General features: G+C 44.2%; 4 protein-coding genes across 9 annotated transcripts in view; 3 read left to right on the plus strand and 1 right to left on the minus strand.

Annotated features, from left to right (window-relative positions):
- Window positions 1-8,879: 8,879 nt before the first annotated feature.
- On the plus strand, window positions 8,880-61,773 carry tnca (tenascin Ca). Of its 6 annotated transcripts, XM_063210843.1 has the most exons (29): window positions 8,882-9,432; window positions 27,305-27,872; window positions 28,289-29,602; window positions 30,554-30,817; window positions 31,481-31,596; window positions 33,198-33,351; window positions 37,232-37,501; window positions 37,966-38,151; window positions 38,850-38,939; window positions 39,644-39,910; window positions 40,313-40,717; window positions 42,624-43,511; window positions 44,473-44,748; window positions 47,399-47,671; window positions 47,891-48,163; window positions 48,347-48,619; window positions 50,020-50,313; window positions 52,062-52,334; window positions 53,338-53,460; window positions 53,659-53,802; window positions 54,071-54,190; window positions 54,638-54,781; window positions 56,041-56,171; window positions 56,867-56,999; window positions 57,766-57,917; window positions 58,499-58,595; window positions 58,908-59,069; window positions 60,004-60,167; window positions 60,592-61,773. In XM_063210843.1, the coding sequence occupies exons 2-29, from the start codon at window positions 27,398-27,400 to the stop codon at window positions 60,700-60,702; spliced, it is 7,572 nt and encodes a 2,523-aa protein (XP_063066913.1). In that variant the 5' UTR covers window positions 8,882-9,432; window positions 27,305-27,397; the 3' UTR covers window positions 60,703-61,773. The 6 variants fall into 6 exon arrangements, with proteins under 6 accessions (XP_063066917.1, XP_063066913.1, XP_063066915.1 ...); XM_063210845.1 differs by lacking the exons at window positions 40,313-40,717; window positions 42,624-43,511 and having other exon boundaries at window positions 8,883-9,432; XM_063210844.1 differs by lacking the exons at window positions 47,399-47,671; window positions 47,891-48,163; window positions 48,347-48,619; window positions 50,020-50,313 and having other exon boundaries at window positions 8,883-9,432.
- A 775-nt stretch (window positions 61,774-62,548) lies between these two features.
- LOC134459081 (TNF receptor-associated factor 2) lies at window positions 62,549-73,061 on the minus strand. The gene is made up of 12 exons (XM_063211416.1): window positions 72,818-73,061; window positions 71,786-71,996; window positions 71,542-71,620; window positions 71,293-71,391; window positions 70,858-71,019; window positions 70,369-70,443; window positions 70,104-70,178; window positions 68,199-68,630; window positions 67,212-67,379; window positions 66,441-66,618; window positions 65,635-65,783; window positions 62,549-64,506 (listed from the first exon to the last, which is right to left on the minus strand). The coding sequence occupies exons 2-12, from the start codon at window positions 71,971-71,973 to the stop codon at window positions 64,288-64,290; spliced, it is 1,824 nt and encodes a 607-aa protein (XP_063067486.1). The 5' UTR covers window positions 71,974-71,996; window positions 72,818-73,061; the 3' UTR covers window positions 62,549-64,287.
- A 986-nt stretch (window positions 73,062-74,047) lies between these two features.
- On the plus strand, window positions 74,048-101,977 carry rabl6a (RAB, member RAS oncogene family-like 6a). Its single transcript, XM_063210850.1, has 16 exons — window positions 74,048-74,148; window positions 74,862-75,306; window positions 76,688-76,822; window positions 78,689-78,736; window positions 80,215-80,267; window positions 80,538-80,629; window positions 82,445-82,585; window positions 83,332-83,437; window positions 86,635-86,738; window positions 87,482-87,948; window positions 92,925-93,087; window positions 96,130-96,324; window positions 97,145-97,400; window positions 97,821-98,004; window positions 98,178-98,236; window positions 100,026-101,977. The coding sequence occupies exons 2-16, from the start codon at window positions 75,180-75,182 to the stop codon at window positions 100,254-100,256; spliced, it is 2,361 nt and encodes a 786-aa protein (XP_063066920.1). The 5' UTR covers window positions 74,048-74,148; window positions 74,862-75,179; the 3' UTR covers window positions 100,257-101,977.
- A 27,819-nt stretch (window positions 101,978-129,796) lies between these two features.
- ajm1 (apical junction component 1 homolog) overlaps window positions 129,797-144,179 on the plus strand; it is an 18,104-nt gene continuing 3,721 nt past the window's right edge. Inside the window, exons 1-2 of the mRNA XM_063211417.1 lie at window positions 129,797-130,007; window positions 143,977-144,179. The exon at window positions 143,977-144,179 is cut by the window's right edge and continues 3,721 nt beyond it. Of these exons, the coding sequence (XP_063067487.1) occupies window positions 144,032-144,179 (148 nt within the window). The 5' untranslated portion in view covers window positions 129,797-130,007; window positions 143,977-144,031. The remainder of the gene's footprint in view (window positions 130,008-143,976) is intronic.

Genomic DNA, 144,179 nt, shown 5'->3' on the forward strand with positions numbered 1-144,179 from the left:
AATCAAGGGACCATTATGGGAGCGTGCTTTGGCTGGGATCCCTCTTAGCATTACTCTGCCCTCCGTCTCTCCTTATCACTCGCAGCCCTTGGTTGTAATTGCTTAATCGCGACCGGCCAACAACGTGGGGTGATTACAAACAGGTGGACCCAAAGAAAAAAGGCTTGTTTGTGGCCTTCTGTCAACATGTAAGCTGCCAGGGCCCAACATCTGTTTGTATGTCCCCCAGACATTGTTGGTCGGCGTGTGGAGAGGTTTTGGACAAGGTCGCTCAGCATTTCATGCAGCCAAGTATGTGAAACTGCCAAACAGATATAGGAAACGGTGGTGGGGCCTCCTCACCTGGCTGTGGTTTTTGCTGGAAAATGAAACGCTTGACAAATTGAGATTGGAGGAAACTACTCCTCAGAGAGTGGGGCACTGCCTGTCTTCTGCTGCCAGAGGCGGTCGAGTTTTCACCTCTGCCTCATTGAAAATGTTATCCTTTGCATCGATCTCTTTACTCTCAACTGTGCTGTTAACAGCTTTGGAGTATTAGACCTCTGCTTCTCACTACTTTTTCCACAAGATATTTTGCAGATCCTCGCACACTGAAGAGGAGGAGGGTTGGGGTTGGAAGAGTTTGACTACTAATGACGATTACAGACATTGTGATCCACCCAGGATTCATTTTCATTCTGTTTCTTTTTTTACTTCTCACTCAAACATTTTCCAAACTAACAGGCCTCCAACGCCTCTGCCAGAGAATAGCCCACTCCTCTAGGCATAGTTTTTTATTTTTTTTATTTTTTTTTTTACTTTATTTGATAGTACAGTGTGAGAGATGGACAGGAAGTGAATTGGGTGAGAGACGGGGAGGGGTCGGTAAAGGACCCGGGCCGGGAATCGAACCCGGGTCAGCCGCACAGCAGGCGAGTGCCCCACCGGTTGTGCCACGGCAGGGCCCCTTTAGGCATCGTTTTGCAATGCCTGTTAGATACATTCTTACTGTATGTCAAGAATTGATTTCTGTGATGGGACTGAAGTTCTTGCTGTGCTTGTGTATGTACTTGGGTCTCTTTCTTGGGTCCAAGGCGTTGCACATGCATCTGAAAGGCCATACCAAGAACACATGCTATACTATGGATTAAAGTTTTATGCTATTTTACATCATATTTTAGTGTCTTGGTAGCCGTACTGTCACATCAGAGTTGATCAGAGCTAAGTCTGGTCAACCACATGCACTAAATGATTTCAAAGTTAATGGCGAGGTGGCAGCACAGAGCTCTCGCACGGAGACGGAGTTGCCGCCGCCAAGACATTAACTTTGTGCAACTGGTCGACCTCGAAGGCCATTATTCAGATTATCTGCCATTAGGGTAGCCTGGGAGTACCCATGCTGCCTTGTGCGTTCTTTTCGAACTGCGTTTGCCACCAGACAACCATTAGAGTATGGTACTTTTTAAATCTATCAGGCCCCTACTGTCTGCAAAGTTGTAGAAACCAACTGCACCAGAATCTTGTGATAGACGCGTTGCTACGCGGTTGTGAAACTTAGTCGCGTCTAGAATCTTCTTTTGGAATGCCGACGTTGTGATTATTTAATTTTCCATAGATCATGTGCACGGTTCCTACAGCGCGACCCCTTAGATACGCCTGCATTCCACATGAAGATTCTATGCGCGGCTAACTTAAGCTAGGCTCAAACTACACGACTATCGGCCTGATTCGCGACTGAAAACCCCCCTTTTGACAATCGTTGAAACGTTACCCCCCAGTACCATTGTGGTTGTCGGGCAAGATTTCCTAGCCGTGTGTGACGTTCTAAGATAGAACTTTGGCAGCTCAAAGAGTCTGCTCAAAGAGAGAACACTGTTTGATATTTGCGACTGGAAATAGAACGTTGGGCATTGTCTTGTGTGGTTGCGATCAGGGATAAGATTGACAGTTGCGATCATGTGTGTGGCGCAACCCGACTTCAAAGTCGGACACAAAATCGGGAGTCGTGTAGTTTGAGCCTGCTTTAGTCGCACGCTTGTCAGGTTCCACGGAAATAATGGTCACATCAGCCAATCTGAATTCCGTTGCAAAGGCAGATAAATATTCTGTAAATGATTGTGAACCAAATAAACATATTTTTAGACTGCATAATTCCTCCATATAACCCAGTTTAATAAGTAGAGCGTAGCCTACTGCCCCAGTATTCACACTTGCTGAAGACATGACTACTTCAGCCAAATGTCTTGGGGTTTAAGTCAGATGCCCAAGTGATACAAAACTCCAAAGATAAACACACCGCGGCTCTAGAAAGGGACCGTCAATCAGCTATTTGGCAAAGTGTTTGAGGACCATGCTGATGGACTGGAGCAGTTGGAGTTCAAGGCAGTTTACATTATTCAAGACGGAGCCCTCAAAACAATTGCCCATCGTTTACCGAGTCTGTGTTTACTTCACAGAAAATACACTTCAAATACAATGAAATTATTTGTAACGTGATATACGGTTACTGATTGTGGTTATGTCTGGAAGAATCTCAGCACATTCCTGAGACGTGGACAGAAAGCAGTGTGTCCAATGATCAAAGTGAAAGGGTCAGACAAACAGACATGTGAACAGACACCACCGACATTCAGCAGAAATCGAAATCCCAGCCTCATACACTTCCTCCATAGGAACACACTTTGTAGTGAGAGCCAGATCAAATTCAGTTTACAAGATATGAAAGTGTGCTGGCTTCCTTTGAAAGCTCAAAAGTGAGTGAAAATGAGAGCAGCAGAGGGAGAGAAAGAAGCAAAGACTACAGCAAGGAGTGAAAGACTGAGATGACAGAGCGAAAGTGAGAATGAAAGAAAGAATGGGAGAAATGAGAGAAAAAAGAGGACAGAATGCAGACTCCTCAAGGTAATATTCTTAGTGACCAGTTACATTCAAGAGTTTTGGTTAGATCCATTACATAACAGGTAGGCCTAGACAGTCGAGCATCCTCTCTGTCTCATGATGGAATAAAGCAATCCTTCAGCCTGGTGGTACTGACCCACGGGCTCCACAGGCTTATTCCCAATGGGGAGCAGAGTCAAGAAGCTGTGGCAAGGGTAAATGAGGTCACTGGCAACACAGAGAGGTTTGTGCATAAGGCCAGTGTTGTAGATTCTCACCAACAATCCTTTCAGTTGCCCTCACCAAGCACTGGAGGGTCTGGGACAGGAGGTCACGGTTGCCTACAGGTTTAATGCCACAGAGCTGGTCAAGGTAGCACTCAAAAGGGTTTCTCTGTAGAGATGTCATTTCTGGCTCTCTGGCGGGATACGGATCATAGTTGCTTGTTCCTTTCAAAGAGTCGTTAGTTCACTATCATTAGATTAATCATGTATGCATACATCTTCGTTCTTACTGGAGAACGGACTTCCCAGGATCATGCGGTGGACCAATCATCAAAAGTGCTTCACAGGGTCCGTGGGCGCTGCACTCGAGAAGCTGAGAAAGTTGGATTATGGGGCAAATTTGCTGGCCGTGGTGCTGACGTACTACCACGGCCAAGAAATGTCTATGCGGTAGACTTTCTCGAGCTCAGGAGTACCAAGCGTAAGCCCGCCGGCGACCCCATCTGCATTAAGGGGCTACGGGGCGTTCCAATTTCAGTGTGCTGAAATTACACCGAATGATGGCTGAGCGGAGAATGAGATTTGGTGCAGGAAAACACTTTTTTCTCAATTTGTTTTTGTGAAAACAGCACATACTTGGCCAAGATGTATAATGGGCAGGGCTGGACTGGCCATAGGGCATACAGGGCATTTGCCTGGTGGACTGCTGATTTTTTTGGCCTGGCCTTCCCCTTTAATCATATCAGTCCTCATGCCTCTACAGCAGGCCTTTTTGAGTGAGATTTTAAAACATTAATGGTAGCTGTTGTGGTCAAAATAACACATATTAGAATATTAGATGACTTAATATGCTGATCTCTCTCAATGGCGGGCGGACCGGTCTGGCTGAAAATGCCAGGCCTGAGTTTTTGGCCCAGTCCAGCCCTGATAATGGGCATCGGCAGGAGTTACAGACAGGTCAGAAACACGACAGGAGCAGACCAGAAACTAAGCGAGAAATATGTTTGTATGGGGAGCCATCTCAGAGATTCTTTAAGTAAGTCTACTCTCTCTGGCCATATTAAGCCAAAAGAACCGCATCTCAGAAAAGAGCCAAAAATCTAAAGCCTAATGACTTTGGTGAACTAACCAAATAGTAAAACCATAGCCTACATGCTATTTATGCCTTCGAACTGACTTTTGGAAGCTAACGTTTCTTTAACCTGGTAGCAAAACAAACTGTAGGCCTAGATAGCACAATTGACAGACGTTTGATCTATTTTGCTATTTTGGCTTTTCTCCTGCTGCAGGTGAGATTGGGTCCAGTTCAAGTCAAGTTTATTGTCAATTTCTTTACATGCACTGGTCATACAAAGAATTTGAAATTGCGTTTCTTGCTCTCCCATGCAGACATAGACTAATCTAGGTAAGAACATAGACAGTATAGACATAGACAGTACTCATACATGGACATAGACAGTATGGACGTAGACATTGCTCATACAGACATTTAAAGTGCAAGACTGGACAACAGAAGACTTGTAGAGAACATACATTAAGAGGAGGTATTTTGTTGTGCTTTTTCTAAAAAGTCCCTTATAGTGTTCTGACATAGTAATAGTAGCATTTGAAGAAAATAAATAATTCAAATAGGTTTATTAAATACACCAGCAGCAGTATGTGTGTGTGTGTGTGTTTGTATGTGTTTTGTGTGCGTGTGTATGTGTGTGTGTGTGTGTGTGTGTGTGTGTGTGTGTGTGTGTGTGTGTGTGTGTGTGTGTGTGTGTGTGTGTGTGTGTGTGTGTGTTTAGTGCAGGTAGAAAGTGCGGGTGTGCGTCTGTGTGTGTGTCTGTGTACCTGTGTATGTGTGTGTGTGTGTGTGTGTGTGTGTGTGTGTGTGTGTGTGTGTGTGTGTGTGTATGTGTGTGAGTATGAGTTGTGTGTCAGTGTGTGTATGTTTGGGTTTAGTGCAGAAGTGTGTGTGTGTGTGTGTGTGTGTGTGTGTGTGTGTGTGTGTGTGTGTGTGTGTGTTGTGTGTGTGTGTGTGTGTGTGTGTGTGTGCATGTGTATGTTTTTGAGTTAGTGCAGGTTGAAAGTTCAGTCACAGATGTAGTAGTGCAGGTGGGAATGTTCAGTCGCAGATATGGTGGTGGGGATGAGGGGGGGGAGCGTTGTCAGTGGCCTGGCTGGCTAGAGGCTGACAGTGAAGGGAGAGTGGGTTGAGTGTTCAGTATCTTGATTGCTTGATGCATCGTGCTGCTTGCAAGCCTGGTGGTACGGGAACGGAGGCGCCTGTACCTCTTTCCAGAGGGCAGGAGGCTGAACAGTTTGTGTGCAGGGTGGCTTGTGTCTTTGATGATCATCAGTGCTTTCCGGGTGAGGCGTGCGGTGTAAATGTCCTGCAGGGAGGGAGTGGTACTCCAATGATCTTCTTCCGCTGTGTTCACAACACGCTGGAGTGTCTTCCTGTTTTTCTCCGTGCAGCTTCCTCCCCACACTGTGATGCAGCTGGACACGACGCTCTCTATGGTTCCTCTGTAGAATGTTGTCATGATGGAGGGTGTAGCACTTGCCTTCTTTAGTTTGCGCAAGAAGTAGAGACGCTGATGGGCCTTCTTCGCCAGTGATGTAGTGTTGGTGGTCCAAGAGAGGTCGTCGCTGATGTGCACTCCAAGGAACTTGGTGCTGCTCACTCTCTCTCCACAGCATCACCGTCGATGGTCAGTGGGTGGCAGTTGTTTTTGGACCCTCTGAAAGTTGACGACAATCTCCTTGGTCTTGTTGACATTCAGCAGGAGGTTGTTGTCTTTGCACCATCTGGCCAGCAGGTCTACTTCTTCTCTGTAGTGGGTCTCATCGCCCTTAGTGATGAGGCCCACCAGTGTTGTATCATCCGCAAACTTCACTAGATGGTTAGTGCTGTGGGTCGTTGTGCAGTCATGTGTCAGCAGCGTGAACAGCAGGGGGCTGAGAACACAACCTTGCGGAGCCCCCGTGCTCAGGGTCAGGGTGCTTGAGGTGTTATTCCCTACCCGTACTGCTTGTGGTCTCTGCATCAGGAAGTCCAGCAGCCAGTTGCAGAGGGAGGTGCTGAAACCTAGTTTGTCCAGTTTTCTGATGAGTTGTTGTGGTATTATGGTATTGAATGCTGAACTGAAGTCAATGAACAGCATTCTCACATATGAGTCTTTATTGTCCAAGTGGGTGAGGGCTGGATGGAGGGGGCAGAGCCAGATTGCATCCTCCGTGGATCGCTTGGCTCGGTATGCGAACTGGTAGGGGTCCAGGGTGGGGGGTAGGGTGGCTTTGATGTGTGACAGGACTAGCCGTTCGAAGCACTTCATGATTATGGGCGTCAGTGCTACAGGACGGTAGTCATTGAAGCATGATGGTGATGATTTCTTCGGCACGGGTATGATGGTAGCAGCTTTGAAAAGTGATGGGATGACTGCTTGCTCCAGAGAGATGTTAAAGATGTCTGCGAAGACATCCTTCAGCTCTTCTGCACAATCCTTCAACACTCGGCCAGGTATGTTGTCTGGGCCTGCTGCTTTGCGTGCGTTTAGTAGTTGAGTGAGTTGGTAGGCCTCAAGAGAATGTTTGGATAATGTTTTGCAATATTGCACAGTTGTTAGCAGCTGCAAACAACCCTAATGTAAAACATTAAAAAGACATCCCATTCTGATCACGCCAGGCAGGTAAGAAACGGAAACGGCTCCGTGAAGCATAGTAAAAATTTTCGAATGTCTTGCAGCACATGACAGATGTTTTTGTTTTGTTTTGTTTTGTTTTAGAGCTTGGAGTTGTAAAGTACAGATAATATAATGCAAACATGTACGAAAAGTGATTGTTGTAGTATGATACGATATGATATGATGAGCTGATGACACATTTTGTGATATTTGACTTTTTCAATACAATGAGCCAAAACATGGGCCTATAGGCCGACATAATGAGCTATTTTGTGTTGAAATTTATCCGAGCCACTGTAGACAAAACACAGCCAGCCTGGATAATGGAAAGCATTCCCATCTGCACATTGTCCCATTTTACAGGACCCACACACAAAGCAAATAGCAGCTGAGAAAGAATAAAAGTCAGAAGAAAGGATGCTGCTTCTATGGAGACAGCACTCATATACAGGACAATTGCCAGCCTCAACATGAAGGAAAAAATCCTGATGTCCTGTTTGTTAGTGACTCATGTGAGACACATGTCTTATGTCTAGTTCTCTGTCTAGTGTTTATGGCACGTTGTAGCATGTTAGCCTGGCTAATATAACACTGCATCTACAGTAATAGAACATGGCATTTGATACCTAGGAAACGTGACAGTCATGGCAAGTTGTACATACAGAGCTCATTTTCGTGAATTTTTTCATGATAAGGCCAACAGACCTAAGTCACAAAACAGTTTCCGACTGACCAAATGACATAGCCTGTAAAGTCACATGACTAAAACTCATCCCCATTCTGTTCTTATTGGGAAAATCACACACTGGGGGCCCACCATTCCACTACTACTGTCCATCAGAAATATCACTATCAAGAAAATTGCACAGTTCTACTCATTCTGACGTACAATTTCAGAACGCAGTATAATTCCATACTGGTAAACTGAGAAAAAAGGCTTTAAAGTTTCCTTTCTGGCCATGCAACTGTGTTGAAGGTAAAGTGGTGATGACACTTCCATATAATATTTTTTATGGTGGAAATTTATGCACGCCATGCCAAAAAAAACACAACAATTACTTTTTAGCTGAAAATCGATATACTGCGTTCTGCTGTGGTATTACTGTCTACACCAAAACCACGGTTTCAATGGAGAAGTGCAGTATATTGCGTGATATACTGCGTTCTTGGCTAGTACGACGTAACCTCTTCAAACTAAAAAGCGCAGTATAATTGGTTTTTGTCGTTTTTTTCTGAAACAGGACAAGGTTGGACCAACATTTTTTAACACAAGAAAAAGAAGGTATTTTAAAGCCAATTCCCGGTCTAAACTCATTTTTCGACCATTTTCAAGATACTGCGTTCTGAAATGGTAGGGCAGTATAGAGGTTATGAGTTCAAAGAGGTTTTAATTATTGGCAGGTTAAGCATGTATTTTTCATAGACCTAACAATACATTTCTCCACAATGACTTTTTTCACAGAGCTCAGTGGACCCTGGCCTACTCTTTGCCCTGAGGGGCTTTTGACTAAGGTGTCAGAAAGAGTTCAGTGATGGATGACGCAGGATCCTGACAAAAGGGGAGCAGAACTGGAAAACAATATACATGTCACACCTTGTGTTTCACTTTGATGGTCACAACACAGCTGCTGACCGGAAAAGTTTCCAAGAGAAGGACAGTGAAGGTAAAAAACATTTGCCATTTTTTTTCTTTCTTTGCCATGTGCAGTATGCTTAAATGTGCACTTGAGCCACGATGCACTTTTCTCACTATCCTTTTTTAAAATTCCACCTACATATCTTTCTTATCTGAGCTCTGAATGTCTTCCCTTTCCTTGCCTTCACGCTATCTTTCACTCTTCCATTCTCACTTCTATCTTCACACTAGCAGTCAGTCATTTTCTCACTTCTGCTCTCTCTCTCTCTCTCTCTCTCTCTCTCTCTCTCTCTCTCTCTCTCTCTCCCTCTCTCTCTCTCTCCCACACTCTTCTGCTCTCCTACACTGTACTCTCGGAGAGCGCAAACGGGAACATAGGCATCTCATTTCAAGACACAGCATCTGAGCTTCTGAGGGAGGAGGAGGAGGAGGAGGAAAAGAGTGAGTGTGTGTGAGAGTGTGAGTGAGAAAGACAGAGAGAGGAAAGAAGAAAGGAGGAAAAGAAAGTGATGATGATGAGAGAGGAAGAAGGCAAGGAGGGCTATATAAGGGCAGTCTCAAAACGTCAGGGTGTCTGACCAAAGGCTTCCCCCGTATTAAAAGGAGGGGAACATTCTTTTTCTCTCTCTTTGTCCCTCTCTCCTCCTCTCTCCCTCTTCTCCTCCCTCACCTCACTCACATCAAGCCTGTCAGAGGAGGGTCTAAAGGTGAAACTAAGCCCAGCAGGACCTGTGGAGTCAGAGGGAACTGGAGTCTTTGGCGAGCCAGAGGAGGACGCACACAAAAAGAGAAGGAAGGAAAGGGGGAGCTGAAGAAGAAAGACAAAGAAACACAGCACGACTGCAAAGCAAAGCAAAGCAAAGCAAGCCTCTCCTGGAGGGACCAGCCACCTTTTGCTCCTCACCTGTCCGCCTGGGCTCTGGGTTCACTGACTGAAACGGTGTGCCAGTTGGTCAGTTGGCTGCCTCAGCGCACACACGGGGCGACAACACGCACACACACACACCCGCACAGCAGTTTGGAGGCAGCTGGTACCCTGCCACAGGTAAGCTCAGGAGCCCTGATTTTGCATGCATGCACGCACACACGCCCGGCTACAAACAAAACGCCCACATGGTACCGAAAATAGTACTGTAAACTGGTGTTTACAATGCATGTAGTTGTTTTATTGTCCTGTTCACTGCCTGTGCTGTGTGTGATGATATTTATTACTGTAAATATGACATGCCGCTTTGGGGACTAATTTGTGGAGTTTCATACAGTTGTAGTCATTCTGACTTAATGAGGCAAATCAAACTCAGTGACATTATGTGGTGGCATTCTTTACGTACTTTATGAAGTCGTTATTCATCTCCTGCTCAGTTGCGTGATGTAGTGCTGCCTACTGCATTATGCAATGGCTTGCACTTGAATGACATGCTTTCCTGTTTAATGAGCTGGGGAACATCTGGTAGAGTCATTCATTACATACATCCAGACTTGACCTAAAATCCTAATTTACTGTCCCCAGTCTGGAGTGGAGGGGAAGAAGAGATGGGCGGTGTGTGTGTGTGTGTGTGAGAGAGAGAGAGAGAGAGAGAGAGAGAGAGAGAGAGAGAGAGAGAGAGAGAGAGAGAGAGAGAGAGAGAGAGAGAGAGAGAGAGAGAGAGAGAGAGAGAGAGAGAGAGAGAGAGAGAGCGAGGAAAGTGAAGGAGAAGTCCAAGGGGTTTACTGCGTGGTGAGTGGAGGGATTGCCTGCCCCCACAGACAGCAGGGGAGAGAGAGAGAGAAACAGAGAGAAACAGAAAGAAAGGGAGAGAGAGAGAGAGAGAGAGAGAGAGAGAGAGAGAGAGAGAGAGAGAGAGAGAGAGAGAGAGAGAGGCAGAGAGAGAGAGAGAAACAGAAAGAAAGGGGGGGAGAAAGTTCCCACTTTAACAGACCGTAAGTCAGCAGAAAACAGGACTTTTGTGAGAGGCAGCTGGTCAGTGTTAAGAGAAGCTTGAAATTCACAGCGAGTGGGGAAGGGCCAGTGAGAGTACTGTCTGCATGCACACCTGTGTGTGTGTGTGTGTGTGTGTGTGTGTGTGTGTGTGTGTGTGTGTGTGTGTGTGTGTGTGTGTGTGTGTGTGTGTGTGTGTGTGTGTGTGTGTGTGTGTGTGTGTGTGTGTGTGTGTGTGTGTGTGTGTGCACGTGCATGTGTCTGTGTTTGTATGTACACATCTGTCTGTGTTTGTGCCCTTCTATTGGTGGTTGCAATCAGTTTTTTTTACGCATTTGTAATGTGTGAACAAGAATACTCTGATACTTAACAGCGCACACACACATCAACCTTTATGTGAACATAAATAGCCATGATGAATACTCATGTACTGCACTGTATGCATTAGCCTGTACAGTAAGTGTGCCAATGCGTGTGCACGTAAGAGCCTACCCATTGGTGTCTGAGTGAGGTGAAAGTACTTTACACAGAGGCACATGTGGTTTTTGGTGAGGGGGGGATCGATCCCTCAGGCACCTGAGGATTGTGGTCTGTTTTGGGAGCCACACACCATTACACTTCCACCCCAATGTTGGTTTTATATTATGGTGTGGGCAGAAAGAGCGTCGGCCATGAGGGAGGGGAGAAGGGGTGCCCCGATCAAATGTGCTATGTCAGAGAGAGGCTGGAAAAAAGTAATCATGTTGTTTTCCCAAATCCTCACCTCGTGGCGTTTCATCAATCTGATTTAGTGTATCCAAACAGGACTGGAATTTCATCACGCTGTGAACTGACTGTCCAAAGCTATGATCTTCAATTTTTACTACATCGGGTCTGAAGTGCTTCTGGTTTCTTTTTGTGTCTTTTGGTGACACTTCTGTCTCTCTCCAGTGGGAAAGCGTAAAACTATATCAGGCAGCACTGCACCGGTGTATTTTTTATGACCCTTGAGTGGGCTTAACATGCTTTTTCGGGCTATTTTTTCCTTTCATTATTTATTTCTCAAATGTAGAGCTGCCCCATAACCCAAACAACACCTGTGCATAGGGAGAATTCAGTGGCTCACTAATCTAATGCGAGGGCAAAAATAAGCCTCAGAGGTTGTGACTAAAGTCATGGGCGTTTTTAGACAGGGGCCAGGGTGGGCCTGGGCCCCTGTAGGATTGGTCCTGGCCCCCCCTAGGGCCCCTGTGCCAGCCAATGATGTAAAAAAATAATATTGTCTAACAGGTTTGCAACGTACATTGACGGATTCCAAGTGCAACACACACAGGAAGGGACTAGGAGGGTCAGTTGTCCCAGGCACAGAGGGGGTATAGAATTGGGTCCTAGTGACATTACACATGTTGGGTAGGGGGTCCTTCGTCAATACTTTGCCCCCAGGCTCGGGTAAGGTGCTGCCACTGCCCCTGCACGCACTCGACCCGATTCGCTCCATGTTCCACCTGCTGCAAGCAGCGACCTGCAGACTTGTGAGCTACAACTACTTCATTTTTGGAGCTATCATCGCTGGACTTAAATGCATTTGTATAACATGCTGAAGTGAGGAAACAATTAATTTCCTAAAGTTTCTGTAGGTGAGGAATAAGCCGGTTTTAAGCGGAATGGTGGCATGCATTCGGTTTGGGCACTTAGGCTACTGTATGCTGAGTTAAAAGGCAATTCTATGTGGTGCTATTTTATTAATTATTAACAGTTCTCAGATTCATAACGGTATTTAATTGCCATCCCAACTGTGTGTGCTGCAGCACTGCTATTAAGGCTGCTTATTAGTTTTGTCATAGGCTAAAGTAGCCTAGCTTACAAATGCAATGGACAGACAACATACATTGCTACATTGCTGTTTGAAATGATTTGGGTGCAAAATAGGAGCAAAATGCATCGCCATATGACACAAACTACCGGACAAAATACCTTCTACGTTGGATTTGGCCTTTAATTCAAAGGAAATGTTCACACAATGGCAGTAAATCCGTTTGTTTTCCGTGTCTTCAGTCTGTTTCGTTTCTGTTCCCACTGTTCTGTCGCTATAGTCAAGCGCAAGCAACACGATGCCGGACTTAGGAACCAGTGTTGCCAGGTGTAGAACGTGAAATAAGCAACTAGTGTTGCCAGGTGTAAGAGAAATAAGCTGTTTTGGGCTGTCTTAGAAAAAAAGCCCAAAACAGCTGCCAGAGAAATTAGCAGCTGCTTATAATCATTTAACCCTTCTTCCTTGAAAGAATATACTACTGGGACTGACTGCCCCGTGGTGGAGATTTTAGGCTATTTTATGCAATGTTGCATTTTCTCTTATTTGAGACTTTGTTGGATAGAGAAATATAGACTGTAAATTATAAAAATATTATTGAAATGAAGAAGTGATAAAATAGAAATGGAGATTAATTTAAATTCATGATTTTATCTATTTTTTAAATTTAATTTCAGTCTTTTCGTTAGAAAGGTTTGGGGGAAAGTGCCACTTATATAAAAAAAATGTGCAGATATCAATTGTCATCAAGAAAACTGTGATACACATTTTTTTTTTCAAAACTGCACATCCCTAGTTTGTATGTTCTTGCCATTATATTTTTTTCCATAATAATAATAATTGGTATAGCACATTTCAAACAAGGCATGCAGCTCATTGTGATTTAACAGTTAGATTAAATATGACATTGGTAAGTTGGTTAACCCATTGATGCCAAATACTGTGTAGGTTATCATTGATCGTAGTGCCAAGAGCTGCATGATGTAGCTTTAGGCTCATGAAATTCAACATTTTTGTAAATGAAGAAAGTTTGTATGTTAGAGCTGAATGAATGGGTGATAATGCAAAATGAAGCAACTTTTAATTCAATTAATTACATGCTTAGTATGTGCTTCAGATAATGAAGCATGTGTTTTTGCAGGTATTTTAGGCAACACTGGGTTTAGAAAAAGGCCGATATTTTGGCAAAAGTAAGGTCGAAGAATATAAGGTACATGGGCCCCCCTCAAAACATGTGGGCCCCTGTCAGGCCCCTGTGGTAATATTGGGCTAAAAACGCCACTGACTTAAGTGTCAGTTTGTGTTACTTTGTTGCGCAGCAGCCTCTGCCTGTATGTGGGTGGACAGCATTTCTCCTTTGATTTTGGAATGGAAATGGGCAGCATGACAAATGGCCATGAGTTGGCTTGTGTGCATGCAGATACATGTAAGTAGGCCCACCGTATACTGAATGTGTGAGTCAGTATCTGTTCGTCTGTCGGTGACATTGTTTGTGACTACTGACAACATTTTTTTCTCTCTCTCTCTCCCACCTCTCTCTCTCTCTCTCTCTCTCTCTCTCTCTCTCTCCCACCTCTCTCTCTCTCTCTCTCTCTCTCTCTCTCCCCGTCTCTCTCTCTCTGTTTTATGGCATCTATGCTATGTGATTCGCTCTCTGTGACACAAAGTTTTGCCTTTCTCAATGCCCCGTATTCACATGTATATAACAACTTTGACTTCAAAGTTAAGAGACACAGTGGAGGGTATAAAGTTCAGAGTGAGAACTATAGCCAACTTAAGATGTTTCTTTCTGCTGAGCCAGAGCTGAGCTATCGAGTATTGCATTGTAGAATAAGGACTGTTCCTGATCATTGACGTGCATGCCATATAATCAATTTTGTTATAAAACTGGATATTTTTAAACGATGTAGACCAAATGATGATGCTATATTCTATTAGCTAATGATTCTTCATTGACAAGACTATCAGAATGTGTGATGAACTTTTAGAAGATGTATGTTGTGATATACAAAGAATAGGGTAAACGAGTTCATCGGAACCCTACTGTATTTTTTTATCTATTGTGACAACGATTTCTAAGAAGTGAAAGTCCATTCATTTCTCAGTCTTTTTTTTTGCTTTGGAAAATGGATCAAGACCAGAGAGTCTAACATCATTCTCTCTTTTTTTCCAAAAAGGAGAGAAAATAGCATTTTGTGGTCGACTAATTTAATGATCCCACTCTTGGTAAGCACTTGCAGAGGTTGCATGGTATCCTTTCCTGGAAGCATTACTTATGCCAGCACCAAGACAAACCAAGCCTTGTGTTTCCGTGACATTTTATCACATTTATTGCTCACTCGATGACTTGGCAATGGCACTGCCAACCAACCGGCGCAATATCGGACGTTTGTTCCCCACTGCCATGGGTAACACAATGATGCCGCTACTTTGGCCAACCCTTCAGTGCTTGCCTTGGATGTACTGTAGAACTTACTGAGTCTAACTGACTTAAAGCAGTGTGCAGTATTTGTGGATCTATGTCACCATGTACTGGCTTTGATAGTGAGGCTTTTGGCCCTTGTAAATCTCCACTGAGCGTCTAGACACCGGTGCACAGCATGTGCGTGAGGAGGGCTCTGGGATGCAGATGGGACGTTGCAGTGCTCTCAGATTCCAACCACAAATTATTTTCTTTCATTACATCATTTCTGAGGGTGTGAATCATATCCGTTGTTTTGTCATGCATGAAATATAGGCTACCATAGGTTAGTGCCTGCCTTATGGACGTCATCAGATTTAAGGCTTTGGGAGGAAATCTTTAGCCTCGCGAGCCATCCTACGTACTTCCGCCAAAGGATTGGCTCCACTACTGTAGTCTGGCCGTGCTTCTCTGTGGAGTGCTTGCAGCAGTAGAATTTTGATTGCAACGCCCCCCCAGAAAACAGCCAATAATCGAATACGCCCCCCACGTGGGGACGAAAGGGGGAGAACGCTCGTGACAATGACGTACACATCTGCGCCAGAGCCATTGGTCTGCGCTATGTTGTTGTTGAGTAACTGCCAGCGATTGGGTGAGAGGTGTCCAATAATTTCAAACTATAACTGAGTGCAAACTTCCTGCTTTCTACAATCGCTTCAGAGCAAACAAATGCCAGACCATAAATACGAAATGAAATGGTAGTATTATGGGATGGTCAGGACCAGGCTAGGAAATCTTAGTGTTGTTGTTAAAGTATGCACTCCAGACTTACTATCGAGGAATATTCTCTGGGAATGTCCATAACTTAACAGTTGTACTACTGAATTGCCTATTGTATCCGTGCTTTTATGTGCATGCATGCAGAACAAATATCCCATAATAATCTCAACAGCTCCTCTTTCACAGTTGCGAAGCTAATATGTGGAGAGCGAAATGAAACTTGATACATCTGTTATTCTTTGTATATGACTGTAGTCATAGCAACTACCAGATGCCTTCAAACAAAATAATGATTGAGGCAGCAGAAACACACAGTCTTAGCTTAAATAAATAAACTTTTAAAAAAAACTGTGGCTTGAAAGTAGCATTTCAATATTGTATAACTTGAGTCTGCCTGCACAGTCTTGCGTTCAGTTCAGTATAGGGCTGTTACAGTGGCAGCTTCAGTGGAAGGTGTAAAAATGCATGTGCGATGTGTGTCCCAGTGGCGCTATATAAAACATCTCCGCCACCTCAGTTAACCGTTTCCATTAGTGAGATTGATTGCAGCATCCTGGCTCATCCTCAGGTTTTCCAGGAAAAAAAGACAAATGGCCAGAAAAATTGGATTAGTTGTTTATGGAAACACAAGTCTTAGAAAGAAATGGGGGAAAAAACAAAACACAGAAATACGCGAGCAAGCAGATGTAGGGACCTACCAAGTTTGGTTGGAAGGATGAGCTGGGCTGTGTTTTTATAAGCAGAAACGCCTGGGCTGTTGTCTCACTGCCAGTGATGGGCAACATGGATTCATTAGTTTTACAAGCCAGTGCCACATTTTCAAATGACCTGGCTTTACCTGTCCAACTCAACCAGGTGATTGCCCTAGTTGACTCTTACACAGCCAATCATCTGGTAGAATAGACAAAGCCAGGTAATTTGGAATATGTGACACTGGATTGTAAATGAATGAATCCAGGTTGCCCATCACCACTGCCAAGCGGGCTATGGCTGTGTCGATGCCTGATGCCCACCAGTCAGGTGGTTTCCCCCCCTTCTGAAGCTTTGGGCTTTGCTTTGGCAGAGGGTCGGAGACAGCAGAATGTCTACAGCTAATGAAAAGCAGTTGCTTGATTGGTCTTATTATCCAATGCAGTAGAGGCCATTTGAACCACAACAACAACAGTTTGGTCCCACCCACAATCCTTTGCTATCTCAACTAAGCAAATAGAGACTCATTTTTAAGTTTTAGTCTTGCCAGGCTGATGAAAAACTGACCGACACCTTTTTACTCTTCTTCTGGGTTCCTGGAAGAGGCCTGGGCTGTTGCCGTCTTAGTGCTACGAGGGCTACCGCGGCACTGATGATGACGGATAAACAGAAACATGGCTGGCGCCTGAGCTGGCTTGACTGGAAATGTGTCGACCGCAGTGGAGCTGTTCCAGGATCAGCTGCTGTCTGTCTGCTGTGACACATCATAATATTTTACTACTGGATGTCAGTTCCATGACGTATTTCCGTTTTTCAAAAATCTGGTTATAAATAATATGAATAGCTATGACATGAGGACAAGGAAAGTTTCCCATGAAGTAAATCACGACAATGAGTCATGTAATTTTACGGTGAATGGCAGAATGGCCAGCTTTGTTTTTCTGCCTTACAAAAGGTGCATACCTTCATTTCACAGTTCTAACGTTGAACCTACTGCCTTAACACAGTTAGGAACACCACTGTCTGGTCCATCTTTGAAGGGCCTGTGTTGGACTTTGTGCCTATCCAAGTCCAACATGCCAAGAGGATATACTGTGCTAGATTTGGTCTGGCCTTTCTTGGCAATATTAGCTGGGTGGCTGGTGTGCGTAGTGGTCAGCACTTCAGCACACCATACAAGGCCAGCTTAGACTGAATGGCTACATTTCCTTCCCTGTCAAAGATGAACAGCAGAATTACACTGAAAGTAACTGTCTGAGGGAATGTGAATGACATACTCAATATGTTTTATTCATCTTATTTATTACCCATGCATGTGTGTTTCCTGACTTAGAGTCCCTTGTGTTATATCTGGGATAAAGTTACCAGCATGTGTGGGAAATACAGCATGTCGGACTTGTTGATGTGAATTCCTGTTAACACTTAACAGCATTCTGGGATTCTGCTGATGAAACTTCCCTGATTGTGTGTGTCTCAGCAGACCAGTCAGGTGTGTGCACGCACGCACGCACGTGTGTGTGTGTGTGTGTGTGTGTGTGTGTGTGTGTGTGTGTGTGTGTGTGTGTGTGTGTGTGTGTGTGTGTGTGTGTGTGTCTCTGGTGTGTGTCTCTGGTGTGTGTGTGCGTACGTACGTGTGTGTGTGCGTGTGCATGCATGTGCCAGGGACTTGCTTAAAACACCAAAGTTCTAGTGGCCCCCGTGATGGGTGGGAGGCTGGTAATAATGTTATGACTGTGTTTTTGGTCCATGTCAGGGCTTCTTTATCCTTGCACAATGAGAGCAGCTACTTGCTTCTCATTTTGCCCGGAAAAGTTGCACGTAAACCAAGGAGTATAAAAAGTGTCTTGACATGGTGGTAATTTGGCTGGCCGGCATTGCAAAATGTCTGAAGCCACTGGCGTTCAAGGGGCTCATCCCCCCGTCTGGACGTGTGACACACTCGCAAGTCTTTTTTTACGCCTTCGCCCCGTGGCCCAGCAAAACCAGATGGTCAGCGATCATGGCCAACATTCCTCTTCCTCCTCTCCCCTTTTCCATGTGGGAAAAAGTTCCCTGCCAGCACACGGGGAAGGAGGGTAATAAAGATACAACAATTCTGGATAAGAGCTCTAAGGAAACACACAGGTATTCCTCTCAAGGATTTGTCTCAAATTGTCCCCCTCCTGCTGCAAGTGCCAAATGTGAGATGAGATATACTGTAATGTCCTTGACCAACCTCACACTGGATTTGATACTGGACTGCAGTCGTGTGAGTCAGAGATGTCCCCAGCGACTTCACTTCCCACTGCCCTCAGACGTTTTAGTGTCCGAGTAATGTGGGATTTTACACTCAGTGTGACTCCCCCAGACAAAATGAGGGGAATTCGGGAAATTCCTCCCGCAACTGAAATAGATAGTGCGTCAAAGTGGAAGGCCGTCCAGAGTCCAAGGCCGTGGATTTAAATCACCTTGTGAGGCCTTGTGCTAAGGTCGCATTTAAATAAAACATGCTGAAGGTAATGAAAAGGGCTCACCTTATTAGCCTACAATGATTTTGAGTTATATGTCTCGCATGATATTCCCCAGCAAACCACCAGACCTCTGTTTTGTGTTACCTAGCTACCTATGGCGTGCGGTTTGGCACAATCATAATAAAAACACAGGCAGCGCTGTCATAGCTTAGACAAATGGTGAGGAAAGTTATTTCTTTAGTGTATTTACAGAGTCTCACCTCCACAAGGCAACATGCCCCCTGACTATAATCAAGTGCTTTATTCAAGCTTATGGATAGAGGTCCAAACGGCTGCAGTACAGACCTGCAGACATAAATCAGAAGACAACTACAGGCCTCCCCCATACCTCCCTAAAAGAGGAATGAGCCTCCAGGCTCCCTCCAGTGTCCTCCTCCTGCAAGAGAACCAGTTGCATTAGGTCATTAGACTCATTTGGCCAAGGACGGCTCATAAAGACATCACCCACCTCTCAGGACACCTTTATGTTACCTCTTGCCAGATGTGTTTGGAAAGTCTTGTGAAACTCAAGCCCTACGTGCTCTACATGCTACCACCACCACCATAGTGAGGTTTTCCCCCCATTCTGTTCACAACTAAGAGGGAAGAATCGATGGGAGAGCCAGGATGAGAGCAGACCAGGAATACAGACAAGGTAAACAAAGGTAGATCAAGACGGCAATATTCTCTTTGGTCTTTGGCCGTTTCATTTTTTTTGCTGCCACAGATCTCCAAGTCATTATCTCTCCCATGTTGCGCTGCCTATAACGCTACCTCACAGCCAGCATTCTTTTTTGTTATCCTAGGACTTGCAAAGACATTGACCTCCCCGATCAATCCCCATTCCCCCACTGCTATCCACACCCCCCTCCCTCGAGCAATCCGTACATTGCTGGGTTGAGATGTGTAGGTCAGACTTGTAAAAACTTCAGCCTTCCCCCTCATAAAAAGCACCCATGACTCTGTCAGTAGTTTGGAAAAAACGAAGACGACCCACAGGAATATCGTCAGGGACTGAACTCAGGTCAGCTTACTGCTGGCATCCCTCTCATCAGTTTTACTATAAAGTCCAGCCCTCACTGTCAGCATCTCCCATACCTTCCCCTCCCCCACCAGGTTCCTGTCATGAGCTGATGAACCAACCTTTCAGCACAGTTTAGATCACTTCATCGGGTGTGTCAACGTGAGCACAAAGATGGAGGTTGGAGGGAGTTTCCTTCGGGTTCGTCTCCTGCCGAGAGCCTAAAGCAGCATGATCTGTCTGAGGCCCAGGCATACCCTAAAAGGGGGGATGGAAAAAAGTAGGAAATAGATAGTCATGGGACAGCAGATGTTGTAGAAAAAAAAGTTGTTGGATGTAAAACCACTGTTAATGCTTGGCTTTGTAGTTTGATTGGCAGGTAAGATGTGTTAAAGCCTATCATCAGCTAACATCAAAGTTCTTGTTACCTGGATTCCGATAATAAAACTGTACTTATTAGGCATTACGAGGCCTTTTTCCATTAATTGTTTCTGGCAAGCTGCAAAAGACTCAACCTTAACTGCAAGTCTTATGATCAGCAGATTCTGAGCAATTACATTGTGAAGATGAAGGCCCTTTTCATTTTCTTTTATGTCATCGTAACACTGCTTAATGTGATAGGATACGTTTAGACAAGTGTGGTATACAACTCTGACACTACAAAGCCTTATAAACGGACCTACATGGAGCCAGCACTCTGTCAAGAGTCAGAAGTCTGTGAGGTTTCTGGCTTCGCTTTCTGTAATGTGGAATACATGTGGCGAGGTAAGGAACTGAGAACTGTGACACCAGCACAGGCCATTAATTGTCCTTATGGTCCTGTATATGATCCCATAAAACATTAATCAAAAACGCTCAGCCTCACCAAAAACCACAAGCTTGTGTGGAATTTTGAAATATGCCATATGAACCATTAATTCCATTTTAAGCTGTCCAAATGTGGCCCCAGTCAGGTCACCAGAGCGTTGTAAAGTCGATGGCCACTGCGAGTACAAAGCTCTTTTTTAATTTAGACCTTTTTTCCCCCTGAAGATGGGTAAATGTGCCTGGCCATGTTTCATGAATCGCCACAAGACCGTGAAGTGCCCCAGACAAAGATACTACAAACCCCAACTCCGGTGAAGTTGGGACGTTTGGTAAACAGTGAATAAAATCAAAATGCTATCATTTTCAAAACATTCAATCTATTCATTAGATGGAGAATAGTGAAAAGACAACATATTAAGTGTTAAAGCCGAGAAAAAATATTGTTTTGGGGGACATATGTACTCATTTCTAATTTGATAAATGCAACACGTCTCAAATAAGTTGGGACGGGGATCAGTGAAATTTAGTAAACATCCAAATAAGATAAAACAACAAAGAAGAACATTTCAAAATGAATTGTACTGACGGACAATATAGGTGTCCAGGTATAAGATCATCACAGAGAGGCTGAGTCACTCAGAATTAAAGATGCAAAGGGAATAATTACCATAGTTATTACATACATTTTTGAATTCCTTTTGATTTACCACGATTGAGTGTATATAAGACATATTTTTGTTATTAAAATCATTGCATAGGTTCATGACATCATGAAATATATATTGGCTGTAGTCTCACTCTAGCACTCCAGGAATTAGAGCTATTGAAAATTGACCATATTAAGAATGCTTAATGCGTGCAAATGATACAGGGGTGTAACATTCTCCTAAGCACTTGAGCTCACTTGAAATAGACCCAGAAGACATGGGAAACTGCCCTTTGCTTACAGAAGTCAGCAGAAGTTTTAGAAGTCCATTCTTTTTGACAATAATAGAGCATTGCACATCCTGTGCTACAGTGAAAATGGACCATCCAACTTGTGTTAGTGCTAACTTTTAAAGTCAGCCTCCATGATGGCATGTGGGTGCAGTAGTGCATTGGTTAAGATGTTCTCACTCATCTGTAGAGTTAAATCCAGTGCTGAATGGTATAAATGGGTTTTAAACAGCATGAAAAGCCACTCATGCATTATATTTTGAAGGGAGATATTTGATTACTGCCACATAGTAAGGTCAAATTGCATTCTCTACTATGTTTTAACAGTTTGGCTCCATCATAAGGACCAGCAGGTGATAAAATGGTGGGCTTTTGGTCAAGACCTGTCACACTGTAAGCACTACAGAAAGGAAAACATTGCAAAACATGACAAGGAATACATCCACCATTTAAGCTGGTGAAATCATGTCCAAGATAGGAATTAACACTGTTTTTTTTATATAAAATCATCTCATCGGTTAATGTATTTAACTGTTAAGTGTTGTCTTTTGTTCTGTTTTTAGTCTTCCTCGACATTTGCTGCCATTTATTGTCCCCGTCCCAACTCTTTTGAGACGTGTTGGATTTATCAAATTAGAAATGAGTACATATGTCCCCCAAAACAATATTTTTTCTCGGTTTTACACTTAATATGTTGTCTTTTCACTATTCTCCATCTAATGAATAGATTGAATGTTTTGAAAATGATAGCATTTTGATTTTATTCACTGTTTACCAAACGTCCCAACTTCACCGGAGTTGGGGTTTGTAATAGGCCAGAACATAGAGGCCTTGTGTGTGTGCTTGACAGACTGTGTCACCCCTGAGGCTTACACAGTCAACTGTGCTGTGTTGATTCAACCTTTAGAGAGTGGAATTGAACACTCTTCTAGTTGGTCCCCCTCACTAAGTGTTGAACTAACACTGCAAAATGTGCTGTTTATGCGGCAGACTATTTATCCTCTCCTCACACCTCACTCTCATCCATCTCCTCCTCCTCGCCCGATCAGTCATGGTGATAGAGAACAATAGATACAGTTGAAGACAATGCAGCTCGCCAACTGGACTGAAAGACAGTAACGACAGGAATGTCGATGAAAGGACATCCAGTGGGCGCATCGGAAAATTCTCAAGTACATTAACACGTGTTCTTTTAAACACATGCTCCAAAGCACAATACCCAGACAGGAAAGGGGTGACACTTTTCAAGATCACATTTGCAGGTTCCTCTGCAGTAGACAGTTCTGCATAGCTTTTACCCCTGTGAAAACTGATGCCTGCCTCGGCCTGGAATGAATATCCGTCAACAAAGTAAATTTTCCTCCTGATATCTGTCTCTGTGAAAAGAAGAATTGCTCTGCTCTCTCAATATTTCCCTTCTGTTTCATTCTCTCTGTTTGTTTCTCCGTCTGATGTCGTGTTGCTATCACAAACAAATGGAAACATCAGGACAGATGGACAGAGCGCCTGAGAGGAGGTTTGGTTTTGGGCGACCAAGCCCAGAAGGCAATGTGTTTACTTTCAAGTGGTGGATAAAATGGAAAAAGCAGGGAAATAAATTAAAAATGCACTGGGACAGCATGCTGTCCAACACGATTACGTAAGCGCTCTAAGAGGAGTGTGTGGAGAGCTGTCAAGAGTGGCCTCCAATGCCTTTGAGTGAGCCTGTGTGGGCTGATCCATGGGTCACTGTGGCCTGCTGTGTTCCAACTCCTCAAATAAGGTTGCTTTGTATGTTTACTGCATATTTTATCATTGCATCATGTCGAAGGATTGGACAATGCAATTACCGGCACATTAATTAGCCAGACAGTATAACTCCTTAGTGTTAAGTGGTGCTCTCTCTCTCTCTCTCTCTCTCTCTCTCTCTCTCTCTCTCTCTCTCTCTCTCTCTCTCTCTCTCTCTCTCTCTCTCTCTCTCTCTCTCTCCTTCCATCTCTCTCCTTCCATCTCTCTCTCTCAGCCAGTGGTGTATTCCCTTCTCTGTGTGAATCCATCTTGTGGGTTTTGTGTGTGGTTAACAATTCATGACCTGAGGCTGTTGTGGAGAGCCCGGTGCAGGCTGATGAGCTATACTAAGACGCATCACCACACCACAGTTTAGCTATGCTCTAGCTTCTGTCTCTGAACTTCAGTCCAATCTCCTTTTCTGCTCAGATGTGTCCCGTCAGAAATAGACTGATGTGGCTGTCATCTTGATCATGAGTGAGAATTGCACGTCTTGTCACTTACTTCAGTCCTCCGGCACAAAATCAATGGACTCTTTTATCGCCCAACACCTGAGTGCATTGCAGTATGCAGGTGTGCGTGTTCCTCTGTGTGTGTATGTGCGCATGTGCGCGTGTGTGTGTGTGTGTGTGTGTGTGTGTGTGTGTGTGTGTGTGTGTGTGTGTGTGTGTGTGTGTGTGTGTGTGTGTGTGTGTGTGTGTGTGTGTGTGTGTGTGTGTGTGTGTGTGTGTGTGTGTGTGTGTGTGTGTGTGTGTGTGTGTGTGTGTGTGTGTGCATCCGTGTGTTTCCAATACACGCATCAATGTGTGTGGGAGAGGCTGAGGCGTACCTGGCAGAGGAAGAGCGCATGTCCATCACTGTAATGATCAGTTGAGGGGAAGGTGATTCGGCAGGGCTAATTACAGACGCGGTCGCGGGGGAGCTCATTACAGGGTCTGCAGACGTGCAGAAGCCTTCAGGCGCGGCGCGGGTCACTCCCAGGGTGCACTGCAACACGCGGAAGCTATCCCATCCCCACGGGCCCAACACTCCATCCTGAGTCACGTTGAAAATGTCCAGCTCAACTCTTAATTAACCTACTTCTTGTCCATTGGCATTTCAAGTCCCCACGGGATCTCTGCTAGATCTCCTTGCATTAGCATCAGGAGGTGTTGGCGTGCCTTTTTTGTTCTTGAGTGAAAAACCACAATGCTGTCTGTTGTTAACGTTCTGGAGTTCACTCTGTGCTAACTTGAGAATGGAACAAGTTCTCAACAGGTCAGGCACCATCCACCAGACCTGTGCAGATTTTTCTGCACAGTATCAACATGTGGAAGAGATCAACATTTCCGCTCTTGGACTCCTTTTTTTCAAAAGACATTTCGTCTTTCCTGGACAGTAGTTTACACTCTGTGACTGCTTTAAGCACCGGGGACCATGCTTAGGGGGGTCACTATAAAGTAACCAAGTGGAAACAAAAGGTGCTGCCAGCGTGGCCTTCCAACACGTGGCCGTTGCTCACAGCTGTCTCAAGAGGTATTTGAGATGTATTTGGATAGGTTTCGAGCGAGAGGAACAATAACAAAAAGGGATACAAAAAAAAAATTGGGAGTGCACTGAAGAAAATCAGACTCCTATTCGAGTCCAGCCTATGTGCAGCCTGTGTTCTCTGGGCTGATGTCGAAACCACTTGTGTTGTGTCGATATTAGCTATCAGTCAAGCTTAGCTACTACTGTACCAAGCCATACCACACTACATTACAGTAGCAGCCCTAAGGGTTAGCGTTAGGGTTTGGGGTCGAGTTATGTTAGAAGAAGCCTATTGGTAGCTCATCTCGACAGAACATCTCAGCAGACAACTGGGTCAGAGCCCCAGCTCCGTCTGCTTTCCCACGACAGCGAGGAGGAAGAGCTAGCCACTGGGCATGACCCCGCTTTCCACAAATTATAGATTACTGATCTCCAACATGTGACGTCACCCCCAGTAAAGAGGCAGTGGTTGGTGGTGGGAGAGTCACCACTTATTGCTAATATTCCCACACAAAGGCTGTCTTGTGAAGCCTTTTTTTCTGAGGGGAGAGAGAGGAGGTACTGCCAGAAAGAGAGAGTACGACTCTGCAAGCCAGGCAAAATGTAATAAATGGCCACACAGACCTTTTCTCTTAAATGACCAGGGATATATCAAGCTGTTGAGACAGAAAGCTTGCCTTTTGAATCCACAAATTGCTGTTGATTAATTTACTGCGGTAACAATTTTGAATAAAACAATAGCCAAAGAAGCAAATTGAGCTGTAGAACTGAGTGCTCTTGCTCAGACATTAAAGTGCCAAATCATATCGTCTTTAAACACATAATCACAAGCGGATTAAGCAAAGAAGTGTTAACGGGCATGCGATTAAAGTGCCAACCTGTATTATTTCCACACTGATGTTTTACTGGCTTTGCTATTAACTTGGAGGTCAACCTCACTAGACGTCTCTTGTCTTTTGTAGTTACAAAGGCAAGTGGTAAAAGCTGTTGAGGTCAGAGGTGTGGGGGAAGCCTGACCTGCGGCTTTTTATTACAGATGTCATTATGGCTTTGACTGCCTGCAGCTTTTTCAACTCATGTTTATTAATGCCCTTCTTCACTCTTGCTGACCTGCAATGCCTTCCACTGCCTACTACTCCTGCAGACTCCTGAGCATGAGCTCAGCTCCCAATACCACTGATGATTTACAGATGCCACAGCTTATAATTAGCAGTGAATTTAAACAAACAAGAGGGAAAGGATTTTACACTTATATTAGACTTCAGCTGAGAGATTTTATTGACAGTAATACGTGTGAATATTATTACTAGTATGTCTGTCAGATGTCTGGATTGCCATTTATGTGTAAACCGACAGCCAACCACCAACATGTGTGCAGCAAATGCTGGACACTTTGTAGTGGCCCACTGGATCTGGGAATGAATATAAGAATGTGATGTCACCTCCTTAATGTCTCCCCTTCAAAGTTAAAACCAGTGGTTTGGAGAACGTGTCCCTCTCTTCCATGATTATAAAGGCCATCGGCGGGTCTCTCTGCGCCCATGGGAGAGAGAATAGTTATTACAGCAGTTGATTGTAAGGCAGTGGAGTCCAGGAATTAGTGTGGACAAAAAGGTGAAGTTCATAGTTCATGCAGCATCTGTAGTCTTTCATTAGACCAATGTAAACTGTACTTAGAACTCGGAGACAGCTGAGGGACAGGCGTAAGTAGTAAAAGTATTTGTGGACTTTCTTTTACCTGAGAGAGAGAGAGAGAGAGAGAGAGAGAGAGAGAGAGAGAGAGAGAGAGAGAGAGAGAGACAGACAGAGACAGACAGACAGACAGACAGACAGACAGACAGACAGACAGACAGACAGAGTGTGTGTTATGTGTGTGTGGCCATACCGTAAAAGAGAGAAAAGACAAGGGAGAGAGAAAGCACAAGCACACTGCACTTTCTGCACTAAACCCAACATACACACACTGACACACACACACACACACACACACACACACACACACACACACACACACAGACACACGAACACACACACAAGACGCACACCGCACCTTCTACCTGCACTAAACACATACACACACACACACACACACACACACACACACACACACACACACACACACACACACACACACACACACACACACACACACACACACACACACACACACTGCTGCTGGTGTACTTGACAGACCTTTTTATATTTATTTCTTCAAAATGCTACTATTACCATATCAGAACGCTATAAAGGACTTTTTTTTAGGAAAAGCACAAAAACACAACAAATACCTCTTAATGTATGTCCTCTACAAGTCTTCTGTTGTCCAGTCTTGCACTTTAAATGTCTGTATGAGCACTGTCTATGTCCATACTGTCTTAAGTCCATGTATAAGTACTGTCTATGTCTATACTGTCTATGTCCTTACCTTAATTAGTCTATGTCTGTATGGGAAAGCAAGAAATGTAATTTCAAATTCTTTGTATGACCAGTGCATGTAAAGAAATTGACAATAAAACCTACTTGACTTGAAAGTGAATGTTTGTAGTGAATGTTTTTGTCTGGTGATTTTCATGATATTGCACATTGCTCAAAGGATAACTTTTTCCTTGAAAGGAACTTTAAGAAAACAAAATAAACTATTAGTCAACAGAGGATCGAAGCACAAAATTGAGTTGTGCCAAAGAACACAGGAAGCTCTTAAAACAGCAGAGCCACACTAAAACGTTTCATATGCCACAAGCTTGACACAGACATCTGCACTTTGGTTTGTTGTTCTTGGTCAATGTTTTGTTCCTTTTTTCCATTTCCAGACATCTTGTCCGAGTCTCACTGGATTTGCTTCTAAATCCACATCGGCAGAGAGAATCTAAACAACTTCTGGCAAAATTGGACTTTGAATAACGATGGGGACCAGCCGCCTCCTTGTAGGTGGTTTACTAATAGCTGTCCTGTTGACTCTCAATGATGCTGGCCTGGTCAAGAAAATTCTCAGACATCGGCGAGAAACCCTGACAAGTCCTGGCGGCGCCAACATCACCCTGCCCAACCCTCACCAGCCGGTCGTCTTCAACCATGTCTACAACATCAAAGTCCCTGCCGGCTCTCTGTGCTCCGTGGATCTGGATTCTCCCGGGAGCACGGATCTGGAGCAGAAGGATGCCCCGGACGGATCACGCATCACGGAACACACGCTGGACGGCGAGAACCAGATCGTCTTCACCCACCGCATCAACATCCCCAAGCAGGCCTGTGGCTGTGCTGACGGGATGCCGGAGCTGAAGAACCTGCTGAGCCGTCTGGAGATGCTGGAGGGAGAGGTGTCCACCCTCAGGGAGCAGTGCACCAGCGGGAGTGGATGCTGTGGAGCCCAGGCTACAGGTATGAGGAAACACACAGGGCTAGATTAAGGAATGAAGAGCCCCTGGGCAAAGTATAGTATTTTTGCCTATGCATATTTGGTAGGGGTTGGGTGGTGCCTTTAAAAGAAGGGGATTATGATGTGGTGGGTGGGATTAATTGGCCCTTGGGCCTAGTGGTCCCCAGGGCTTAGTAGGCCTGTTCATTAATCCAAAACACTTCAATCTGATCACTGATTTGTGACAGGTTTGAAACTAAAGCTGGTTGCATAATAGATTTCTGAATAATATACCCTATACAGTACCCTGGCAATATTGCCTGCTGTACCTCTAAAATGTCCCTAAAGAGCTGCATGAAGTTTATGAGATTTTGCATATATTCTACCAATGTCAGTTTTTCAATTCTGCGAAATATAATAATATTATTCCCTCCATTAGGTACTGTTGGTGTGACACCCTATTGCAGCGGCCGTGGCAACTTCAGCTCTGATATCTGTGGCTGCATTTGTAACCCTGGCTGGAGGGGAACCAACTGCTCCGAATCTGACTGCCCAGACAACTGCTCAGACCAGGGTCGCTGTGTCGACGGAAAGTGCCTGTGCTTCGAGGGCTACAGTGGCCTTAACTGCAGCATTGAGGTCTGCCGTGTGGACTGCGGAAAGTATGGCACCTGCATCGATGGTGTCTGTGTCTGCATTGAGTACTACGGCGGTGAGGACTGCTCTGAGTCCGACTGCCTGAACAACTGCCTCGGCCGCGGGAAGTGCGTTGATGGTGACTGTGTCTGTGAGGAGCCCTGGACCGGCTTCGACTGCTCAGAGCTCATCTGCCCCAACGACTGCTACGACCGAGGGCGCTGCAACAACGGCACGTGCCAGTGCGATCCGGGCTTCACCGGCGAGGACTGTGGCCAGCAGACCTGCCCCAACGACTGCATGGGCCGGGGCTTCTGTGTGGATGGCAAGTGCGTGTGTAGTGCCGGCTACACCGGGGAGGACTGCTCATCGCTCACCTGCCTGAACGACTGCAGTGACCGTGGCCATTGCTTCAATGGTGTCTGCATTTGTGACACAGGCTACCAGGGTGAAGACTGTAGTCAGCTGGCCTGCCTCAACAACTGCAACGACAGAGGCCAGTGCATCAACGGAAAGTGTGTATGTGTTGCCGGCTTCCAGGGTGAAGACTGCTCCGAGCTCTCCTGTCCCAACAACTGCCGAAACCGAGGCCGCTGCGTCAACGGACAGTGTGTGTGCGATGAAGGCTTTGCCGGGGAAGACTGCAACGTCAAGACCTGTCCGTCTGACTGCCACGGGCGGGGAGACTGTGTAGATGGAAAATGTGTGTGCCATGCCGGCTTTACCGGCGAGGACTGCAGCGAGCTGAGCTGCCCCAACAACTGCCAGAATCGCGGCCGCTGTGTGTCTGGGCAGTGTGTGTGCGATGAGGGCTTCACAGGCGAAGACTGCAGCTTGAGAGCCTGCCCCAACGACTGTCTGGGCCGGGGCTATTGCGATGACGGACGCTGCATCTGCCAGGAAGGCTTTGCCGGAGACGACTGCTCCGCGCTAACCTGCCCTGCCAACTGCAACAACAGGGGCCGCTGCGTCAATGGCATGTGCCAGTGCGAGACTGGATTTGAGGGAGACGACTGCGGGCAGCGCAGCTGTCTGAACAACTGCCACGGCCTTGGCCGCTGCATGGACGGCCAGTGTGTGTGTGACGAAGGCTACATCGGAGAGGATTGCTCATTGGGTAAGTTCCCATGAGAACAAAGAGGCGAGGGCTAGGCTGTAAATGTTGCCGTGTTAATTCAACACTTAGAGTAACTAGACGAGTGTTGAATTTTACTCTCCACATGTTCAATTATTTTTTTAAAAGATGGTTCAGAGTGTAAGCACGCATGAGAACTAGAGGGCTGAGTGTTGGTGATGCTGACCTCTGTTGAACCCTTCAGAGCAGCACCCATCATATTGTATTTCCCTCTGCCTCCTGGTTTTTCCACAGGCAGTGGAAAATGCACGCAATATGCAGAAACCCAAAGTCCCCAATTCAAAGCGATTGTGTGTATATAAATTACCCAGTCTCCTCCTCAGGGCTGATCAATACCACATGTGTGCGTCTGGTAGAGCAATTTCCGCAGCCATAGTTCATTAGTGGCTGAAGGGTTAGGGAAACCCTCTAAAACGATAAAGGACTTGACAAAATGCTCAATTCCAGAAACCCAGAAACCTCCGAGGAGACTAAAGCATTTTTGTTTCTCACTAATAGGTTGAGTGATTATAATAAAATCTATTGTATTCACTCAGAGATCTCCAGCAACGCCTGGCAGCTCCTACACACAGAAACAGTTTTATTGTAGAAATTCAATTATTTTAGAAAAATATCTTGATGTCACATAATGGATTTTTTCTATAGTTTTTGAAAAGTGCCTAGAAGATAAGATCCATTTTACCTTAATGCAGAGCCATTGGGGCATCAGCAAATTGCTTTGGAGACTTCGGTAACATGTTACCATAGCAACACTGTCTTTGATTTCACTTCTCCTGATGGGGGTCTTAGGATGTGTGTGTGTGTGTGTGTGTGTGTGAATGGTGGGGGGGTGGGGGGTATCAGAGGGGCAGAGGATTAAAAGATGGCCACTCAACACCCCTTTGATCAAAACATCGATTTAAATGTCACACTTGGCTCTGCTCTTTCTTGCAGTTTCACCTGCGAAGGACCTTACAGTGACTGACGTGAACACAGAGTCAGTCAACCTCACCTGGACCAATGACATGCTGGTGACTGAATACCTGGTCACCTATGTGCCCACGGCTCCTGGTGGTCTGCAGATGGAGCGCACAGTGCCCGGTGATCGCACCGCAGCCACCATTGAGGACCTTGAGCCCGGCATCGAGTACCTGATTAAAGTCTTTGCCGTCCTGAGCAACAAGAAGAGTGTGCCAGTTAGTGCTCGAGTTGCTACCCGTAGGTCTTCTCCTTTGTTATCTTATGGTCATAGTATATAGTGTGTGGCTTTTCTTGTTAAATGATATGAGACCTAGTGCAAGCAATAAACCAAGCTTTTATCAATAATGACTTTCGGCAAACAAAACAAGCAGGCTTTTATTAATGCCAACCGTGGTGGCATTGGTGGTACTGTAAGTGGGTTAGTGGGTTTGTCCTTGTATATAATTAGTTTGCTAGATTTAGACCAAAGTGCTAGACCACTGCTGATTTTGCTCCAGTGAATGAAACACCCAGTGCTGAAGTGATGGCTTTGCCGGCACCTGTCAGAGTTGCCTAGTCATTTTCTCACAGTTGGAGAGCGAGGGATGGCAGAAATGGAATTGATATTCAGGAAGTATGACTAATCTAAAATACACTGACGACAGTCTAGAATAGAGCAACCAAGCACTACTGTGAAATCTTCACACTCGAGAGAAATCTATCCTCATTCGAAGGAAAGGCTGTTATTTAGTGTATTTTTTATTTATTTATATGTCTTTATTTATTTGCTAATTTGCTGTAATTGTTTCCTTACTGACCAGGAGAAAAGCAGGATTCACTTGTCAGGTTGTTGTGAGCATGTCTCAATCTGTTTGTTGGCTTAAAACACTAAACTGTTTGGAGCACTCTTGTGTGGTCTAGATCTTCCACAGCCAGACGGTCTGAAGTTTAAGTCCATCAGGGAGACATCAGTGGAGGTGCAATGGGACCAACTGGACTTCCCCTTTGACTCGTGGGAGCTTTCCTTCAGAAACACGGTGAGTTACACCAAGTCAGTGTCTCCAAAACTACGGTGGATGGATTTTGTTTCTTTGGACGGCACAGTATATCAATATAATTATTTATTAATTAGATGAATATCATTTATATGCTGTGTTCAAAATGAGGGGGCACACAAGCAAACCTGTATGTATGAATCCAAATTAATATGGATATATCTGATAAGAAATCCATTGGTGTAATTGCCAAGTTGAAAGGCTTCCCTGCACACCACATTTTATGAGGACGGCAATTCAGAAAAACAATATTAGCATTTTTGCAAGGCCAGAACACACGTAAATATCTCACTGCACTATTTCCTTTGACAGGCTGAATATTCTGTGTAATTGTTAGAGTGTCATAAGACAGATGATTCCAATATATGCCCTAATTACATTCCATAAACCATTACCATTCTGCTCTCTCTCTCTTTCTCCTAGCTCTAGTCGAGGGGCAGCTGTGGGCTAATGGATAGGGAGTTGGTGGAGGGTTGCCAGTAGGGGAAAAAATGTGCGAGAGGGTGTAAATAAAATATCCAGTACGGCCCTGCAGCCTCATCCATTGTGGACATGCCCTTTATACCCTTATGGACAGAGTGCATGTCACAGTGTTAATTCATCACTTAGAGTAGGCCCCTATCAGTGCTATAGTTGACTCAGAGTGTTGAACTAACACGGCAAAAAATACTGTGTATGTTGCTCCATGGATACTGTAGGCTGCCTGTATAAGTGTACGTAGCTTAAAATATTGAGCTGAATAAAGTCATCAGCTAATGTAAATGCAATAGATTTGAGATGTACAGCAGTCAGTGTGCTTCAGTTTGAGGCTGCCACAAGGCTGTGTCTGCCACATGCAGACAGAAAACATGCCGGCAGGCAGTCGTGTCTTTGCGGCTTGTCTGAGGTCACTGAGGTTTATTGGGAGGAGGCCCCTGGCTCCCTGAACACTTACACTGCCACATGTCTCCCTTGTCTTCCCTTGTTGCTTTCATAAAAACATTAGCTGCCTCTTGCTGATATTCCCTGTGGTCAGTGTGTGTGTACCCAAGACTGTGTATTTTGGGGGAGGCAGGGGGGAAGTTATTTTTCCCCGAGCTCACATACACTTCTGGAACAACCCTAAAAAGATGCTGAACCGCTGTGTTTTATTGTGGTGTCATAAACCTTAATGCCATTCCTCATTAATGGAACGCCATTGTCAGCTATTAATTTCACGAGGCAATTTTCAAGCACAACACAGTGTAAACACATTGTACGGAAGGAATGCTGTTCTCAAACAGTGTGAAATCAGCAAGTAACAGCTGTTGTGAGAGTGCCATGAAATTCCATTCACTGAGTAGGCTTCTCTGTGTATAGGTTTCTTGGGAGCTTATTTCACACTTAATTCACGTTTTCAAACAAAGAGGTTGTTAAGTTTTAAAGCGCAAAACCCTTGTGACATGTAAATCGCAAAGGGCCTTTTTTCGCGTCGTCTCATTGTTTTAATATTGATTCGTATAAAAGCAATTAGCCTGGAGCCTTGTGTGTGAATTATGCATGTTCGTTCTAATCATCTTACCATTCTTCCCCCCCCCCCACCCAACCCCTCTATGCAATTCTAGAAAGAGGAGAATGGTGAGATCTTCAATCCCCTGAACCGGGGACAGACCAGCTTTGAGCAGTTTGGTCTTGGGCCTGGTCAGGAGTACGAGGTCTCTCTTGGTGTCGTCAAGAACAACACCAAGGGACCAAAGGTGACCCAGACTGTTGTCACAAGTAAGTAGCTCTCCGGAGTCCTATCAATAAGGCATACCTGTCCAGCTGAGTACTCAGTACTCTACTGAGTGCTACATTTAGACACAGTTTAGGACTATGTTAACATGCTACCGGTAGCTCATTTCGACAAAGTTGCCCATTTTTACAAAACACTAGAGAGCGTTTTTGTGGTGTTTTCTTATATTTGTGCTTTATATCTGATTAAATTGGTCTTCCTGTTCAATAATATTATTCATGTATTAGGCCTATAATCTAAATTCTTGGAATGCTGAAAGTCAACATTCCACTGTTATTCATACTCTCAAATCAGCTCACTTTGTGAAGCCAATCGACTGTACCAGACATTGAATAATAAGTCCCGATGGAACTTTGTTTATACTGTACGTCTTTTTGAACACGCAAATGTGATTTTTTTCAGACACGTGTCATAAACTTTAAGCTGAATACAAGTCATGCAGCTGCAGAATATTCAGTACGTGCCAAGATAATATGGACAACGTTATTTGTTACTCCACAAATCCCAGGGCACTCTGGGCAGAAATGGGAGGACTTCATTGGCTATATAATGTGCCGCTCAGATAGGCTTTTTGATGGAAAAAACAGGAATTCTCTCTGAGCTATATTTACAAATTTACAACCAAGGGTGCAGAGGTGCATATACTAGATGAATTATTTAAGGCGGTGGTTCCCAAACTTTTTCTGCAGGGACCCTCTTTTTAAAATGAGAATATTTTTACAAACCATTGATTTAGGGAGTCTTTCTTAGAGGAGTTTTAAGGTGATATAACAAGTGTTTTACTTGATGAACTTTGACAATGAGGGTTTTTTCCAACATGGTTTAGCTTCAGTTTTATTACCTCTTCATCATTTTGCCTGTCAAAGGGCCTGCCATTGTGTATTTATGGAGAGTGTCTTACCTGCCAGTGTAAACGGAAATGTGTGTGTGTGTGTGTGTGTGTGTGTGTGTGTGTGTGTGTGCGTGCGTGCGTGCGTGCGTGCGTGCGTGCGTGCGTGCGTGCGTGTGTGCGTACGAGTGTGCGTGCGTGTGTGCGTGTGTGTGTGTCTGTGTGTGTGTCTGTGTGTGTGTGTGTGTGTGTGTGTGTGTGTGTGTGTGTGTGTGTGTGTGTGTGTGTGTGTGTGTGTGTGTGTGTGTGTGCGTGCGTGCGTACGTGTGCATGTGTGTGTTTAGGTGTGTTTGGACACATTGCAGAGCATTTACTTTCCATTCTCTTTCCACTGCTGTGCTGAGTGTATTACTTCACTCCTGAACATTTTTTGCCAGGGCCGGATTAACGCACATGCTAGATATGGCTGAAGCCTAGGGGTCTCCACCTGCCAGTGGTCCCAGATTGACCAAAAGTCAAAAATTGCAGAATTGTGACGAGATGTGATATTGAAACACTGTTCCGTCGGACAAGTATAGTTTTACATCTTATTAGTACTCCTCTCCTCAGTTGGTAGAAATATCTTTCATTCCTACTGTACCTTGTAATTATGACCCTGCCTTTGCTATTTTTTGTTGCAAAATTTGCATTCCGGAGCAGGGCCGGTTCTGGCTTATTTGGCGCCCTAGGCGAGTTTGAGTTCTGGCGCCCCCCCCCCCCAACCTTTTTTTTTTATACCTTACAGAACACAAGAGTAATACCGGTAGTAAGCATCATATATATAAATAGCATCAAGAACAATAACTGTTTTGCATCAAATGGATTTCTGGTTCTTTTGGACAGCCGACCAACACATCAGATTGAGTCGCATGAAAGTACCTTCACTGTGTGGACACCAGATGGAAATTAGCCCTTGGGCTACAATCTGGCATGTTTACATATATGTACATGTATGTATATGTTCATTAATGTGCAATGTCCTGAACAAATAAAGTAAAGTAAAGTAAAGTAAAGTGTGGTGTCTTGGATGTAATGGTGGTGCTGCCCCCAACCCCAGATGAGAGGGAGGTTATCAATGTGTTTGAATTGTAAAATGGAATTGAAATGCCAGGAGAGTGGTACAGTAAATTTGCATGTCAAATGCATGTGTAGACAATAGGCCTACCAAGGAGGTTTGCATTGATAGAAAAAGTGAAGTGAAAGCCCATTGGGAAACTCCAACTCCCATTGTCATTGTGACACAGCACTCCACAGCACACAAGTGAACACTGCACACTGCACACAACGAAATTGCATTTATGCCTCACCCGTGCAAGGGGGCAGCCCTCAGTGGCGCCCCATGGGGAGCAGTGCGGTGGGACGGTACCATGCTCAGGGTACCTCAGTCATGGAGGAGGATGGGGGAGAGCACTGGTTGATTACTCCCCCCACCAACCTGGCGGGGCGGGAGTCGAACCGGCAACCTCTGGGATGCAAGTCTGATGCCCTAACCGCTCACCCATGACTGCCCTTGCCCTTGTCTAGCCTATCTACACTACCTACAGCATCACAAAGCATGGCAGCATAACAATTTTAATAAGCTACACATTTGTGCTGTCTATGATTCCAAACCAATTTCATTTCTGTACTGGAAATAGTGGTGCATTTGTGAGTAGGAGAATGAGAAGGGGGCTATCTATGTGTTTGAACTGGAGGGACAGGGTGAGAGAAAGGGAGAAAAGCTGTCACGCTTTTGAATTTCATAATATACAAAATATAGTAAATAGCCTCACTTGTCTGCAATACTACATCACTCAGCATGAAAACATGCAGTGCATGGTTCTGTTACATGATTAATGTAGGCCTATATGTCATTCTGGTCTGGAAACAGTGTTTTTTTTTTAAGCTTACAACAAGCAGGTAATTCATTCAAGTGGATGGAAGGAGATATGGCAGCTAAACTTGTTTTAAACATGGCACCAGTCTTACTTTACATTGCTTGTCAACCTAAGCAAGTATTAGGATGTCAGGTGGGTGTTAGTGAGTAGGCTACTAACAGCTACTTTACTGGATTTCATTGCTTGGCATACTTGGCTAATGTTAGCATGCTAACTAGCGATTTCTCAGATCAAAAGCAAAGCTCTTTTTCCCTCTAATTCCAAACAGTAGCCTCATAACTATTAGTCTTTACATTATCACAAACACTTGCTGATTAAATCACATACTTCCAAAACACCCTCTGCAACTCCTGTATCATGCAATGACTGGTTTAATGAGAACATAACAATTCTCCACCCAGCAGAGCGGCATTGCTGTTCGCGCTTGCCCTCTGTCTCTCGAATGAGTCTCCAAATTCAAAATAGATCGCAAGCTGTCACTCGTCCCGCCCCCTTTCTCAGGACTGTCTGTTTATTGGTTCACAGACTTCCCAGAGACAGTTGAAAGCGATATTACTATTGGCTGAGGGGCGCTTTGCCGTGAGGAGCGCTTTCGCCACGCTTTGTTGATTGCGACTTCATAAAAAAACCTCCACATCGCAAAATTATGCATCGGAGAGCGCCATTTCGGCGCTCTTTCTTCACATTGCGCTCTAGGCGACCGCCTAGCCGGCCTATGCTTATAACCGGCCCTGTTCCGGAGGGCCCAGCAATCTGTAACCTAGGGGTCCAGGGCTATCTTAATACGGCCCTGTCTTTCCCTGCTTATGGAAATGAATCTCCAAACATGGAGAGAGCAGAGAGAGGGAGAAAGCGAGAGAGGGAGGGGCTTGGGTGATGTGGAGAGATGTGCATGATTTGCCATGATTGCAGCCTTTGAATATACCTTGAAATTGAAGACTCAAATTGTTTAGTCAATGACTTGTCAACACGGCCTAAAAAGTATGTCAGCGATGGAAATTCTGATTAATATTTCAACACACAAGATAATTAGGCCGTCACTTGATGGAATGAGTTGACATCATTTTCAGACATCACTCTGTCTCATTTAAAACGTCCTTTGCTTTGGATTTCCCAAAGAACTCGACACTCCGGGAGAGATGGAGATCCGGGACGTGTCTGACACCTACGCCGTCATCGCCTGGTCTCCGCCTGTGGCTCAGGTAGACACTGTCACTCTCACCTTTGGCCCCTCCTCCGACCCCTCGGACAGGAAGTCAGTGGAGCTGTCCCCCACTGACACCCAGCACACGGCTGACGGCCTCACCCCGGACACCGAGTACGAGGTCACCCTGGTGGCCAAGAGAGGCGACATGACGAGCGACCCGGCCATTAACACCTTCACCACAGGTATCCAGAGAGATACTCAGAAACACTAATGGATGCCTGGAAGTTTCATTCAGTTCATTGTACTTCCCTGGCATTAATGTAGCCTACAATAATTGTGTGCTCTCATAATTTGAGTTGAAAATTTTCATTCTATACCAATAGCTGTTTCAATACGACATAACCATATTCTTTTTACATGATATGCTATATCCTACAGCAAATATACTGTGCAGGGGCAAGTACAAACATACTGTATGTATCGCCATAACAGTAGGGCTATACTGGATGTGTTAAGGCAAAGATATAGCTGCCGTAACAAGTATCTTCCACTACAACCAATGTAGCTGACTACAGCAGACACTGCATAGTAGCCAGTGATGTACAAACACAGCTCAACTCAACGTAACACATCTAATGTAGCCAAACGGTAGTGTTAAACACTGTGACCTGTAACGTACAGCCTTCTCTGTTCTGTTATGCTGCAGACCTGGATGCCCCCATAGACCTGCAGGTGGTGGGCCAGACTGACAACACTGTGACCCTGGAGTGGACCAACACGCGGTCGGACGTGGACAACTACCGGGTCAAGTTCAGCCCGGTGTCTGGAACCGCTCACGGAGAGGAGTTGTTCCCCGAAGGATCAGGAGACAAGACTACAGCCACCATCACAGGTCAGAGAAAAGAGAAATAATGGCAACACTTTCATTTAATTTAACACTTTAATGCAACACTTTAATTTTATTCCCTGTTCTATTAATTAGGAACAGTTGCGTTAAGTATGTAAAAGGATGTAACCTGCAGGTGTGTAGTTACTTCCACTGAAAAAAGGATTAGGATTAGGCATGTACAGTATAAGTATCAAATGTTACATATTGATACATGTAGATGCACTGAAAAAGAAACTCTAGAAAGTGTAGCCACCATAACACAACATGGTACGTTACATTTTACCAGGTGCTCTTTTCTAGAGAGGCTTCAGTGCAGTGAGTTAGGCTCCAGTCGTCCTGGAGAGAAATGAGGCAATATGTCTTGGACACTCAAGGACACTTTGGCTTTGGATGAAGTGTGGGGTATGAGCTATGTGCTATGAGCTATGGATGACCACCAATCTCAAGACTCTTTCCCAAACCATTGGAGCACAGCTGCCACGATTGTGTCATAGCTTTTTGGACTTACCGTACTTTACCTATTGTATATAGCATACCATGTTCCATGCCCTAATATACTGAATATGCCACATATGTGATACTTTAAAGGGAAAATAGTTTACTGTGCACCTCAACAAAAGACAACTGTTGAAATTGTTCTTTAAAATACTGCCTAGTGTCTCACGCAAAAACACTTACCTCATCTATTTCATGCACAACAGGCCTGAAGCCAGGAACGGAATACGGCATCGGTGTGACTGCTGTGAAGAATGAACGGGAGAGCCTGCCAGCAACAGTCCACGCCGTGACCGGTAAGGAGTTGGCTCTTGGTCTTTAGCATGCAGCGCAAGGCACTGTCCCCAGCTGCTCAGTTTTGGGTTGGGGGGTGGGGGTCAAGCTCCACACAGCCCTATTAAGTGTCCTGACAGCCTGACACATAGCGCCGCCACTGCAGTGTCGGAATAAGAACGAGGGCTACTTCACACAACACTTTGAATGTTAACAGCTGCACTACTCTTTAAACCCTGTCCCTGTCATCTACAAATAACCTCAAGCCCAAACGGCTTCGTGACAACTTGTCGCACGCAATTTCTCACACTGCTAATATACTTAGGCCTGCCATATGGGCACCCTGTGTCCTTCTTTCTTTTTCCCCCATCCTTCCTCTATCTATTCCTACCTTCTCCCACAAAACCAAAGAACATATGGGATGGATGGGATGAGATGGGATGAGATGGGATGAAAGCTTACTTACGTCATAAATGTGTAGTATGACCGGAAGCCATTTCTGCCACCATTTTTAGGGGGAATGGAAGTCACTCCTGTCCTCTGCCATAAGTTGTATGCGCACCTGAAATTGCTTAAGTCTGCACATGCGTGACTCATATGCATTTTCCCTCCTAAAATGGTGCCCCTCGTGTCCCCTGAAAATGGCTGTGGACATGGAACAGTATAGCGCCTTTCTTCATCATTGCCAAAAATCCTTTTCCCCCGTTTACATGTTGGCATGAAACAGACCTGGATCCACCGAGGGACCTGGAGGTGAAGGATTCCACCGAGACCACCCTGACCTTGGCCTGGAAGCGGCCCAGGGCCAAGATCTCCAACTACAGGCTGGCGTACGAGTCCAGAACGGACGGCAGATGGCAGGAGATTGAGGTGCCGGGTGACGCCACCACCTACACCCTGACCAACCTGACTCCAGGAACACGGCACACAGTCACGCTGGTGGCAGAGCGAGGCCGGAAGAGGAGTGAGCCTGCGTCCACATCGGCTTCCACAGGTGAAACTCTTATTTCATAGTGCGTAAGGCTTGTAAGATACTGCGAGGCCAACTGTGTGTACTTGTGTGAAATCAATGACATAGCTCTGTGCACATGTTGCCTTTTTATATGGTGTTTTGGACTCAACAGGACTCACAGTAATGTGCTGGGAAAGATAACAGTGACACACATTATTCACAGAATTCGATAAATGAAATCGTGAGGATTTCACATGTTACACAGATACATAGACAGATTTTTTATTTTATTTTGAATTACTTTTTGAAAAAGACAGACGCCATCACTTGCGCACACTCCAACCTATCCACATACACCCACGCACACATTTCGGTTCAGGGTCAGGTCCTTTGTCGTGTTCATGTCTATCTTTCTCTCTCTGTCTCTCTCTCTCTCTTGTGCAGCATCTTTCACTTTCTATCTAGCCGAGTCAGGCCCAGAGCTTGCAGCTCCAACTGGCCCCGATGACAATATCATTAGCTTTCTGCCAATAGACAATTATGATACCCAGGTCCCTGGACAGGAGGGGCCCAAGGATCAGACAGGCACCCTGACTGTCTCGGACGTCACATCTGACGGATTCAATCTGTCTTGGGAATGGAAGGCAGACGTTCTGTACGATAGCTACACAGTAGAACTGGCAGATGCGCCTGGATTGTGGGACAACCGGGAGATCTATCTCGCGGGAGACGCAGCAGGCGCTAGCGTCCGTGGGCTAAACGCCTCCACGGAATATCAAGTAAGGCTTTATGGAGTACTCAATAGCCAAAGGTCCTCGCTCCCGTTTGAAGCTGTTGCAGTAATTACAGGTATAAAATTCTGTTTCAAGCCTGCATGCCAGACAAGCTGCACGACTACTTTACTTAACTGGGGAAAAAAAAACGATGAGAGAAATACTGTGATGTGTGTGGAGTCTTGAAACGAGGGAAGAGAGGGTAGAGAGGGTTCACAAACCCCACAGGCCACGCATGCAGAAGCATGAACCTGCTCCCATATTGATTATGGTAGAGCCGTTAGCATGTCTCAATCAGCCCAAATCACTTTCTGTGGCTTCACATCTTGCATTGCAAACACAGAAAAACGTTAAATCGGTGCACTTGGCTGCTTTCAACCATTCACTTTAGCATGCATGCACTTTCATTTCCTCATCAGGGAGAATGGTCTTCTCCAAATTGATCTGTATTTTTAAAGGCACCGCATTACCCCTTGAAATGATCTTGAAATGAACATAAAACATGCATAATCCTGTAGCAACCCTTAGCTGATCATGATGCGAGGCTCATCTAGCTTAATACCCAAAGGCCCTCAACAAAGGAGAACGGATTTACTCTGAGGAGGCATTATGGTATTCTGCCCTGAGAATGACATTTGACTTAAAGCAATATAATATTCTATTCGTAAGCCAGAATTTCCTCCCTTATTATTCTGCCAGAGACGTAGCCGTTACTCTCAGCTGCACCATGCCAGAAAAGCCATTTAGGTCGACTCACAATTCTCTGTTGACACCATGTTTGGGTAACACTTAACACCTTCAGCCGCCTGTTGTGTAATTCTATCATAAACAGGGCATGCTACTGATCATAAACTCTTCTGTCTGTTTATGATGAGTGACTGACTCGTGTGTTCTGGCTCGTCAGTCATGCATAAATAAACTGTAGCTAAGGCAGAAGAAATGTAAACTCCAGTCCATTTCTCATAATGGCAACACTGGCTGCATTTTTTTTAAAATTTGGTGCCACGTGACATCATCATGACTGCACTGGAATTACAAAGGTTTCAGAAGGTGTTACTGTTACCGTTATTTCCTTCTGTGCGTCCTGTCTGCTCAGAGGGACAATTGCCAACTGCATGTTGGATCTGAAAACGTTTTGCATGATCGTCCCCAAAGATGGAATTGTTTAGTAGCTGGCCGCAGTGCATGGCTTCCTGGTCCAGGTTTGAAGTGTGCTGCGTACTTCTGCCCTGGCAGGCTACGCAATCCCTTCAATAATTAATGGCTCTGAAGATAGTCATTAATGCCTTGGCTTGGCAGCAGCGTGCGTAACACCTCTGCATGTGTAAGGGTTATTTACGTACGTATAGTGAGGTCAAGAGGTCAAGCGAGTTCACAAGTCAGGACAGGAGGCATTGTTTTGTGGTTTGACAGGTATAAAATGTCTGGAATCTGTATGATACGTAGATGATATCATGCCCTTAAATCCTGAAATGGTTCAATTCTGAAGGCAGTCATGGTGTGATTCTGTGATTATTCTATGAGGTTGTGTTACTTATTGTTTGTCAGGGATTTTACCATGGAATCATGCCCAAAACTCTTTTGAAGGATTGGACCCATTTTCCCAAGATTTGACAGACATTTTTACAAGATTTGAACAATGTTGCATGTCCCTGTCGAGACATAGTGAGACTGGCATGTTCCTTTGCACCTGAATTATGTTATGCTCCAGAAAGAACGCGTTTTTCTTGACCCATGAACTATAGTAGAGACCAGCACGTTGGAATGTACCTCGCGATAACACTCACAGTGGATATCACAGTATTTCTTTGGGCACACATGTTGGTCTAACAGACCAGCTTTGTTGTGTCTGGCAATGTGAGCTGACGATGAATGGTTTCTAACCAAACCCTCTCTCCACAGGTTTAACTTCCCACTCTCCTGTCCTATTTTATTCTTAAACAGCTTTCTAGCCTTAAACCTTTGAATGTACTTTTGTTTAGCACCCAAGCCTACCTCTCCAGATGTTGTCGCATTGAGATTAAAATTTGCACCCACAAGCCCACAGCCGGCTCCTGAAACAGGAGTCAGACCTACTACAGCCCGTACCATCAGTACAACGCCACCCTCTAACACAACAGAGACACCAGGTACCATGGTCCCTACCACAACAAAGGCACCAGGAACAGAGGCTGTGCCTCCTGAAATAAGTGCCACACCTTCAACAAAGGTATCAGGAACGGAGGCTGTGCCTTCTGAAACAGGAGTCATACCTACAACAAAGGTATCAAGAACGGAGGCTATGCCATCTGAAACCAGAGTCACACCTACAACAAAGGTATCCGGAACGGAGGCTGTGCCATCTGAAACCAGAGTCACACCTACAACAAAGGTATCAGGAACGGAGGCTGTGCCTGCTGAAACGAGAGTCACACCTACAACAAAGGTATCAAGAACGGAGGCTGTGCCTTCTGAAACGAGAGTCACACCTACAGCCAGTACCATGGCCCCTACCAAAACCGAGACACCAGGAACAGAGTCTGTGCCAACAGAGCAGATTGGCACAACAGACGGGGCATCAGGCGATAAGGCTGGGCAGGAAGGTTCTGGTCTAAGCCCCCTGAGTGATCTCAATGTCACAAATGTGACCCAGACCAGTTTGTCACTCACCTGGTCAGTCCCAGAGCCATCTGAATTTGATGGCTTCCGCATTACACTCGTGCCCTGGGAGCAGACGGAGCAGCTTACACAGGTTAAACTGGTGCACAGCAGTGCCAGGAGTGCCCATATTGATGGTCTACTCCCAGGGACACTGTATGAGGTTTCTTTGTATGGGATGGTGGAGGGAGAACAGTCACTACCAATCCTTGTTCTTGCTAACACAACAAAAGGTACATCGACACGAAACTACCTCCTGAAATGCAGACCACTTGCCATACACATCCATCCGTCACTTAATGCCTAATACTACTTCTTTGTCTAACCACTCCTTTTCCTTTTCTAATAAATTAAGTCTGTCTCACTCAAATGGGGACAAAGTTCCCTCGCAGGTTTTTAGGCCTCCTGAGCAAACTCACTTTGAGTAAAAACATCTCCTGGGCCGGAGACAGAAACTGCGTGGCTCTTTTCTCCCCCTAACATGTTCTTTCAGCTGTTTGACTTCTTTTGAAGTCTGAAGTTCGCTCCCCCCTCTCTCTCTGCACGGTTGAAAATTAGGCTTGATTGTATCCCTTCATGGAATAACAAATAACATTGTCTGAGGAGAATTTTTCCCTTTTCTTGAAACTTCAAAGAATAGAATGTGTGTGTGTGTCTACTTTGTGTTCAAACATTTAGCACCCCGCCCCCTATGACCAGCATAAATATTAAAGCTTTCTTCAATAGTTCCCCCTCTTTCTCATCAAAACATTATTCACAGCACTTTCCATTCTTCATGCTCAGCTTCTACTGACTCCTGCTAGTCTTGTACTGTGGCAGCAGTGCTGTCTACACAGTTTCCTGACAGACCAGGAGGGATATACAGCCCTACTCTGCATTCTTCACCCTCTCCACCATTTTTATCAACAAAGCCATCAATACAGCCATCACATTGCATGCTTTCTGAGTGCGTTTGTGTGTGATTGTGTTAGTGTATGTTTAAAATGGTTCTCTATAATATATCTCTCTATATATGTCCACCCTTTCTATACGTTACATACTATACCAGTAGGTGTGCATCTATTTGAATATGTCCATATTCATATATATTTTCTTTAAGTTGACACAAAATCCATAACGTTTAACCATTGACACATATTCTCTTTCCCTTCTTTCTGATTGACCCCAGCTGTAATGTTGTTTCATGTCCTTCAGAGGAGCTGAAGCCTCAGGTGGGGAACCTGACGGTGTCCGATGTGTCCTGGGACAGCTTTAACGTGTCCTGGACCGTCGAGGAGGGCGAGTTTGAGGGCTTTGTCATAGAGGTGGCCAACATGGAGGGCGGGCCCGAGCATCAGAACCTGACGCTCTCTGGCGACGCCCTCAGCCTGTTCTTGTCCGGGCTCAGTCCCAACTCCACCTATATGGTCGCTCTCTATGGCCTCCACAAGGGGTTACTCCTGGGCCCTGTCTATACCGAGGCCACCACAGGTATATCGATGGCGGAGGAGGGCAGCACTTCATCCTCCATTCATTTCTTTCATTCATCTGGTCCTTTTTTCTCTATATCTCTTTATTCTCTCCTTCTCTTTGACTCTTTGGTCTGTTTGTTCCTTTTCCAGTTTTCGGGGAATCTGTGGTGTCAAGCAGGGAGCTGTCTTTACTCATTTCTCCCCTTTCATGTCTTTACTTGTTTCCCCCCCTCTTCTTCCATTTTACTAAAGCATCCATTTTGCAGTTGTGCACGGAGAAAAGTCAGTAACCTGCGTGAACAAAACGTTGTCATGTTGTGTGGACTTGTGGCAGCTACTATATTAGATAACTAAACATTTTTCTAACCTGCACACCTCATGTCACTGTCACTCTTACCCTCCAGCCACTGTGTCAGCTGGCCCTTAGCAGGTTTGCACGAGGATGTCTGTAAAAAGGTATCATTCATCCAAGTCTTGTTATCCAAAGAGTTTAGCTGCAGGCAACTGGACGACTTCTTTGAGCTTGGAAACTTTTTACTCCTCATTCCAAGAAGCTTCTTAAGTTCTTCTGGTTGATGTAGGGAATGCTCTAGAGAAGTATACCTTCTACCATTCCCTACCTCAAGTAGACATTGACGCCTTCAACCAGAAGTTTGCAAGCTCCTTGGAATGAAGACTGGAACATCTCAAAGGAAATGTTCAGTTGTTTCTCTTTGGATGTATGCACGAGGATTGCGTTGGGGTTGCCAAATCCGCTCACACAGCAATCCCACTAAACCGAGCAATCCCACCTTCCCATTGTCCATTCCAAATGTTCACTTCATTCCATTTCATGTTTGCCCCAAATGCATGACACTCTCCCCTCTCACCTGCATCTGTGGTGAGTTTGCGTATGATATGATTGTGCAGTGATTGCAAAATTCTTGAATACTTCACAAAAAAACACATCTTCAGATCGTGATTGTTAATATCATTTCACACTCAACTCTTATGCTTGTAATGTACATCGTGTGTCATTGCATTTCTCCATTAACTGTATGACTGCCTGTCAACATCATGTCCTCACTGTGTGGTAAGATATGCAACATACTGTATATCAAAGAGTTTTGCTTTAAACTCAAACAGTCACCAAACTCATTTAAGACCAAATGGCACCATAAGTTTGAATGGCCAGATGATGGTCATACAATTTCAACTGGAAATACCTGGTGGTTGCATGTACATTTTTTATGATTTCAGCGTGTGCTGTACAGACACAGGTCTGTGTTGTATCTGGAACAACACATTACTTTGACAATAGTTATTTTCCACTGGTATTTCTGTGGTCATGAAACTGTTCCATCTTACGTGCACAATGATTGGTCAACACATGCATGTACCTAACATTCCTGAAGTGCTTTGGCTTACATTAAATGTCAAATTTTGACAGAAGACATTTCTCTTTTTTTATACACGTCCTTTACTAACACTTACCCATACAAGAGCTACAATCATATAAGTATGTGAGTCCTTCATCATTTTTCTGGCTCACATTGGAGTCCCTTTTGGAAAAATTAGGTATTCTGCATGCCTTCGTCTAAATAGTAATTGGCAAGCAAAGATGCCTGTCTTTTGTGGAGATTTTGGATTGGTTTGCACAGCTAGACTGACTTGATATTTTAGTCACTGATTGATGAGTCAAGGGGAGGCTGAGAGACAATTTATCTCTGTCAAAGTATCCATTTCACTAACAGCGATTGAGATGCAGAGATGGGCCATTGAGATATTCCTTTAAAAAGGTCATGCGAATTGAGCTACACAGGCTTTTTGTTTTGATGTTGGGATACTGTAAACTTTTCCCTCACCACCTTGAAGTTTTTTTTTTCTCTTTTATGGGTTTAACCATCTTGCCCTCTAATTGTTTCTTCTTGTCTTGACACTGCAGTGACCTTATGTCTGGATTTTTATGAAGTATAGCCGTAAGGTTTTGTTTTCCCCTCTGCCTCTCTCTTTGATTTCTGTTCTGAATCCCTTCCGAGATTATAGTTTCTGTTTAGAAGGAGAAACAACAACAGTTTATGGTTGTCTTATATCTGAAATCTAAATTAATTTTTGGAATATGGAAATCCGTAAATCCAACATGTATGCACCTATACCCTCTATTTAACCATTAGATTATTGAAAACTTGACTTTATCTTTTCGTCTGCACTTGGGTAGCTTGCATTTCTGGCCTTCAGCGTTTTGGTGCTTTAGTTGTTATTGTGCGTATTAGCTATTGATAGATCTTATTACAGCCAAAGCCTCTACTTTACCCACTCTTCATGAAAGGCAAGGTTTTAAAATTATGCTATGTACTTCATAATACAACATGTGACATGTCAGACTCAAGCGACAGTGTGAACTAGTGTTTAAATATGCATCTCATTCATACTAATTCATACAAACCTTCAATATGCCAATATGTGTGTAACGCAGCTTACAAACATTTGCTTATTATAATGTTTGAGGTGAGTAACATAGAATGGTGAGTAGCATAGTGCATTTTCATACACTCTTCTGTTGACAGATCAAGAGTATGTGAATTTTGAAAGTGCATGCCATCCATTAAATTGATGAAAAGTAACAAAACTACCCCTGCAAAATATGCGTTTGAAAAAAAAAAACATCCAACAATGGTTTCTCTCTATAGTGAATTCTCCAGTGGTCGGAAATCTGTATGTATCTAATGTAACACACAAGAGCTTTTCTGTGTCCTGGAATGGAACTGAGAGTGGATTTGATGGGTTCATCTTGGAGGTCATTGATACTAGCTGGCAGAAGGAGCCAGCTGAGTTTAACGTATCCCATAATACTATGTCACGTACCATCACTGGGCTCGAGCCCAGAACTGACTATATTGCCTTCCTCTATGGTGTTAAGAAAGGAAGAAGAACTCACGCTATCAGTACGGTTGCAACCACAGGTATTTCCTTTTCCATTTTTTTCCTTCTTTATCTTCATAGTTCCCTGTGATATCTGGAAGACTATTAAAATTGAAAGTTGAAGTGGTTCGTGCATGAGGATTCTTTAGTTTAAGCTGTGGAGGATGTACAAGGTTTCAAATGCAGAACCTATAGTAGCCTACACAAAATTGACAAGATAAAAAGGAAAAAATAAACCCTACCTTTTCTCTCCTCCATAGCCAAACCGCCCAACTTGTATGGGCTTGTCATTTCTAATGTTACCTCAGACAGACTGTCCCTGTCATGGAAGACAGGAGCGAGGGTCTTTGATAACTTTGTAGTTGAGATCAGAGAGTCTGCTTTGCCCTCGCAGGCCATGGGCCGCACACTGCCCGGTGGGGCCCGCTCCACCGAGCTAACGGGCCTAAAAGGGAACACCCGCTATAATGTGAAACTCTACGCAAGCACAGGTGGAAAGAACACTTCGCCAATCAACGCAGTGGCCAAAACAGGTACTGGCCCTTGTTGTGTCCACCAAAAGCACTTTTTAAAGCTACTTTTTAGCTACAGTACAGTACTTTAGCTATAGCATTAGCCTCTACCATATGCTGCATGTGATAATGTAAGAATAACTCTTTAAAGTAAAGACTATGAAGTAAAGACTATGTCATTCATGTGCACTCTCTTTTGTCCAGAGGCTAGAGCCAAACTTGGCCGGTTATCAGTATCGAAAATCACGCCGAATAACTTCACTCTGAACTGGAAAACGGTGGCGGGCCATTTTGACAGCTTTGTCATTCGCGTGAATGATCGAAAAATGCTGTATGACACACTGGAGCTCACGCCTCCTGGCAAAACACGTAAGCTTGTCGTCAGCGGGCTGGTGGACTCCACGGCCTATGACGTACAGATGTACGGGCTCTCGCACGGGCGTCGAACGCCCCCTGTCTCCACACGTACACGCACAGGTACTATGTACTTTTTCATGCTACTGACTCCTGTAGGTAGAACTGCTTGGCTAACCAGAGTGAAAAGATTTTTTGTTTTTTAAAACTCTTTTTTGCCCACTGCTTTGCTACTGCTGTCACATATTGGCTTGGTTTGACTTGGAGGCAGCCATTCTACTGTGGGTGGTTTGTGCATACAAGGCTGCCCCCTCTGGCAGGATGTGGTCACTGCAGATAAGCAAAAATCGGTAGGCATTAATCCTGAATGAGCAAGAAGAGTAGTGCCATGTGCTTGCCTGTTTTACCCGTTACCGCCATACTAATATATTAATGCCAAGATCCATTCCACTCACAGTCTGCTTTAGATCAGCAGGTCAATGCACATATTTTTATACCTCCACAGATATGCACAGACGCACAGAGAGCTTGCATGCCATTACGAGGATATGTCCTCGCTCTTTAGCATGGGCCCGGGAGACCGTCCCCCACTGGTCTTCGCCATATGGATATCATTGGCCATATGGCAGTTCTCCACAGCAGTCCTTAAAAAAAAAAAAAAAAAAAAACACCAGCTCACTTTCTCAATGTCCACAGCTTAAGCATCTTCATTGCATGGTGGTAAATTAAGGCGAAATAAGATCTGAATACGCTGGTGATGTTGGAAGAATCTCGTTAGCTACCTGTAATTGCGTAGGTGTAACTGCAACCATATGTCTAAGAGACGCATGAGTTTGCCTTTAACCCTGTGTGGCATGGTTATGATGTCATTGGGCTGCCCTGGCTTTATACTTGTCTTTTCTTTTAAAGCCTGAGGTCTGGATGTCACCAGACATCCTGCATCGAGGAATTTTTATATGACTATAAAGCTTTTCATTTTACTGTTGTGTCTGGTAAAAACAACCATTTATTTATTTATTTATTTATTTATTATCTATTTATTTATTTACTTACTTACTTACTTATTAAAAGCTGTACAATGAAGATAATGTGAATATTATCGTCAGAAATACAGAATATGCACAGCATACTTTTAAAATGTAGGCCTACAGTACACTCAGAAAGAGAATTGATAATGCTTGGTGACCAGTTTAACATCTTCATTTTCTGTGCTCTACAGCACCAGCTAAATGCCAAAACTATAATAAGATAATAGAATGTTAATTGTTGCATCAAGTTCCATTTATTTCAATAATTATACGGCCTGTAGAGAAGATTAGGGTAACACTTGAATGCATTTTATTTTTATCATAGCGATAGTGATGACAAGGACTTCATTTTGCAATCACTGCACACATAGTGTCATCTCACTATTCCCAGCTTCTTTTGGCTTCCTCCCCAAACCATACCCCAAATCCTCTCCTCCCTCTGTCTCCACACACAACCAAAACACCCCCCACAATGTGCCCATCCGTTCTCCTCAGCCTCACTCCCCAAAGTGGAGAACCTAACCGTGTCCGAAATTACCCCGTACGGTTTCCGCCTGTCGTGGGGCCTGCGTGACGGGGACAAGTCGGTGGGCAGGCGCTTCAGCCGCCTTCAGGTAGAGATTTACGACTCCGGGCGGCTGCTGGAGCCGCTGGAGTTCTCGTTGCCAGGCAACCAGACCTCGCTGGACATCTGGGGCCTGATCACGGGCATAGGCTATGAGGTCAAGCTGACCGGGCTGCTGCCGTCCGGGCTGCGTTCTCGGCCGCTGACCGCGGTGGCTGTGACAGGTATCGGCATTTACCTCAACTCAACGCCTGCTGAGCTCTCTCCACACACAGTGAATTTTGCCTTGTTTGTTCAACACTGGAGAGAGTGGAATTTAACACTGTTGTACGTGATCCTACTCTCTTGAGTGTTGAATCAACACTGCAAAAAAGTATGCTGTACACCACATGAACATCGTCACAGCATGGGCCTCTCCACTACAGATGGTTGGGGGCACCAGCCCAGAGTTACAAATCAAACAAAGTACCTCCAGATTACCATAGAGTCAAAAACTGTGACCAGTTATGAATCAATTGGCTATGTGTTTACCTGTTAAGGGCCTTGAATAAGGCATAACAACACCTGGAGTAGGCCTAGGCCAGCTATTAGGCCTACAGCTCATCTCTGACTGACATTATAATGTGCGCATCATGCCATTTTGATCATGCTTTGGTGGAGAAGCTCAATTACATTACATTACAACAACTCACCCCCACTCTCTCAGTGTCAGCTTTTAAGACACTCTGTCCCTGCGATACCACATTTTTATCTAGCTTATATCTTGTCTTTTGCTGCATTTTGTTACAGAGGACGAAGAATGGATTTTCTGTCGCCTATACTCTCCCTCTTTTGAAATATGAGCACACATGTTTGTGCTGCCGTATTTAAACTGTGTTTTCCTGTAGAAGTCAGTAGTAGAATGACAGCTTACTCTTTCAGTGTACCATAGCACTGCTGTCCACTTAGCTGACATACAGTTCCGTTACCAGTGGCTCTGTGGGATAGGCACTGCAACAAACTCTTCTTTTGTGAGCTCAGCTGCATTGCTATTCCCCGTACGTACGTACATGATAACTGATGTTTGTATGGCGGTTTTACAATACTTTTATTTCCTAACTTCCATGCATAAAACATTTATCTTGCAGTTTCTAATTCTGCTTGAGTAATGATAAAGATGATAATTTTGGAAAACACAGTTCAAAGACAAAGAACAAAGCATGTTTGGTTGGAATTGCTAATTGATATTAGCTGGAGGGTCAAACACCCAGAGGGCAGTGTTCTAGCTGGTTTGTACGCTCTGCTGTTTTCGTCATCAAGGGCGGATTGCGGCAGGCTACTGTATTTCCATTGTTATTTATGTTAATAATTATATTAATAATTATATTAATTAGCCTCAGTTCACAGGGCGCTTTGCACAGAATCTCTGAAAGGCCAAATTAGCAGAAGAAGTAAGCTGTCATTGCCCTCTTGGATGAGTTTGACACTGCTGCAGTACAAACAGCATCCATTTACTTAATTATGATGATTGATTGTACAGTAGGCTATGTCTGACCGTGGGCATGCAGGTTTTTATCAAGGGAATTGAGAACCCTCTTTCTCTGTCCCCAAATTCCGAGAAGTACAATTTCTGTCCCAGCTGCATTAATCAAAAGGCTTTGAAGGTTTTTCTTTCTTTTTCTTTTTCTTAAAAAAAAAAAAATCCCTGGCAGGCACAGAGGTTGATATATTATCCCTCTCCCAGGCTTGGTGGATGCGACTAACTGAACTACACTGAGCCTCAATACACTAACATCTTCCAGCATGGTGGACTGGTGGATATCGACTTTTTATATTGACATTTTAACTTTACTTTCTTCCATTCAACCTTATTTGCTATCACCCATTCCTTCTTTGATGTCATGACAATGTCTCAATGCCATTGTTTTAAATTGGTTTTGAAGTGGGAAAGTAGAAAAAAAACAAAAAAAAACACAATTCCTCTCTCAACCAGAGGCCGAGCCAGAGATCGAGCACCTCTTTGTGTCCGACATCACCCCGGAGAGTTTCCGCATCACCTGGACCGTGGATGAGGGCCTCTTCGATCGGTTCGTGATCAAAGTTAGGGATGCCAAAAAGCTCACTCACCCACAGGAGTTAAATGTCGCCGGGGACCAGAGGACCCAGGTCTTCACTCAGCTAATGGGGGGCACTGAGTATGAGATTGAGCTGTACGGCGTCACCCTGGAACACCGCTCTCAGCCTGTAACTGGTGTAGCAAGAACAGGTATATTATGGGATGCCTGACTGTTTGATGGAAGGTTTGCTGCCGGGGTAACCATACTGACCTCCTTCCACCCTCAGTGTGATGCGTTTCTTTCAGTGGTGTGATGATACCTGTTACTACAGTGTGAATGCATTAATGTGGTCTGTCAGTCTGTCTCTTCTGTTGTTGTTTGGCACGGGGCCTTCCATTTTTCAGCTGGCCTGAAATGTATCTCCTTGAGATACAGCTTCAACCACTGACTGACTACCATCTGCATGCCCCCAGTACTTTTCCATTCCTGTTACAGGACAGTATGGAAAAGAGGCCACAAGACTTCTTGTGGTGGTTTCCATGGTCTGGTTCCATGGTGGTGTTTGTCAGTGTTGTTGTTTTGCACTAATGCATCCATGTTTTATTCCTTACCCGCAGGTAAATCAGCCTTTTATGAAGTCTTTTACTGTCAAACAGCATGGTGTGTGTGCTAGATGGGTCTGTTTGTGGTTATGTGCTCTCACATGGCTTCTTTGATGGGGGTCTTCTCCTCAGGTTGAGGGCTTTTGAATGTTTTACATAGTGATGAGGCAGGCATGTTCAAACTGTGGTTTGGTTGTGGTGCAGGTCTGAATCCTTTTATACCCTTGCCTGTTAAAAAAAAATCAACTTGATTTGTCTATGGTTGCCTAACTCTCTCTTCACCGTGACTATCCTCTAAAAGGAAACAGCTGATGACATGGTGCTCTCCAACACACTCTTAAGTCTTTATGGTTTCCTCCAAGGCCATATTGTTTCCTTTTTGTGTTTCCCCCCTCTCTGTGTGTATCTCTCTCTCTCTTTCAGGAAGATACGGATCTCTGTTTTTAATGACACAGGGAGGGAGTTGGGTGATTGCTTCCTACACATTTGCTCCGGGGGATTGTCCAGGGATTCGAAATGACCCGTAATTATCCAATAATGATCATTATCCACCTTCTCTCTCTCTCTCCCTCTCTCTCTCTGCCATGTAATTTCGCTACGTATATCTCAGGACTCGGGGCTCCGCGGGGCATTCGCTTCTCCGATATCACGGCCACATCCTCCAATGTCCACTGGACCGTTCCCCGCGCCGATGTGGACTCATACCGCGTGACATTCCTGCCCCTGCAGGGAGGTGAGTGCAAAGGTCAACCCAGAATACCATCGTGTCCCTCGTGGCTGTTTTTGTAATGTTGACATTTTGTGTACAGCGAGATTAAAACATTTTTTTTTGCTTTCCCATGGCACATACTGGAGATAAAAACATTATATTTTAAATCATTTTCGTTCTGAGGAGGCCTTTTTTAAACTGATCATCTCTTCTGGTCTGCAGGTAATCCAGAGATAGTGATGACGGATGGGACTCAATCAGATACGCTGCTGTCCAGTCTCATTCCTGGGGAGACCTACCAGGTGACAGTGGTAGCCATCAAGGGGCTGGAGGAGAGCGACCCTGTCACGGACACCTTCACTACTGGTAAATCTTTTAAAAAAATAGAGTATGGATTCCTGTATTTTCATTTTCAAGAGACATTTTTTAAAGGCTTTCAGACAATAAATACCTCGCTTATAATGGTGCATGACCTCCGTGAACTGTTAAAAATCTTTAAAAATAATCAATAGCTAATAATCTAAGAAGACCCGTAATGTAAGAGTGCTAGATCACGCTATCAGGCAATTTTCATGATGGCTTCATACCTTGGATGAGGTCAGGGTTCCACTCACCATGCGTGTGTGTATTGCAGGTCTGGATATGCCACGCAGCCTGACCGCTGTCAACATCACCGACACTGAGGCCCTGTTGCTATGGCAGCCTGCCATTGCCACCGTGGATGGCTACGTCATCACCTACAGCTCTGATAGCGGTACTAGATTGATCTCATTAAAATAAAACTCTAAATTCTGTCGTTTGTAAAGACAAGACACTTAGATACTTAAGTATACTACCCATTATACAGTACACTTCTGTGTAGTGTTTTGTATTACTTGTAATATTTATTAGTATATTGTAGTATTATAATTAAACATAAAGAAACAGGTTGTAGATTATCATAACATACCTCTTGCTGCAGATGGGGTCGCCGGCGACCCTATTCACTTGCTGAAAATGCTTAAATACATCATTACAACATTGCTATGACATTACAGAGAGCCATAGCGCTGCATTAAGGGGTTAAACTGTTATAGAACAGTTATAGAACTGTACATTCCTAAATAGAACAATTCTATAACGAATATAACTAGAAATTATGTCAAAAGTCATGGAACCTCATATCTCACGTATTTATTTCCTGTTTGTTTCCTGGCTGCAGTTTCCCCAGTGATGGAGCGTGTGTCTGGCAACATTGTAGAGTTTGAGATGAGCTCCCTGACGCCCAACACTAAGTACTCCGTCAGTGTCTACGCTACCAAAGATCCCCTGAAGAGCCAGGCTGCCACCACCGAATTCACCACCGGTTAGGGCGTCAATTTAATGCCCTATGAATGTCTATCTCATAGACATGTGTAAACATGTACTGTATAATTGTCTGTATACTGTATACTGTATGACGTTCGCTATTTTAGACCAATCTAGACCTTCTAAGGAAAACTCGTCTTCTCTTCAACTCTTCAGGAATGTTCTATACACAAAAAGTACCAGGCACACTTTATTTATATTATTCATATATTTTCTAGATACTTTGGGGGCTTTTCGCCTTTACTTAAACAGGAGAGTTAGACAGCAGACAGGAAGCATGAGTTTGACTGGTTCACACTTCCATTTGTCAAGTAAAACGTGTCATCATCTTTACACCCCTCCCCACTCTCGGATTGGCTCCCTACCTGAGGCTAGTGCTTTGGGATGAGCATCAATGCCACCTTTCAGATTGGAACGATTGTGCAAAGCAGCATGGGATTTCCCAGACTAAGCATGAGTGGGAGAGAGAGATGGGGATGGGCAGGGATATGAGCCAGGCAGCACTTGAACCCAGGTCCCAATGGGCAATGCAATGCATGTACAGTCGTGGCTTAATGGTTAAGGTGATGGACTTAAGTCCGAATGTGGTCAGGTGTGTAAGCAAACTGCGCCACGGCAACCCCCCCGGCACACTCTGTTAACCACATCTTTGTTTCAGATGTTACGTAGCAGCTGTATTACAATTAGGTTGGAAGTGAATCAGTCAGATGAATTCGAGCTGTGTGATAGCATGCATTTTAATTACCCCTGAGTGTCTGAGAATTGCATCTGCGACCTTGACATGACTCGGTCTGCACGCACACTTGTCAACATTGATGTATTAAATCTGTCTGGTCGTCTGGCTGTAGTAGGCCTGTGTGCATGTTGTACTGGGATGCAGTCATGGTAACCGGAGGCAGTTATAGTCAAGGTCATTTTCAATTATGGTTTAGAAATGTATGGCACAGTGAGAGGCAGACAGTTCCTAAATTACAGCATTGAGTGGAAGGGTTATGTAGTTTAAAGTGAGGTCAAGGGGCTTAGCCTTAGATTTTTATTGAAGTGAGAAAGATACTGTTTTATCTACTCATTTGTCTTGCTTCACAAATTCAACACTTAGAGAGTAGAAAGAATTGAGTGTTCAATTTGACTCAGTAATTGTTAAAATAGCACACTGCAAACTTCACTGTGTAGTAACACTCTAAACCTCCTGTACGAATCCGTAGATTTAGCGATAGATGCAGTTGCTTACTGTATGTTTTGGTTTAACCGTTTCAGAGATGGACGCTCCGAGGGACTTGGTGGCCAGTGATGTCCAGACGGACAGCGCCACCCTCACCTGGACCCCCCCTCTCGCCACCGTCACCGGCTACATCCTCAACTTACAGACGGCCGATGGCCATGAGAGGGTGAGCGGTGAACTCTCCAAGCTATACCCCCAATCTGGTGGTCGTATTAAAAAATGAATCACACAGAAATTGCGCTGTCTTTTGGAAAGTAGAAGATGACGCTTGGCCTGTGCTCGCTGATCTGAGCTATGATTCATATTTCATATAATATGCTGACTTGGTGAGCGTGATTCAACAGCAGGATTAATAATTCATATTGCCATGACGTGGCCCATGAGGTTACTTGCAATCCGTCTGATTAACATGGAGATGATTAGTTTGACCTTGTGTGTGCATGCACGTTCAGGCATACCTCTGTATGTGCATGTGGGGGTGGTGTGGTATGGTTTGGGTAATGGAAGTTCTCGTGTGCTTATATGTACGTTGGTCATTGTATGCATCTGTACACTGGAGTCTGTTTAATATTCCATGGGCACATACCGTATCAACGCATGACTCCCCTGTCCACACATCTTTGATTCCCCAATCCCTCCATTCTCAGCCCTATTCCTGTAGGGAAAAAAAGGAATCAAGGGATGGAGGGATGAAGCAGCACATTCAGGCCCACTTGTACAACATCTCGCCTCCCTCTTCTATTCTTGTCCTGTCACATCTTGATCGATGATCTCAAGCCTCTGGGCTGGAGGAAGCAACTGGAGGACGGTTATTGATATACTGTACACCCCCATGTGTGCATGTTTTTGTGTTGATTTCAGGAAGTAGTCCTTGATGCCTATGAAAACTCCTACACTGCGACTGGCTTGGACAGCTCCACCGGCTACACCGCACGGCTGCAGGCCATCGCTGATGACAAGAGGAGCAGCTTCGTCAGCACCACGTTCACCACAAGTACGTGCTCACCTGTGACCGGGACTCACCTGTGACTGAGACTCACTATAGTGTTATGTCCACCAGTCCAGCACCTACGCCTGCAATTGATAACATCAATAGTTAAATAGTTAAAGTTACGCACCCCTGATAGGTTTCATGGGACCTCTCCACTGATCTCTCAAAAATACATGGAAAAGATGCATGATCTGGATTAGTTCATCATTAGATCCAGGATTGGTTCATCTCATTTTAGAGATCACTGCTTGGAGGAGGTCCCACAGGCACTACTGGACGGGGCCTGTTTAGATCCCATATTGCAGCTTTTCTCAACACTTTAGAATAAATGCCCCCTGGATGTCATCATAAGCCTCCCAATGCCCCCTTGACCTCATCATAAGGCTGCAAACACCCCCCTTAGTGGAAAATAAGATGGACTAATGTCCCCCAGTAGCAACTAAGTACCGTCCCCTCTCAACTGTATCCTTTTCAAGCCTCTCTTCCCCCCCCAGGGTACCAAGACGCCCCCGGGGGGCTGTAGGGCCCCCGTTGAGAAACACTACCCTATTGCATCATGATTGCATTAGCAGGGTAGTCCATTTCCTGACTGATCTTCTCACAGCTGTGTGCAGTTAGACCATTTCTTCCAGTTTAAATACCACTATTTCATTGATCCATTGAAGATGTATGGCTGTATGACTCAAGTATAATATGTTTGTGTGTGTGTATGTGTGCGTTTGTGTGTGCGTTTGTGTGTGCGTGTGTTTGCATGTGCATGTGTGTATAGCTGGAGTCCTGTACACGCATCCCAAGGATTGTTCTCAGGCTCTACTGAATGGGGAGAGCCAGTCCGGCCTGTACACCATCTATGTTGGAGGAGACGAGAGCCAGCCCATGCAGGTCTACTGTGACATGGAGACGGATGGCGGTGGATGGATTGTAAGTAAACCTGGGCCAGTCACACTGAAAACAAGGGCTTTATGTACACCTATATCCAGATATCCAGGGCCAGTCACACAGGGAGTAATGTCTCACTGAGTATCATTTAGTATTTTTTGGCCTTTATTATGGTTAGAAAGTGAAGATGGAGATAGGAAATGAGTGGGAGAGAGAGATTGGGTAGGATAGCCTACGACCCACACTGGACTCGAACTTGGGTCCTCATGGACAACTGTCTGCCTGCATAATGTTGCCACAACATCCCTTGGCAGTAATGTCTTAACCCAAACTGTTTATGCGCTCATTTTTCTGTGGACCCGTGTTTCTCAACAGAGCAATATATTATGTCTTCAAGGGAGAGGGAGAAAATCAATTTAAGCCAGAGTTAGGTGGGCGGGCAAGAAACAAATGATGAAACAAAATGAAATGAGTTGGTCATAGGTTCATTTAGTGGTGCACATTTAAATAAACTGAAGCCCGAGGAATGTAATTACAATGAAGGCTCTTATCTGCACTCAGTACTCAGACTGCAGCCACTATACTCAGACTTGACTATACATAGTGTACTATATTCCCACCAGGTGTTCCTCAGACGTCAGAGCGGAAAGACGGAGTTCTTCCGGAACTGGCGGAACTACTCCAATGGCTTTGGCGACATGATGGATGAATTCTGGCTTGGTACGTCCAGTCCATGGTTGACAGAAATAGCAAAATATAGTATATGCACTATAAGTACAGAGCTTTTATAATTTACTGTATCTTACCTTCCAACACAAACAAGAAAATAATTCTGTTCTGACAATATATCATGTAGCCAATATATCAAGTTCAGACAATATATCCTGTTTTCCACACACATACTGTGAAATGGCTATCCGTTAAACTTATGACAAGCTGTAAATATTTGTGGGCATTGCCGGCTATTTCCTTTGGTCAGACAAAAGACAGTGTGCATGTATAGACCTAACATGTGCTATCTTCCACCCTCAGGTCTTTCAAACCTGCACAAGCTGACCTCCTCTGCTCAGTACGCGCTGCGGGTGGACCTGAGAGACGGGTCCGACTCGGCGTATGCCTATTACGACAAGATCACCATCAGTGAGCCACGCAGCCGCTACAAGATCCAGGTCGGCACCTACAGTGGCACAGCGGGTAAGTTACCACCATTTGCCTATCTTTTAGTGTTACGCATGATTTACTGGTGCTGTCGGATGGTACAATAGTGTGTGAGAATAAGTTGTCATATAACACAGGGTGAGTTAAACACACACCCGCATGCAGGGAAGCCGGGTCACAAAGGGGTCAGTTTTCCTGGGTTATATGTATTAGGTGGGGGGCCCTTTCAGATTACTTTGTTCCGGGCCGGGAAAACCTGACAGCGACCCTGCACACAGACATGCACGCAAACACACTCTCTCTTTCTCTTTCTCTTTCTCTCTCTCTCTCTCTCTCTCTCTCTCTCTCTCTCTCTCTCTCTTTCACACACACACACACACACACACACACACACACACACACACACACACACACACACACACACACACACACACACACACACACACACACACATACACACACTCCCATACATGCATGCACACACACACACACATACACACCATAATGTCCTAGGCTACTGTATAGTTTGAATGCAATGCATTATTCTGTCCTATCCGAGAGGTTAAATTCGCAAGAAACCAATATCAACTGTTTCACTTTATTATAGATAGATCATGAATTTATGACTCTCCCAAAAGGGATATAAATCATCCAACTTGCATTGCAAATCATCAGATGGGACACAGCAGTTTCTTAGCTGAGACATAAAACTAAAGCTGGCCTTATGGTCCTATTGCACCCCTTAGTGGTCATTTAACAATGTGCAGGTTAGATGCCATCTTGGTCCTGTCACAATGCGTTTAGTTTTTTTTATTTAATTTGCTGTGTGTTCGTTCTTATACTTTTGTTTTCGTGCAGCATATTGAATGGCATCTGTGTATGAAATATGATATACAAATCAAATGCCCATGCCTTGCCATGTTAGTATTCCCATTTTCAGAAAACTGGTCTGTCTGTTTGTTCATTTCAGGTGACTCAATGACCTACCACCAGAACAGACCGTTCTCCACGTATGACAATGACAATGACGTGGCTGTCACCAACTGTGCTTTGTCATACAAGGGGGCCTTCTGGTACAAGAATTGCCATCGGGTTAACCTCATGGGAAGATATGGTGACAACAGTCACAGCAAGGTGAGATATTTCAGACAAGAAAACAGCTCAGGGGTGCATTTCTCGAAAGTGTAGTTGTTAGCCAGTTAACAACTTGGGTAGTTGCCAATTGGAAATTGCATTGTAAATAACACAGTAGTTAACATAGTTAGCAACTATGGTTTTGAGAAATGCACCCCTGGATTGGATGAACTCTCAAGACACACCCCTATTATGCAGTTGTTGTAATGTAATGTATTACTACTACTCAATACACTACAACTTTGTGTGATGCCGTAGTAGTGTAGCACTATGGTTTTAAGTCTTTTCAGTTACTAGTGCAGCATTGTACCGGCAGAAATAGTGTTGATATGCTTTTCATCATTTTGTGTGGCTCACTGAACAGGAACATTTGCATGCATGCATTATTGTACAGCTGATTTTTGTCTTGTTGTTTGTTTCTCAGGGCATCAACTGGTTCCACTGGAAGGGTCATGAGCACTCAGTTCCGTTTGCAGAGATGAAGATCAGGCCTGTCAACTTTGGCAACCTGGAAGGTCGGAGGAGAAGATCATAAAAAAAGAACTCGCCACACCCTCTTCCTCCATGACCCGCCCTCCTCCTCCCTCCTCCTCCTCCTCCTCCTCCTCCTCCACCTCGTCCTCAGCCGACCCCCCCACCCCCGGACACTACCAAGAGCAGCCTGAACTGGCCAAGTACAATCCGAGCCAGCCACCACGGCTTCCACAACACAATCAGAAAAGTGGCTTTAGTCACTGGTGTCAATGTCTGGACACAATCTCACAGAAGCATCCTCTGTGCCCCCAGTGGCTGGACAAGTGGGGGATATTTTTCTACATTGAAAATGTTTTTGCGCACACACAAGCCAGAAGGATTGATATAGTATATTATAAGTTCAGAATGGCATGGTGCCTCCACTTCTGAATTCTCGAGTTTATCCTGTCTCATCGCTCATGGATTTTTTAAATGTCATTATTTCTGTTGAGAATTTCTTCCCATGGAATTGATGCTGGTGCTTTATGACTTTTTTTTTCTTTGGAGGCCAATGTGTTTTGTCAAATAGTTTTATAAACGCAAGTCCCACAAGAACACTATCACCTTTTAGATTTGTTTTAAATGTTGTTTGTGAGTTTATTGCCTTTTTGAAAAGGTGGTAGTTGTCTCACATTTTGGTCTTTTTTGTGAAGAGCTTTCAAAATATATATGAATATTATTGAATGTACCAGGCATAGTGGTTAAACATGAAATGTCCCAGATGGAGTAGTATCACCACTAAATGAGAAAGTAATTGAATATACCATTTGAAACTATCAACAGAGGGTCACCAAATTACAAATATCTGTTAGGCAGGGATACAATTTGCGATGGGTTTTCTTTTCTGAGTGCCAGGGTATTTTTGTTTCAGGTGTTATTTGTCAGACTTAAATTGGCCCTGGACACAAAATAAGTACAGGAAACAAAGCACTTCATGTTGTGATAAGTTTTACACATTCCCAAAATGTCTGTGGTAGTGGAAAACACCACACATTTTCACAAAAAAGCCTGTAAAATGTTTCCTTTTGTTGTCTGTAAAGTGGAGAGAAAAAATATTTGTATCCCTTATTACAATAAAATACTTTGTTAAAAATTTTCTTTAAATGTCTTTATTGGTTATAAATGATCACTGATACAATTTGGACTGTGATATGAACTTTGAATCACATTGATCAACACACTAGAACTGAAAATACATTTCCAAACATAAATATTTGGACACAGTTCTTGAAAAGGGAAGTTAACAGGAGCCGTATTAAACTTGTAAACACATACTGTAATAAATTGCACTGAGCCTTCCTTACATTCAAACTACTGTATGCTTCAAACCATGTTAAAACTTTCCACACTCTACACATTTGGCACAAAAACAAATAGCAAGGATAATGAAAATGCACATCAGCTTTCACTGAAGTTTGGTATTTGTGTCTTATATAGTTGCACGTCACTATAGGCATTTGTCCACACTATCAGCCATTGCAGCACAAGACCTACTAAGAAATTCTTCAGCACTTCGATCAATCTACTGTAAATACTTGAAGTGTGCAGTTGGCAACAATAAAATATACTACTGCAATAGGTATAGCCATTGTTGATGCCCCCCAAACATTTTTAAACCACCATGACAGCACAAAAATCAGCTATGTAGCTATATTCATAATAAAACACATATATCACAGTTTCACTGAATAGGGTTCTCTTACATGTACTTCATAGTAGATGCTAGATTAGCATACAGTATATTATAATATTCAAAGTATATATATATATTATATATGTATATATTATAGTTTAAAGTTTAAATTATTACTGCTAATATTTTAAGAAAAATATATAAGCAGTATGATATATAATATAATAGTGTTATAATATAATATTTATTAAAATATAATGATGTGTGTTCACTGCTGATCTAGTGTGTAAGATCACAGCTTAACACACACAATAAAACTTTATATTCTTTGAAACCTCTCATGCACAGAGAGGTATCAAAACCTGTCATGGCTGGTTTAAAAATAACCACCATTACTTCACAAAATGCATTGAAGCCAAATGGAATAAAAGCTCATTTCAAATTGCACCACATCTCTAATATACCCCATATACTGTACGTATAGTCTCTGTAACATACATATTATATATATCCTTAAATGAGTCCTCAACATTATAGTTGTCAACACAGTTTCACAGATAACTTCTTCCAGAACACATCCACCATAAAACTAGTCTAACTGCCTATCAAATTAGTTAAACATTGCACACGTGGCAACCTATCACAGGTTACTTCCATATGAGGAATTTACATCCAAATTCGATAAACATCTTCAAGAAACTTCATTGAAACCCCAAACCATTGCACTCAATATGTTTACAGAAATCTTTTACATTCCATTACCAAATCTGCTAAGACAAAAGGTCCCTTGGTGTAAGAGAGGAGAGATGAACAAACGCAACAAGCCATACTGTAGCAGAAAGGCCAAACACACCCTGTTTAAGTCAAGAAATGCAAAATGCAAAACTATACACAATAATGTGTTGAGTCTTCTAAAGTATGAATGTCATGAAACCCTGTGAGCTACTGCTAGAACCCTGATAACTCCAAATGTATCTTCCACAGATGTGACAAGCCAGCCCTCAAGTCTAAAAACCTCCACCGACCTGGAGCGCACCACTAAATGGAATGTTGCCATCCTTTTAAGAACATGAAAGAAATCGACTGTGCAAGCTGCTGAAAGACAATGAAACTTTTTCTCTCTCAAAAGGTCAACGGAAAAAGAGATGCTAGGGTTGGTGAACATGCAAAAATCGCACCTACATTAAAGACTGCCAATTACTTTTTTCAGTAACTCCACGTTTCTTCTATGCAAATTCATGATCGCTACATTAAGCAAGCATAATCGAAACTGTCCTTTTAGAGAGGGCTGAAGTTTTGAGGCTTGAAACTTGGGGCCAATCCATGTCTAATTCAAAAAAGAAAACAGCCAAATTTCCCTTGACACTTATAGTTTGCATCTTTACATAGGTGCATCTCAGTTATTCTATTCATTCAAATACAGATAAAGAAGAATTTCAAAACAATTTACCCTGTCATACCAAAGCGCAGGTACACAGCACCAGACAGATACAGGTCCGATTGGCCCTATTGTCGCAGTTACTAAAATTTAAGCTTTTTTAAAAATGTAAACAAAACTAATGACTTACTAGTCACTTGTAGCCCTCTTCTTAACAATACCTCATCTTAGCATTTAAGCTGACACTCCTTCATTGTTGTGCTGATGTGCTTGATGAGCGTGTGCATCACCTAGAGCTCTAGCTCCATCTTGTGGCAACAACGCCAAGTCACACCCTGGCCAACACAGCATCAATGCAGACACATGCTGGATCAACATTGGCATTGGCATGCAGGTGAGTAGATGTGCCATGAAAAAACGAGCGCAACAGGCTCTCGGCGAAAGTAAAACAAGCCTTGTGTTGCACACAAAATACCCTGTTGAAATCGCGGCAAAGCGGATCAGATCGCATGACACGTCAGCCTGTCATGTTTAACACAAGTGGCAGAACCGTTAAGAGAAGCCTGCGGTGGAGCAACACCAGCCGTCAGATTACATTAGAGGCCAGTGAGGTCGACAATTGCCTTGATGAAGATGGTGTCGTCGCGGATGTAGGAGTTTTTGCCCTCCAGCTTGGCCAGCGGGCAGAAGAGCGGGCACCCGCTGGCGATGTTCATCTCGCTGACGGGCCGCTGGAAGGAAGAGGAAGTGACATCAGGCCGGAAGGCGTCTATGATGTGCTCGCGGTTGCTCTGGTCCAGCAGCATGAGGGTGACCTGGAAAGGACAGGCAGACAGAAAGGGAGAAGAGAAGAGGCACACGGTCAGTGGCTCAGAAAACAGGATTAACTTCACTAATCAACATTTACCCATCCACTGAGGTTCAAAGGAAATGGAAATTGTTTCACACTACGGCACTGTTTTTTTTCCAATTCTCTGTAACTTACTGTACAACATGTAATATCATGAAGAGAGGACAGAATAAGGAAAATACAGTAAGTCTCTCATACAACTTTGTCATCAAAAGTGGGTTGCTGGGGTGCAATGGTCAAGGAGTTTGTCTGATAGACAGGTTGAAAGTTTGTATCCCGTCCCAGTAGAAGCATGCCGGTGCTTGAGCCTTGAGCACACTTTTTCATTCTAGGGCTGGGCGATATGGAGAAAAAAAACTCAATATATTTGTTCCATATCTTGATATACAATATATATCTAGAAATGGTCATTTCCCAGCCAAAACAAATCTTGGTTGTTAAACGTGGCTGGTAGACATCAGACAATCGTACCCTTGATGGAGAAATTAGTATTTGTATTTACTGTTTTCTTGCCTGTGGGGCTATGGCGGCTAGATATATTGAGTACATCTGCGCTGTTTCTACTTTGTTTATTAGTCAGCAAGCTAGCTACTGAGCCCTCGCGTACGTCTTACGTCTCCATTATTGCTATGGTAACCGAGTTACACACAGAATACACGAAGGCAGAGTAAAAGCGTGCATTGGTGCAAGAGCAGCGTGGAGAAAGAGAAAGATGTGCTTCTGAGTTTCTCAGAATTTAAAAGTTTTTTTTTTTTCTCAATAAATTCGACATGTCAAAATCTATTTTGAAATGTTTCTCCTTCTCGATATATCGTAAATCCCAAGATATCGCCCATCCCTACTTCATTCACTACATAAATACTTGTGAGAGAATTGGAATAAAGCCTCAGCTAAGTGTAAGTGTAATGTAATGTAAAGTAACTTTTCGAAAGACTCCTACACACTGCACAAATTTTCGGTCGGAAACGTTGCGCATTACAGAAAACAGCAAATGGAAAGTGGGCAGGAGGTTTTTCTAATTGTCTGATGAGTGACCCATGGGCCATGTCCTGCGCACCTGCCAGCTGAGGTGTGTGAAAACCTAAAGACTTGCCTTCTGGTTGAATGGCCACTTGAGCAGAGCATCACTCTGTCCCCTCATCACCACGAAGAACAGAGAGAGGTGTGAGCCTCGGCCCGTCCCGTCTCCATTCAGGTAGATACGCAGGCACATCTTGTAGCCATACTTGCTGGTGTAGAACGCTAAATGAGAACAAGCAAAAACATTTCTTTACTGCATCTCTTCACTGTGTTCTCGACATCCTCAGCAGAGGTGGACAAAGTAAAAGTACTGTGGAAGTAAAATAACAAACCTGCCATAGCTTTCTTCCAACACAAGAAAGTTGACTGAGTTACTGGTGTACAGTTACTATAGAGCAATGTACCTGATTCTGCGCTGGAATTTGGGGGTTTTCTTTTTAGTTTTTTTACAATGCACAATACAATAACTGGTGTGTAACCACTCTGTAATGTCATGTGCTAGTGTTGTAATTACACCATAAAATTATTTCTTTTACTTTAGCCACCTCTGATCATTAGAGAACGATACATTATTGTTACTTGAATGGATATTTTGAATATCTTCAATGGTCATTTCCATTCAAAGCAAATTACGTAGCACTGCTTTGCTGAAGTGTGAGGCACTATTTCATATAAATTGTCAAGCTTTGACTTTTATCTTCCACATAATGGCTGCATTACATACGTGTATAATAAGTCACAACCATATTCCTGTACCCGGGGCATGGAAGGGGTTTGTTCAGCAATACTCCTGCTTTGTTAAAGTGCAAGGTGTCATTGAATATGACGTTCCACAATGCTTTGACTTGATTTAGAAAAATGGAGGCTTAGTTCCCGTACCAGGGGAGAACATAGCGGGGGCTCGTCCTGCAACAGCATCCTGTCTCTTCTTGGTGAAGTCTGAGATCCTCCAGATGAAGACACCATCGAAGGTGGTGGCGGACATCTCACGGAGCCGGCCCTCCATCTCAGCCACCGTAAGGTCCTTAACCCCCACCGTGCGCTCAAGCTGCCGCACCTGACACACAGGACACACATGCCACCTTCATTTGCACATCACTCTTGAGGATGAGGCTTTGGTGTTACACATACTGTATATAAATGAGGCCGCAGTTCCCTGATTTGTTGTCACAACATGTGAAGCGAAGATGTTATATCAGTATGACACTTTTTTGATACATTACAGCTCAGAACACATCCATAATCTATCACAGTATGTCCTTACAATGTCCTTACACCAGTTCAGACTGGTTGAAACCTGCTTCAACTAGTTCCAGTGCAGACTGGTTCAAACCGGCTCAAGCTAATTTAAACTGGCTCAAACAGGTTCCAACTGGCTCAAACCGTCTCTAAGTAGTTAAACCTGGTTTAAACCAGTTCAGACTGGTTCAAAGTGGTTGCTAACTAGTTCTAACTGGTTCAAATCAGTTCAGACTGGTTTCAACTAGTTCAAACCAGCCCTGACTGGTTCAGACCGGTTCTGGCTTCAACTTGTTCCAGACCAGCTCAAGCGGGTCACTTTGACTCTGTTACACGTTGAATTAACACTGGGGAAAAGTATTGTATCCTACCAAAAGAACAGTGGAAGAACATAAATTAGCAACCACCCACCTTGTTACTAAGGGCCTCGATCTTGTCCTGGTCCAGGCGGTGCTGGCGGTTGCTAGCCTCAATGGTGGTGGCAAAGCGCTCCACCTCACGGTTCAACACACACACCACGTCTTGGAACGTGCCCGCCTTCACCTCCAGCTCCTGGCAGCGCCGGCCCAGCTCTGCCACCTTGGGACATCAATCAATAATACATAGTCATTTTTTGCTATATTAATTCCACACTTAGATAGCCAAATTCAACACTCATAGTGTTTGTTGTTTCCTCTTGAAGTTTTCAACCAATCATGTGTACATTTTATTTGGAAGTGACTTTCTAAACACCCAAGCACAGCATAGCACAGCACGGCATTAAAAACAGCAATATCCATAGCAAATTGAAAGTTATTATAGGGCATTGGTTACAGTCTCTGGAGCTACTATATGAGATGCTCAAGGGCACTTCAGCCTAACCAGACTCTCACCACATGAATGGGTTCCTTCCGCCTTGCTCCATGAACATTCATCTTGAGGTCTGAAGGCGTGGTTTTGTAAAAAAAAAATCATTGTCTAACATTTTAATGAGCTTTGAGCTACTCACAGTTTCGCCAATTCAGTTAAAATCACAGAATCAATGTCGATGAGTGAGTCCATGCAAGCGGCCATTGTTGCTGAAACAACTCTGGCGTTTAACTAAGTTTTCCCTTCTCCGCTACATTTAAATTTTGAATACGTCACATTCCTGAAAGTCGCGTGATCCAGATTGGTTCTACTGCATTTTGGTAGCAGGGAGAATCTGAAGGTCATCCAGACCCTCGTGTGAGCTCACGAAGCTGATCGGAAATACACAAGGGCCTGGCGAGAGTCAGGCTAACTTCAGCCATGGATGAATGAGAATCTTCACACACAACAATAAAAAACTGACACAATAATATATAGAAAAGCTAAATAAAGAACAACAGCAATAAGAAGTAGACAGAGAAAGAGGAAAGGACATAGGAAGTGCATCACCTTGGTCTTCTCGCTGTGCAGCTGCAGCTCCAGCGCCGCGCCCACAGAGCTGGGCAGCGGGGTGAAGGAGGTGGGCAATGTGGCCGTGGGCTGTGGCAGAGGCGGAGGAGGGGCAGCGGCACCACCAGCACCACCGGCTCCGGAGGAGGAACCGGAGGCTCCAGCGGAACCAGAGGAGGAGGAAGAGGAGGAGGCCCCCTGCACGGGAGGCCCGATGGCGGGGTTGGCGGACATGGCGTTCAGCTGGCTGACGCGGGCCTCCAGCTCGCGCAGGCTCTGGTGCAGCTCGTGGGCTTTGTGGCCGGCCAGCTCCAGGCTCTGGGGCTGCAGCCCCTCCAGACTCAGCTTCATGCCCATGATGAAGTGCAGCAGCAGGTTCAGGTGCTCGTGGGAGCAGGCGCGCTCATGCTCATGGATCTTCTCCTTCTCAACCTGGTGGTGGACACATGAATTTTGAGTTGCCCCATCCTGTACAGTGCATCCTGTAGGTGTGCATGTGTGTGTGACACGTGCGTGTGCATGTGCGTGCTTGTGTGCGTACATGCATGTGTACGTGCGTGTGTAACATGGGGGGCTTATATTAATTGCAAAACCGAGCAGAGTGGGAAGCCCAACAGAGGAGAGTGGGAAGAGAACAATGCGCAAGACATCATAGTGAACCAAACTCCAAATTCACAACAAGCTACTGGCACATGACCACTCCAGGCTCATTAAATATTTAAGACTTACTAGGAATATCTGTGTTCATGTCAACTCTCCCTCGAGAAAGTATTGTGTAATCTCATAATGCATAACGTTCCATAGTGGAACATTTTAATAGTCACTAGTAGTAACAGCACGGTAGTATTAATAGACTTTACTACCATAGTAGTACACCACTACATCAGAGAGAGTAGAGAGAGAGAGGTTCCATTGGCCCATTGTTTCCGGGTTCCATTATTGCATGGGGGAAATCCCCCTTTAGGCAGACCTAGGCAGACCTAAGGACTGTTCTATTCAATGCTAGGAGTATTATGACACAGCCCTTTAGGCAGACCGGAACCTGGTCATGTTAGGTGCCCATAGCAACCTATTGCATTGGCATATCTCTATATACTTAAAGAATCTCTGACTACATCACACAGATACTTTAATAACACATTCTGACTTGACCATTGCCATTCTGGCAACAGCAAATTTATAACAGAGGCCATGTCTTATGTGGTTTAAGTCCTTGTTGTCCTCAAGTATGGACAATATTAACTGTGCATGAGTCCAGAAGTTGATGTATTGTCATATTGCAGTATAACATCATGGCATTCACACACATAGTGCGAGTGCATGGCCAGGGTGTGTGTGTATGGGTGTATGGGTGTGTGTGGCAGCTGCATGAATGTGGTCATGTTGGAGCCCACTTTAACAGGTTAGAGTACGCACACTGACTGCATGAAGTCACACACATTTCTGGCCCATTTCAGCTGCTCTGCAGCAGCTGTTTGTCATATAGTCCCTGGGTGTGGTGCACGCTGCTTGTTTTTCATGTGTCCCTGCTGGGCCGAGCAACGTGTTTTATGTAAGACCATCCCAGAAAATGTTTGCAGTGTTGATTCGATGCAGAGGTAGTCGAATTTAACTTTTGTGGAGGGCTGGATGGAAGGTTGGCAAGGCCCCATCCAGATATCAAGATCCAATGTTTGTCATGTGAACAACAATACAGCGCGGTAGATGCATATGCAATGCATATTGGTGCATAATGCAATGCCTGTTTGCATACAGCCTTACTGTGCAACTGTCACCGCTCCACTGTTCATCTGCTCTGGCTGACTTAGTGTACTCAACAATCACGGGCTGGAAACTGACACACCAAAAGTAAAGCATAGCTGCAGCATGAGAGGGATTCAAATATAATTGGAAATAATTACTTACCAGCATGTCACAGCCCACCACGTGATATCTGCACGGAGTTCTGAATTTGCTGCAAAACTTGATATGGTCCACATACTATATGACAGGAAGAGAGAGAGAGAGAGAGCGAGAGAGAGAGAGAGAGAGAGAGAGAGAGAGAGAGAGAGAGAGAGAGAGAGAGAGAGAGAGAGAGAGAGAGAATATTTGAATATTCGTCCAATCGTGCAACTCAACTTTCTGTTTCATTTGGAGAGATGTTATAAAAATAACACTTTAGAGGCCCTGCCTTCTCCCGGGGGATCTTCTTTTTTGCGCAGCCTTCACAGATCATTGGATACTTGGGGCAGATCTCATCATGTGCCTGGGAAGAAAACGCCTTTGGTTTTAATCATCCCTCTGCCTACAGTAGGCAGCTACAAACAGTGTGCATGTCAGAACTGTAGAAGTGTGAGAGTATACAATGTCAGAATATTATTGAATATGTTGGCAAAACAATGTCATAATTTCATGTTCCCTTTGGTAAATTGGTAATTGGTAAATAATTGCTTGGAAAAAACCTTTGCTATAACTGATGAATACTAAAATCAAGCGTTTTACAGTTGTGTTTCCGAAAGCATCCCACAATGAATAATGTAACATGAATGGCAGGCTTGCTATTTTATGCTTCGCTGAGCACACTAGCTGAAGACAGCCATGTTGACCCACGGTAAAAGCTGAAGTCATACTGTGTCTTGCATGGAAATGACATACAGTACCGTGCCATGCATTGCCTTACCTTTATGTTTTTGAAGTGGAATGGCTCTTTGCAGTACTTGCAGTTGAGTGTTCGTTCGGGACACTCTCGCTCATTGTGCCTCTCCTGGTCACTGAAGCGGATGCGTTCTTTACACGACGGGCAGGGGATGATCATGAACTCACACTTTCCCTCGTGGCTTAGCTAAATAAAAGAAAAACATATGCACAAATATGCACACATACGTTGCATATGTCCACACACACACACAGACACAAACATCCACAAATGCATGCATGCACACACACACGTACATGAATACATCTATGAAACAAAACATTTTTTATTCAGTTGATTCAGAACTGTAATTACAACACATCAAATAACTGATGAATATCAAGCTTGACAAATACAACATATTCACAGAAATGTCAAGTATCTATGTGTGGAAATAACCCTGCAGATGGAGTGAGATACCTCATACTCTTTGATACTGCCCTTCCATGTGCAACCGTCGTTGACGCAAATAGCAGCAAGCGTCTCCACTTCTCTCCGAGCTGCATTGTCAGGAAAGGCCTGTGCACACAACACAAGGACACATGAACAAACCAGGAAAAATACTGAGGATTACATTATATGTATCTTAGCACAAACGGAAAACTGAACTGAACCGAACACGGGCGACACGTTTATTAATGAAAAATAATAATAGCAGAAGACACGCACACAGCCTTGCTTGAGAATAGATGTGGGGTCTTCGAATATGTCCTCCTTGATACAGGCGTTACATTTCTGGGGTCCATTGCTGTCAAAATAACAATAATAAGTGGCCATCTTCATTTCCGTTAAATAGTTATATGCAACAGCACATTTAAATACACACATGCACTGCATACTACACACATACACACATCGTAAACATACAACCAAATCCACCTATGCATGCATGCTGTATTTCTGGGGTACCCACCTGACAGTCCTGTTGAAGCAATAGGAACAGAAGCGATGGCCACACTGAGCTTGGAACGGTCTCCTCAATATGTTGTGGCAGCAGTTGCAAAGGTGCTTATCCTCCAGCTTATTGGCCAAGATCTTCTTGGGGAAGCCTGGTTTGTTGCTCTCCATTGATGATGGGGGAGAAGGTTCCTGTGTTGCCATGACTCCCTCTACAGACACTGGGTCTATCACAAAACAATGAAACAGTGTCACCACACACACATGCCACAAGGATATGCACACAAACCCACTGTGCTCGTGACATGACTTTTCAAATATTTCTGCACTTGTCATACTGGCATAAGTAGCCTATTATTCATAATTTATTGTGGAATAATTGCTACACAATAAAAGTGACTAAAAAGAACAAAGGGTAGGTAGACCTGTCTCTCCAGTTTTGCTTTACAAAATTAAGGGGGCATCATTCATATACGCTTTCATGAAGTTTGTCCAATATTTGGGAGTTGAGGGTCACTAACATGCATCTTCTTTTGAGTTTAAAATGGACCAGTGGGGCATTTTCTAGAAATCAATCAGGCATTTTGGAGGGAAACAACCCGTTGTGACTTTCAGTTCTGCTTTTTTCAGTTTTTCAGATTCCCCAAAGGCATCTAAGCATCTTTATCCAAGCGACAAGAAAGCAATGCAACCCGCCGGGGGCCACGTTTCTTTGTTTTCAGCTTCGTCGCACCTGGACTAAGTTGGTGGTAGGTTCACATTGGAACCTCGAATGATCATCTGTTCCGCGTTCATAACATGCTCGGGATGCTTGTCGTAAAGCGACTGTGTTAAATTGTCGCCCTGCCACGAAATGTACAATAAAATGAAAACGTGTAAACGTATTATTTCAGAATCCCTTCGAAAACAAAATATGACATGATGTTCAAGCCAGACCGCCACGCCCCTCGAAATTATCAAGCTAATAAGAAAACATTCAGACAAAGCTGTATCTAAGCAAAATAATGTTACCGAGGAGAACATTCACTGGGAAATTTAGCTCACTTACCCGTGCTTCAGTCTGAATCACCATTGCGGAGAGGAGAAATGGATAGCCCCTCGTTGCAAATACAGAAACACGACGAATGTTTCATTAACCGAAACGGACAGTGCCCCAAGCCATGTAGCATGGCTCTTATTGATAGCCTACATTTGAAGCAGCGTCGGAATATGTTGATTGCTTACATTGTTGAGAGCAGTGATTGCTCTTTCACTGGGTTACGTCATGATACAGAAGAACCGACATAGGCAGACGGCAAAACAACCCAGTGACTACCACTACATGCGCACTGGGGTGATGGCTGTCAAGTGCAATGGTTTCCAGAGAGAAAGCCGTTAAAGGTGTACACCAGTGGGCGCCGTTTGATGCCAAATTAATAATGGTAGGCTAATATAAGAATAATAGCCAATAGCTTAATCACGCCCCCATTACTGTATGTTGGCTTGGCTTAGCTATATACCACCATTTACAAAATGTTAAACCATCGAGCTTTAAATGTGAAATGTATGTATTATATATTGAAAATAAAGGACATTTTTTACAGCGAAAGAACGTGTGTGTGTGTGTGTGTGTGTGTGTGTGTTTGTGTGTGTCTGTGTGTGTGTGCGTGCGTGCGCGCGCGGGGGGGGGGGGGGGTATGGTGGTGCTACAGAATAGTTTTTGTGCACGTTTAGCAAACGAATAATATCCTATGTGGCTGATAGTGATATTGTTATAACAATACAATTACACAAAGTATTGAGTAGTTAGGACTAACACCGATAGGTAATTTCATTGTGCTATTGTTGTACTACTACTACAAAACATTATACTTAGTACACAAAAATGCACAATACAGTGTCTACAGTAAAGTAAATTAATTGTCCTACATTTACCTTTTACCCTACGCTTTACTTGAATGCCAATTGTTAACCCACAATTACAAAGAGTGTAGTAAAATTGCAAGGCCTACAGGAGGACACCATTTTGTGTATCTTTTTGGGTCTGTGGTATGGGGACTGTTTCCAGTGTTTTGCTTTAGATGAATGATGCAAAAAATTGTTCACTACGCGTAATTATTTGACGCGTTATTTTTACGCATACTTTTACGCGTCATTTTACGCAGAATTATTTCACCGCAACTCTTGAGTACTACATACCTGGCCACTGTTTGCTCATCTTCCGCCCACTAGGGGCGCTACATCATGCGATGCCGTGAAGATGTAATTGTCTGTTCATGATACATTCCAGTTGGGATGAGGGATGCTAGGGAAATGGTTGTCATCGCGGGATAATGATGCTCCGGAGGCTTTCATCCTCAAAATGGGAACGGAATGGTACTGGCGAGCCCAGTCTATGAGGTAAGACTGTTTTTGGAATGCAGGGAACAGCGATTGATTTTCACCGTCTGTATCTTGCCGGATCCGGATTAGAAAAACACTGACACGTAGCATTACATTTGGATCCAGTGAAGGAAATAGCTGTGTGCTAACCGGCCTATAGGAATACTATGGAAAGCCAGCTAGCTCTAGCTTGAGGAGGCTTTGCTGATAGGGCTGAGAAGACATGTCAGCTCCTGCTCCATTGCGCTGTTGGTTGTAATGAATTCGTGGGCTCTCACGTCCCTGCAAACGTTCCTCTTTAACTGTCATTGAGGTGTCAAGTGCCATATGGTAAAGTCAAAGATAACGGTATCTTCCTGAAGCAGCGTCGTAACCCGGGTATCTATTTAAGTATTCGTTAGCAAGGGTAGCTGTATAATGAAATGCTTTCAACACGGCTCTTTACCAGATTTATTTATATGTGTGCAGGTCGTAACAGTGTGACATTGTGTGATTCTGGTCGTTTTGCTCCTCGTTAACATTAGGCTATCCAAAGTAATGGTTGTTTACACCAAGCTTTAGTATCATGGAATTATGTACAGTTGTCTTGATTCCGTATCCTCTGTTGTTTACAGTCGTATGGTTTACAAACGCGATTCTCATTAGCTGCCCAGTTGACACATTCTATCTTTAGACTGCTGGCATGCATGCTTAACTCAAGCCTTCATCAGATTGTTTCTTTGCGTTTGCAGGTGATGCCACCTGTAACGACAGCAGACTGATATTTGAAAGGGATGGCTATTCGAAGGATTATGCACTGTGGAAGACATTTGGTTTGATACCTGTGACTCGAAATCCTGACTGTCAGTGACTACAAAACGTGATCCTGGTCTGCACTGCAGACCATCAAAACAATGTGTGTGCACGGTTAACCTGTTTGGACAAGCCGCATCCCCACAGTTCCTCTCTTTGGATTTAAGTGACCCATCCATACTGTCAAAGGCAGGACAGAAGACAAATCCATAATTTTGACTTGTATAAATGACACTAAGCATTTAAATACTGTCAAGATGTTTTCCGCTCTGAAGAAACTTGTTGGGTCTGAGGGTCAGCTGAGGGACAAGAACATCCCGGCTGGCCTCCAGTCCATGAACCAGAGTCTCCAGAGGCGCTTTGCCAAGGGAGTGCAGTACAACAGTAAGTCATCACCACACTTTACATTACTGGACACACCCTCCTCTCAGTCAGAGGAAATAGATTGACAGCGGGGATGAATGGATGGAGGCCTTTGATCGCTTGAGCCAGATATTAAATAGTACTATAGCAGTAAGCACAGCCAACGGTGTTAGATTACATTACACAGAGCTGACACTTTTACTAGATGTTGTTCTTGTTAGAATTACTGCATTCCAAGCGTTCATGATGTGTCCTAACTGGCAGTTGCCATCATTGAAAGTATGAAATCCTGCAACATGGGGGGGCTGTTTGATATGGTTGATTATCCCCTGACAAATTAGGCTGTTTCCCCCTACAGACAGTGAACTGTACTCGCATTGATCCTTTGGTTAGCGCTTGGGCTGCTGTCTTACCATCTCTGGAGACATTAAAGATTCATGACCTGATATACGATCAGCCACCCACTGGCCTATTTTTCCAGTCGTCTCCGGCTTCTCTCCTCCTTGTCACTGATGTATCCCCAACAGTAAGGCTAGGCCTGCTTCAGTAATGCAGCATTGTGTTGTTTACTTATGGAGCATGTCAGCCAGCAAACACCTGCCAGTATGCACACATGAGTTTACTGGAGGTGAAGGTTAGGCTATCAGGGTTTCTCCACAGCACTTTATTGCTAAGGTGCCCACCTTTCCAACAAACACCTACCACCTTGACTAAGTTCCCTAAAAAGATACAGATTTTGTATCAGGAATGTAATTTTTTAAATTATTTTTTTTACAGCTCCATAGCGTATTTCTTATGGAACTGCACGACATAGCCTTTGCAATGATAACAGCCACACATGTTGCTGATACGGGCTAACCCCCCACCACCTTGACTAACAGATATTACGCTTGAAAACACTGGCTATATTCTTGGTAGTGTGAATGGTCAGCAGCTCACATACATTTACAGTACATGCCAGTGTTCGTCATGAGGCATTCATGCTGAGTGTTAAAATGCAGAGCACTTGTTACCTTGCCCATTAAATGTCAGCATACTGTTGTCAATGCTCTTTAAAAAGGGGAAGGAGATGTCACTGCTTCCTATACATTTGTTACAGGCCCTGTTCATGGTGGTCATAAAGTGACCTATACCATTATCCTATGAGTCAGACTTTTAAATGACAACTTCCAAAAAGCTCCAATCTTTTATGTGTATTGACTATTGATATTTTAAAAAAAAACTTAAAAATACATAAAAAGGTACTGATTTATTTGATTTTGAAAAAAAATATGTGGACTTTTTGTCCGTTTTGGCCATGAAGAAGCCATAGTTGCTTAATTGGCCATACTCTAAACAAACACAAACAAACAAACATCTTCCTGCTGTTACCTAATAAAACATTTCTGCCTCACTCTCCCAGTGAAGATAGTGATCCGCGGAGACCGCAACACGGGCAAGAGTGCACTGTGGCACCGACTGCAGGGGAAGAAGTTTATAGAGGAGTACATCCCTACCCAGGAGATCCAGGTCACCAGCATACACTGGAACTACAAAAGTAAGATGTCGCCTCCACCAATTTAGTTAAGACACTTGATTTAATACCAAAACCGTTAACTGTGATGTGCGATGTAGAGTTTTTTGTGTCCAAAACACTGCAATGCGTACTGTATTCAAGTGTAGTATTTTTGCAGTGTGAGTTTTTTTTCCTGCTGCCGTGAAACAATGTACTATGTAGATTTTGCACAAGTGATTTGAAGTACACCCAATGAGGGAAAAAAATCAGACATGGATGTGCATGCGCTACGCAGGATCAGATCAGGGTGTGTGTAGTGTGACAATGAACAGGCTAATTTGTTTCTCACAATAGCAATTTAATGTCGCAGGTCAGCGAGTCAACTCATCAAACAGCCATCTGTTGGCACATCACACACACACACACGCACACACACACACACACCCGCCCCCACACACAAACACACACCCACACCCAGCCATTGTCCCATTAAGCCTTTGTGAGCTCATAGCTGGCCGCAAACATCACTCCCATCGATTTCAGCTCTGAGTCGTGCCGCTCCCTCCCGCCTCCGCCTGCTGGCTCTGTAATCTACATGCTACAGGAAACTTCCTAGTAGCTGGTGGCTAATGTGTAAAACCCTCTCTGCCCCTCTCCGCTCTGCTCTGCTTTGCCCTTCCCTCCCTCTTCTAAAGGTACATCCTCCTCCTCTTCCTCTTACCCCTCCTCCTCCTCCTCCTCAGAGATGGTGTGTGGCTGGCTGCCCTGTTGGTCTCTCCTTTTCTCGACTGGTCGCTAGTCTCCAATGTGTAAAACCCCTCTCTGCTCCACTCTGTTGTGCCCTTGCCCCTGCTAAAGATTCCTCCTCCTCTTCTCCTCCTCCTCCTCCTCCTCTTCCTTCACCAACACCTCCTCCTCCTCAGGGAAGGTGTGTGGCTGCCCTGCTGGCAAAGTGCCAGCCTGCTGGTTTCTCCCTCTCTCCCTCGCCTGCCCATTAGCTGTGGCTGGGAAAAGAGGGCCAAAGTGCCTGCTGCTACTTCTGCTGCGGCTGGAGACAAACACACTTTCTGTCAACACATGTTAGTGGTGCTGCCTGCCTGTGCTTGGTGACTCAGCACAGCAGTGTGGCCTATAGCAGGGGAGTTAAGGGGGTAGTAGAGGGACCTCCTCCTCCTCCTCCTCCTCCCCCTCCTCCTTCTCCTCCTCCTCCTCCTCCCCTCCTCCTCCTCCTCCTACAAGCCGGCTGTGCTGTTGCTCATTTTTTTCTTCTTCTTCTTCTTCTTCTTCTTCTTGTTCTTGTTCTTGTTCTTGTTCTTCTTCTTCTTCTTCTTCTTCTTCTTCTTCTTCTTCTTCTTCTTCTTCTTCTTCTTCTTGTTCTTCTTGTTCTTGTTCTTGTTCTTCTTCTTCTTCTTCTTCTTCTTCTTCTTCTTCTTCTTCTTCTTGTTCTTCTCTCTCTCTCTCTCTCTCTCTCTCTCTCTCTCTCTCTCTCTCTCTCTCTCTCTCTCTCTCTCTCTCTCTCTCTCTCTCTCTCTCTCAGTGCAGTTGTTTCTTGAATAAATCAGCATATGTTGCATATTCAATGGAGCCCCTTTGCAAAATCGTCTGTGACAGTGCAGACTAGTCGCAATGTTAACAACAGAGCTGCTGCTTAATGCATGTTTTTAGTACAAGAAGCGCATGTGTGATATTCCCTGATTCACTTGGGACACAACTTTCTAAAATCGTATATGTATTTGCATAGGTACCGTTTTGTTAAACGTGTGAAAATAGTGTCAGTGACTGCCATTATATTCCCCTTAGATGCTGGTGTCTTTCCTTGTCCTTTGTCAATCTATGACTGTGGAAAGTAGACATGCGTCTGCTCTGTTTTTCGTGTGTTGTTAATTGTATGTGCTTCTGTGTCCTCAGCTACAGACGACGTGGTGAAGGTTGAGGTGTGGGACGTGGTAGACAAAGGTGAGTTTTTAGATTAGCTTTTCTGCCAAAAAACATTTGGCTTATTTCCAAGGACTTATTTCCAAGATATGGTACTGCAGGTGTGAACACAATACTTCAGTATTGATCAGGGCTGTAGTTCTCTAGTCTGGACCCCAGACTCAAGTGTGGTTTTCTATGGACTTGGACTTGTCTTGGACTCGCTGTTAGTTGGACTCGGACTTGTCTTGGATTCGGACACTGGTCTTGCCAAATTAGGCTTCTGCACTCGCCCGGGTCAGTATTTATTTTGTTTAGAACACTTGCAGTCATAAATTCAATGGTGGAGCTTGATGTCCAATAACACACAAGTTTGTCTTCACATCCATGGCATATAGGTTACCTTCAAACATTCACATTATTGACATTCATCCTTTTCATTGTTTAATACAGACTGACATGTGACTCGGACTTGACTTGGACCCTTATCTTTTTGGACTCTGTCTTGTCTCGGACTTGAACCTCTTTGCACTCGGACTTGTCTCTTACTTGACTATTCTGGTCTTGGACTCGTCTTGTACTCTACAAAGGAGGACTTGACTACATAGGAAGTTTGTTTACTTACTGTATACTCCAAAGTATTATGACCAGTTAGTGGAAAGTGGTAAAAAAGAAAGTGGTATGAATAACGGTGAAACGGCACGTTTGCACTCCGATCACTAACAGTATTCTTGCTCCCCTTCCTGCGGTTGCTTCAGGTCAAAAGCCTCCTCACCCCGAAGGCCTAGGTGAGAGCTGGGTAGTGCTGAGTAGTGGTGGCCACTCCTGTGCTGTAGGCAGCTTGTGTTTGTTTGTTTTGTGGTGGTTTTGTGACCCTATCTCTTTCCTTTCCGCTGCTCTTTTACCCCTCAAAAACATGCCATAAGACATGGCATTGGGCATTAGTGATGGTGTTAGTCAATAGACATTTTCTCTGACACTGTGTTCAAAAGCAGAGGAAGGGTGGTTGATGCAATAGATTTACCACCCATAGTCTTCCCATTTCTGGAAATCTTTATTTAACTTCACTGTTATTGACTATATTTATGGTCAAGGTACTGTATATGTGTAATGGGAAACTTTGTTTTGTTTTCTGGGAAAATCCCAATTCAAGGCTGGCAGCTGAAAACATCATGTAGTCACACTCACAGAAAGCTTGAAATGAAACAAAACTGTGAAATCTCAGTATATTATCTGCAAACAATACGATATGTGGGATCATCCTCCTCTGCCTCCAAACAGTTCTGAGATGACTTTTCTGGTTATGGGACAAATTGTGGAATTATACACCAACAGTCTTTTCCCCATCTTCTGTTTGACTTTATTAGATACAGTACTGTCTGCTAGCACTCAGTAATTGCTTTTCCTCTTGACTGATTCGTAATGTCTGCATTTGCTCTGTTTATTTATTTGTTTTTTTGTCTGTGTGTGTGTGTCTGTTTGTCTGTCGATGTGCATATGTTGTTTTGCTACTACTGCAGGGAAAGGCAAAAAGCGAGGAGACAACCTGAAATTGGAAAACGAACCTCAGGAGGTAAGCCGTGTTCTCAGAAGTGTCACTACATTCTAATTAGCCTGCCACACTTCCAAAAGAAAAGTGTGTGCGTGTGTGCGTGTGTGCGTGCGTGCGTGCGTGCGTGTGTGCGTGTGTGCGTGCGTGCGTGCGTGCGTGCGTGTGTGCGTGCGTGTGTTCTCTTCTGTGGACATAATTTTAAAAAGTTTGTCCTTGAGTCTTGTCCCCAACCTTCATCATGACGCATTTAAATTCATTTTTCCCTTCTCATGTTTACATTTGTCTTGTCAGTCGGAAGCCGAGATGGCCCTGGACGCGGAGTTCCTGGATGTGTATAAGAACTGTAACGGCGTGATCATGATGTTTGACATCACTAAGCAGTGGTGAGTAGTTTCCTCTGCCTCACCCTCCTCTTCTTTTTCAGTGTCACTGCAACGTATGTCGCATACGGGCACCTGAATCGTGTCTTTATATCACGTGGTGAACTTTCAGTAAACTCCCAGTACGTCTCAACCTGTCCTGTGGTTGGTCTTCTTGACTTCCATACTTCACGGTCATGGCTAGCCGGACTATGTCTGGTGTTGGGTTGCACCTGCGCGCACAGACACTGAGGCGCCACAGTCACTCACATGCTTGAGTATTTGTAGACTTTTAAGGAGAACCTGGGCATAGCTTGCCTGAACCAGATGTATATTTAAAGATCAACTGAGTACTATAAAATAAATACGCCAAAAACCTTTTTCTTCTTCCCTGGTCTGAGCTGAATGGACTAAAGTCCTTGTAATTTCAGTTTAGTGATGCCCCTTGTGAGGCAAAATAATCAAATACCCTTATGTGGCCCAAATAGTGGGACTATTTGTTCTTTGTCAGTGACTTTTGTTTTGTCTCTATGCTCCTAGTTTGTCAGGGGGACACTGCACAATCTGCCCTGTACTGTCACAAAGACCCGCCATTCACGTAGTCCACTAAAAACAGATCACGTCAACTACCTGAATTGAGAATTTGTGGTCATTACAAACTAAATGAATGAATGAATGAATGAAACAATGTGTATCTGGTTGAACTTGCCTTTACCCTTCATCATGGGTGTCATCCCTTGCTTCTCTGCCAAAAATTGCTTCCTTTTTAGCTGCTATGGATGTCTGAATGTCTAAACTGAATACATAGAGACCTTTCTCTGTATAAGCCACAATATCTCAGAGAGACGGAGAATGGAAGAGAGATCGATCTATGCTAGAACTGAGAGCTCATGTAACTGATGCCGTGAGATCCCCTTGGGTAGAGTATTTCATAGGCCACACTTGGGTCACATCTACAGCGTTCCATCCTCTTTGCGACTTGTGCATTTAACATTCTGTATCTAGTTGAGGCTGCCCAGAACCTCTGTGAACTGAAACATTCTTTTTTTTTTTTTCAAAAGCCGGGAAGAAATTTTCCCCTTCAACAATTTCAAATTAAGCAGGATTATTTTTTTTTGCTCTGAAGGAGGGTAAAGAGATGGTTGCCGTAGCCTTTATCCAACCTCCTCCATGTTTCTAACTGCTTATAGAACAGGCTAACCCTAAATGTGGTCCTTCTATTATCCAGGTTGATGTCAGAGTGAACATGTGTGGTTGTGGTTGGTAGATGTTTGCTAATGATAAAGGTATTAGAAATGGCTCCTCTGGCAATTTCCACCGGTGTATGAATGTGAGCCAATGCAATGCATTGTTAAAGGGACACTGTGTGAGATTTTTAGTTGTTTATTTCCAGAATTCATGCTGCCCATTCACTAATGTTACCTTTTTCATGAATACTTACCACCAGCATCACATTTTAAGTATTCATTATGACTGGAAAAATTGCACTTTTCATACATGAAAAGGGGGATCTTCTCCATGGTCCGCCATTTTGAATTGCCAAAAATAGCCATTTTTAGCTGCAAAAATGACTGTACTTGGACCATACTAGAAAATATTTGTTTATTACTTAGTAAACTTTCATGTAAAGATCAAATTTGGCAATAGGCAGCCCAGTTTTAATGAGCAGCATAGTGAGCAGTACCTTTTTTGACCATTTCCTGCACAGTGTCCCTTTAAGGATTTTGACTGTTTGAAGTAGTAGTTTGGAGTAGAACTGTGCTATACTTCATATCGTGAATGCAGTCCATTTTACCATTTATATGTTTTCTGGAGCTAATTGTGTGTCTTTCTCTGCAGGACCTTCAATTACATCATTCGGGAGCTGCCCAAGGTGCCCACGCATGTGCCCGTGTGTGTGCTTGGCAACCAGAGGGACATGGGAGAGCACCGCGTCATCCTGCCCGACGACACACGCGACTTCATCTCCAGCCTCAACAGGTACTGAACAGAAAGGGAAAGCAACCTTTTTGTGGCTCTTTGACAGTTAAAACCCCCTGCTGAATATTTTAGTAATGTTATATGTTAGATCTATTGCATTCAGTATGTGACATGGTTGCATTCTAGTGGCATCCTCTCAATTTCTAAATTTTGCATCATTTTCAGCTTGGAATGATACTACATTGGCTGTAGTCTCATACATTAACAATTATAGTTTAGGTCAAATTTGGCTTCTGACAGTCGTGCGAAACTCATAACCTCTCATAACCTGGCTCTCGCCAGATAACTGTGGCTCTGTCTCACTCATAAATATTCACCTGGTACTATGGCCATATGCTTAGCTTTCTGAATGTGTTTTTTTTCAGAAATCCTTGCACATGATTGGAGAAACCACTTGTCTGACATGTTGGAGGACATGGTACTTTAACTAATCACAGATTCGATAATATAGTTGAAATTGTAAAATCGATGTTGACGAGTGAGTTCATGCGAGCCGCCACCCAGATTCTGAAACACTTCTTTTTCCCCCCTTCTCCACTACGTTTAAACTTTAACTACGGTACGTCACATCGCAGAAAATCCTGCCACCCTGATTTATTTCATTTCCTGGAAGCAGAGCGCATATGAACATCCCCCCAGATTCAAGCATAGCTTGCAGAGCTGAGTGGAAACGAATGTGGCGAGAGCCAGGTTACATCTCTTACACTGACTGTGTCGACATCTGTCCTCTTCCTCCCTGACCACAGGCCTCCAGGCTCCTCGTACATCCACTACGCTGAGTCGTCCATGAGGAACGGCTTTGGCCTGAAGTACCTCCACCGCTTCTTCAACATCCCCTTCCTGCAGCTACAGGTGAGAGAGACGGGGGGATGGTTGAGAGAAAGAGAGTGCTGATGGACTGCTAATGAATTGGGACCGAGGCCCACCTTCAAAAAAGAAAAGTGCTTATCTATCGGCAGTGAGGATTCTCTGCCAGAAAACAAGGGCGCCAACAAGATAGCACCTAAATATTCTTGCCTTGCAAACACCGCCTACAGCCCAATGGTCACCGAGAGGTGTTCCACGCTATCTCCAATGTAGCTCAGCAATAAAGCTGCTGATGTTGAGCTGCTAAGCTCACACTTTGTTAGTTTTGTGCCTGGGAACATTTAGTAGCATGATGAATAGGAGGATCGTGGAAATGGCCTGTATTTGTCTACAAGCATAATAGCAAGAAAATCATTTAGGCAGAAAATCAGAAAAGGTCTGAAGGGTTTCTCCCAGCACACGACAGTATAGCTAAGGTGGCCTCCCAAACACCTCCCAAGTTGACTACTGTAGGCCCCCTGAGAAGAGAAGGATCTTGTATTGCAAGTGTCATTTCTACAGTTGGTCAACAAAAATATATAAGGGGGGGTTTACGGGGTTTCGGGTCATATTTCATATGAAAGTGCACAACAAAGTATTTTTATTCACCACACTCTCATGTTTCTGATACTGGCTAACTCCACACCATAACTCACAAATGTTCTGTGGGATACAATGGGGCTGAGTTGTAAGAATTCCCTTCTCTTCTCCAAACTTGGCAGACAAACTCAGGCTGTGAGTGTATTGTAGAGATGCTTCATTAATCCCAAAGGAAATTAAGGGTGTCACAGTGAGTGAAAAGCCAGGAATCCTGAACTATTTATGTCCCTGATTAGCTAGTATAGTTCAAAGTGGCACATGAATATCGGAAGAGGTTGGTCCCTGTCTGCTGCACATACACAGTCTAACGCAAACAGGAAATTGATGTTGGTGGTTTGAGAATGAGAATTTTTGATGAATACGGCCCAGGTCCATGTGGGTGTTGCCTGCCATGTGAATACGGTGGCGGTGCCTGCCCTCCTCCATGGTGCTCCCTTCACTTTCCTGGCTGAACGACTCCGCTGTGTAACATATTTGTTTCATGGCATGGCACGGTCTGAGATATATACCGCAGTGGCATCAGGCCGCGGGCCATCAATTATTTCCCAGGCAGCTTCTCCGGCCCGCCCGCCGCTTTTCCCTGCCATCAATAATTCCCCTGCCACCCGCCCGCACGGCCCCTTCCATGGCACACACACACACACACGCGCGCACGCACACACACACACACACACACACACACGCGCGCGCACACACACAAGCAGCGGGCACGGCCCCATCAATCGGCTCCTGTCCTGTCCGGGCAGAATAGTGCACCAGCTCTGTGCTTCTCCACTCCATTTCCACACTCCCACACACATATGCGACTCACAGCTTATTGTGTGCCGTGCTGTCCAAACCAGATTTTCCCGAGAGAGAGAGAGAGAGAGAGAGAGAGAGAGAGAGAGAGAGAGAGAGAGAGAGAGAGAGAGAGAGAGAGGAGAGAGAGAGAGAGAGAGAGAGAGAGAGAGAGAGAGAGAGAGAGAGAGAGAGAGAGAGAGAGAAGAGAGAGAGAGAGAGAGAGAGAGAGAGAGAGAGAGAGGAGAGAGAGAGAGAGAGAGAGAGAGAGAGAGAGAGAGAGAGAGAGAGAGAGAGAGAGAGAGAGAGAGAGAGAGAGAGATATCAGGTGCTGTGTAGCCGGTGTGGTATTATCTTTCGGAGTGTCTGCTAACTTGCTGACTCCCATGAATTAGTAAGGTGATGAAAGGGAAGCCTTGGCCCCCACACAGCTGAGTACGGACGGCACTGGAGGAGCAGCACTGCACCGCATGCATCTCCAGCCTACTGCCTCCCTCCCTGCAACCACAGCTTGAGGTTCAAGCACTGGGTTAGTTATTCTGGGACCCCTGGGAGCGGGAGAGAGACTCTTGTGGAGTATGAGGACAGTGCAGTGCCACGGGGAAGCAGAACCAAAGGTGCTAGAGAGAGAGAGAGAGAGAGAGAGACTAGTGGAGAGCCGTGTCAGTGCTGCTGTTTGTAGTGAAGAGTTTAAATATGCAGGGATTCTGTTGCTCCTGTACATACTCGACCCCAGAGTGTGTGTCTGTGTGTGTGTGTGTGTGTGTGTGTGTGCGTGCGTGTGTGCGTGCGCGTGTGTGTGTGCTTGCGTGTCTGCCGACCTCCTGGAACTGTTTATTATAGTGACTCATGGCGGCCAGGGGCTCTGCTATTGATCTGAAATATTGATGCCACTCGTTCTTTTTTCCCCTTCTTTTTAAATTAAAGCCTCTGTTTTATGGCTGTTATCATGGCGTCTCTACTGTCCATAAAATAAAATGAAAAACAGCCGCGCTTAATCTTTATGTACATAAAGACGTGGGAAAGCCATGGCATTGGCAAAGACATATGGACATGTCACCCAGGGCATTCTCTACATCTTATAAACGGGACCGAATATTTAGAGGGCGGGGAATAAGGCTGGCATGGCATCATAATGAGTCACTGTGTGTGCATGCACTTGCGCCCGTGTGTCTGTGTGTATGTGTGTATGTGTGTGTGTGTGTGTGTGTGTGTGTGTGTGTGTGTGTGTGTGTGTGTGTGTGTGTCTGTGTGTATGTGTGTATGTGTGTGTGTGTGACGTTTGTGTGCGTGCATGTGTGCTTGCGGAGGACAGAAGCAAGGCGGTCAGGAGAAGAGTAGTAGAGTAGGGAGGAGTGTTGTGATTGGAGTGGGTGGAGTGCCACTTCCCACTGCTGACAGAGAAGGGTTTGGCCCTGCTGGAGAGTGTACTGTACACACGATAACGCCACTGTTAATAAAAGCTGGCAAAATAAGTTGGCATTTCGGTTGGGCTAAAAAAAATGTGGTGATATTTTAGCATTCACGGTGCTTTGATCTCCCAGAAAATGTCTGTGGCTCTGGCTATAAAAGCTGTGCTTAAGTCGAAGTGACAGTTGGGATTGCAACTGGGATGGAGTTAATTAGAATATTATGGCATTATAATGAGGCTCATAAAAATTGGTGTGTGTGCGTGTCTGTGTTTGTGTGTGTGTATGTGTGTGCAATGTGCGTATGTATGTGCATTGTGCATACATACAGACTACACAAATTTCTCATTTCTGTATGTTCACTGCAAAATCCGTGTGTGTGTGCATGTGCGTGCGTGCGTGCGTGTGTGTCTGCAGAGAGAGACCCTCCTGAGGCAGCTGGAGACTAACCAACTGGATATTGACGCAACTCTGGAGGAGCTGAACGTGCAGCAGGAGACAGAGGACCAGAACTATGAAATGTATGTTATTGACATGCGCACACACACTCACTAATGCCCCCACAATCTCTCTCTCTCTCTCTAGTTATCTCTCTCTCTCTATCTATCTCACACATTCACGCACACACAATAAACTTCAATCCAACGTCGTCATCTGCTTTGTTACAGATGGCAAGATTCTGTTTTCACAACTCAGAGCTTTGTCAAGACAAGTATTTATGCACTGCATATCCTGAAATGCTTAATTCTACCTTTGCATGTGGTACAATATCAGATTTAAAGGGACACTGTGCAGGAAATGGTCAAAAAAGGTACTGCAACTACGGCTGCCTATTGCCAAATTTGATCTTTACATGAAAGTTTACTAAGTAATAAACAAATATTTAATATATATAAAGTGCAATTTTCCCAGTCATAATGAATACTTAGAATTTGATGCTGGTGGTAAGTATTCATGAAAAAGGTAACATTAATGAATGGGCAGCATGAATTCTGGAAATAAACAACTAAAAATCTCACACAGTGTCCCTTTAAGATTTAATATATGTATGTAAATAGCTAATACTGCACTGTAACTTTTTAGTCGTCAATCTCCCTCTGCTACTCAGCCTTGCGTTAACCTTGTGTGTATTCTGTATACTTCCCACGCATGGTATGTTGTGGTTTACCTCCTCTGTTAACACCGAGGGACTACGTTGGATAAACGCATCTGCTAAATGTAACTTATTATAACATAATGTAATGTAATGTTTTTTCCACTACAGATTCCTGGAGATGATGGAGACCCGTGGTAAGGGCTTCAACTCTCCGGGCCCCACCAACGGCCAGAGCCCCTCGTCAGGCTCCCAGTCCCCCGTGGTGCCCCCAGGCACCGCCTCACCCAGTGTCTCCACCCCCAGCACCCCACAGGGCCCCCTGCCCCCACCGCAGACACAGCCCATCCCTGTGCCCCACCCCAGCGGCCCCCACGCTCCCCCCGCGGCCCCACCCAAGGCCGTCCTGAAGACGCAGGCAGCGTCCCAGGCGGCGTCCCCTCCGGCCAGGCCTGTGAAGCCTGCTCCTCCTCCCCGCGCTGCTGCTGCTGCTGCTGCTGCTGCTCCTGCCTCCTCCCCTGCAGCTGCGGCTCCATCACCACCCAGCGCTGCGGCCGGCGCACCCCAGAAACGAGGCGGCTTCATGTCGCGACTGTTTGGAGGCTCAGCCGCTCCAGAGCACGCAGCCGAGAAACCAGGTGAGTTGCTTTCTGATTTGACGTGGATATGCATCTGAGGTATGTAGCTACAGTAGTGTCTCTCAACGGGGGCGTTGGGGAGACATATGGGGGCGTTGAGAAGGATACAGATTAGAGCGGTGATGCTTAGTTGCCATTGGGGGGCATTAGGCTATTTTTTTTAAAGGGACACTGTGCAGGAAATGGTCAAAAAGGGTACTGCAACTACACTGCTCATTGAAACTGGGCTGCCTATTGCCAAATTTGATCTTTACATGAACGTTTACTCGGTAATAAACAAATATTTTCTAGTATGGTCCAAGTACAGTCATTTTTGCAGCTAAAAATGGCTATTTCTTGAAATTCAAAATGGCGGACCATGGAGAAGATCCCCCTTTTCATTCATGAAAAGTGCAATTTTCCAATCTTAATGAATGCTTAGAATTTGATGGTGGTGGTAAGTATTCATGAAAAAGGTAAAATTAGTGAATTAGTAGCATGGATTCTGGAAATAAACAACTAAAAATCTCACACAGTGTCCCTTTAATACTAAAGGGGGCGTTGACAGGCTTATGATTTGGTCAAAGGGGTGTTGGGAGGCTTATGGAGAGGTCCAGGGGATGTTTATTCTAAAAAGGTTGAGCACCACTGATCTATAGTAACGTGTATACAGCATTCATGCAGCATGTTGAGTCCACTGGGAGCGTCTCAGGTTATATTGCACAATACACAGGTAGCATGCTGTGAACAACTCCCCAAAGTTCCAAATTTGTTTAAAAATGTCTGCAATACAGTTTGTACAGTTTCTGCTATTACCGTATATCACAAGCACTGGCCTGGCCCACCATCTCTTAAGTCACCCTGAATATTGTTCTTGTCATCAGTTTGTGACTGGCTTCTATTATGCTGTCTGCTTGAATGAGTCAATTATCTCAAACCCTCACTGCTACACAGAGGCCTAACTCATGCTGCTGTCTGGTGATAACAGCAGGAAGACACATGACGCAGTGTGTGTGCCATCATGTGCCAAGAAAAGCCTTTGGACATTTTGTGTTTCTCGTGTCATGTATTATTAAAGGGCCACTCCACCCATTTGTATTAGGCTTTCCACTGCTAGACACCCAGTTATACTTTTGAATGGTCGTGCAACAGTCTCTCAATTCCCCCTGAGACAGGAGAAATCCGTATTCACCTCTTAACACTTCCTCCTACTATGATGTAAAAATTGTCATTTTGCATCATTGTAAGAGGAAGTGTGAGAGAGGTGGCTTTCTGTTGAGACTACAAGCCTTTTTCCCACCCTTTCAACCCCGCCCATAGGGGGTTGGGCCTAATGCGCTATCAGACCTTTCACGGATCAGTGCGCAAGGGCTTTTGAAATCACTGGCAGTAGGTGCATTCGACATGTGTCAAGGCATGCATGCGCATTTAGACAGCAATGCACCCTGGATGGAAAATGCTGCATGACGGTTAGATTTCCTGTCAAACTTCGAAATTTCGTCGACGTTGCGTTGACGAGGTGACATGTCACATGGTGTAAAACTATCGCGGGATGAATGCGGCTGCAGTCAGATCTTGCAACCTCTGCAGTTGCTTATCCCCTTCAACGCTCGTCGACGGACTGCCTCCGAGGTCACGCGCCCATGAACTGGTTGGTCAACAACTCACTCACGTGTGTATATGGGTCTTGTCTCACACCTCTACACAAGTTTGCGCAGGTCCCCACTTCAGCTCCTCCTCACTGCCTGCCCCCCCACTCCTCACACGTGGTGTGTTAGTAGAGCAAACCGGTGCGAGCTCATCGTCTCGTTCATATTTGTGGCCGACTTTAAATGCGCTGTATTTAATAACACCCACATCGTGACAACAAGTTCTCGCTCACGTGCTTCCGTCAACGTTGGTCGTCAGCAACAAAGTCGTATGGGCTTATTTAGGCTCCAGTAAGTCACTGGCAGAGCTGCCTGGGTGTGGCCTGTGGAACTTGAGCATTGCAATGCATTATGGGGATTGTTGTCACAAATCCACAAGCACTAAAAGTCATTTTCTGCCTTTTCTCGGCCAAGAGGGCACCAAATTAGAAATATATGCTACTATTCTACTACATATATGACCCACTTTCAATGCATATTAATATCTCCACCGGTGGAATGCCCCTTTAAATGCCTTCGGTTTATATCCCAGTAGAGTTACATGGGAAACTAGGGTCCTTCCTTGTACTGTAGTGTCAAAGTATGTGTGGCTAAAAATTGCACTGTGGTGTTGTCCTGTCATGTTGGCTGCCCATTGTCTTGTTGTTCATGCGTATGCATAGGATGCATTTGGAATGTTCACTCGTGTACTGCTGTACATACCTGTAGTGCACTAAACAGGTTTGGGTTGCACTGAACATTTGTCCTTGCATACAAAAGCCCACTTGTGTCATTGCATTTGCCCGAAACTCATTTTTTGTTAACCTTGGCAGAGCAAGAGAGAGAATTCCAGTGGTGCCTTGGGCCGTGAGGAGATGGAATTCCAGTGGTGTGGTTAGTGTTAAGCACTTGCTCAGTGTGCACACGTTGCTGTGGAAATAGAAGAGTGCAGTCAGGTGGCACAGCAAAGCAATGCCCAGAGGCTTCCAGTTCACACTCTCAACACATGCCAATGAGGGAGAGAGAGAGAGAGATGGGGTGGAAAAGAAAAAAAAAAGAGACTGGTGACCCATTAGCAGAATGCCTAAAGCATCACATACAACCTACTTACTCTGCTCTTACTTACTCACACACACACTAACACATAGACACCAGGCATGCACGCGGTGACACACACACACACACACACACACACACACACACACACACACACACACACACACACACACACACACACACACACACACACACACACACACACACACACACACACACTGTGAGAGAGGATGAGCGAGCCCCAGAGGTGGGAGTGTGTGTAGGACAGGCCCCTTCATGCACACTCCTACCAGACACCTGCACACCACCAGCTCTCTAAATCCCTCTCTTGCACGCGCTCAGTCAGTCGCTCTCTCAGTCAGTCAGTCATTTGTCTGTGCTCTGCACCAGTGCTCCCGCTGCTGCATTGCAGATCCAGGAGGGGGCTGGGGCTTGGGGGATGGGGGTTGGGGGTTGGGGGATGGGGGTTGGAGCAGAGCAGCATGGAGCCTCAGACACTGACCCTTACTCGCATGCACACGCACAGGCACACACATATACATACAGTGTAGGTCAAAAGTTTGGACACACTTTCTCATTCAATGCCTTCTCTTTTATTTCCTGGCTATTTACAGTAGCCCCTATATTGTAGATTCTGGTGGAGGGCATCAACATATATGAACACACTAGAATTATTTGATTAATATAAAATATCAATGCCTAAAACGAGGTTTAAATGTCTTAAACATTCTTTAAATGTCTTAAACATTCTGGTTCTACAATTCTAGTGAGTTATTGGATGACATTTGCGTTCAATTAAGATTGACTTGACTGACTGGCTGGTTTTACTTGAAAATATGAAAAAAATAAGCTTGTTGAAACTGTGAGACCATCATTTGTGCCATGTTGACGGTAGGTGGATAGACAGCTGACATCGCTGTTGGATAACTGCTAAAAGTGATATTTTTTGTTAAGCACATAATTCCATATGTGTTCTTGCACAGTTTTGATGCCCTCCGAGAATCTACAATGAAATGTAAATAGCCAGGAAAATAAAGAGAAGAAATTGAATGAGAATGCGTGTCCAAACTTTTGGCCTATACTGTACATATTCCAAGACCTTTGTACTCACACATACAAAATTCATAGATACGCATTTAAGCCCTGTGCAGTGACCTACACATGCATACAAACAGCACACTTACAGCTCCAGGCCTTTTTATTAGAATAGCATGAAAAAGTTGATTTAATCAATAATGTTAAACTGTCATGGATTGTAGATTCATTGCCCAGTTTCTTAACTATTCCAGTCATTACATTTTTTCTTTTTATATACGTTGACCTTCCAGCTCAAAAAAACCATGAATTGGGGAATTCGCAGCATTAGAATATTGTAATAAAATGACAAATTTCTTCATCAAACTTCGTTTCACAACAGTGCACATCAAATCAGTTGGAATTTGGTACTTTCTACATAACATGCAATGTTCAATACTTGGTTAGGACATTCTCTGTCTTCATAACGGCCATGATGCGTTTAACATTGAAGTCAATGGCAAAAACAGTGCATGGGAGTTATGGAAGCTCAGATATCATTGATGCTTTGCTGTCAGCTGTTCTTGTTTGTTGACCTGGTGCCCCACACTTCCCTCTTATACCCGAAGATTTCCATGCCACGTTTTGGTGTTAACTCACCAGTTTAATTCTAACTCAACAGAAATTAAACCCCATTCATTGTCAATTACAATATTCTAATGCTGCGAATTCCCCAATTCATGGGTTTTTTGAGCTGGAAGGCCAACGTATATAAAAAGAAAAAAATTAATGATTGGAATAGTTAAAAAACTGGACCATGAATCTACAATCCATGACAGTTTAACATTATTGATGGAATTATGGAAATAAATCAACTTTTTCATGCTATTCTAATAAAAAGGCCTGGAGCTGTATAGTAGACATATACAAGCACACACACACACACACACGCACACGCACACGCACAGACACAAACTAATTTGTTAATACTGGTATCTATTTTTGGTCAAGCAATGCTCAATGGGGCGTGCATTAGTAAGTGAAATGCAAGCATGTCCTTGTCATATTCAAAACAAACACCAGATTGAGATAAACATCATCTGTTATTCCTGGCTTGTGAATTGATTATTTTGGCACATAATTCAAAGGAGAACATGATGTTTTTCTTGATTTTCCATGAAAGGAATGTACAGAGATATGCTGGGAGAGCCCAAACACATGAAAATAATTATGTTCTCTCTCTCTCTCTCTCTCTCTCTCTCTCTCTCTCTCTCTCTCTCTCTCTCTCTCTCTCCTCAGACTCAGGGGCTCCAGGCGCTGTGCGTCCCTCTGGCAAGGTGCAGAGTGTGGACGACTTCGTGCCAGAGGTGGGCCTGGACAAGAGCTTCTTGGAGGATGGCGGCTCCAGCGCTGCCAAGTCCAGAGACAGGGGCCGGGCAGCGGCTACGCTGGACAGCGACAGGTGCGGAGAGGAAACAGCTTCTCCTCGTCAGCACCCTCATGGAGCTGGCGCTTATCAGAGTACTGCTTATCTGCAATGTCGTTTTTGTAGTTTAAGGATTTAAAGAAGCAGCACTTTTGGAAGAAGAAACATTCAAAACATGAAAGTCAGGAGAGAAAAAAAACATAATTTGTATGCAGGGCATTGAACCGGTTCAAGGAACTAAAACGAAAACCAGGAACTTTTTGTATTTTACAGTGAACAGAAACGAAACCGGAAACGTTATTAATTTTTATGTTCTGGAACGGGAACACTTATTTAAAAATAATGGTAACCGGTTAATACCGGTTAATACCGTTCCTCAAATTTAAAAACAGTAACTATTTTCCTGCACACGTTACCATGACGGCTGAGGTTCACGTCCTGTGTGACATCAGACATTCTCTGACTGAATGGAGAGAGAACTGTGGATTACAAAGTCTCCACTCCTCATCTTAAATAAGAGAAACCTCTGTCATACAAAAGGGCAGTTTCCATTGCATCATTGTAAGACATTGCAGAGAAGCGAGAATGTTAGATGTTATTGGGCATCCATGGCTGCTTCAAATATGCACAAACTCACAATGTCCATTATAGCGCTCCCTGTGACCCAAGTCAGCGTGGAGCGCGCATTTTAGCCATTGAGGTTTATTCTCCGCTTCTCCGCTTAGGTCGTCCCTGAATGACAAAATTCTGGAGGATATTCTTTTCATCCGCTTGAATAAACAGTTTGGAATGTAGGCTGACTCATTTGCACTTCCGTCTTTCTTGGTTAATTAACGTCAGTTAGGCCTATGGGGATTAATCAGCTGACAGGAACGAAATTAACCGTTCCGGGAACAATATTTTTTTGTTCTAACCGGTTCGGGAACGTCAATTTATTGGTGGAATCCATAACCGGAAACGTTATTATTCCGTTTCTGTTCGGAACGTTTGGGAAAAAATAATGGTTCAAAGCCCTGTTTGTATGACAACATTTTGTAATGGTGTAGATTTTCAGGAAGGCACCTTGACAACTGCTAAGTTGGCCTTTAAATGGTCACATATTGATTAAGGAGATTTGAGGTGATTTCATTCCCCTTTGTAGCCACATAAGCACATTGTTCTGCTGGAAGTCCAATTTACTATTTGCTGAAAATCCCCAATCCTTGCTATTAAGACTTAACATGTTGGTAGCAACAAGCTTACAATGGAGGCTCTGTCTTAACATTGATCTCACCATATTGGTGTGGGCAACAGTAGCTTTAGAATGGACTGATGTTTGTACTTGTAAGTCCCATCAGCTGTTTATCTTGTCAGGTTATGTAATGTCATTTTACAATTAGCAGATCCATACACAAATACGGGTTACAGAGAAGAACACTTTAAGGGATCCAGTCATGATGGTTATACATTATAAATGGCTACCAGAATTATTAGGAAGGCCTTGCCTTTAAAGGAAAGCATTTTTGAAAAAACTTAATCTGCAATATTTATGGCAACATTGAGAGTTGATTATATCAAACCCTTTCAGTTAGATCTGCTTGCATTTAAGTCCCCTAACAAGGTTGGGTTGTCTAACTTGTAGATTTTGGGATGGCGTGATGATGGCTCACATGTCACTGTGAGTTCCTGTCTCGATGCAGACCATGGATGGGGTCTATTTTAGTATTCTTCAAACTGCCTTTCCTCGCTCCTTTTTCTCCCATCAGCGCACATCAAATCTAGGTCATTAATCATTCTTCTCTGGCCTCTAGAATGCTGCTTGAATGCACAGGGGTCCGGACTCCCAGTCAAGAAAAGAAACGTCAGGAGGAACGGGGGGGAGAGGGGGGAGAGGAGTCGGCTATGTAGAGCAGTGTTTCCCAACCAGGGGTACGTGTACCACTAGGGGTACGCGAGCACACTGCAGGGGGTACTTGGAAAATGTTTACTATTGTAACAAATGAATGGAGAAGTCATATTAGGACAGAGAAAGCGATATAGAACATGAATTAGGTGGTACTCATGGCACAACTAAGATGGTTAGGGGGTACGCAAGACAAAAAAGGTTGGGAAACACTGATGTAGAGGGTTTGAAGAGCTCGCTTTTTTAGGAGAAATCATACCAGACAGTTCCCCTCTCACAGTGGGACTTCACACTGCCATGGTACATTTATACCTGCCTTGTTATAAGACTTTACACAGAGAAACTGACGACCACAATGTCAAGTATCAACAGGGATTCCTGAATATATGCTGTACGTTTGAAAGAGACTCCTTGTGTGAGTCTGACTGAGGCTTACAGTACCTGTTGCCTCCGAAGGCCTTTTCTGCATTAGGTGGAATTCACACCAAGGCGGCGCGGAACGGAAGTGAGACGAATGAGGTCTTTCTGCTTGGTTTAGGCCGGTGTGTCTGCCTTTCACACCGACCGCGTCAGCGTGCGCGGCCAATCCTGTTCAATATCACCCCACAGCCAAAGCTAGCGGGCTACTTTGCCATTCATTTGAATGGGACACCGCCGGCCAATGCCGTCCAAAATCCGCAGAAGTTATTTTTTCCAAATGCAGCGCGGCGCGGGAGCCGGCTCCGCCTCATTACCGCCAGTTGGTGTGGAAGGACAGATTTGTTTCCATGTATTTTCCCCACCGCCGGTAAAAATCGCTTCCGTCCCGCGACGCTTCACCGCCTTGGTGTGAAGCTGGCCTTATGGACCAATCCATAGTCGAGGTGACCAGCAACACTCAACAGAATACAAGTTAAAACAGACATCATTCCTTTTCACCCTGTGACATCCCTCCAAAAAAATTGTTGCAGTCTGTTGCTGTTCCCGGCGTTACGATAAACTATATAGTCAATGAAATTCTTTTTTACACATCCCAGAGAGAAATCACACAGGACGTAGGACACAAATCAGACAGGACATAGTGCATTCAGGTTAATGTATAGCGTGCATATCATGGTTAGAGATGACATGCATGGTCATATTGGTTGTGGCCTGGACTATAAATTGGTCTAAAGACATACCTGAACCGTTGGCCTTGTCTCGATCCTGTTTCACAGTGATGGTGAGGGCAGAGGTGGTAACCCCCTGGTCTCAGGTTTCCAAGACGACCTGGACCCTGATGACCGAGAGTCTGCTGCGAAACCACTGCCACCGGCGGCAGCAGCGAGTCTGGGCGTGACGCTCAGCAGTGACGAGGAGGACAATGCCAAGCCCTCTACAGCTGCGGCGGCCATGGGAATGGACTCAATGGGGTGAGATGCTCAAGTAGCTCATTGGAGTCTGACAAGTGTTGGGCCTGCACTGACTTTCACCTCTCCATTGCAAACAATTACTGGAGATGCTCCAATATTCAAATGATGAATATGTTAAGCACTGTACGTGCAGTAAATGCATATATGCATGCATACATGCATTAATACATGGACTAATGATATGCTGACACTTACAGTATACTTGGTATTTTGAATGCTCTATTGCTGTTAATAAATATTTCAAATGTATAAATTAATATATTATGTAAAGCAGGGGGCCAGCATTTGGCTGGTTAGCTTCGCCGATGAGCAAGTCGCCATTTTCGCACTTCCGACATTCACTTCGCTCATGATGATTGGTGGGTACGCGAGTTTAGTGTTGGGTGCACAGACCTTTACAGGTCTGTGGTTGGGCACCTCCATGCATCCAATGTCCGTCTTCCATATAGCTTTCTGGTCAGTCATTAACGTGGCACATAATTGACTGAGTAAACTGTCGGAGGAAATTACTCTGAAAAATAAGTTCAATTTTGTCTGAATTCACTAGCCTAGCATTTCCCATTGAAATGACTGGAGGCGGGACTTATTCACTCTCTCCAGTTCTTATACTAGCTCCATGACGTTAAGGCACCTTCTGTGTCGTGCTAAGGATAACTGTGCTTTACAGTGCTACAGTTCTGTTTCTTTCATGTGATGGCAGCTTCTGCATTGTGGCATCTCCTCACTCACACCCATAACAAAAACACAAGAATTCATTCATTTGAATTCAATGCATTCATTCACATCACGATAGGTAACTTCCTGTTATTGGTCTGTCCAGGTTCTCCATGAACTCGGTGCTGAATCCCCAGCCGGCCAAGACCAAAGCGGCCGAGAGACCGGCCAGCCTGAAGACCAAGTCAGCCTCGCCTGCCCAGAAGAGGCCGAGTAAGAAGGCAGCAGCCGCTGCTGCTGCAGCAGCAGAGTCCTCCGAGTCGGAGCACGAGGGCCCTGTGGCCCAGCAGATGCTCTCCTTCGTCATGGACGACCCGGACTTCGACAGCGAGGACCAGGAGGTCACAAAACCCAAGAAGAAGGTGAAGGACGTTGAAATGTTTTTTTCTTTATGAACTGTGGCGATTCCCATTCATCTTATCCAAACAGTTAAGCCGCAAGCAACCATACAACTTCTGTCTTTCAACTTCTTTGGATGACACTACTAACCTAATGAAATGATGTAAAGATGGAAAGTTGGTAGATGCTAAAAACAATGACCGTCTCTGCTGAAGCAAGCACTTTCTGAAGATCACTGCTGCTCCGTACGTGGGCTCCAACCGCGAACGTGGGCTCTGTGCACATGCACACACACATACACTTTTGATGCCCTTGGGGGTGAGAATTTACAGGCTCTGCGCATCAGTCATCCTGACTATGGCATGATCCTGTGGCACAGACAACACCCACTGTAATATACTTCTTTCATCTCTCTCTCTCTTTCTCTCCCTCCCCCTATTCAGAACTCATTTGCAGTGCCGGATGACCTCTCCGATAAGTCAGATGACTGTTTCGGCCTGTCGGGCCTGCCCGAGCCGCCCAAGGCCAGCGCTGCTCCATCCCTCAAGGGCCTGAACAGTGACCTTGACCTCTTCGGCCTGGGCTTCGACGAGGCGCCGTCCAAGAGCAAAGACAGCAGCGAGGAAGGTCTGCACACATCTCCATCTGTCAATCACTCACATACACTAACTAACCCATCAATCCATCACACACACATTCAGTCATTCAGTCTGACAGTCGATCCATTCAGGCGGTACAGTGTGGGTGGGTTGTATGAGAAAGCAGCCGATTTTGACAGATGCTTCCTTTTCCTTTCATAGACAACGAAAGCAGACACTCGGGGAAGGAGAAGAAGAAGAAGAAAAAGAAGAGTAAAGAGGTAGGTAGAGGAGAGGAAGGGATGAAGGGAGGAGGGAAGAGGAGAAAAATAGAAGCCCATGCCACCCAGTTTAGTCATCACACAAGGGCACACATGGGCCCCAGAGCGCACGGACGCTGCTTTCAGAGGAGGATTTTTTCCCCTCAGAAAAAAGTAAATAAAGCATACGACAGGCTAACATGTTTCCTACCATTTCAGGCAATCGGCCTTCATCATATGTAACTTTTTTCTCCCTGCAGTTGGACACATCATCTCTCTCTCTGGCTTTGTCGTTTGCCTGTTAGATCACGCACCATTTATATTCAAGTCACAGCCAGATGATTGTTCGGTCGATCTGGCATTGTTTTAAACTGATGCGCTCATCTGTGACTAAGCTTCACAAACCACCTTTTGCCCCCTCTCCAACATAATCCCCACCCCAATTCAAGGCATTGGAACCGCATGAGCTGCCATCTATAAACACACAGCCATGTATAATGTGTTTTCATGTGTAATATGCACGCAATATTAGATTAGCTGATGTAAATAAATACATTTTCTTATTACATAATATTTTGTTTGCTTGGACCGCATGGGCAAGTTTATAGCTGCTTATGCACTCCATTCTACCTTTGGAATATAGTGCATTCATTATTAACACATTACAACGTCAAAGCTGTGTGGCAAAATGGCGTATATTTTGGACATTTTGGGACATTTTTGTATTGGGCACTGCATTGCATTGCATTGCAAAATGCATTTAATATAGGTTATATATACTGTATATAAATGTATGTATGTATATAAATGTATGTATGTATGTATATATATATATATATATATATATATATATATATATATGTGTATATATATATATGTTACCATATATATATATACATATATATATATGTGTGTATATATATACATATATATGTTAACATATATATATATGTATATATATATTTATATATACAGCCATTATATGAAGGGTTTATTTGCAAAACGGTGTATCTCCATTTTTTTACTTTTGTATTTTATTATTGAAAAAGATTGTTCATAGGGCCTATCACCTATGTGTGCAATCTTACCATTCAAATATTTTGAGAACATACTTTTTTAACCTATATAAAATGCATTTTGCAATGCAATTCAATGGAATGCCCAATACAAAAGGTCAATTTCCCAACATTCTACAAAATGGAGATACACCGTTTTGCAAATAAACCCTTCATATATATATATATATATATATATATATATATATATATATATATATATATATATATATATATATATATATATATATATATATATATATATATATATATATGTATATGTGTATATATGTATATGTGTGTATATATATATGTATATATATATGTATGTATATATGTATATATATATATATATATATAAGGGGTCTGGACTGCCTTTAGACCATACTTACATTTGCATCCCAGCTTTAGTCTTCTGAAAGACCGTTAACTCATTGGACACCAGACATTTTTGATTCATACAACCCATCAGTGCCAGAGCATTTTCAGTATTTTAGGTGTTTTTCCAACACCCACAGAAAACTGAATTCTATGCCTATGTCAACACCACACCATAAAAAGTATTGACGCGCTTAACCATCATTTGTACTGAACGTCAGGATTCGAAACAATGTGCTTAAGCACCATTGTCATCAAGCGAGTTAAGGTCATACATTTGACATGTGCAGTAGGAACCGGTTGGTGATATGGGTGATATGGGTAATTGATAGGAGGGGTCTGGACATGTTTGACTATACTTTTGTTTTCATCTTTAGGAGGAGGAGAAGAGTAGCAGCAAGAAACGACACAAACATAAGAAGAAAGAGAGGGAAGACTCAGGAACGGGAGACGAGAAGGATAAGGAAAAAGAGAAGGAAAAGGAAAAGAAGAAGAAGAAGTCGTCATCGAAGACCAAGAAGACGTCCAAAGTGGACGACCTGGAAGCCTTCCTGGCCGGAGGGGACTCGCTTAACCTGGGCGGGGGCGGAGACTACGAAGAGCTCTAGAACTCTCAAGCATCCAATCAGGGTTTTCCGCTATTTCTTTTTTTGTTTTTGTTTTTTTCTCAACCCCACTTCAGGGGTTTCGCCACGACTTTTCGTCATGTCAGATTCATCTCATTTTTCCAAACTCTGTTGTGCCTACATTTGTTTCTTTTTTCCCCCCAAAATGTCCTTGTGTTTTTCTGTCCTTTTCCCCTCATCACATGGGGAATATTTTCTCAGATGTACCGATAGATCCTTTGGTCAGTTGACATACAGTTAGTTGGAAGGCATGTTTTTTTTCCATTTTCCCCCCACAAGGAAATACTTTATTCAGACTATAGTTAAAGCCATTTCAAATTCCAAGTGAAATACTTCTTCAACCTCTCAGTTTAGTAAATGCACTCCATCAGGTATTACACTCAAATGAGTTTTTCCTACAGTTAACCTTCCTAGCAGAACAATATCATTGTGTCCCACACAGACACACACACTTCAGTCTCTGCCGAGTGTTTTGTGCTGCTAACATTAACCGTCTTCCTCACTTCAGTTTGAACAACAACAAGGAAACATATGCATGAAGCACTTAGTGAAACAAACCTCTCCCAATGGCAACTCTCTGTTTGTCCACGTGGATTTGTTTTTTTTTTCTCCCATGGCCTCTCTCTTGGATTTTTTCCCCCATTGATCCAATGCCTTAAACTAAAGCCTAACAATTTACACCATCAGGACCGAAGCCTTTCTACAACAGCACACTAGAGTGCTGTTTGTAGCTTACAGTAACACACAGCCAACCGATGCTAAACACACAGCAATTTACATGACTTTGGCTCAGATTTGAAACCTTTCACCCTTTCTTAGTGTTGGAAAAAAATAGTTACCGGTAAGTGGAAAGAGGCTGGTTGTCCCATTTTTAACTTTTAACTCCTCATTTTCTTTTGTATCCATAGAAGCTAATTTTTAGGCTGGCAGAAAGTTAAAGAAAAAAAAAACTAGGCCATCATGGTGTTAGTTTTGATGTCATCTCTGCCCACATTTGTTCAAATCTTCCTGGAGAAAATCTGACGAGTTGGCATTTTTATTTACTGTACACACTAACTAATTCCATTCCACCACTACCATTCCATTGCTTTCTTCACAAAGTTTACGAAATTGATTCTGTGGGGTTTTCCACCAAGTTACAATACTCACTTCCACCAATTGAGAGAGCTTGAAGCTGGTCAGTGTGTATTCCTTCCGTTATCCAAACTTATACTTGGGCTCAAAGCTGACCAGCTGGACATCTGATTGTTACCACCTCTAGGAGCGTTCTAGATATGGTCATCCCTTCCATGGAAGAAGGGAGGGAAAGAATATATTTATTAAGATGTAAAGCAAATGAAATGTCGGAATATGTTGAAATCCATATCCTATTTTGAATACACACATTTCTACCATTTCATATTTATTTATTTTTGTTGTCTATTTTGACGTGTGGAGAAAATATTTTGGGACATTGTGTGAGTTTACATAGTGATGTATTCATGAATGCAAATGATATGCACAGATATTTGTGAACACCTTTGCACCGCCTGTCTGAACACAAGAGGTCTCCCCAGGTGACCCATGTCGTTTTTTTTTTGTTTTTTTTCCTTTTTTTCATTCCTCTCATGACTGCTTCTGCTCCCTCTCCCTGGCCTTCCCTCCCTACTTCACATGTTGGGAGGCTATTTTTAAACACTTAAAAAACGGCCTCTCTCTCTCTCTCTCTCTCTCTCTCTCTCTCTCTCTCTCTCTCTCTCTCTCTCTCTCTCTCTCTCTCTCTCTCTCTCTCTCTCTCTCTCTCTCTCTCTCTCTCTCTCTCTCTCTCTCTCTCTCTCTCTCTCTCTCTCTTTCTCTCTCTCTCTCAGGCCTTAGGAAAGTTTGCTCCAGTAGAGTAATGCAACGAGCAATGACCAGATGGCATCTAATCAACGGGAGGGGCACCATTACCAGCCTAAATGTCTCTCTCTTTTAGTGTGTCTCTCTCTCTCTCTCTCTCTCTCTCTCTCTCACACACACATGCCACCTGACATTTTCGAAGGCTTTCTCCTGTCATGAACCAGAAGAGTCACAGCTGTGTCTCAGCTCTCTGTCTCTCTTTTTCTCTCTCTCTCTCTCTCTCTCTCTCTCTCTCTCTCTCTCTCTCTCTCTCTCTCTCTCTCTCTCTCTCTTTTTGTCTCTCTCTCTCTCTCTCGCTCGCGCACTCTCGCCTGCACACACACACACGCAGCTACTCCTCCTTGTTTTGGACAGATGGGATTGTGGTTTGTGGACCAGTTTCCTTGTTAGAGCTTTATGGAGGGGAGTCTGATCCTGCACCACCACCCCTTCCCCTAACTTCACAGAGGGCCATCTAAGGACTAATCTGACTCGCAGCAGATATATGGGTTCTGCCTTTCTCCACAACATCCTGAAACACACCAGGGTCAGGCCACCTATGGACACACAGGAGATGAGAACTTGTGATTTTGTTGCTCTGACAGCAAGAAGGCTGATTGCCTTTCTTACAGTTTCCCGCTCACACAAAACACTGTGTGGTTGTGAGTTCAGTTCAAATTCCATTTTCATTGGTGGACTGTGTGGGCTTGGGTTCGACATAGTGCGTGTGTGTGTTTGTATGTGTGAAAGGATATATGTGTTTGTGTGTTTTAGCGTGATTGTGTCTGTGTATGTCCTTTTAAGATTGCCTTTATCAGGACCTGTAGTCTGAAGCCACAATTCAGCCGATGGTTTCTGCATGCTCACTGTGAGGATGGAAAAAAGCAACATGTACGGACATCATCTCAATCCATCTCCGGAATTGGCCCATCTCTTCTCTCCGATTTGTTTTTTTATTTGTGGAGGGAACTATTTGTCGTGAGGAAATGAAAAAAAGAGTTGTGTTCTTTCAGAGCCCCCAACTTTTGTGGTATTTATAATGAGGAATGTTTTTTTCTGTTCTTGTCCTTGGTGTGTCTTTTGTTTTGTTTTTGGTTTTATTCCATATGTTTGTCGGATTGATGTATTAATCCATCACTGCTCAAGGTTTACCTTTAGAAGATGACGTTTCAGCAGGCAACATTGTGAGCAATGTGACCATTTTTAGGTACAGTACAGTGTACTGAAAGTCTCCAATGTTCTGATAAGACGATCATGAAAATGTTCCTGCCGATGATTTTTAAGTCCTACAGTTGGTAATGAATCACATTCCCGCGTGTTGGTAATAGGGCAGTGTGGCATTGCTCAAAATGGTGCTCTGCTGTACCTCATCTCCCTTTGTCTATGTAGTCTTCAGAGCTTTTACCATCTTGAACGCAGCCTTGTCCACTCTGAAGGGCAGCGGTTGCTCTTTGGCAGTACTCTCCAATACCAGTCCAGCAGAAACAAACAAGGATCAAATGCAACTTTCCACCCCTTGCTCACCGACACACCAGGCTAAGACCTTGAACACCACCCTGTGCTCATTTGACCATGGCTGTCTTGGCTAGCTAAATGGCTTAACAATGACGTCCAACAACAGAGGACACTGTTTGCTGGGATGGGAGAGTTTTGAAATTAGAGAGCAGCTGGTATAATTTGGTCCAATATCCCAATGCTAAAGCAATAGTTGGAGCAAAGAACGTTCCTTTCCATTTTCTGCTCATTTTGTGCAGTTTCTATTGGCATCATGTTAAAGCAAGCCAGCCATCCAGCCAGCTGAATGAGGAAAGCCAGTGTTACAAGAAGGGTTTAAACTTATGCAGGGTTGCCCCCCTAAGACCGGTGTGAGAACTGTCCATTACTCCCCCTGTGCTGTGCTGTGCAATGTGTGATGCTGTTCAACATCTGCAACAAAGCAGACATTGGTGCTGGGACACATTAGATTCCTTCTGACCATGGGATGACCGCGGACCATCATGGGACACGACAACAGCGACTCGTCGCTGGCGCACCCTATATGTGGTTGAGGGTTACAGTTAAAGCAGGTGATGGCTGCTTTGGACAAACAATATGAAGAACATAGAACCTGTTCAATGACCGCGTGTTCTGAACAGATGGTGAAATTCAGGATGACTGATTTTTAAATGCAATTGTGCAATGTTTAAGTTTTTTGTTCTTGTGCTGAATTGAACTGACATCACTCCTTAATTTAAGAATGTGTACTATTTCTGCCCCATCTCAAAGAGAAAATTTGATGGGTTGTGTTGAATAATATTTGATTGCAAAGGTATACCTCCATCTCCCCCATTGTGGGTCTGTGACCGCGTGTTCAAACTGTTTGAATAAATGCAAACATCTCTCCCTCAATATTGTCTTGACAGCCTTTTAGTGATGATGTTTTACTTACACACAGGAAAAAGAAATTGGTGTTAATTGTGGTGAGGACAATTATTCTATCCTCACAAGTCGCTTTTTTCTAGTTTCTCTATTATAGTGATCACGTTTGGACCTCACAAGTCCAAATTATAAGTACACACACACACACACACACAATCACACACACATCGATCCACCCACCAAAATTGTATTCAATCTGACACAACAGCACAACAAAGCCAAGGCAAAGAAATCATGAGCAATACCCAGTGCTTACCACTTTCAGCCACAGGGGGGTGTTGGGACTCAGCAGGATTTTTTTCTTCCTCTGAACTGTGACGCCTCATTTGGCTTCAATCGATTGCCTCAGTGCCACAAGGGGAAACCATCGAGGCATTACATTATAGTCTGAGCAGTTGCACGAAGGCACCGCTTTACTCAAGCCTGAAAAAAAATTCAGCATGCACTCGATGCAGATATGATATGGATTCACTGACTCTTAACTCGCTCCATCCATCACTCGTGCAACACTCGCAGTGTTAATTGAGCACTTAGAGAGGATGACCAACAATAGAAGTGTTAGATTTGACTCTACTCTGTCGAATTATTAACAATACAACATTTACTGTGCACATTGCACATTTACACGCCAGGCCCCTGCCTGCAATACATCAACCGGCTTCGAGGCACTTGCAGACAGCATAGTCATTAAGGGCGTGAAGATTTGTGCCATCCGTTTTTTTTCCCCGCGTCATTATCTAAATCAAAGGGGCCCTTGAAAGCTGTGTGGTCAAGCAGAGGTACAGCTGGCAGCTCTTGAAGCAGCTCCTTCTTTATGTAGAGAACCACTGCTGAGATCCTTCTTTGTAATGGGCATGACTATCAATATTTAATAGTGGGAGATATCCTCAGATAATTAGTCTGCACTGCACACGAGCACACACACGCGCACACACACACACACACGCACACAGAGGAATAACTTTGCTATGAATCGTAGTGATGATTCCTTCTTTCATTTTCTCGGTAGAATCCTGCCCACGTTCTTCAATACATTGACCTTAATTTAATTAGGTTTGTAGGTTATGGGAATCATACAGAGAATATACTGTATATTTTTAACTTCTCCTTTCCACAGTCAGCATCAGCCAACCTGTAGGGAATATTGAAAATGTGCTTCATGCATATAAAATGTCTCCTTCTAAATTGACATTTGCTTGATGAATGTGGACAATGATTTGAAATGCATACTTTGAAATGCATACGTGATTGGAAATACATATGTAAAAGGTCTACAGCATCAGATGTATTATTCACAAATTCCACCTGTTTTCGTTGCATTATACCCAAGGTCATTCTGACTTGCTGCAGCAGAGGCATTGTGGAAGGGAAGGGAGGACTAATATATAGCCAATGAGACGTGAAGCACTGCCTTAATGATATTCACAAATGACCTCATATGGCTGCCCATTTCAACACCCTACTATCTCTAAAAACGAAGAAGAGGTGCAAGCAGTGCTTGTCCTGCAAACCATATACAGTAATACAATCTTAACTGACCGGCACCTCTCTCTCTCTCAGTAAAATGGAATTTATTACTCTGCATCGGCCAGAGGTTCTGCAATTTTCTTGCCGCTGCTCTTGGATTGGCTGCCTATGGCCGTTGCCTGGGAAACAGATTGCATCCCGATAGGCAGCCCAGGGAGCCAATGGAGAAGCTGATGTGAGGTGTGCTTAGCTAGCTGATGTGGCGAAGGAATGCCCTGTCTGTCTCTCTTGTAATGCTTTCCACTGTATTCAAATACTCCTTTTCCCATAGGACTCTTATGCAATAAGCAGGCACCGCCGCTAACAAAGCAGGATATTTCACGGCTTTGATATGCTTCCTCATACTAGCACACATACAGATGACACAGTATGTTTCAAAGGGTGTAAATGTAACAAGAGGATGTGTATGTATGACTCCCCATTCATCCCTCTGTGCTATGGTGAATATTTGTGTGATTCGATTAAGTCACAACGTCAAAAGGAAAGCGAATGACGGGAGAACAGCAAGAGAATAAGCTTTTTCATTTGTCCTTCCATAAACTCATACATTTGACCGTGAATCTGATCACAGCCTGTAATCCCCCATCAAAGCAGCAGCAACGTGACCTCACCATCCAGGCTGCGGGCCAACTGCCTCGCTGGGCCCCGCGCCAACAGACAAGACATTACCGGGCGGATTTGTGTGAATGAGCGTTGCTTTCTTTATTATTTTAATATGCTTGCCGGGGCCTGGTCTACTCTGGAGCTCAAGGGAAGGAGGGAGTGTGTGTGTGGGGGGGGGGGTGCCTGTGCTATTATGCAATGGCTCCCTTGTGGCTGTACTGACGGCAAAAGCAACAGCAGCTCAGAGCCTTGAGTCGCTCTCATCAGCACCACGTGATGCGACAGAGAGGCCTGTCCTGAGACCAAGGGCCAAATGGTGAAAAAAAGGTGAAAATCACCAGAACATGTGCCTGAGAGATGCCCCATTTCCCAAACACATGGTGCCCCCCTGCAGTCAGCGCAACTGCGGCCCAAAAGATGTGACGATGATTAAATGTCCCAGGTGAAAAACCCATATACTTAAAGTGTACTTTTTTTGACCGTACTTAGTACAAAGTGTACTATTTTCGGCGATTTAAAGTGCGCTTCATTGCACTATTAGTGCGCTGAAGCACTACTAAAGCAGTACTTCAGTACACTTGCAGCACACTGAGGATGCTAAATTGGCACCGCTTTTGGACAACTTTAAGTGCACTACAAGCATACTTTTGAAAGTATGCTCCAAACACGCTTTTCATGCATTCGTATGGCATTAAGAGTGTGCTTGAGTACACTTCTATAACATTTTATTGTTACTAGAAGTACAATAAAAGTATATTAACTTCATGCTTCTTTGGACTACATTGGAACATTTTAAGTCTGTAAAAAGTATATCATATGAAGTATTGTAAATATATAACAGGTATGCTTGAAGTGTATTTACAGTACACTCCCAAGTAGGCCTACATGAAATAATATAAATGTAATATTACAATCCATGCTGGTTCTCAGAGCTTGTACATTAAACACAACCACAGGCACAGTAGTGTTCTGGTATGCATGCCTAGCATTACTGACATTTACAATCATTGCATTGTTACAGTGAGTTCAATTACACATTTCACTTTCCTTCAATCTTGCTCCTCCTTCTCCTGCAATTGATCACTTGGATTGATGATTAATGGTGACAATGTATACATTGTTTGAACAATTAATTCCAACTTACCTCCAACCAGGATACTATGGGAAGTGTGAGCCTATATATACCAGAACATATACGTGACCATCATAATGACGGTGGGAACATGGTCATTTTTTGTGTACCACTTTAAATTTTAAAAACCCCTACAATAAACACAGAATATAACAATGAGTAATATTTTCATGCAAACCAAAAATATTCCTTCAGGATGAATGGCTTTCTGTTTGAGAAATTTACCTCCAAGAAGTGCATTGCATGATGGGACATGCATGATGGTGCATTGTGGGTAAATTAACTTTGTGTAAGTGTCACGGGGTGACAATTGAGGCCCAAGTGAACCGACTCTAGATGTCATTCATTCCCAATGTAATGCACCTGGAGCATGATTAGGATAATGGAGCGCAGGTGAGGAGGATGGAGGTGATTGGTGCACGTGGGTTGGTGAGCAGTTTTAAACAGCAAGAAACTAGACTGTGAGGAGGAAGCCGCAAGGAGAGATGACTGCGAGAATGCCATCCTGAGGGGAGAGAGAGGCGAGAGTGGAGCGGCAAGATGGGAGACGTCGGACACCGGTAACCGGACAGAGCCAGGCGAAAGGGACGAGAAGTTGGATGAGAAGTGGACGCGATCCTATGGATCAGAAGGCAAACTGGCAGCTCGGAGGAGAGCGCGACTGGCATAGTGCCCAGAAGGAGTCCGCAATCAGAGTGACGGCCAGGTGAACCTGCCTCGATGGAAAGGGGTTAGACAGACATGCACCCCACCGTGAAGATGAGTGACTCGTATTCGCCTGGTTACTGTGGCCCCCGTGAATGCGCCGCTCTCTCTCTCTCGCTCTCTCTCTCGCTCTCTCTCTCTCGCTCTCTCTTTTCCTCTCGCTCGCACCCAAGACTGCTGAAGACCAACCAGCTATTCCGGGCCTACGCCGAAGAACTCCCATCGCTTCTCATCACCGCCAGGTGCTCCCGATTGAACGTGTGTGCCATGCCCCCGTTGCAGTGTAATTCACCTCGCAACCCCCGCACGGATGGACTTGGTGGCTGGACTGTCCAAGCATTCCTTTGGAGACTTCAGACTTGGGCGTGGGTGGGTTCCCCCGTGGGTAATGGACAGAGACAACTAGGCCTACCCCTTTGACTTTTAATCCAGTGGTGGTAAATAAATAGAACGAAAACTGGAACTTGTGTCTTGGTTTTTGGTGTTGTGCAGTGAACTCCCAGGGTAGTAGTATCAAAGTGGGCGCGGCCAGCAAACGCGCGCCCCACCTGTGACATAAGCACACTTTGAAGATATTTGGGTGAAGTACAATCATGGTGCACTTAGAAAAAGTGTACTTGCAATATGTTAAAACGATTTACTTTAAAGCACACTATAGAAAATCACACTTCAAAGACATTTGGGTGAAGTGTAATCATATTGCACTTAAAAAAAGTACAATTGCAATATATTATTAAAAAATACACTTTTAGTAAGTTAGCTTAACATCTTCGAAGTCCACTTGAAGTATGGTTCGAAAGTGTACTTTCTTTGAGAGCAACTTAATTACATCTAATTTTAAGTACACTTTAAATAAGCATATTGTAAACATACTTTTTCTTAGCACAAAAAGCACGAGTGCACTTTTAACATGCTAAGTACACTTCAGTCATGCTTTTATTGTACTAAATTGAACCACTTTTTCACCTGGGGTGTCACCAAAAAAATGGCCACTGGTGTTGATGCCCTTGGTGTGGGATGGAGCAAGTGGCTCTGTCCGTTGGGGAGTAGTGGTTATCCTCATTTGCCATGCCTCTCTCAAGGTTGACCTTTACGATGAAGCACAATGTAGTCAAGAGTTAGTTTTGTTACTACTACTTGCATAACATTAAATTGAGGGCAGCTGTGTCCTAATGGTTAGAAGTGTCCACGTGTCTTAATGTGATTGAAGAAGTGAATATCCAGTTGAGTTAAACTCCTTCATTCATGGTGATGGTGAAGTACCCTTGAGAGAAGCATCTAACCCCAAGCTGCTAATTCACTGTAAGCCAGCCAGATATAATGTAATACAGAAAATAGTGGGTTGGTTCTGTTTAGAAAGGCTTCTATTCTGTCAGATAAAGCTTTAAACAGCAAAATAACACCATATATACTGTACTGTACAGATCAAAGTAGGACAAGTCAGGCATATAGAGGATGGGTGCCAGTCCAGTAAAAACAAAAAAAACAAGGTTTGCCATGTAATCAGACTAGAACGCATGAGGAAGCTTAATTAAGATGCTGTGAATGATCTCCATCGATGTAGGAGCAAGTGGCAGTCAAATGGGCTTTCAGTTGAGCCAGCGCCACCCTGAGACACTGGGCAAGATTCCATTACTTCAACTCCGGTGCTGCTTTTGTTGTGCCCCGTGGGCAGCACTCTTGCAAACAGAGAGCAATTGTGAAGGACTATTGAACTATTGTTCCATAAATACATAGACAATAAATACAGTCTACAAACTTTCATGAACTTTTATGAACTCTTCTTTTCATACATTCATCATCAGAATTAGTGCTCTATTTGCAAATGACCATTGGCCGGGGTGGATAAGATTCTGTTTTTTTAGCAGAACCAGTGGTGTATGGGAGGCTGGCCAAGGTTCCATTGGCCTGGCTCCACTACTTCAATGCTGCTTTTGTTTTACTCAATAAGCAACACCATAGCCTACTGCAACAGCAGTGTGTTGTGATTTACTACAGCAAAAACCCTCATTTATTTATTCATTTCCAGCTGACAAATTGTTTGATGATGTTTGATGTATTTTTGTCAGATTTATTTTTGTCATTTTATCAATCATTAGTGCTAGCTCTTTTTACAATTGATCATTGCCTACTGCGGAAATGATTCCTGTTTAAGTCCGCAGACTACGTCAGCACACCCCAAATCTACCGCAAGTGAAAAGGCTGCTTGCAGGCAAAAAAGCATCAAGCATATACAGTATTGTTCAGAGATGCCACTTAAAAAGCTATTCCTTTCACGAGGTGGTGATTGACCACATAGACATTTTTGACAACACCACTAAATATATCATCACAAAGCTCCCAAACAGTGGATTTCAATGACTATCCCTTCCCATATTGCTGGCCGTAGGTGGGCATTATGTTTTGAAGCCTGAGCTAAGCTCTCAGCCAGGTAGTCACAGAGATGTTGAAAAACGCGCTCCCAGAGGAATGGCACTCCAGTCTGTTGTTGCAGTGCTTTGAGATGACACACCATACGGATGGAGAAACGCGCTTCTCTCTCTCTCTCTCTCTCTCTCTCTCTCTCTCTCTCTCTCTCTCTCTCTCTCTCTCTCTCTCTCTCTCTCTCTCTCTCTCTCTCTCTCTCTCTCTCTCTCTCTCTCTCTTTCTCTCTCTCTCTCAGGCCTTAGGAAAGTTTGCTCCAGTAGAGTAATGCAACGAGCCATGACCAGATGGCATCTAATCAACGGGAGGGGCACCATTACCAGCCTAAATGTCTCTCTCTTTTAGTGTGTGTGCGTGCCTGCGTGCGTGCGTGCGTGCCTGCGTGCCTGCGTGCCTGCGTGCCTGCGTGCCTGCGTGCCTGCGTGCGTGCGTGCGTGCGTGCCTGCGTGCGTCCGTGCGTCCGTACGTCCGTACGTACGTGTGTGAATGCGTACGTGCGTGCTTGTGTGCGTGCTTATGTGCGCATGGCTGTCTCTGTGGGGTGCAGACTTTTTGTCTGGTAAGCATCCAATTCATCCATTTTACCACCTCTAGTGTCTTTGGCCATTTTTAATCAGTAATGTTCATTTAGGACGAATGTGAATTTCATCATTGCAATCTGATGCCCAGGGGCGTAGCAGCAAAGTTTGGCCCCTATGTACAATCAGCTCCAATGGACCCCTCCCCCAGCCATATATCTAAATGGGACTGTGTGTGGGCCCTCTATATACAAGGGGGCCCTGGCAATTGAGTCAGATTTTACGACACCCCTGCTGATGCCACTTTCATGTAAATCTGTTTCACCTCTGTGTCCTTGTCACCACTTTCACAATCTCTCCTTCTCTTTCTCTTGAGTGTGTATGCGTGTGTGTATGCGTGTGTGTGCGTGTGTGTATGCGTGTGTGTTTTGTGAATATAGGCCTGTTTGCTGCGTGTCCATGGCCAGACAGCAATGCCCCAACTACATACTGGCTTGAGAACAGATGGTTCTGCCACTTCCTGGTTGGTTGACTGCTTGCTTGGCGTGCTCACTCGCTCTGGACTTGGCCGGCCACCTCCTGCAACAGGCCATTATTTGGACCGACAGAACACAACTGATGACTCACACGGGCGTCATGACAACACACCCTAGATCAGGTTGGGGTTAAAAATAAACGCAGCTCCGCAATTTGGCGAGGATAACCTGCTGCAGTACTGTCTCTACTTCTGGTGTCTATTCAACTAGCCACGCGTCAAGCTGGAACAAGCGGTGGGCTTTTTCAGCTTTGTCTGTCTGTCGCAACATAGGATAAAAATACCCTGTAATTTAGCAGATGTTTTCACAAAAGACCTCCCCCGTTGTCAGCATAAAAGTGAAACTCAAGCTTGTCTTTTTCATCTCTTTTGTCTCAGTCCAGGTCTGCAGCTCTAACGTATAGACACAGATACGGCAGGACAGAGGACACCTATTGTGTGTGCGCGTGCACACACACACACACACACACACACACACACACACACACACACACACACACACACACACACACACACACACACACACACACACACACACACACACACACACACACACACACACACACACACACACACACACACACACACAGCCAAAAAAAAAAAATCCGTCTCATCTGTTTCCCTACTGCCATCTTGGGATTGCATGGGAACACTGTCAGCAGTTTGGCTGTAGGGCAGCGGGTCCTTGTGTGTGAGCATATAGCCTCCATCTTTTTTTTTTTTGCAATGCCTGTCTGGGACAGTGCAGCAGCAACACCCAAGCTACAGTGCTGGAGAGCCAGAGAGGCACTGCTCCCTTGAAACAAGCCACTGAAGCAAGCCAAGGGACATGCAGCCAAGTCAGGGGTGCATTTCTCGAAACCAAAGTTGCTTTCTACATTAGCTACTTTGTTGCTTTCAATGCATTTTCCCATTGGTAACTACCCAAGTTGCTAACAGGCTAACAACTTCTCTTTAGAGAAATGCACCCCAGACCAAGTAAGGCCCAGCTTGTCTCCATCACTGTCTTCCATGGCTAGTTCCGGCTGGATGCTCCCCGGCTCTGTTGCTTTCTGACAGAGAGAAATCCAGTCAGTCAGTCAATCAGTCTGTCTGGGGCAAGTCAGTCTTGACTTCTCCCTTTACCTTTTTGCTGATCTTTTTTCTCGCTGTGTCTCTGTGTGTCTATCTGTGTGTCTGTCTGTCTGTCTGTCTGTCTGTCTCTCTCTCTCTCTCTCTCTCTCTCTCTCTCTCTCTCTCTCTCTCTCTCTCTCTCTCTCTCTCTCTCTCTCTCTCTCTCTCTCTCTCTCTCTCTCTCTCTCTCTCTCTCTGTACACAAAACATCTCCCCTTCAGCAACTTGAAAGGGCAGAGCAGAGAGAAGTGGAAAAAGTCAGCCAGCATCATGCATGGACACAGTGAACTTTTGCAGCATTCAAGTCAACACTTGAGACAGTGTAAGACCAATACTCTGAGTGTTAAATCCAGCTCTCTAAATGTTGAGTCAACTCTGTGTTGAGGATTACAGTATTTCTCAATTGGTTTTGTACATTTCTCGAATCTTACTCGCATTTTGCAAAACATCACATTCATTTCCAAAAAAGATTTAACAAGTGGCAAAACATCATGGATGACCTGTAAAACCCAATCTCTCAAAACCAGGTTTTTGTGTCTGTGAACGTGTCAGAGCCATCAAAATGTTATGTCACTGTGTAAATGTTTTGGGGAGTGAGGTCTTTCATGGATTATCACAACAAAGCATTTTGCAGAACACGACAAAATCAATTGATAATGTACAAAAACACTGAGAATTGTACACAACCATTTGCATGGTGACGAAAGCATTTGCTAAATGCTGAAAACTATGAGAAACATATTTTACCATGTGCACAGATAACAGCAGGAAGTCACAATTGAACAAGAAGTTTTGAAAATGATTATTCTGTTGAGAAAAATGTACAAAACCAATTGAGAAATACTGTAAAACAAAGATGCTGTCTCATCAGCACTCATTTCCAGCCAATCCTCCCACCCTCCTCTTCTCCCCACCCTCCTGCCTCCTCCTCTCCCTCCTATTCAATGCCAGACACACTAATTACCGCTGTTGCAGCACAGGAAAGCAGACAGATACTCTCCCTTCTTCATGCCCTCCTTTGCTTCCTCTCTGTTTGTTTTCTCGCCTCTCCCTCTTGTTTATTCTCTCTCACCATGTCTATTACATTTCTGTTACTCGCTCTCTCTCTCTCTTATTCTCACTCACCCTCTGCATCTATCTCAATATCTCTCTCACGCTTTTCTCTCTCTTTCTCTCTCTCTGTTCTCTCTTTACCTTTCTCTGCCTCTCCCCCTCTCTCTCCCTGTCGACTTTCTCACTCTCTCCGTCATCTTCTAAAATGCGTTCCACGCTTCACACACACACACAAACACACACACACACACACAACACACACGCCATGACGCATCCAAAGAAGCGAGGAGTATCACGATGAGAGAATCATCAAAGGTGTGTTTGCCAGCCAGTCAGCAGCCATCCAGCCTCCCCCAGTCTCTACACACTACAGAGATGCCACCCAGAAGAACACGCCGTCATCTAATGAGAGACTCCATGAAGAGGAGGATGAGGGGGAGGAGGAAGAGGAAGAGGAGGACACAACTCAGAGACGAGAACGTCAAAATCGCCCCTGAGTCACCAGGATGATGAGGCAAAGGAGAAGAAGTAAAGGAGGAGAGAAGAACGAGAGGGGAGCTAACTTCATGACATATGGATAGAGCAGATGAAGCTGAAGAAGTGGAGTGCTAACAAGAGTTTAACGAGTACAATCACGATGGTGAGGCTGGCCAACTCCAGACACACTAAGATGATGGTGATTTAGAGGGAGGTTGTTTGATTAGATATGACATAATGACAAGATGAAGGTGCGGAGAGAAGATGTCAAACAAATGCCAAATGTCAAATAAGGTAAAAAAAAAAAAAAAGAGGAAAGAACATTTTAAAGAGAAAGGTCAGGCTCAGCATATCTTTATGATTTAAGGAAGAAAGTGCATTATGGGCTAATGGTAATATTTCAAGTATACAGTACCCACCTGTTTCCTGTACTGCAAATCAATAAGACTGAATAAAGCACATAAAACAAACATGTCCGCCTCTGTGGCACGGTGAGAAATGTTGACAACTGAACACATTTATGCCACCGCCTTCGCCAGCACCCAGAGAGGCCTGTCATCAACATTTTACAACGCTCCATATATCACTATGGCTACTCTGTTCTTTAACTGCAGATATGCAGCAGTAGAAGGGATGTAGGCTAACTGAGCTGGACTGGTAATGTTGTACAGGGCGTTTTCCCGGTGGGCCGTCAATTCTTAGGGGCTGATGTTTTTTGTTTGCTTATTTTTTTTCCATAGAGACCAGCCCTCAATTTAGATGCGGTGGCCTACGTATGTCTGTCTTTAAAGGGTCACAAAGAAGGATTACGTAGTTTGCGCGGTGCCCGTGGCATGCCAATCTCAAAATCTACACTGTCATGACAAAATGCACATATTGTTAAAAATGAAAGTTCGGGAGAAGTGTAATGAAATTTGACAGGTCTAAATTAACACCTGCACTCTATTCCCTGCTTTTCTGTCATTCGTCTATGTTCTTTGCGTTATGACAGGCACGCCTACCTATCCACCTAATTCTCATTTTCTGCTCAGCCATTCGACGGATTCGTAAGTGCAATGACAGCTGGCACGCCCTTCAATTATCTACACCGCATTTGTTGCCCGCTCACCTGCTCCAAGGCAGAAACTCGCTTTCTTGCTCGTACCCACCATCCGCCCCGATCACCCCCTATCTTTGTCATCTCGAACATAGCCAACATCGGGCTCGGCGGTAGCCTAAGTTCAGCACCATGGCCAGCCACCTTGCCCTATACACTATTTTGCTATATGCTTTTAACTTGTAACTTTAACCAGCGACCCTGTAAAGCACTTTTATGATCGGTTCGCCGCACGGAGAAACCCATGATCACGAGAAGCCCGTTCTCCAGCAAGAACGAAGATGAATGCATACATACTGAAATTCTAATTTCAGATAGCGCACTAATGAAATGCTGTTTAAATAAGCTTGCTGTGAAAATGTTTTTCATCACAGAATGCCAGCAGTGGATACAAATCTGAATACGGTATGGAATGTGACTTTTCATATGAGAAGTGTTTCCCATGACGCTCGTAGCCGGACGCTCTGTCAAAAGTTACATTTGGAGTTTCCCAGCAGACGTACCGTGAAAGTGGTCACGACAGTCATCGTTCACTTACTAATGACTCAAATAAGCATCGGCTGACTCGGGACAGTAATCAATTAAACTTCTCATCCTAAATAGAGCCCCTTTAACCCCTTAGTTGTAACCCTATTGTCACAAAAAATGTAATGACCAAGTCTTAATCAGTTACTTTAAGGTTCTTGATAATGTTATAGCAATGTTGTTATGATGTAGTTGAGTGTTTCTCAGCAAAGAGTGAACAGGCCCATCTGCACAATGAGGCTACTATAGACAGTGGACTAAACTAAACACAATATCGGAGAGGCAGGTGGCCTGTGTAAGGGGCCCAGTCCACGCCAAAAATGCCCGGCCTGCTTTTAGATCCCATGTCAGCCCTGCTAGCCAACGACCATGCATGCATCACACACAGAGAGAGAGAGAGAGAGAGAGAGAGAGAGAGAGAGAGAGAGAGAGATAGAGAGAGAGAGAGAGAGAGAGAGAAAACGACAGTGCCCGTGAGACACCACCGTCATCAAAAGTGCACTGTCATCCAGGTGGAGCCATTAACTCAGGTGACCTCCTCAGGCTGAGGGAGTGATTTATGGTGGGCATCCAGATCTGCGGTTCTCTTCCCTTCTGTGCTGTGCCGTCCCAAACCAGCACTTCCCTGTGCTTCTTGGGGAAACTACTGTACTAGCGCAGTCTATGCCGTATCTCTCAAGATCCAGCAAGTGTTGGAGCTGTGAGAGACTGTTGGAACTGTGACCCCTGGTGATGTATGAACACATTTCAGTGTACATATTGTACAGTAAGGCTTGGAGAAGACCTCACCCAAATGATTTTCTTTTTCCAAAACAACAACATATGAAATAAACTGGAAAATGGGGGGAAAGGCCGTTCTATGCATTCTGCCATTGTTTTTGCTTAATGCAGCATTTCCCCTGTTTTCAGACCATTTTAATGGTCCAAACCAAATGCCATGCGTAGACATGTTATTTCATCCCTAAACTGTTTCTGTCACTTCCATCTGTTCTGTTGCTGTGTTGTTTTCCACCTTCTGTAAACGTGTGTATGAACATGTGTATTACAGTATACAATGTGCTCATGTCCTTAGAAATAGTTTGTGTATTAATAGAGTGTGAATGTACATGTGTTACATTGTATATCTGTGTACAGTAAGACAGTTTTACAAGTTTCTTGTATTTCTAAGTGTGTCCCAAGGACTGTTTCCATTTCATTACTATATGTATACGGCTGAAATGGCAATAAAAATATACTTGACTTGGCATGACATCACTGAGAATGTTAAAACACAAACCCTGTGGGAACAGTTAAGACGCTTGTACAAGTGCGGTGTATCTTGACCTAATTTATTCTGAGTGCGTATGAACGCTTGTCACTGGCTTCCACTCAGTGCTCTCTCTCTCTCTCTCTCTCTCTCTCTCTCTCTCTCTCTCTCTCTCTCTCTCCTCTCTCTCTCTCTCTCTCTCTCTCTCCCTCTCTCTCTCTCTCTCTCTCTCTCTCTCTCTCTCTCTCTCTCTCTCTCTCTCTCTCTCTCTCACTGTTCAGACTTCCGCCTTGCTAGCATGAGAGCTGAAGACATTAGGTTGCAGGGTGGGAAGCATTAGATTCCCATTAGGCTAGGCTGATGGAAGTGAAGGGAAATGTAACTGCAGCAGTGTCCGTGATGAGCAACGGGGCCCATTTCTGGCAGGGGGTGTAATGGGCCTTTGCAGGGGGTAGGGAGACCCTGTGCATCAGTCCGCAAGAAGAGATCTCTGGTCTGGTCTGGTCTGGTCATTCCCTCCCAGTTCCTGCCTGTCTATTTAAAGCCACAGGCCTCCGGCGGCAAGCGCGGTTCCAACCTCCACCCACCCCAACACTGCCACAGCACCACAGCTCCATCCTCATCCCCAGCCTACTTCAATCCTCTCTGGCCCCAGCTTCCCTTCCCATGCCCTGACACGGCCACCGCCACGGCCACCGCCTCCTCCACCTCCGCCACTCTTTCACATGCACACAATGGTGGCCTGGCTGACAGAGGGGATTGGCGGAGAAAATGAAAGTCAGGTGGCGCGATAAGAGTACGAATGAATTAATTTCCACTTAAAATGACCATTAGTAAGGGAGATGTGAGAAAGGGGGCAGAGAGATAGAGAGAGAGAGAGGGAGTGAAGGACAAAGAGACATAGAGGGACAGGTAGTGGGAGAGGGGGAGAGAGAGAGAAAGAGAGAAGGGAGGGGGTGGAGGTGTGGAGGAGCGGGATGTGGGAGAAAGTAGTGAAAAAAATCTACAGGGGACAAGAAATGGATGGCTCACAAAAATGTCCAAGCCCATTGCACGGTCTGCTCAGGGAAGGCAGGCGTTGAGGGGCTGGCTGAGGTGGAGAGAGTATTCCCATGATACACAAACAGTTTTCTGCTGATGTGTCTGCCTGCAGGATGCTGACAGTCTGTCAGGGGGTACAAAAAAAAATCAAGACAGGAATCCGACCCACCATTTTTCTTGTTTGTTCCCATGCATGCATGCAGGCAGGGAAGGCTTGTCCTTCAAGTCGTCCCTCTCTGGCAACACGTGCGGAAGCCAGCCGGCGGCGGTGGTGGCGGCTGGCCGATAACAATTATCGCAGAGGTCGCTTATCTGCCTGCAAACAGTGTGTGCCAATGACCTTCATATGACCTTGATGTGCCGAGGTTTATTCTGACGTGGCTTTGCTCTCTAATGATTCATATGATGCCGTTGCTTCATAACCGTTATGGAAATGGCCACCGTGATGGGGGGTGGGGGGGAATTCTGATCTTGATGTGTTCTGACACTCAAGACATTGACCGTGAACTTGAGGTTCTTAAACCACTGACATTGCGTTGTTTTCTCTCTCCCTCTCTCTTTCTCTCTCTCTGTTTATATAGTACACCAGGAAGCTCACCCGCTATGCTGTGTTTTCCCCTCATGCTTGTACCACACTGCATGGAGGTGCACAAAGCATGACATCCAGCAGAGAGGGAGCAACGCTAAGCAAAGAGGGAGAGATGGGTAGAATGCCAAAACAGCTGCAGACTGATGATCTCATTTAAAGGGAAATATTCCACTGCTAAATGAAATCTATCGGATGGCGTGAAGCTGAAATAATGACTGCAATATAAATATTGAAGAAATATATAAACCATGGACAGAGAGAAGAAGAGAGAGAGAGAGAGAGATGGAAAGGGGAAATGGAGAGAGGGAGGGATGAGTGGAAGAGGAGTGGGATAGGGGGAATCTTGAATTTCAATAGGCCAGCAATTTTAAGAGGGGATTGTCCTTATTTCCGTCAAACTTGGCCATGTGTGTTAAGCAGGGCTAAAAGAACTCCATTTCCCCCATGTTCCCGGCAGCGGATAGCCAGCCAGACGTGAGCACTCCCTACATTGCATTTGGCTGCCAACTGTCCACACACAGCACTGACTGGACTCGTGCCTGTTCCTCTGTCCACCAAATCCAGCAAATGTTAAACACAGTAAAGGTTACAGTTAGCATAGTCATTTACTGTGTCAATTCAGCACTTGGAGAGGAGGACCAGCACGACTATGAGTGTTCAATTTGACTTCACAACATGGGTTGACTACGTGTTGAGTTAACACTGTAGTATTTACTGTGCAGGAGCAGTGACAAACAAGACTGGTCCAGCAGGCTGATTTAGATATACTGCAGTGTACACTGTACACCCCTCTGGGCACAGGCACACACAGTACATTCATCAAATATTTGTCTTCCACAACGGCTTCTGACAGCCCACAGTTTGGCTTGTTCTCTTCCCTCTGTCTTCTGCTCTCCTTTCCCTTGCGTCGGGCGGGAAGGTGAGAGCTTATCGGGGACGGATCTCTCATTGCGGCCCCGTCAGCTAAGCTCCCTCGCTCGCTTCATGCCCAGCCCGAGCTCTTTATGTGGCTGTCAAGAGAGGAGCTGATGACAAAACTTGCCGTCCCCCGGTTTGGTAATTGCCAGCAGCTGCAGGGAAAGCCTGCAATGCAGCATTGTATCAGCCATGGACAGGACAAGGGGCTTGGCTGAATCCTCCACATGAGGCTGTACCATTTACATTCAACTGTTGAGCCATTGTTATCGCAAGCACCTGACCCATATCCTACTGTATGTACCTAATGCATGCACCTACATACATTTCCTCAGCACACGCACGCACACACACACACACACATACACACATACACACAAACACACACACACACACACACACACACACACACACACACACACACACACACACACACACACACACACACACACACACACACACACACACACACACACACACACACCAAATGACTCTGTGGTTGCCACATTAGTGTTGAGCTACAGGTGTTTCATTCGCTGCATGCAATTAATCTGTAGCATAGTATTATAGTAGTAATACAATAAGAATTATCTCAAGGGGGGATAGGCCAAGCCTTAGGGTGTAGAAATGCAATTTGCACATGGAAATGGATGGTGACAAGGAAATAATTCAAGAACTAACAAGCCATATGCATACAGTACAATTGAATGTTTTTTGTTCAAATTTGTTTAATCTTACGCAAAGCCCTGGCCTTCATTACATTTCATTTCGTTACACTTCAGTAGACACAATGCCATTGATTGGATTTTGAGCATGCTATCAAGGTCATTACATGTATATTCAGCTTGTTGTCGTGAAGTGTCATTGAACACCAATAGAATGACCTGTTAACGATAAACAGTGTTTAGACAAAAAAAAATGGCGTCAAGTGTCCAACTTGACAGATATCCGCTAAACTTTTAGAAAAAAGTGTCATTGACATTTCTGATCCTTTCAGTTTTTTGAGTTCATGGGAATTGGCAAGGATTTGTAGTTAACAAAACAAGTAAAATAAACATGTTTGGGAAAGGGTCACAGAGTCCCAGTCTCAAGTCATGGGATATTGGTGGAAACTATTACTGTACTCAGTATTATCCATCATAAATGCACGTTTGGTTAAAAACGAAAGTTCGAGAGAAGCCTAATGAAATTTGGCATGCCTAATTTACCACCTGCATTCTGTTCTCCACTCAACTGTCATTCGCCTGAATTCAGCGCAAAAAGAGGCACAACCATCATCTGGTGTCCGCTCAGAGTTCACACATATCTGCGGGCGCAGACACTGCCCGAGCTCTCAGTGGCGCCCCGTACTCCCGAGCTCGAGAATGTTTGCTGCATAGACATTTCTCGGCAGTGGCAGTACTTCAGCACCACGGCCAGCGATCTTGCCCAATACGCCACGTAATCTATCTTAGCTTATTGGGACCCCATAAAGCACTTTGATGATCAGTCCACCGCGTGGACAGACAATCTCCTGTGAGAGCGGCAAAATCACGAGAAGTCCGTTCTCCAGCGAGAACGAAGATATATGCATACATGCTTAATCCAAATTTCAGAGAGTGAACTAATGAATGATTATTTAGGGCACAGTCAGACATAGTGATTGACTAGTGGGCTTCTTCAGATATTGTTTGGTTCTGCAGTTGTGCATCAATGTTTCAACCTTGCGCGATAAGAGCACTAGTGGTTCAATCTGAGAGCTTGGATTGAGTTTACCCACTTTCTTCACCCTCTCCTTATCTTTCTCTCTCTGTATCTCCCACTCTCAAAAACATAAATAGGTAGAAATTAACAGACAAGGTGAGGGGAACATGAGGGTGAACATGAGCTATGATTTTTTTTCTATATGTCCGGGTCATATTGACCAGAACACCTTCTATGTAACCAAAACACGAACTCTCTTATACAAACATCAGGTGTTCCCTTTTGTGACATTTGTTAAGCAATGGGGTCTGCCTTGGTCTCCACCCAAAAAGCACTCCTTTGTGTAGTGTTTAATGTGTGGTGCTTGTTGAAACAACCACACAAAACTGTTCACAGCTGACCTTTAGGTCTGTAGATGTTAGACCTGGTGGTTTTTTCACTGTTTGCACCAACTTCCGCAAACTTCTATTATAAATTCTTCCCTTACCCTTGCATCCAAGGAGGTTCTTTATAGTTCCATGTTTGGCAGATTTCTGAATAACATAACACAGCACTGAAATTAGTATATCTAGGTCTTTTGAGATGACCTTTTATTATTTGGAGGTCTTGTGTTTTGCAAATAATGTTTTTTTCTGGTGTCCCGAGACAGCTCCTCTGTCTTCACCTTTGTAACAGGTGGCTTTTTAAAACACAAATATCATCATTCATTGGCTAATTCATGTCCTATGAACAATAGCAATTTATTAAAGTTGATTGCCATTTGTGATTTAGCAGAGTCAAATTAGGTTTCCACAGTGATATCCAGTAAAGGGTGCCAATACCAGTGACCGGGAGCTTTACCTTTCTCATTTTTTATGTTGTTGATCATTTTTACGTTTTCTATCAACCACAAGCTATCTATAGAAAAATCATGGTTGACTTTATTTTGTTGTTGTCTGGAGATATGTCCCATTATGTGCTTGGACTTCAAGGGTGCCAATACTAACAGGTGGGGCTGTATATACCAGGGGTGGGAAACATTTTCATCTGAGGGGCCACTTCAAATTGTATAAAGTCCTCCAAGGGCCATACTTTAAACACAAACCAAGATTTCCCCCTGCTCTTTAGGACTATTGAAGGCAATCTCCTCATATGCACTTTAAAAGGTTAAAAACTTCCAAAGCAGCAAACCTGCATAATATCCTTATCCACCCGTTTTTTTTACATTTTCCACTTAATCGTAGCTCCTAAAAAATCGGTCAATAATTGTACGTTCATGCTTGGCTGTCACCATAAAAAGTAGCAAGCAACAGCACTAATATTTTTCCAGTTGTCGCCAAAAACATGGTTGCATAATATCATTGCTGTAGGTTTCCCACCCTTTAAATACAGTATACAGCATGAAACCTAGTCACTGGCTTCAAATTGTGTAGTCTGGAATAGGTGACCTCAACAAAAGTGCAAAGTACAGGGTAGTTGATCATCTGACTCATTTTTGTTGACTTGGTCTCTATAGCTCTATAGTGCCTTGAGTGTTGGAGTGTTAGCGAACATTTTTCGATTCGATGAAATAAAGACTTGTCCTTATACATAAATTGCTGTATCCTAAACAGATCTGACAACAGATAAATATGTCAATGTGATGCCACAGCCAGCATGTTGAAATGGTTCTAGTATGATATGAGCAATTTGGTAGGAAAGAAACAGAACAAGACAGATTCATCTACTGGCTAATAATGTTTTTAATTTTTAATTGACAATAAGCTATTTCTGAAAAGTCCTCCATTCGAAACTGCCCTTCACTAATGTTAGATGTGTTGGGACATGAGGACATTTTTGCTGCAGGATGATTTTGCCAAGACAGGCTATTGTTACTCACAAGGTGACATACACAAGGTCAGCTGATCAGCACTATGAATAAAGGCTTTGTTTAATGACCCAATTTCATGTTCTTTGTTCTATCCACATTGAATTGCGATACATCAACAGATCTCAACATGTTTTGCATATTCACCATGGAAATACGGACTACTTTTCCTGCAAGTGTCCCATGCCTCAGTTTGCAAAGCATTGTGGGAGTTTCAATCTTCCTCTCTGTTTGAAGTGCACATCTATACCGCCCCACCATCCATTTGGAGAGTTAGATAACCACTATATCTCTCAGTCCCCAGAAGAAATGGGACAACCTTGGCTAAGCGGGAGCGGGCAAACTGGAGGGCGAAAACCAAGTGCAGGGACAGGAGGGAGGATTTTGGAGCCCAATCAAATAAAATTAAGAGGCTTAACTTGGTGATCAGTCCCACCGAAAAAAAAATAGGAATTGATGAGGTCCTGGACAGCAGAGCCTAAAGACGTAAAGAAGTAAAGTGTTCCAACCAATCTGACTTGAACATGAAAATGTTTAGCAAGGACAAATGATTAGGGAAGAGAAGACTGCTCATCCAACATCTGTGTGTGGATCAACAGTCAATCCACTTGCTACAATTGGACTCGAAATCTGCTGCGCTCCGCTGTTCAAGTCCCAGGCTGCCCTCACTCGCGGCTCTTTTTTTTGCCCATAATCTGCTCTGCTCTGCTCTGGCCTTGTTTCCACACACAACACAGCCTTGGCCTGTGGGAACGGGGTTTGCAAGAGGGCCCAGAAGCACTAGGCTGGCATTGACATGCACAGGATACTTCTATTGGCTGACAGGCCCATTATTGGATGTGAATGGTGGGGCCAGCATGGGTTCTGGCTCAGTGCGATTTTTTTTTTCTGGTGATAGCTCCCCATCCGCAGATTTTGCTCCACTGCCAGGTACTGTAAGGCCAGCAGCTCTTTCTGCCTTCCCTTCGGGTGGTTCCACCAAAGATTCTCTATTCTGCATTTAAATCGTCTCTGGTTCCACTGATTTTTAAAATACCAACTAAATACTAATCATAGGGTGAATCTGAAATCACTGACGTCTCCTGCTTTGTGTGTTTGCTCGTGTGTGTGCATTCACAATTTTACATGGATGCCATGGAAGCTGGGGATGGATTCTGCTTTTTGAATGATAATTTGTTTCATGCATCATGTGTTTATTTAGGGTCTCTATACCGTATAATGCTCCCTACAGGGCAACAACATAATTGACCAATACAGCCAGAATTGATACCATAATTCACCGCTGATGCCAGCCAGGCCTGCGATTGTTCATCTGACAGCAGTCAGACCTCTTATGTAAGAGTCAGAGTGAGTCACAAAGGCAAAGAGCTGTCAGAGTGACACACGGAACACCCCACCTCTACACGGAGGTGGAGAGTAGCCTACCTTGTTCCTGTGATGGAGAACATGCACGCACACACGAATACACATGAGCACGCACACACACACACACAGAGTTCAGAGTAGAACACGCACACACTCACCGCACGCACGCACGCACGCACTCACGCACGCACGCACGCACGCACACACACACACACACACACACACACACACACACACACACACACACACACACACACACACACACACACACACACACACACACACACACACACACACACACACACACACACACACACAGAGAGAGAGAGAGATCCTGAGTTCAGAGTGTAGGACTTAATGCTTCCTAAAGGCTCAAGGGCTCGGCTGAGTGTTTCTCTTCTCTCGTTAGCCTGTCACGACTTCTCTCTCCATCCCACAAAAACCCCAGCAGAGTGGGGCCTGAAATATAGATGAAACTGCCTGCAAAAGCTACAAGTTTTTCCGAACAACTGAACTTTTTTCAGCTTGTCTGTTCCACTTGCATGGCGAAAACCACTGAATGTTGATCATGCATAAGTAATACTATAACCAAACAACATCAGCAACAAACAGCTGATTCCGAAGGGAAACATGGTCATGAACTTATGGAATCACCTTGAATTAAAATGAAACCATTTCAACCATTGGATATGTTCTCTTTGGCAATGCCTACAATCCAATCGACAATCCTGTTGTGCATTTTAATAACTGAACTATGATAATTACATGGTGAGCCCAGATTCCCTTTCCTTGTCAATTGATAAGGATCTTCTTGGAAAAGTAATCAGTGTGTGTGTGTGTGTGTGTGTGTGTGTGTGTGTGTGTGTGTGTGTGTGTGTGTGTGTGTGTGTGTGTGTGTGTGTGTGTGTGTGTGTGTGTGTGTGTGTGTGTGTGTGTGTGTGTGTGTGTGTGTGAGAGAGAGAGAGAGAGAGGGGGGGGGGTGAGTATACTTGACTGTAGGTCTACAATGTATGAATAAAAATTAAATGTATGTTATTCCTGCTATCCTGGAATGAGGAGTAGTGTTACTTCGCCAGAATTGCAAGTTGGTGTGGCAGTCAGAGAGCAATACATGTCCAGAGAGGTCATTCAGCAGTCACCATGGATTGGTTAATCTCCACCAATATGGCTAAAAGCTGATCCTTGCCATACATAAACCAGGCTCTTCTCAACTGACTTTGAAAATTGTGCACAGACATTACATTATGTATTGCACATGGTATTGACATTGTTTTATTGTTTCAAAATGTTGAATTCATATTCAAGCCAAACTCTGCTGGAGTGAACATCCTTGTTTGTGTAAAGTATGTATCATACTACTATAAAATCTCCATTTTAATTCAGAACTCATTTAGGAAATATTTTACCGCACAGACTTAATAGACCAGCAAATACTGTATAGGTCCTTGTTCATCTGAAACAAGTTTACAAGATATTAGAGTAGTGTATTAATATTAAGGTGGCATACTGGTGCTGGTGATTTACGCCAGTGATTTACACCTCTGCATTGATTAAGCTGTCCTCCTCTGTGGACCATGCTGCTATCAAAACAAGCTAGGTCGAGTCAGTGATCGCTTTAAGGTTACAGCCAGTAGTAATTCAGCAAAGGTTGTGTTAGCTTGCCTTTGGCAGCATCATATGCTCTCGGAGCACATTAACTGTGATTGATGAATGAAGCTGAATGAACTGTACAGTACACACGTGGGTATTACAAGACTGCTGCTCAGCAGATCAATCCACACCACACGCCACACGTGCCTGATGTGGAAAGCCGGTTGGTAAAGACACCTTCCTCACTTTCTCTCATCCCCCATCCCTGTAATTCTCACTTGCTTTTCCACACACACTCTTCCTCCTCCCACTCTCCATCCATCCTCTGTGTATCCTTCCACACTTCACCCCTTCATTCCCCCAGTTCCCTTCTTTTCTCACGTCCTCTTCCTCACACTCTTCCTACCCTCCCTCACCATATTGTTCCCCACTTTACCCCCCTTCCCCCTTCTCTGTATCTCGTATACGTTCACTTCCTCTACCCCCCCCCCCCCCCCCTCCCCTCTCTGCCTGCTGACTGATGCAATTCATTACGCCATCCACTTCGCCACAGCCAGGCAGGACGTGAGGCGCCGGGCGGCTGCATGGCGAGCAGCAGTAGGAGCCGCCTCAGCCTCAGCCTCAGCCTCAGCCTCAGCCTCGCCTCTCCTCTCCTCTCCTCTCCTCCCCTCTCCTCTCCTCTCCTCTCCTCCTCTCTCTCTCTCCTCTCCTCTCCTCTCCTCTCCTCTCCTCTCCTCTCCTCTCCTCTCCTCTCCTCTCCTCTCCTCGCCTCTCCTCTCCTCTCCTCTCCTCTCCTCTCCTCTCCTCTCCTCCCCTCTCCTCTCCTCTCCTCTCCTCTCCTCTCCTCTCCTCTCCTCTCCTCTCCTCTCCTCTCCTCTCAGGTCTCAGTAGCAGCATCAGCATCAGCCCCTTGGTCTGAGGAGCAGGCTGCTTGCTGCTTTAATAATGCATGGCCCCACCACAAGCAAGCGTGGCATCCGGAGAGACAGATTAGCCACGCCAGTCCAGTCGGGGAAAACCCTTCGCTTCGTCGCCATGCAATACAGATCCACACTGGAAGCTAAAGGCGATTTAACAGTAATTATCTTGCTGCCTAGTTTTTTTTTTAAGTTGGATGTCAGATGTGTATATGGTGGTCCTAATGAAGACATGAATAAAACATGGGATGTGCATTCATCAACCTCTAACTATGGACTCTAGGTAATACTGCATGTGTCTCTGTCTGCGTATGTGGAGGCATATTTGCATGGAAGCATATTTGAGTGTAGAATTTACTGTAAGTGGATACATACATCACACACCCACACCCACACATACAGCATACAGTGTGTGTGTGTGTCTCTCTCTCTCTGTGTGTGTGTGTGTGTGTGTGTGTGTGTGTGTGTGTGTGTGTGTGTGTGTGTGTGTGTGTGTGTGTGTGTGTGTGTGTGTGTGTGTGTGTCTGTGTGTGTGTGTGTGTGTGTGTGTGTGTGTGTGTGTGCACGCATGCGTGCTTATGTGCGTGCAAGGCTGCACGTGTCGTGTCTGCCTGTCTGTGTTCACACATGAGTGGTCATGTGTGTTTGTAGATGTCCTGGTGATGTATTGACATCATGTCCAAGATAGATGAAGCCCTTCATCACCATGACCACCCTCCTCTTCTTCCTCCTCCTCCTCATTATCCTCCTCCTCCTCTTCTTCCTCTTCGTCGTCATCCTCCTCCTCCTCTTCGTCCTCTTCTTCTTTTTCTTCTTCCCTGGGCGAGATACAGTATGTGAGCAGGTGTGTGCCATTCAGCAGATTTTTCTCATTCTGCCCAGAATCAGATCAATATCGCAGCACTGGATCCTCCCATGGCCTGGAAGAGCGGCCGACAACGCGCTGCAGTTAGCGATCCATGGGAATTAAATACCCACTCATGGGAAAGGAAGGGAAGGAGTGGGCTGCTGCTGGCTGCATTCGCTTGGACAAGATGCCCGCGTCAAGGTCATAGCTTACACACAACAGCAATCGCTGTTCTGTCAGTAATGACAATACAGTTGAAATAGTAATGATGGAAGACAGCAGTCTTGATAAGCACTGAGTCAGCTATTCCTGTACAGTGCTGTAGAACATCTTCACTCTATTCATTTTGTGGATATTTGCAGAACAACAACAAAAAAATATATATTTATTTTCACCAACATACATCAGCTCACTGTGCACAGTATGATGCAAAGGACGGTGGAAACATTTCCATGATGATCCTGTTGTAAACAGAAAGATTTCGGAATAACACAGCAAGTTGAGGTGAAGCATGGCTGTCACCCAGTGAAGCATTTGCATTTAATGTTGGAAACTATCAGGGATGAATGAGATGACATAACATGGCATGGTTGCAATTAGGCAAAGTTTCGAATGCATTTGGGTAGCTGATCCTTTGCATGATTTAAGTGTAAAGCTGAATCAGTTTATGCAAATTACAAGAGAACATGGTTCATTGTGTACATTGCTTTGGATAAACTACCTGGTGAAATAAAACGAAAAAGGTAGTCTGGTGACAGCCTACATGTAAGGTAAGCCTAAGTCTAATAAATACTCTAATGACCACCAACATAATGCAAAATAAGCATTCCTGCATAGCAACCTCAATTGAGAGAATACACCCCTAAAAAGCTGTATTCACAAGAAAAACAGCAGCTTGCTACAAAGTGCAATTAGCGAAATGTGTGTGAAGTGACTGTGACCCTATGACCCCAAAAAAAATCACTGGGCACCTCATTTCCCTGGAGAGGCAGAGTGGAGAGACACCGCCTGAACTTCTGCTTACTGGAAATACAGAGCGCACTCCTGGCTGAGGTATGTGGTTGTGTGTTAGCCTACTATAAAAAGTGCCGAGTGTGTGCTTTATGATGAGGTAATGTGCTAGCAGCCAGAAGAGGGGCAGGGTGCTGCTGCATCTGGTGGTGGCGAATAGGCATGCTATTCTAATCTTTTCTCTCCTTCCCCGTGGCCACGAATGCCACGTCTTGCATCTTGCATCTATAAATAATTTAAGATGAAACATGTTACACATCTTGCGAATCAAGTCATCACTCGCAGCAACTTGTCTTATGCGACATGACTCGTGGAATGGGTTTATAAAATCTAGGATATGGACATTTCTGTACCGTGAGAACCTGGAAAGTATAACCCATAGTGTGCATCATGTATGATGAGAACCATCTCTCTCTCTCGCTCTCCCTCACTCCCATTTGGCACGCCCCTTTTAAATGCATATTAGACGCATTGGAAGCACCGTAAGCCGGGGAGAGCGGGTAGTAACCCGACGTATGCAGTGCGAAACAAGCGCACAGCAGAGGGATGAGGCGCGGAGGACGACATGGTTGACCGATAAGACGGATTTACAAACGGGTTTTTGACTCATACAATGCAACATCTCGCCTATCACAAAGCACAGTATCGCCACTGCTTGTATTTGAAGCATGGATATATGTATGGTGATTGGAACGACACGGTAAGCGTTTATCCGAATCGACATGAACATCATATGTACATCCTTGTTATTCTGTCATTGCCAAGCTAAATTTCAGTTATGGGAAACCTCTTTTTAAACATTCTAATGGCAGGAGACCGGTCACTTGGGGAGAACATGAGGACACCCAAGTGTGCTGAGCAAAATGCAGTTATTTTACGCGTTCTTTGTCGATGCTAATGAAATTACTTTTGGTAGTTTAGGAGAGGTGCGCACATCTGTCAAAGCTCTGCCCTATCACGAATGAATGTGCTGCGCAAGTCATTGCTCCAGCGCGTGTGCTGCACCGGTACTAATGTTTTCTGTAGAATGTATGCATTATTTGGTTGCACAGTTAATACTGAGATGTCTCTCGCGGCTATACTGCAGAACTGACTTAGTACACACCTTTAACGCGCATTTGTACGAGTCACGCTTGCATGTAAGCTAGTTGGCTTTGCCGGGGTAATAGGTGCTCAAGAAAATGATGGATCGTTCGACGCACGCTTCTTTGAAGATTCGCTTGTCTGTTAACTGCAATACTAGAGATCACGTGATAGTAGAACAGGGAAAACACACTTCTGTGGGCATCCCAGTGTTACAACTAGATTAACCTCAAACCGAGCGTGATGAAATGGCTCGCGCGAGTCACGTGGTCAAGGATGCTGAGGGAGTATACGTCATGCTTTGAGAGCGCATTGATGTGGAGGAGGCGAGATGCCTGGTATAGATCTACTCGAACATGCATCACTCGCTTTCATTTCATCGCGTGATCTTCACCTGTAGTTTATAGTAGACTAAAAATAGCAAGCTTTACAATCTGAAGGACTTCTTGGGGTATGAGTCACCTGTTTGTTAACCTGACCAACTATCTGATCTAGTGACTTACTTTTGCATTCGTATGAAAATGGCGTTTGTCTTGACATTTTTCCCCACATTGAATTGCCTCATGAAATTGCCATTAGCTGAAATGAATAACCTTACTCAATACGTTTTACCCAGGGTTGACAATGTCCTCACCCAGATTAAGCCTCATGTCATACCACACCATAAGGGCCAAGCTCGCATTTTCAATGTCAAAATCAATGCTGTAGCAACAGCAGACAAGTATAAGTTGCACCTGAGAAGTGTTTGGGAAAGGCACCCCCACTGCTGTCTGCATCGAGCCAGTACTGTACAGCTATAGCCTACACTGGCACTGCAGAGGCCTGTGATAGGATCAGTATCGACCCAGCCCCATGAAGCCAGCCTTGCCCTGAAAGCATATGGCACTGCTGAGCGCCGAACACAGACGCGAGACGATATTTTTAGTCCATTTCCTCTCTCTCTCTGGTTTTTATGAAGGACCATGGGAGCTCAGGGCTCTCTCTCTCTCTCTCCATCCCTCTCTCCTTCTCCCTCACTTTCTGCTTTCCGCTCTCTCTCTTTCTCTCTCTCTCTCTCTCTCTCTCTCTCTCAATCATACAGCACAGATGAGAGCTTTTGAAGTGTCGCCCTCAGCGACCGTGTCCCCCTTTTTTTAGCCGTGATGATATGGGTCACGAAGCAGCAACAAAGCTCCGGCTCGCTCCCTCTCTCCGCTGGCAGTGGAGCAGGCCGGCCAGGCCGCCGGTGACCGGCTGAGTGGCACAGAGAGAGAGAGAGTGAGCGAGAGAGAGAGAGAGAGCATGGTGATGGTGTCCCTGCCTACGATGCATGTAGTGCCTATGTAGTAAAAAGTATAGTGGTGTGATTCACACACACACAACCAGCTGCATCGTCTGTGGGGAAGTAGTTGTGCTTTTGGGGGGCTGAGAGAATAAAAGGGTGGGTGGTGAGTGGGGAGTTAGAGGAGAAGGGTAGGGTGGGGACAGGACAGGCGTGTAGGGCAGGGGAAACCTCCTGCGACACACTGAGGGATGGGACTTCAACCTCCCACCCACTCACGCACACACACATACTCACTCAGTAACATGCACACACGCACACACGCACACACACACACACACACACACACACACACACACACACACACACACACACACACACACACACACACACACACCGCCTAGGGGCATGCTGCTGCTGTCTGATGATGGAGAGACTAAGGAGTGGGTGCTGTGGTTAACTGCTTCATGCTGAGGTCTTTAGTGTTAGCACTGGGAGCTGAGAATAAACTGTAATGTCTGAGTTTGTTCAAACATGAAGAAATTGCAGGCAGTTGTTTGTTGTGTTTTGTTTGCGCTTACAAAAAGAACTTATTACAAAATAAAATGGATGTTTGCTCCAGTTTTTGCAGGTTCTTGTTTCCAATGATAAAGCTCTTTTGATTCAGTAGCGTTTAGAGAAAAGAAAACAAAAAGAGAAAGAAATGCAAAACAACCCAATAAATCATCTAAGCAACCAATCAATCAACCAACCAATCAATCAATCAATCAATCAATCAATCAATCAATCAATCAATCAATGGAGATGTTTCTTAAATGCATGGTCTCATAACTAGCCTGGCAAATCAACTACAGCTCTGCAAGCAGTCTGGCCCAGATGCATTGTACCCCATTCTCATAAGACAGGTTTCACCACCAATTTCTAGGAAATGGCTCTGTATGCTGTTGGTTGATGTTACAATCATTTAGGTCACTCTTCTCTCTGAATTAGCTACCAGCTGAGCCAATGACAGAACTAGCCTTAAACCTGGCCCATCAAGGTGTTTGACATGCTCAAATTTAATTGGCTCTGAATCCTGGGAAGGTTTGGAATATCAGAGATAGCCAACTTGACCAGACAACGTACCGGAATGTTGTGCAGTATAACAGAAAGTATGGGCTAGCCCAATCTCGAAAAAAAAATATTCACAATCAAAACCAATTGTGACAAGGAACAACGAAGAAGTGCAAACATTTTGGGCAGACATTTCAGACCCTTCTGCCGCCATTGGGGGCTGCCCCCTTGTACGAGCGAGGCATACATGCAATTTGTGTGCAGTGTGCCGTGAACACTTGTGTGCTGTGGAGTTCTGTGTCACAATGACAATAGGAGTTGGAGTTTCCCATTTGGGCTTTCAGATTTCACTTCACATGAACAATGTCCACAATCAATCTTTCCAAAAAGCAAACAGACCAGCAGTGTGATGGACTGCCCAAGCTTTCAGAAAAGGTATGGTGGCCTTTGCCACCTTTTCAATAACAGTTTCCATATTTTGAGGCCGCAGCTCACGGACTAATAGTGGAGAGTTGCTACAAGCAGCTAAAAATCTTTGTAGTATTGTACTACCCTTGGCATATACTGTGAAAGAGTACTGGCAATTTCACTTGGGATTAAGATGGAATTGGAGTCTTATTTAATGTTTAACCTTGATAGCGCATTACCATATTTCAACTATCTGACATTTTAAATCATCCATTTATATTGGATGCTGTCTATTCGGTTCATGGATATGCCTGCTCTTTTTTACGACGAAAATAAGGTTGGAAAAAGAGACGGGAAGAGGTTGTGGAGTGAGTGTCCTTATTCCCCGCCATGGCACTGCAGTGTATACTATTAAATTACGGCATGTTGGATCCTGTGGTGAGAGTGGATTAGAGAGATTAAGGATTGGGGGGGTCAGTGTGAGAATGACAGTGCAGACATCAGACCAAGACGCAGCCATAAACAGGTCAGAGTGCTGGCAGGATGAATCGGATGCCAGTGGATTTAACACGACTAGTCAGCAGATGAGGAGGGAAGTGGAAAAAGAAGAGTGGAGAGGGAGAGAGAGAGACTAATCGCAGATGATTGGGCCATCCATCTACCACTTCATGCCGCCATGCTCTCCGACTGTCTTCTGATGCAGCAAGGGAGGGGCACGCAGGATGGAGTGAAGTGGCTCTGGAGGGCCCTCCAAAAGAAACACCGTTAAAGGAATGGGCTAATTTCTGTATATGATCAAAAAGTTGGTTTTTTTTACTGGTTTTGAATTGGACTACTAGGCTAGCGTGATTGGGCTATTAAAGTGGGTTATTTTTCTTGTAAGAATGCTGATAGTCGGCCTACCTCTCATTGTAATTTCGATTTATGAAACAGACTTAGACAAATTAATGTTCTACGTCTGAGCATGCACAAACAAAGCAAAGAAAAACAGATGATTGTGTGAAGGGGAAGAACAATTGGGTTCGTTAAAGTACTGGATCAGATTTTTTATTTTTTTTAAGATGCTGGTTATGACTGGTGATAATCTGAATCTATGGTGTGTGTTATGAGATTATAGTAGAGAGCGCACGGATTAAGGGCCAAAGGTCAGATGATCATAAAAGCATTAAACCTGTACCGTGATAATAACGTCTGGCAGATGTCAACTTGATTAGTGGTCCCGCTTGAGTGAGTGGGGGGCAAGCAGACACCAGGCAGGCCTGGTCCTGTATGGATGGATGGGAGGGCAGCTGTCAAAGCTAATGGATGGCTACTACAGCACTAGTATGGAGGTCTTTATCTTGTTTAATTGAATTTCCTGTGGTGGCTATGAGAGAGGAACGTGCCTGTTATGCATGAGCTTTTCATGAAGACAACAAGACAAGCCTCAGCGATAACTGTTGTTGCATTAGCAATTAAGACTCTCTCAGCCAAGCGTTAGTGTCACACAAGCTGGCAGGCCATGCAGCAGCACGCTGAGACAGATCACATTTCACCTGGCTATGTAAAAACAGAGCGCTTGCGCTTTTAGCAGGCAAAATATTCACCAACGTTTTCTGGTTGCAAGCAGAGGACTCATTTGGTTTCACTGAGACCAATAATTGCATATGGTCCTCCTCAACCACATCCAGTATTCTGGAATGGAAGATAAGTTATCCTTTAATGTTAGTATGTGGCTTGGAATTCGAATATAGCCAAACTGCAATTTGAATATAGCAAAGAATTTCACCATTTTGTTCTTTGGAATGGAACACAACAAAGACCACATTGGGCAATCATTTTTAAACATTGTTTACAGCATTTATTTGCATCATGCCAGAGGGAGTTGTATTAGAATTCATTTCATGCTTGACTCATACCATACATGCAAACGCAATGGTCCCCTAATTAACTATGACACATGTGGGTTAGGATAAAGGCATGTTTCAGGGCCATGATACATTATTAGTCACTATAAACAAGCTAAAATAATGCCGTTATAATGCGCAACATAAAATCTCTATAACAAAAAAATGCTGTAAGGAACTAGTCTTAAAGGTGTGTGTGTGTGTGTGTGTGTGTGTGTGTGTGTGTGTGTGTGTGTGTGTGTGTGTGTGTGTGTGTGTGTGTGTGTGTGTGTGTGTGTGTGTGTGTGTGTGTGTGTGTGTGTGTGTGTGTGTGTGTGTGTGTGTGTGTGTGTGTGTGTGTGTGTGTGTGTGAGAGTGAGTGAGTGAGTGAGTGAGCACGTGTGCATGTGTGTTCTGCGCGTGGGCTGCCGTTGCCAGATCACAGACCTTAACAGATGGTCCTGTGGACCGAGCTCCCATGAGGATGCCAATAGTGGGACATTAGTATGGTGCCTGTCATCACCATTTTATGGAGTGAATGACACAGCTTCGCTCTGCCTTGGCATGCTATTGGTCTCAGTGGTGGTAGCTCTTAGCTCCCCCTTTGCCCTCTTTCCCATTCCCTAAGTATCACACAGGCTCTCTATGTGCAAGAGTTTTGGCAGTTTATGTTCAGTGTATAGACAGTTGGAGAGTTCTAATTGAAATGCATATATTGTATTAAAGTTGTTACGTTACTATCTCCAGCAGTCCACAAAGGGTCTGTATCTGAGTATGGAGGTTGTAGTGGTTTTGTAAAGTCCTGAAAAAGTAAGACAGGGTTGAAGACATGGGTTTATTTCCTTGGTGGCCAAATAAATGGCTTTTTACTGTGTTTGAAACGGACTAGACTAGCATGGTTGGGTTACTGTTGCCCTCCTCTTCACCCACTTTCCCATCCTTCAGATCACACAGCCTGTGTGTCTGTAAAAGGGTGTTTTTGTCTGTCTGGATTATGTATTGTATACAGGACAATTATAACTGGCATCCGTAGATGGTATTATTGAGTTGATATTTTATTGTCATGGGTTTATTCATTGTGCTGAAAATATGCCCATTGTTGGTCTGGCACAGGCAGACTAATTAGACAAACATTCATGGAGTGGCAGGCCGCAGAATGGGCTCTTTTGATGCCCCCACTCGTTACACATGAAGGAAGGATTTGTGTTTGCATTGGGGCCACGGATTACCACAGACTGTCCAGTGAATACTGACTCAAGAAAGTATGAACGCTCAACCCGTGAGTCACAAAAGGGAGCGTGAGCATTTCGGCTGTTATTGTTTCTTCCTTTACTGTAGAAGATCTGTCCATTCACATGATCATAGCACTCCTCCTCATTCACGGGTGGGACGTGGGAAATGATGAGCCACTAGATTTGTTAAGCTCTCATTATCACCCCTTTAGGACACCGGAGAGTTCAGACCGGCCATAAATGCTCTCCTCCCAGGGAGGGGTGTCATGGGCCAACAGTCTTGTCCAAATGTTCTCTCTCATGGCTATCACAGGTCCAGCAAAGCGGAGGGCTTGAGAGCATTACTGGTTTTTGAACACATTTTTTGTCCATCTGTGCTCAATGAGTCGCTTTAGGATTGGCAAAATCATCTGTAGCTCAGCACTCGTGCGCAAAATGCCTGTTCTAATGGGTTTAGGTAGTGCTCAGTCTAACAAGGTTAAAAGGCCAATGTCATTTGCAAAGTCTCAAAAATAAAACTAGTTTCCGATGGCTTGACAGACATAGTAGAGTAGTACAGTACAGTAGAGTTCCTTTTTTATCACGAAAGACATTTAAGTGTCTACCAGCTTACACAAAATACCAGTGTTCCCACAGAATTTTTGTCAGTCAAGGTGGTGGGGGGTTAGGCGACATCAGAGACACTTCATTATCTTCATTGCAAAGACTATGCTGTGCAGTGTCATAAGAGATATGATATGAAAACCCAAATTAACATTTTTGGTGACTCAAATCTAAAAATCACATTCCCAAACCAAAATCTTTATCTTGTCAGAGGACTTAGTGAAGGTGGTAGGTGTTTGTTGCCGAGGTCGGTGCCTTAACAATAAAGTGCTGGGGGAAATTCTGAACACAAGACACATACCGTATATTGCAGCACTACAAGATACATACATTGCAAGACATAACATACATAGTGGTCCAGGTCCATACAGTCCATGTGACAATAAAAGAGTAAACAATTAAAGCGTCCTTAGACTTCCTTAAGAAAACACTATAATATCATATACCGTACACTATTTGAAAAATGGTGGTACAAAATGGACACTATACACATGTAAATTGACTAACTTGACTGATAAATGTCTAATGCCAGCTCCGTAAGAAGGTACCTTATGTTTGATGTGTGTTGGAGACAGTGGAGGGTATTCAATGGAAAGACTGGAGGCGGTGCACGCTCTGCAAAGATGCAACTCCCCAGTCCTATTAAATAATTCACACCCATCTGTAGGGGCTGCACAGGTTAAAAGGGTCAACGTAGTGGCCCAGCTGGCAGCACCAGAAGTCACATCATGCAGCATCTCAACACATGGCACAGGGGAACTGACTGTCTTTAACAGTAGCTTCAGTGATGACGTTGGCAACACTTGCCCCCACTGCAGAAGTAGCAGCAGCAGCAGCAGCAGCACAGATATACGGATGGGTTTTGAAAATGCAAATGTGGATCTAGGCTAAGGAGTGCCGAGCAGCAGCAATCTGTTTGGCTGCATTTTAAAATGCCGTGTTATCCTTTAAGAGAAAGAAGAGAATCTGGAATGAAGCAGCCTTTTCTTAGACAAACAGTATTTTTGTCTTTCACATGAACAAATGAGGGCTCTCAAAAATAATTTTAAACTGAGAGGGAATAAATAGAAAGTTGTTTATTAGCCAGGAGAAAACGTAACGCTTTTGTGCTTGACTTGACAGAGTGCCAGCTTGCAAAAAAAAGTAGCCAGTTTTCTCTGTTCACTTTTGCATGACTTGCAACTCTAAAAGAGCAAATAGCACTCTGGTGCTTGGCTGGAGAGAAATAAAAGCAGGGAGGTTCGACACGGCGAGCCGAGCTTGCCTCAAGGGGCCACAGATCGAGAGCGCAGCACACGTACCCATACGGTAGCACTGTGACTCACAGACCGTGCTCTCATCACAAGTCCCCTGTTCTGCTGAAAAGTCCCGAAAATGTCTCCTCGCTTCGCTTTTCCCCCCTTTTGCACTTCTGCTGAGCTGATTGCCAAACAGTGAAGGGGCTAATCCTATTAGGCCTGCCTGGCAAGTCTCGTCTCCCCCTGCGGCAACATGGCATGCAGGGCCACTATGGCATCGCAACCGCAATCCCCGTCCAGACAGCACACCGTTTAGGGCTGTTGGAAATGAGCAGCATCATGTTTTTTCTTTTATTATCCTTCTGTCGCTTTCTTTTTGTTTGGTCATGGTCTTGGATTACAGTCTCAGCTCAGCACAGAGGAAGTGTCTTGTTGTTGTTATGTACATACACGCACACTGGCTGTCGTGTGATCAGGGGAAGATCACGGGGAAGGTGCCAACTGAGACTTGGTGCGTAAGCGTCTTGGGACAGGATGTTTGTAAGGGAGCAGGATCTGCATTAGCATATGACAACCAGGGGTGTGACAAGACTCCTCCCCCTCTGGAGTCTCAAGGTTCCTCCCTCTCATTTGGTGATGCAGTCAGGAAACATAGTCTCACTACTCTGCTCTGCTCTCTGCTCCACATGTACAGTAAGGATGTTTGTGTAACTAATGACATTTGACTGTAGAAAATAGCTGTTTTGGGGGGCACTGTGGCGGGGGCGCTGTGGCGCAGCGCGCTAAGCCCCCCACATTTGGGCTTACATTGCCCATGGGGACCCCGGTTCAAATCTGTCCGGGGTCATTTCCTGGCCCTGCCCCATCTCTCTCTCCCAATCGTTTCCTGTCTACTCTCACACTGTCCTATAATAATAAAGCCCAAAAAGCCCCCAAAAATAGTTAAAGAAAATAGCTGTTTTACTCAGTTATGCACAACAGAATGGAGTATAAGTCTGTGGTTTCACAGCCAGTCTTCCCTCAGTTTCTTCACTCACGAGTCTGGAATCACAATCAGCTGGGCCTGTTTGATGTGTGGGTCGCCACGAGGTCTTGCAGATGCGCAATGCTGGTCAGCTGGTTTGTGTTTGGTGCACAGACGGCCACATGTCTGTTATGGTAAGCACTAGCTCTGTCATAAGTGCCGTGGGCTGGGGGCATGAGTGTAAGCCAGACATAAGGATGTGGTGGTGAACCTGGGCACACGTCTGTTGTGGTAAGCACTACTTCTGTCATAAGTGCAGTGGGCTGGTGCCGGGGGGATGTGAGAGGAAGACAGACACAAGGATGTGGTGGTGGTGGTGAGGGGAATTCTGGGGCATCTGGCAGCATATAGTGGTCTCCCCGGAGAGCCCCGACAAAAGGGGACGTTGCTATGATGCAGGTGGCCTTGCACAGGTGTGGCGTGTGCCTCACTCACCCCCCGTGTCCCCCAAGAGGACGTCGTCTTACCTCTTGCATGGGTGATGTCAGGGCTCCGGCTGTGCTGACAGTATACGTGGCAGAGGCATCTGCCACCACCTCCAACTTATTGTGAGCAAACCTTCACCTCGACACTGTGGGGGTATTGCACTTAACTGTCCAGGAGGTGATTACAATACACTTGTTAATGCTCTACACTGTCACATGGGGACCAACCGTGCCATTGCTATTTTCCAGAGTAGCAAGTTTACAGGCGCAACCGAGCCAGCAGTTCTTTGAATATTTAATGTGAAAGTCGCACCATTTCATCACTGTTTAGTGTGTGTGAATTTCTGTGATGTCCCACCCTGAGGGGACATTTTTTTTAGCTATATTCTGGGTATTTTGATGTCAGGGGCTGTCGGAAATGAATAATATGATTACTTTCGGTCCCTGACAGCCCTGTCCCAAGAAATCCAGCGCTATTAGAAATGACAAGATGGCCCAGAACTCAGAAGGGAAAAAAGATATTTTTAGATTGTCTTTTGTGCTTTTTTCCCTCTCAACCCCAACTTCAGAAGATGTGCTGTGACTCACTCCAGTGTTCTTTTGTCATATCTAAACTTAGCTGATTAAACATGTTGTAGGGGGGACTCTTGATTAAGTTTGCAATGGATTACTATGCCCCTCCATGAAGTAGAGAGGAATTCTCTCTCTCTCTCTCTCTCTCTCTCTCTCTCTGCCAAGTCTTGCCATATGTTCTTATATGATCACAGTCATATACTGTACTGTTGCTGAGGTAACAGCATCCATTAGCAACGCCGTACCTTAGTATGAGTTGGACGATAATGATACCACTGTGGTGCCTGTGCCCTGCAATTTGCTTTGCTGTGCAATTTTAAGCTGTGGTCTGATACAGTAGATAATACATGCAGATGGGTCTTTAGTAGCACTCAAAACCCACCCTGTCTTCTTTACATTCACATTGTAATTGCCAATGGATTGTAATTGGATGCATATTTCTGACACTCAAAGACCAAGTTCAGTTCTGCGTTAGTTTGTATGAGACATTCAAGGTAGTGCTTTTGATATTTACTGTGACCGTTGGAAAGGAAACAGAATAGTGTCACTTGAAAGTCTGTTTGTCACTGTGTATTATTGTTGGCCTCCTTCCAGAAATGATGATGAATTTGCAACCTGTGCATGTCATCAGGGTTTTGATCATTTAGCTGGAGATCTATTAGGAGATCTATTGGATCTAAAGGATTTATACTGTTTTCTATGTATTTCCATAGCAACAAGAAAGCTTGAACAGGAGAACTGGTTGAAGAAAAACATTCTGCAAACTGCATTTGATAATAACCACATCTTGTAAACGGTTGCTGTAGTCAGTTCAGTTGTTGTTTTGGGGATTTCATGCCGGGGGCAGGCTGTTATTCAGACATTCACAGGCCTTGTACTGCATGCCCTGCTCCTATGAGATCTATCCTGGGACTTTATAAGTCACTTGACTGCATGGTAAAACCTTTTGCACCTAAAGGTAGGCCATTACAGATGCTGGGATATGGCTAGGATCAGCATTTTACTGCAAAAGGAAGTGTGATGTTTGTTTTCATATACAGGGATGCGGAAAATACTATCCTTTGATAACTTTCCCATGAAAGGAAACACCTTACGATGGAAATTAGCGCCTTTGATACTGAACTGTACGTCACAAAAATGTATAACATATTGATTGAACCCTCCTTGAAATAAGTACTGGATAATACTCAAAATTGTAAGCTTAGACCTTGAGCTTAAAGCATCCAAACGTCACAGAAAACATTCGAAATATGCTTTTCAAGGAAGCAATTATGGTTGAGGTGAACAAATCTGAAATACCACAATTAAAATGCTGCTGATGGGCAGAAATATTGAGGGGTTAGTTTATCATGGGTCATGTTGAGATCAGGACGCGATTGTTATGAAATGTCTGAACTGCCCTGTGTTCTAATGTATCTTTGGGGCGCGAGATATCAATTTATCTGTTAATGCCAAAGAGACCATGAAATTTAGGTTTCTGGCAAAAATGGTAATGCACACAGATATTTTATACTGAAGGTCTTTTTAGGCTGAGATTAGAAAGTAATTACATGTATTTGCTCTACTTTTTCCTCAAAACTGACTTGTAATAAACTATTAACAGTCCATAAAGTTGATAGTAGCCAAAGGCTTAGTTTAGTTCAGGTTTCACTAGTAATCTAGAAAAATTGGTCATGGTTTGTGAATTCCTCTCAGCCTCAGGTCCTCTAAGTAAGTGAGTCTTTTGTGTGCTTTTGAACTGTGTGTCTGCTGTTAAGGAAGTCAGATCTGCCAAAGCCAAAGACATGGTGTGGTTTTAAATATCTAATGTGTACGTTCTGCTCAATGTAAGCATGTTGGACAGAGTTGAAGTGGCTCATTAGTATTGAGCCTTAGATGTAAATGTCTTGTAGTACTCATCTTGGAACATTAACACATTTCATATGGTTTAACCCTCAAGCGACCGGCCTGTTTTTGCGACTAATCTGACCATTTATGACCCCAAGGAGTTTACTGTATATAGAAATACCACTATATAAATTATTTTTTGGGGTTCATTCAAATTTATTTACATCTTGCACATACTTGTCCCTCATCTAAAGCAAAAAAAATGTGAATTTGAACATTTTATTGTTTTGCTAAAAAATAGTCAAACTTACATACGTATATGCTAAATATGATGTATGCCCTCATTTGCATATGTAAACATCAAAATACAAAAAACATCCAATACATTTTTTTCTTCTCTCATCACCAGTAATCAACTGAGAAAGTTTCATGGTGATATCTATCATTTTTTTTTGCCTATTCACTTGTAGTAGTCTCACCATAATAATACAGTATATTTATGCTAATTATGGAAATTGCTCAAAGTGAAACTTTGAGAAACCAAGCTAAATTCTATCCATTAGGCCCATAGATGACATTTCTGCAATAAAACTTTAGGGTACTCAACATTTCTGGGTTCATGAAATCACAAGATCAGAGAATATGGTAATTTACATAGACAAAACCATGTCTCAAACATATAACCTTATGCACACTCAAAATTTCTCTGAAACTTTTTCTGGACATTGTAGCTGTGAAAAGGTGAGCAAATAAATGATTCAACTGATGCTTCAGCCTTTGTGTAGCCATAAAATAAGGAAAATTCTAAAAACGCCATTGATTTCTACACTGATGACTTGTTTCCTCCCTCTTTGTTCATCAGGATGACTTCCATTTCATATTCTCATCATGTGTCTAGGACCACTGTGCCATGATATCAACAAATATGGAGCAATTACAGAGGAAATGCTATCTGGGTGCCCTCACAATATGCTTCGTTGGCTATCGCAGGGGTGCCCTATTTATTTATATAATATATTATATTTTAATACTATAAATGTTTATATTGTGAATATTTTAGGTCTGCTGACCATGGCCTGCCCAAAGACACAAAATACAAACAACAGAGTTTGAAAATTACAACAACAATGGACATTATAATGTTGAGTATCTCATGGACCCTCTCGGGGTCATAAATGACCCCAGAGGTGTTTTGATTATAAATCCTATGTAGATGGTCCAAATCTCACAAAAATCATTCACAACATGCACAACATGTGTATTGACAAACTCCTAGAAGGACAAGTTTTTCTGATGAAAATTGCAGGAACGGTGTATGAAAATATGTGACCCCAGTCGGTCGCTTTAGGGTTAAGAGGGTTTACATTTCCTTTTCTTTATAAGGAACTTAATGGATTCTACTTCGGTCTTATTAATGTATACTAATATATGTATACTGTATGTATATAGTTGTGTAATATACTGATTATTATTACAGCATGACACGGGAGTGGATTTTCATTCCCGTCCCATCCCGCTCCTAGAAAAAAAATCCCATCCCGTCCCATCCCGGACTGGAGTAAAAGAAACAATTCCCATCCCGTCCACTCCTGAAAAGAAAGTTTCCCAATCCTACCCACTCCCACACAAAATCAATCCCACTCCCGTTTCGTCAAAAAAGCAAGGCTTTTTTTAATGGAAAGAAATCATCTAATTTTTGGCATTCCCGCTCCCGTTCATTTTTATTCCCACTCCTGCCCGCTCCTGTTCATTTTTATTCCCACTCCTGCCCGCTCCCATTCATCTTTATTCCCACTCCTGCCCGCTCCCGTTCATCTTTAAAATTTGGACTCCCATCCCGCGGGAATCCCGCGGGACCGAAGGGACACACAGGAATTCCTGAAAAATGTCATCCTCTAATTCTTATATTCTAATAACTTTATGCAATGTTATTTATTTTCATGGTTTTAACAATGATTCACGTTTGCCTATATCCAAAAGTTGTTTTACTAAAAATGATGTAATTGATGTAATTGATTGATGTTACAACTGAATCCAAAGCTTATAAACTTTTCTCTTTTTTCTCTTTCTTTCTTAGGGTATAAAACCCCTGAAAAAGATTTAATGGAGAAAACAAGAGCAGTCCCATTAAGATGACACGCACAGACCCACCTGACATACTGGTATCAACTGTGTATCAAGACATAAAAGTGAAATCCCTTTCCACGCACACCCAGTCCTCCCGTTCCTCTGAACAATGTAATTCCCCACCCGCCAGCACACTGGAGGACAATCGCAACC

The sequence above is a fragment of the Engraulis encrasicolus genome, chromosome 11 (genome assembly GCF_034702125.1).
Source record: "Engraulis encrasicolus isolate BLACKSEA-1 chromosome 11, IST_EnEncr_1.0, whole genome shotgun sequence".
In the NCBI taxonomy this organism is placed as follows: Eukaryota; Metazoa; Chordata; class Actinopteri; order Clupeiformes; family Engraulidae; genus Engraulis; species Engraulis encrasicolus.

Bases quoted from the DNA above. Each gene is read 5' to 3' on its own strand.
- tnca (XM_063210843.1), top strand. From the start codon at position 27,398: ATGGGGACCAGCCGCCTCCTTGTAGGTGGTTTACTAATAGCTGTCCTG. The intron at 54,782-56,040 runs GTTAGGGCGTCA...TAACCGTTTCAG, and splicing joins CACCACCGAATTCACCACCG to AGATGGACGCTCCGAGGGAC. The intron at 56,172-56,866 runs GTGAGCGGTGAA...TGTTGATTTCAG, and splicing joins CGGCCGATGGCCATGAGAGG to GAAGTAGTCCTTGATGCCTA.
- LOC134459081 (XM_063211416.1), bottom strand. From the start codon at position 71,973: ATGGCAACACAGGAACCTTCTCCCCCATCATCAATGGAGAGCAACAAA. The intron at 71,392-71,541 runs GTGCGTGTCTTC...TTGTGTGCACAG, and splicing joins CTATTCTCAAGCAAGGCTGT to GCCTTTCCTGACAATGCAGC. The intron at 64,507-65,634 runs GCAAGTCTTTAG...TGTCCTTTCCAG, and splicing joins AGTGGCCATTCAACCAGAAG to GTCACCCTCATGCTGCTGGA.
- rabl6a (XM_063210850.1), top strand. From the start codon at position 75,180: ATGTTTTCCGCTCTGAAGAAACTTGTTGGGTCTGAGGGTCAGCTGAGG. The intron at 78,737-80,214 runs GTGAGTTTTTAG...CTACTACTGCAG, and splicing joins GTGGGACGTGGTAGACAAAG to GGAAAGGCAAAAAGCGAGGA. The intron at 80,630-82,444 runs GTGAGTAGTTTC...CTTTCTCTGCAG, and splicing joins TTTGACATCACTAAGCAGTG to GACCTTCAATTACATCATTC.